The 144,179-nt window shown below is 35.5% G+C and overlaps 1 protein-coding gene across 1 annotated transcript; it reads left to right on the forward strand.

Annotated features, from left to right (window-relative positions):
- Nucleotides 1-18,041: 18,041 nt before the first annotated feature.
- Nucleotides 18,042-115,867, forward strand: LOC145255570 (uncharacterized). Its single transcript, XM_080114024.1, has 5 exons — nucleotides 18,042-18,094; nucleotides 92,946-93,093; nucleotides 95,714-95,771; nucleotides 113,098-113,276; nucleotides 113,489-115,867. The coding sequence occupies exons 1-5, from the start codon at nucleotides 18,042-18,044 to the stop codon at nucleotides 114,395-114,397; spliced, it is 1,347 nt and encodes a 448-aa protein (XP_079970150.1). The 3' UTR covers nucleotides 114,398-115,867.
- The last annotated feature ends 28,312 nt before the right edge of the window (nucleotides 115,868-144,179 follow it).

Below are 144,179 nucleotides of genomic sequence, written 5' to 3' on the forward strand. Positions count from 1 at the left end.
ATATATATACTTGCAGGCCGCCCGGCGCTGCCCGGTCAGCAATACGCTTAAATATGATATTTTAAATCCATGTAGATTTATTATTTTAAAAACCATTCTCTATCAATTCTTCGATTGAACCTAATATATAGTAGTAATATAAAAACTAAAAAAAATATATGACTTCGTTACCATCGGCTAGAAACCAAAATATACAACTCTCATTAATAGCCTCTGAACCACACACACAAACATATATTCACTTGTCATCCAATTTTTAAGAAGAAATCATTCGAACAGCGAAGACAAGATTCAAGCAGTCAATTGTGTGTGTATTTGCAGTCATCGACATACAGTCCTGTTTCGTTGTATCACAGCTCATAAGTGCCGCTAGACTAGCACCTCTCCCAAGCCGAGGATTGAACCTAGAACCCTTGCGTTGACAGTCAGCAGTTCTACCGATCGACCCACGGGAACGGCGCCCGTAAATTATCACGCCAAATGTCTATTTAAACAAACATCCGTCCACCACTTTTACAGTGCTCTAACCGCTTGTTTATAAACAAGCCATGAGCGTCGCATTTTTCAGCCAATTAAGTAGCGGGTTAGATTAATTACGACAGTGCTCTCTCCCCCCTCTCTCTCTCTCTCTCTCTCTCTCTCTATATATATATATATATATATATATATATATATATATATATATATATATTTATATATATATATATATGCGTATGTGTCTGTGTGTACATACGCTTAAATACATGGACGACAGATTTGGTCGGGTTGTAAATATCACTAAATCATATTTTACGTTTCGAAACTTGTAAAAACTATTTTAACAAACCTAAACTCAATATCGGATATATCGTGACATCTTTTTTGTTTTTCTATGCCGTCATCTTCTACTTTCCTTTTCGATCTGGCGGCTAACATAACTGTCTGGCAGCGCTGTCGCGTTTTGGCCGTATTTTATCTACTTGGAAAAGAGGCTGCCAGCTTGACTGTACTCTCGCCCGCGATGACACGACTATGCAAGACTTCTCCCAATTACCCTTCACCCAATCTCTCTATATATAAAACAGTAGATTATGCCTCTCTGCTGTCTGCCTGTGTAAAAATATTTAACGGATAAACTCTTAAACTGCTGGTGACATAACACTTAAATAAACATAAAACTGTAATCATACACCAAGGATGGTTAAATACAAGTAAAATCTTTGTTTGGATGGTTGAAGAACACGTATAAAAATATGTCGTGGGTTGAAATGCAAAATGTTCATTTCAACTTGCCGACATATTTATATTTCTTGTGCGCATGCGCAAATGTAAAGAGGTAACTTAATTAAATTTAATTTTTAGTCTTTCTTGGAAAAAATGACAAAAAAGCATGTAGCGTCCATGTAAAATGCTTATCTGAATCCGAATTATATATATATATATATATATATATATATATAAGATAAGTCACAGATTAGAGATGAAGTGAATTATCCTGTCAGATATTACATTATGGTAATACTTTCAGGATGATCCTAGCCAAAAAGGTAAAGCTCAATATTTAAAGAAATAGAGCAATATATAAGTTTAATGGTTAAATTTAAATTCTGTAAATCAAAATAGAAACACATATATTTAAGTTAAGGATTTATTGTTTAAAGCAAGGAATATATAGAGAAAAAATGTTTATTTCCTTAATCCATGGATTTTCCATAATGGCTCTTATCATCAGAGGAAATGAAATTCAATTAGCAAAATGTTCAGCTATGATTAAACAAATATTTTGCTTTGCAACACATATATTGGAAATGTTATTTGAATGGTGAATAAGAATCATAGTAAAAAGGATTTCATGCAACCTGGGCAGTCCATTATAAGAATGAGTTCAATATTTTCCGGGATATTACTGCCAGTTCGGAGGAATAGCGATTCAGGGGAAAAATATTGAACTCATTCTGATAATGGATTGCCCAGGTTGTATGAAATCCCTTTTTCTATGACTCTAATTCAATATTCAAATAACATTTTCAATATATATTTATGTATATTATGATTTACAGAATTTAACTTTAATCATTAAACTTATATATATATATATATATATATATATATATATATATATATATATATATCACATCAGGTAAACATATCTGTCATGCTAAACTTAGTCATAAGAAAGGATTTCAAGTGTTAAGGAAAAAAAGTCAAACGACACTTTTTTTCACGTTTTTTTCCTCCTTCGCGGTTCGGGTTCGAGTCTGCCTATCTATTACTACTTTTTTTTTTTTTGCTCAACACACACCTCCCAACACCCGGACAACACCGGGCACCCAGTCTAGTTAGTAATAAAACACCAATGATGGTTTTTAATCAGTAAAATCTTTGTTTGGATGTATGAATAACGCGTACAAAGCAGGTTGAAATGCAAACTGTTTAAAATATTGGACGGGTATACCAACTAATGTATATGGTATTTAAAGTTAGCATATGCTTTGTGGATAATATAAAGTGCGGCAGGCAAAAGTAAGCAGAGGTCAACTTAAGGTCAAATTAACCAAGATGTGCGAATATATTAAGTCGATTCATAAGTTTTGCTCGTTTAAAGAAGAGTCATTTTAAGCCATTGTGTATTTATTTAATGATTTTTGTTATTACTTAAATATATCACCATGATTGAGTGATAACTATTTTCATATTATCACAGCACCATTCATATTTCTATGCAATAGTCTGCTCTATGTTGACTCGAAAACAACTTTATTATTCAATAGAAATATAATTATCTTCCATCATGATAATGCTCATTTTCACACAACACTACTAACCGACGATCTACTAGAAAAATGTGGAACTCTTGCCTCATTATAAATATTCTGGCTTAGTTCCCTCGAATTCTCACTTATTTCGAGGATTACTAGCATTAGGTAAACATCACGTGATGTGATCAAACATGAGTTAAAAGCGTTCTGCGCATGCCCACATTCAATTAATTTCTTTCAAGTCGTTTAATATTAAATATTTCTTGCCAATATCTCTATAGCTATACCGATGGCTGATAGCAACCAAGTCGTTTTTTTAAATTTTTGAAATTAGTACTATATATTAGGTACAATATAATATTCAATAGACAATTGTCCTTGTAATGATAAATACAAAATATGCATGAATCAAATATATTTAAGCGTATTTTACTACCCGGCAATGCCCCCCCGCTAGTCTAAAATAAAACAGATAAAACATACAGTCACTGTCTTGAACGACGAATAAGAATCTTTATTTAAATTAATTCGATATTCTTTTTTTTTTCTAGGCATGTTAAATGTTTGACGGGTTGGACTGAATAATTATATAATGTAATTAACTAAGTATCTTACATTGAAATATAAGTTAACGAATGGTTTTGAAATGAATATTATAAAGTGTGGTAGCTAAAAGTTAGCAGAAATCAACCTAAGATTAAATAAACTAAGATGTGAGAATATAGTCTGTTCAAAAAAAGTTTCTGGTTTGTAAAACAGGTATTCTGAACAATTTACTTTATTTCATGCGTTTTATTGTTGCTTAAACATACACACCATGATTATTTTATAACATTTTTTCTGTCAGATTATTCGAGTGTCATTCACTGTTTTTTTTAAATATATATCCTATGTTGACCCGAAACTGACCGTCATTCGTAAACAGAAAGAGAGTCAACTTCCATCACACAACTACTACCGATCAAAGATTTCCTAGAATAATTTGGTTGGGGAATCGTGTCTCATTATGTGTATTCTACTTACGGATACTTTGAATTATCATTTGTTTCATGGAATAGAAAATCATTCTGATGACCGTAGTTTAATATTCCGTGGCTTTATTTTAACATCATGAGATCAGATTGAACATAATTAAATTCATATTTCACATGAAAACTTCAAGAATTTTTAAAGCGAGGCTCCATGTTCGTTGATAGATGGAATCAAGTTATAGAGGGCAAAGGTCGTTATTGTTATGAATAAAGTGTTTCTGAACACAGTTTCTCATTTTCATTTTCAAGAGAAATTGGAAACCGGCAATAACTTTTGCACTTACCTGACATCAGCATCTCAATATTAAATGCAATAAATCTAAATGCATAGATAATGACGATTTAAAATTTGCTTCAAAGCAAGTGGGGAAAAAAGAGAATAGACGTGAGTCTTATGCTTATTTACACCTGTTTCAAAGCAATGTTTATTTGAAGTTATCAAATTGATCTGAAGAATTATGAACGCTGACAATATTCAAGATATGGCAATTTACACCTGTTTCAAAGTAATGTTTATTTTGAGTGATTAAATTGATCTGAAGATTTATAAACTCCGGCTATATTCAAGATATGGTAATTTACACCTGTTTCAAAGTAATGTTTATTTTGAGTGATTAAATTGATCTGAAGATTTATAAACTCCGGCTATATTCAAGATATGGTAATTTACACCTGTTTCAAAGCAATGTTTATTTTAAGTGATCAAATTGATCTGAAGAATTATAAACGCTGACAATATTCAACATATGGCAATTTACACCTGTTTCAAAGTAATGTTTATTTTAAGTGATTAAATTGACCTGAAGATTTATAAACGCCGGCTATATTCAAGATATGGTAATTTACACCTGTTTCAAAGCAATGTTTATTTTAAGTGATTAAATTGATCTGAAGAATTATAAACGATGACTATATTCAAGATATGGTAATTTACACCTGTTTCAAAGTAATGTTTATTTTAAGTGATTAAATTGATCTGAAGAATTATAAACGATGACTATATTCAAGATATGGTAATTTACACCTGTTTTAAAGTAATGTATATTTTATATGATTAAATGTACCTGAAGATTTATAAACGCCGGCTATATTCAAGATATGGTAATTTACACCTGTTTCAAAGCAATGTGTATTTGAAGTGATCAAATTGATCTGAAGAATTATAAACGCTGACAATATTCAAGATATGGCAATTTACACCTGTTTCAAAGTAATGTTTATTTTGAGTGATTAAATTGAACTGAAGATTTATAAATTCCGGCTATATTCAAGATATGGTAATTTACACCTGTTTAAAAGCAATGTTTATTTTAAGTGATCAAATTGATCTGAAGAATTATGAACACTGACAATATTCAAGATATGGCAATTTACACCTGTTTCAAAGTAATGTTTATTTTGAGTGATTAAATTGATCTGAAGATTTATAAACTCCGGCTATATTCAAGATATGGTAATTTACACCTGTTTCAAAGCAATGTTTATTTTAAGTGATCAAATTGATCTGAAGAATTATAAACGCTGACAATATTCAACATATGGCAATTTACACCTGTTTCAAAGTAATGTTTATTTTAAGTGATTAAATTGACTTGAAGATTTATAAACGCCGGCTATATTCAAGATATGGTAATTTACACCTGTTTCAAAGCAATGTGTATTTGAAGTGATCAAATTGATCTGAAGAATTATAAACGCTGACAATATTCAAGATATGGTAATTTACACCTGTTTCAAAGTAATGTTTATTTTGAGTGATTAAATTGAACTGAAGATTTATAAACTCAGGCTATATTCAAGATATGGTAATTTACACCTGTTTCAAAGCAATGTTTATTTGAAGTTATCAAATTGATCTGAAGAATTATGAACGCTGACAATATTCAAGATATGGCAATTTACACCTGTTTCAAAGTAATGTTTTATTTGAGTGATTAAATTGATCTGAAGATTTATAAACTCCGGCTATATTCAAGATATGGTAATTTACACCTGTTTCAAAGTAATGTTTATTTTGAATGATTAAATTGATCTGAAGATTTATAAACTCCGGCTATATTCAAGATATGGTAATTTACACCTGTTTCAAAGCAATGTTTATTTTAAGTGATCAAATTGATCTGAAGAATTATAAACGCTGACAATATTCAACATATGGCAATTTACACCTGTTTCAAAGTAATGTTTATTTTAAGTGATTAAATTGACCTGAAGATTTATAAACGCCGGCTATATTCAAGATATGGTAATTTACACCTGTTTCAAAGCAATGTTTATTTTAAGTGATTAAATTGATCTGAAGAATTATAAACGATGACTATATTCAAGATATGGTAATTTACACCTGTTTCAAAGTAATGTTTATTTTAAGTGATTAAATTGATCTGAAGAATTATAAACGCTGACAATATTCAAGATATGGTAATTTACACCTGTTTCAAAGTAATGTTTATTTTGAGTGATTAAATTGATCTGAAGATTTATAAACGCCGGCTATATTCAAGATATGGTAATTTACACCTGTTTCAAAGCAATGTTTATTTTAAGTGATTAAATTGATCTGAAGAATTATAAACGATGACAATATTCAAGATATGGTAATTTACACCTGTTTTAAAGTAATGTATATTTTATATGATTAAATGTACCTGAAGATTTATAAACGCCGGCTATATTCAAGATATGGTAATTTACACCTGTTTCAAAGCAATGTGTATTTGAAGTGATCAAATTGATCTGAAGAATTATAAACGCTGACAATATTCAAGATATGGCAATTTACACCTGTTTCAAAGTAATGTTTATTTTGAGTGATTAAATTGAACTGAAGATTTATAAACTCCGGCTATATTCAAGATATGGTAATTTACACCTGTTTCAAAGCAATGTTTATTTTAAGTGATTAAACTGAGCTTGAGAATAATAAACGCTGATTGTATTCATAATATTCATTTCAGATCAGAAGTCTTGCATGAGTTAACTACGTCAATATGTAAAAATACATCAATAAAACACATTGTCCTTAGGAGAGTGTAATAACAAAACAGGCAGTTCGCGAGAGAACCATTTGAAAATATAAATAACGAATTTTGATGCTACCCAGTATGAATCGGTGTATAACCGTTTGCCTGCGTCTTCTAACGTCATGTGTTTACGTGTATATTTATGTGGGTTGTGCGCGTGTTTGTCTAGTGGTCTCTATTTTGTGATCGTTTCTAGTTATGCGCGTAATACATTTATGTTTGTGTTTCTATTTTCGTCTATCGTTTTCCTGTTTGTACTTGTTGATATGTTAACAGGTGCAGTTTAACAACGTGCATTTAAAATTTACTACAAATACGAACGGATAACAGTTCTATGGGGGTTTAACATTAGGCAAAATCAAGAAAACGTAACATCTCGGCGCCTATTGGAACCTGTCAACGAAGATCCAACGGTTATGGGAACCTCCAAACGAAAATATAACGGATATTGGAAGCTGTCAACGAAGATTCGACAAATATTGAAGCTGCAAACGTTGATTTCTCGTATAATGGGAGCTGCAAACGAAGATTCCTCGTATAATGGAAGCTGCAAACGAAGATTCCTCGTATATAGGAAGCTGAAAACGAAACGACGGAAATTGGAGCAAAAAACGAAAATTCCTCGGACATTGGAGACGGCAAAGTAAGAGTCGGTTGATATTGTCGCTGAAAACGAAAATTCCGCGGATATTGGCGGTTGCAAACGAAGATTCGACAGATATTCTAAGCGACAAACGAAGATTCAACGGATATTGGAAGCTGCAAACTAAAAATTGATGGATATTGGAAGTTGCAAACGAAGACATTACAGATATTAGAAGTTACAAAGAAAGATACGCTGGGTATTGAAAGCTGAAAACGAAAATATTATGTATATTGGCGGCTGCAAACGAAGATTTGACGGATATTAGAAGTTGCAAACGAAAATAAGACGGATATTGAAAGCTGCAAACGAATAATCCTCTGTATATTGCAGGCTTAAAACATAGATTTAACTGATATTTGAAGCTACAAACGAAGATTTAACAGATATTGGAAGCTTCAAACGATTATTTGACGAATATTGGAAGCTGCAAACGAAGATGCGACGAATATTAGAAGCTGCAAACGAAGTTATAAATAATATTGGAAGGTGCAAACAAAGATTTTTCTCAAAGAATTTACCAACAATCTTGGAGGTATTTTTAGCAACTTTTATACTCAGAATATTTGCCCCCCTGGAAAGTTGCACCGCTTGTCCCTTAGTTTTATAATTCATCGACATTGCTCTAATAGCTTCCTTTGAGTTCAAAGCCATTTTCGACCAGTCGCCAGTTCGCCTGTCTATCGACTCTCCCTCAAACTACTAACTGGCTACAATCTTCGTGCATCAAAAAACTGTTTCATTTGTAATGACGTCATCAATACATCAATAGCATCAAGATCATCACGTGATATTTTTCATTTGTTTCTCATTATTTTTGTTAGCAAAAATTTCGAACTTCCGTTTACATCAAGTTAACATTCCAAAGTTATTGTAAATAGATATTTTATTGTAAAATACCTATTAAAGATGGCCTTCCATTTAGTTTGCTAGAAAACTACTTACGCCTGCCAGTATCCTATACCTCTATAAGGCAACCCATTCGCCATGTATGGAGTACTGTTGTCACATCTGGGCTGGTGCATCTGCTTCTTGTCTCTCGCTCCTGGACAGGGTTCAAAAAAGAGTCGCCAACCTGATAGGTCCTGATAGGCTTCAACCTCTGTCCCATCGACGAGATGTTGCATCCCTCTGCCTGTTCTACAAATACTTTAATGGTGAATGCTCTGACGAACTGCAAACACTTGTACCTCCCCGACGTAACTACCCCCGACAAACCCGACAAGCTACTAAGTCTCATCCCTTTACAGTAGAGATCCCTAGGTGCAAGAAAGCCTTTTACTCCAATAGTTTCTTCCCCAGAACTGCGGCTCTTTGGAACTCCCTTCCGGGATTCTGCTTTCCCAACTGCAATGATATGCAGAAGTTCAAGTGTAATGTTAACAAACATCTTTCTACTCTTCTCCCTTCATAATGACCCCGCTAATTAATTCCCTAATAGTAGCCCCCTGCTTCAAAGTGGCACTGTGCCTTGTTTGGGGTGAAAATTGAATTAAAAAAAAAAAAGTTTATGAAACGCAATCATAATAATAATAATAGATTAGCACACATTTCGTCATTGTCCTGGAACCAACAATATAACAGGAAGTCAAGTCTGGTAAGGTTGGATAGAGAGAGGGCAAACAGCAACAATATTTGACACACAGGATGCACACACAACAGTGAGGTACAACACGAAGATAATTCTCTTCAGTCGTCTATCCATAAAATAACAATAATTGACTTTCTATGTGTTTGCCAGTGTTTTTCTATCTTGTTTTACAAACCGAACTTAAAAAAAAAAAAAAAAAAAAAAAAAAAAAAACAGAGGATAAAAATGATATCGATCAAAATGTTGGCCATTTATTTTCAGATATTTATTCGATCTTCCTGTATTAAGAAATTCTATTCGTTTGAATATTTTCTTCGTGGTCATTGATGTTATGTTCTACAAATAACAAAATTCTAATAAAGCCAGACGTTTTCATCTCTCAACACTTTCGTATTTTGTAGCTTTGTCTGGGCATTCTATTACAATTAATAGCCATTTTATATTTTCGCACCAGTTATTATCAATACCTCCATTGCTGATAATGACCGGTGGACTTGTATAATGTCTGAGTCACAGAAATTTGCCTCAGTACTTTTCATTCATTCCATTTCAATAATATTGTGACTGACTTGGAGTTTTAATTACTTAGAAGTAAATCAGCGTGGTTCAGCCCGAATTTTTGAACGACTTGAGTTGTTTGCATTGATTTCTCTTGAACTTATTTACATGAAAAAATTTGGGCAATGATTCAAAATCTGGCCTGGGGCTGCTTTGGCATATTCCGGCAGTTTAAAGTAAGTGACTAGAAAAGTTATCTGAAAATGCGGTTTGAAACATTTCTAGATGATAAATTAAAAACTCTGAAAGCAAAACTGTAGCAACAGAAAAAAAATGACTTTATCTAAGTTTGATTTTATTAAAGACATATTTAAAAAAAAGGTATCAGGTAAGTGATTTTTTAAAATTTGTTAAAGAATATATGGTGAACACTGACCGGTGATTTACTAATCACGTCGACTTTCCGATTAGTTTTGCAGCAACTTAGCTTAAACTACCGGAAGATGCCGACGGAATCTAATGTCAAGTTGTGGACCAGTAGTAAAAAATGTGTTATGGCACCGACTGGATTTGACCAGCAATAGGACCGACGGGATTTGATCTGCTAAGGGACAGGATGGATTTCACCAACTACGGGACCAACTGAATTTTGTTTTTTATGGGAGTGATTATATTTTACCTTCTATGATACCATCTGGATTTGACCTGCTGTAGGAGCGATTGGATCGAACCTGTTATGGGATCTATTGGATTTGACTGTTTATGAAACTCACTTGATTTGCAATGCTATGAGACCGACTTGATGTGAAATGCTATAGAACCTATAAGACCTTACCTGCTATAAGACTAAATGGATTAAACTAGTTATGGGAATAACTAGATTTGACCTGCTGTGAGATCGATTGAATTTGACCTGTTAAGGGATCGACTTGATTTGACCTGCTATGGAGCCTATTGAATTTGACCTCTTATGGGGCATACTGGATTTGACATTTTCTTAAACATATCTGTACATTAGTCGATAGCATATCACGTTTCAGATAACTAATTATTAATGAATTTTGCATATTGCTGTTTTTTTTTTCTCCTTCGTTGTAAGAAGTTGTGTCCGAAATGTTTTTCTCTTCAGGAGCGACAGATGCACATCCGCATATTTTGTTTTATTGTGAAAGCGTCAATACAATATTTTAGTTTCTTTTAATTAATCTTTACATAATATATATTATTTTTTACTTCACATATAAACACACAAACACAAACACACAAACATAAACACACAAACACACACGCAAACACACAAATACACTCAAACACACAAACATACAAATCTTTCCGTGAGTGGTGAAAGACTTGGAAACTATGCTCCGCCACTTTGACGCTTACCTTTCAAAGGTGCAATACCTTTTTAGTAAGAAGATCACGGTTTATCAAGGCTCAAAAGCCACTCAAGTATAATGACTAATGAGTGTCAAGTGGTCGTTGAGATAACACCGTGATGAAAGGTGACGGTGGTTTAATTATTTAAGAGGACGCCCTAATAAGAATTTATTAACATTAGATTTGAAAACGACCATTTTATAGTCAGCAGGGAAGCAGTCCTGCATCATTGTGTCCTAAATACGGGTAGTTCTAGGAGATAAACTTTGACAACGAAATCTAGTATTAAACGCAGATAAAGAGTAGGAAAACTGCGGATAAGCAGCGATATTAGCGCACGCTGACGGAGGTTAAACAAACTCTAGTGCAGATGGGATCAAGGGGTCAAACGAAATCAAACTGGTTGACTCGGCTTAAAACTGAGACAGCCTTGACAAGGAGTAGCGTTGAGTGCTTAATGTCGTGTCGGTGACGGAGGGATTTATATCCCTTCTCTACCCTTAAGTTTATCTCCTAGAACTACCCGTATTTAGGACACAATGACGTAGGACTGCTTCCCTGCTGATAGAAACGCACATAGTACATTTTTAGTCAATCACTTAAAAATCAGTTCGAGTTTAGAGTCGACGGTTCGAATCCGTGAAAACCAGTCGTCAGTTATTCTAACAGACTCTCGTGAAAGTGGCGAGAGGTAAGTGTATGGTAAATGAATCGATAGAGAAATTCCACCCTCCTTCTAAGAATAGTCAAAGAACAGGGACGCGACTTGTAATGTGCATCCAGGAGACAAGCGCCCGCGTGTTTATATGTTGTGTGGGTGCGTAAGAGAGACGGACGAAAAGGAAAGACTTACCTCGGGGCCGGCTCGGCGTCGCCGACCGAAAATAGAGAAAGAAAGATCAAGATGGCGGCCGCCGTCTTTTGTAAAGGATGATATCTCGCAAAGTCACATGAATTCTCGCAATATGCAAATTTAGCCGGCCTGCAACGGCCATAAAAGCGGGTGATTGAAAGACGTTGGTGAGAGCGATGATTGACTTGGTCAGGAATCGTGTTGCTGTTGCTTCTCGTGCCGTGTGGGTGTGAGCATATCTTACCGTTGTTGGGACCGTTCTGAGTAACCGTTCGCGTCCGTCTAGGTACCTTGCTAGTTGGATTCCGTACAGAACCGGTGTTTACTGGTTATTGAATTGCTTTACGTTGCTGCAACATTACACATCTACAGAGGGCGCAGTACTTTTAAAGGATTTTCCTTATACAACTACAGAGGGCGCAGTAATTTTAAAGGACTTTCCTTACACATTTTCTACACGACTTTCGACGGTGAAACGAATAAAGTTGCAATTGTCCAGAGAAATAAAACTTGCGTTGTTGGCATGAGCTTTTGTTCCAGGGAAGCCGAAAAGGTCAAGAAATGTGAAGAAGATATAAAAATGGTTGGTTCTGCTATTATTTTATAAACCTTACAGAATGGCTGACGTGTCGTATAATGAACATTAACTCAAAATAAGCAGATACCCCTGCCTTCCCCCACAACAGAGCAGTGGTGATATGAGCAATTATAGCTATGCTGATTTTTATATTCATTTTTCTAGATGAGAGTGGAATAACTGTTGTCTTCCTGTGCATGTATTCGAACTCTATTTTTATGCTACTAGCTGGAAATACGTCGTTGCCCGGGATTTAATTAGGATTAATGAATGTTCAACACTTTGGATACTTCTATTGAAATCACCTATATTTTAATTAAACCTTTTGATTGCCTGCTCTAGTCGGGGACCCATCAAACTGTAATGATAGAAATATTCACATGCCTCACCTCAGTGACTTAGTCCACAGTATATTGTAATCTACATTGCACTGTAGAGAACATGGGCTTTATTTTATAAAATTCCTTTTTATATAATCGCTTGAAGTTTTAAAAGTAAAAGTTAAATAGCATAATCTTACTGTTTTCTAAACCGAAACATTTATTTCGAACGCGTCACTGTCCTATTAAAATATCTAGTGTTAATTTTATATTTCGGGATTGTTTGCTTGTGCGGCGATAATCTTATCAAATGCAATATTGATGCATGGTTGTATAAAGGTGTAAACTTCCGTAAAATCGGACTGTTTCTTCTTCAATCAGATTTTAATTATAGCTTTTTTATACTTATCGGAGGCACTCTGATACCAAAACTATCTAAGAACACTGCTAAACATAAAAAGTAAATCTGTGTACAATTTCAAAAAGATCGGTCCAGTCATATCCGAGTCCATAAAGAATGAATTCAGGCACATAAACAAAATGCTTTTTATATGAAACTAAAATAAAATCTCCTCAGAACCAAGAACATGGAGAGCGTTAGCAAATGATTTAAAAATGATGACCCAAGGTATCCCGAACTTCGTCTTGCCATTGAAATCAAGCTATGTCGATTCAGAGAGATGTGATTGAGGGTCGTGCCAATTATCTTCACAATTACACCCGCACTCACCTTTGCAGGGTCTATCCATCGTCTCTAAAGACTGAACGGAGGTTAAGAATCGGAGTTGAATAATATTTGAGTCGAAACATATGGTTATCATGCTGACACAACTCGCTTATGTAACATTATCACGTGACATGGATTGTCTCAAGTCGAATCTACTTCTCCCTATGATCAGGATAGGTGATGTTGCGAACCTCCCAGCAGCGATCACTTAAATCAGCTTAAGTAAATACGGAAAATAAAATATATTGTTTGTGTCAGCTCTCGTGTATGACGTCACAAGCACATAAGATCCACTCTTACATCTTTACTATGATGTAAAAGAAACTTTTCGTGTGTGTCCGCGTGAGAGTTTGTTTCTTATGGACTCCTAAATGGCTGGGTCAGTTTTTAATTAAATTTCGTTCGAATGTGCCTGTCAGTGTTTTTAGGTAGTGTTTGTATCGGAATGTCTTCGATAAGTATCGATAATCGAAATAATCTGATGAAAGAAGGAACAGGCGATTTTGACCAAAGTTTCCGCCTTACACAGCCTAACATCACAAGTGTATTTGAAAAGTTGTATTGCTACACAAGCCGAAATGCGCGATATATTAAATCAACAGTAGGTTCTTTGATAGGACTGCGCCGTGTTCGAAATGCATGTTTCTGTTTAAAGCACAATTGGACCATGGTACTTGACATTTCATTTTAAACTTTAATGTATTACATTATATATAAGAATAATTTAATATAATCATCAGTAGATTCTCCACAGTGCAATGTAGACTACAATGTTTTTGTGAACTAAATTACTCCGAAGATACATGTCAAGCTTACTCCCGGTGCACCGGGATGCGTCCCTAACCAGAGCAGGCAATCAATTGATTTGATTTTAATATCAGCATTTTCCCCCGATTTCGATGATAATAAAAAAATTAGAGAATGAAATATTCGTTGATCATCATTCAACCCCGGGCAACATCGTGTCTCCCTGCTAGTCTTAGTATAAAACAAAATATTTTTTAAATGAAAATCACTCCGCACAAATCATGAAGTAACTTTTAATAAGATAAAGTAAATATTACTTCAAAGTCAAAAACCAATGAACACTATGTATCTGATGAATAGCTCCGGACCAAGCAAGCAGTAATTTTTACCCCTTTGTCGGACACATTTCTGATAGAATCTTAATGATACATTGGATTAAAAGAAAGATAATTTTAGGATCTGGAAAATAATCTGACTGACAAGAGGGAGAAAAGAACGGTCCATGGATTGATATTCAATTTTCTTAGTGAAAAGAGCGACAGACAATAACAAGTGAATTAATTTAAGCAAAGGCGAAAGTAAATCTTGAAAATGAACTTCTTTATTGTCTGCTCCGTGACCCGTTGTGCATCTAATGATGCCAGCAAGGTTTTCATTTACTTACACCTTTTTTACTGGTTTTTCTTTATAGTCTTCATACTGAAATAGAAAGACGAAAAAAGATAAACAACATCAAGATATCGATCTAAAGACCGCATCTCTAGTTATCACATATATCACGTTGTTCGTTTTTTTTTTTTTTCAGTATTCTTCCTCAAAGGTCATCGATGTCTTTTACAGAAGAAAAAAACGTGTCTAGCTAATATAGATAATAATTTTATTCAGCAACCGTCAGAGCACATTCCAATAAAATACTTGTAAAACAGTCACCACAGGGATGCAATATTGCGGCGATGGGACAGGGGTTAGAGTTTGGTTGATAATACGATGTCTATTAGATTGGAGATTCTTATGGGAGCCTGTCTAAAGTGGGATACTAGTGGCTAATGCAACAACCAAAACGTGGCACCAATATGGCCTAATGGTGTCTTTGTAGACATACAATTTACTGTCAGATGTAAGTAGTTTTCTAGCACAGCAGAGGCAGCTTACCTTCTTCGCAGCAGCCTTGACAATGTCTTCAATGCACGTTTGCTCATCGCCATCAGTGGTTAAGAAAGCTTCTATCTATAATAGTAGATATTGGTTGAAACTGATTTGCATACAAGATAAAACATTTGGAAAAATCTGCAACAAAGAGATGAAACTTAAGGCTATGAATGCATAAGTTCAGTCATCATAACAATGGAAATTGAAATCCCGTCTCATCCATTCAAGCAAAATAAAAAAAAAGCAATACTTTTGGAAGGCCCCTCCATCATCGCACATTGTACAATACGAAAGATAACTTGAGAAGCTGCGAGATCATCTCAGACTTTCAAGAAGGGAGAAGAAACCGTCTATTGATTGATATTTCATTTTGTTACTGGTTCCAGTAACAGGGATGAGCGAATAAATTTCGCCAGCGACGAAAGTAAATCGGGAAAATGACTTTCTTTATCGTGATAATGTTTTTCTTTTGATTGCTTGTGGATTATTGCAAAATTCTAAATCTGTGCTTTACCAGAAAATGTAATAATTGAGGTAGTAAGTAGACGTGTTTAAAATATTTAAGCCAACCTTTGTGTACCTTGGTGAACCATTTTTCCTCCATTGTCTTTCCACTAACCGCACTTCCTATACTTCTGTTCTGCTGATAATCTATTTCCTAATTTTGTTAGTATTTTTTTCTGTTTTCTCCTTTCTGAACGATTTTTGGGAAATGGAATGTCCATAGTATCACACGTATAAGTGTGAACCCACAAAATAAATTCTAAAATTAGATTAATTTGCATATATTGATGGCGCTCACTGCATTTATAACGAGTGTGTACTATTCGCTCGTGGAAAAAAATGCCATTTTGGCATGGATATATTATTCTTTTATAGATAGCTCTATATGGCGAACACTCTACTGGCCGTTAATTTCAAAGGGACACCGAAGAAACGATATAAAGAATGCTACATTGACCACCACAAGTGGTCTACTTTCGCTGCTGACCGTGGCACCTGGCAACGCAGTGTCCACCATGCTGTCACCTCCTTTGAGGTCTTCCGCACAGAGAATCTGCGGAAGAAACGCTGCAGGAGGAACATCTGGAAAGCCTCACTAAACCTACCTGCCGTGACTTTTGACTGTAGCTGGGGCGGCCAACCCTGCGTGTCCTGCATCGGGCTCATCAGCCACAAGTGTGCCTGCAGCTGACAAGGTTAGCCCCCTTCAAAGGATCTACGTTCGCGAAACAAAGCCAAGAAAAAAATATTCAGTTGCTAAATTTATTGTCTAAATATTTGAGGATGTGCCTTATATTCTCAAAAATAGTTTTGCATGTAGTATTCTGTGTCATTTAAAGTAATAAACTTGTCATAATTTTGCGATAGTCATACTAAGAAGATGAAACCACAGAGAATGGCGAAGACAGTTCTAACATTTGCTTTTTTTTAATCACGTTCATCTCTAACAAGGCATATCGTCACTTGGACGTAAGAGGCAACTATTTGGAACCATGTCTAGGAAGGATTAACAGGATGCACGTTTACGTTATATTTGAACTCCTGAAAATCAGTACAGTCAAGAAAGCAGATAGCAGGGAGGGAATTTCAAAGTCTAGCTGTTCGTGGAAAAAACAACGTTAAAGTAGAAAGCTTTCTGGCATTTACGGACATCAACAGTGAAGAGGTGTGATTTTGTTGCTAAACAGGTTTTTCTGGGATATATACGTCGAGAAGGAACAAGTACAACGAATTCATCAGAGAACATGCCCATTAATATAGTTGAAAAACAGGGATCACACATGGCGGCGATTGCAGGGACACTCGTTGAAGTTTAGGTGACAAGGTGGAACCTATTAGATTTAAGACTCCTTTTTGGACCCTATCCAAGAAGGAGAAAAAGTGGTAGATGCACCAGCCCTGATGGGCCAAGAATCCCCCATGCATAGCCGAGTGGTGGCTTTGAAGAGGTACAGAATACTCTCAGGTGTGAGTAGTCTTCTAGCATAATAGTGGGAACCCATCTCCTTTGCCTCCTTTGCAGCAGCCTTCGCAATATCTTCGGTGTATTTGTTTCACTTTATATTGCCCATGATAGGCTGAAGAGTCTTAAGGAAGAATTTTCAAGTAGGTGTTTTTTTTTCATGAATATCGGTTGGTGGACAGGGTCTTGTAATTGTTAAAGGAGCAGCTTAGTCTTACTAGCATTGAATGTTACCATCCATTTACAACCCGATTCTACTACGGTTTGGTGGTATTTTCTAACGATTCTTTCATTGTCTTAGATTTATATATATCCATCCTTCACTCGTGCATACTATAGAGTGCTGTATCATCAGCAAGTATACTCATCTGGGACAAAATATTATAATCAGGGAAGTTGTTGATTAATATCAGAAATCAACCCTTAAGCTACTCTTGCATTGACGTTATGCTGTTGAATGGACGTCCAGCAAAGACAACCTGGGTGGTACTATTTTTTAAGAAAGATCTAATTATATTTAATATACGTCCAGTGATACCGTAAAATTACATTTTCCTTGGCAACCCTTCGTTCCAAGTATTTTAAAGGCCTTGAATAACATTTTTGCTGCCAAAATATTTGTAAAGATGTTACATTCATGACAGTTTTCTTTACTTTGCTGTAATTACTACTTTAAAGAGTGTGTAGGGATATTCTGGGGTCTTCATTCGAGATGTCCCTGCTGCAGCGGAAGTTATTCCAGATAAATGAAGCTCTCGAGGGTCGAGTTTGGATATGAAGTTAGAATAACCTTAGATGGACATGTCGGCTAAGGAAGCCGGTGAGTTTATACCAGTCTTACACAAGAACAACGGGTAAGGTTAAGTCGCCCGTAATCGGATATCAACATCTGAAAGGTTGGAACGTAGTGCCCTGTTACAGGAGTATTTGTAGTGGGGGTCTTCCATAATTTTAAAAGCTATTGATCAAATCAAATAATGCAATCAGTTCTTTTTCGTTTTTATGGATGATCGACTCAGATGAATTATACTTATGCAACTACGCTGGCGACAATATTTTCAGAATATGGCAATGATTGTCCGTCACCAAAACACAAGAAACTTTTGATATTAATGGTTCACACCTTACCATAGTAAAAGAACGATAATGATTAAATGATTTAAATTGAAAAGACGACATGATTACATTTCCGTTTGATGAAAACCATTTTTCATTTTTTGTTGTAGACCATCTACTAGTTGGCCAGTTGTGTACAAATCCCAAGTGGTAAAGAATCCGTCTATCATGTCTGAAAATGACACAATGTTCAATGAACGAGATCTGAGATGCGCCGCTGTACAACTCATGCTCTATAGCGATTCAAGTTATGACAACAGGACCATTGCCAGCACCCTCAAAATGCAAATCTTGACGGTTCAATGCTTGATGGCACATCTCAATGAATTTTCCAGTCACGGTTGTAATCATTGGTATGGTTTCAAGTGAAGGCTACAGGATGCCACCTCACATTTTCGAAGTCGGCTTGAACATCAACACCAAATTGTACTAAGATGAATGGTGATCCCTTTGTGCAATCAGGTGGCCACTGGCAGACCCTGGCTGTAGCAGTAGGACTCCGCACCGGCCCACAAGTTCAAATAGATCGAGGCTTGGCTTCAAAAGGAGTGCTACGACTTTGTACCCTTCTCTGACAGGCTCCCCTCCTCTCCTTACCGGAACCCTGTGGACTACTTCGTTTGATCACCAAAGCCAGCGTGATCATCACCATTCGCTGCGTATTCCCCGTACTCCCGCCGGCGTTTGTGGAAAAGACGTGCACTCAGTTCTGAACCCGCATCTTGGCGTTGATTGAGGCTGAAGGCGACTACATTGGATAGATGTCAGATCTTCCAATGTATAAGGACCTGGCATCAATACATAATCAAGTTACGTGAATTGATTTTTTCAATGAAAGTTTTCTTTTTTTTTAAACTGTAGTGTTATTTTCTTTGGAGCGACAAACTTATGTGTGCAATATTTGTAGATGAATCTATACTGTTGCGAAAAATATATGAATTGAATGCAGATCCTATTATAATTATGGTATTAGTTAATATAACAAAAAGAGGTTTCTAGTAAAAGGGGATTGATGCCAGGTTCTTATACATTGGAAGAGCTATTCGAATTACAACGTAGTATTAAAGAAAGTATAAATTATAAAATAATAAATAATATAATAAAATAATAAAAATGAATAAACAAATAACATATAAAAAATATACAAATGAATAAAAAAAATGATGAAATATAAATAAAATAAAGACTAAAATGTAGTAATTAAAAAAATAAACAAATATAAAAAAAATACGAAAGATATTTATGATAAAGAATAATGGTTTTCCTTAATCCATGGATTTTCAATGAATGGCTCATCTCATCGTAGGAAATGTTATTAGCAAAATAGATGTAAGTAATTACAAATTTTGCTTATTAGTTCATAAGTTGACAATTACATTTGAAATTATAATGTAAAACGGATATTCTATAGTAGAATTAATGAGGATACAATAATAATTTTACATTTTAAAGCAATGAATGCTGGTACCAAAATATTTTAAAACATATTCCAGAATAGAAGATACATTCTTTGAAGATCCGAGCCATGCATATTTTTTTTTTACACAGTGATCACCACTTATCAAGGCCCGGAAGCCACTCAGGGATAAGGGTTATTGCAAGTACATTACGTTAGTGTGGAGATTTGATGAAGTGTTTAATTAAGGGGGCGGTTCATTAGGAATTTGTTAACGTTGGACTTGAAGACATCCAAGTTGTAGTCCGGTGGGAAGCAGGCAGACGGAACAGAGTTCCATAGGCGTGAAGTTCTAAGAAAGAAGCTTTGTTCATGGAATCCGCATTTTTATTTAGGCACAGAAATAGAGTGGGGGAAACTTTTCACAGTGGATTCAGCTAGACGGGTATTTTTCGTGAAAGATTGGCGAGGGTAATTCATTATTTTCAATGCAGTAGAATTTTTGAAAATCTTTTTAATAACTCCTTATTTGTGTAGTCAAAATATTGGAATTGATTAATTAAAAACAGTTTGATATACTGTTTGCTGAAAAGCTTTTTGGGGATATTTAATTTATGTTAAATGAATATATATTTGAAACGATTGGGTTAAGGATAAAAAATAAAATAAAAATTTTTGCATTCTTGTAAATTCTACATGATTTTACTTCAAATTACCATTTTTATTATTGCCCTATCTCGCATAATGAACTTTTTGTATCTGCTAGGGATTGTATTATAAATATTAATACAAATATTTAGTCGCATTTTTTGTTTGCAATTATATGGTATTATACAATCTGTAATATTATTGCATTTAGTATTTCGTTATAATGTAATAAGGATGGAATACTGTTGCCATATCTGGGCAGGAGCTGCTAAAAACAGCCTATCCTGCCTTGACAGAGTACAAAATAGACTTCGTGGCTTAGTGGGGGATGCCCTTTTCTCTACCCTGCAGCCTCTCTCCCACGGAGGAGACGTTGCGGGCCTATCCTTGTTTTATCGTTATTTCCATGGCGGGTGCTCGTCTGAACTCCAATCTCTGGTCCCCCCTCGACAATCTTTCACGAAAAACACCCGTCTAGCTGAATCCACTGTGAAAACTTTCCCCCACTCTATATCTGTGCCTAAATCAAAACATGAACCACCCCCTTAAGTAAACACTTCATCAAATCTCCACACTAACGTAATGTACTTGCAATAACCCTTATCCCTGAGTGGCTTCTGGGCCTTGATAAGTGGTGATCACTGTGTAAAAAAAAGGATATGCCATTGAAGATTAAATGAAGACGCAAGAATAGTTGTAAAATACGGAGAAATGAATACTGCTCTCTCTCTCCCTCCCTCCCTCCCTCTCTCTTTATATATATATATATATATATATATATATATATATATATATATATATATATATATATATATATATATATATTGCGATAGGGGTGTCATGTTAAAGTTTCGAACCACTGGTCGCATTTTTAATCTTAGAAGATTTAATGCCAGAACCAAGCTACATCATGTCTTGGCCAGGGAGTTACTGTATGCAGACGATGCTGATTTTTTGTCACACACTGAGACTGATATGCAGCATATAATGAACAGCTTTGCTGACTCCTGCACTGCCTTTGGTCTGAGGATTAGCCTCTCTAAAACAAAGGTGATGTTCACTCCTGCACCGGGCCAATCATACGTGGAACCAAATATCATGGTCTGTGGTGCTAGACTGGGTGTAGTTGATTCATTTGTGTACCTTGGTAGTTCTCTGTTGAGGGATGGCTGTCTTGACACTGAAATCCACAGGCGAATTCAGAAGGCATCTATTGCTTTTGGAAGGTTGGAAAAGAGAGTGTGGTCTGATCGTGGCATCACAGACTGGACTAAGATCTGCGTTTACAAGACTTGTGTGCTGACCACATTGTTGTACTCATCGGAGACCTGGACATTGCATCAAAGGCACATTAAGTGGCTTGAACGATTTCACCTAAAATGCTTGAGACGTATCTTAAACATCAAGTGGCAAGCACAAGTACCCGATACTGAAGTCCTCATGAGAGCATGTTGCTCTAGTGTTGAGAACTTTGTAATCAGATCTCACATACGTTGGGTGGGTCACTTGGTTCGAATGAAAGATTGTAGGCTGCCAAAACAAATTTTTTATGGGGAGTTGGAAAATGGCAAGCGCCCTCAACACAAGCCTAGGAAGAGGTTCAGGGACTTTACAAAGAATAATTTGAAAGTCTTACAAATTGACATCGACACATTGGAAGAACGTACTCTGCAAATGCCGAAGTGGAGAAAGCATGTACGTGAGAGTTGTGACGCTCTAGAGAAAAGAAAGCAGGCCCACAGTAATCTGAAGCGAAAGCTTCGCAAAGGTTTTATTGATGGTCTCAACCATGATACACAGAGCTGGAAGTGCGACACTTGTGAACGAGTGCTTTTGTCAAAAGCTGGCTACGTCAACCACCTTAAGTCGCACAAAACTCCTGTTCAGGTCAACTTTGCACCTATTAGTACAGACCAAATGATCTGTTTGACATGCAGTAAAGTTTGCAAGTCTACTGCTGGTCTGAGAAGACATGTGATTGTTCATAGGAATACCCTTCAACATCCAGAGGAAGTCAACTCGATGGAAATTGCTCAATTTGTGTGTCACATCTGCTTCAGGATGTGCAAATCTGCGGCAGGAGTGCAGAGTCATCTGAGATGGCATGGACGGCAAGATTGGAAGAACTCAGTGTGACGGCGATCATCAGGAAAGATGCAGCAATCATATATATATATATATATATATATATATATATATATATATATATATATACTTATACGACCTCCAATCTGTAGCGGAATTGGGACAAAAATGGATGGTCACATTCAATGCTGCCAAGACTAAACTTGTTTTCTTTTAATAACTACAAGAAACCTTCTCTACCACCAATAGCAACGACCAAAGACTCTTTATCTGACGTTACATCTTTTAAACTCATCAGCCTAACGTCCACAGGAAACATGAGTTGAAACAATTACATTGAGAGCATTGTTAGGACCGCTGCGAAGAAGGCAGGTTCTCTCTACCATGCTAGAAAGCTACTTACACCCGAAAGTATCCTATACCTTTATAACCCACCATTTTCCCATGTATGGACTATTGTTGTCATATTTGGGCTGGTACAACTGCTACTAGTCTCTTTCTCCTAGACAAGGTTCAAAAAAGAGTCGCCAAACTGATAGGTCCTGAACTGTCATCTAAGCTTCAACCTCTGTCCCATCGACGAAATGTTGCATCCCTCTACCTGTTCTACAAGTAATTTAACGGAGAATGGTCTGACGAACTGTAAGCACTTGTACCCCCTCGACATAAATACCCTCGACAAACCCGACAAGCAGCAAAATCCCACCCCTTCACGGTAGAGATCCCTAGGTTTAAGAGAACCTTCTACTCCAGTAGTTTCTACCCTCAGAACCGCTAGACTTTGGAATGCCCTTCCGGGTTCCTGCTTCCCCAACTGTACTGACATGCAGAAGTTCAAGTGTAACATGAACCCACATCTTGCCGCTCAACTCCCTACATAGTACCCCTGTTACTTATGTCTCTGATAGTAGCCCCCTACATAAAATTGGCAATGTGCCTTGTTTGGGGTGAAAATTGAATTAATATATATATATATATATATATATATATATATATATATATATATATATATATATATATATATAGGACGGCAGCCTTCCGATTCCAGATATCCGCCAACAAGAATTACTGACAGCAATACTGCCATCAAAACATCCAAATACAGATGGGCAGTACACGTAGCCAGATAACTTGACAACAGATGATCCATCAGGACAACGGAATGGACACCTCGTGAACATAAGAGGCCAAAGGGAATACCAAGAACGAGATGGAGGGAGGACGTGATACAACAGACGGCTCCCACATGTCAGTGGATAACTCGGGACAGAGAGTTGTTCCTAATTAAGTGATAAACACTTATTGATATATCTATATCTATATCTATCTATTTATCTCTCTCTCTCTCTCTCTCTCTCTCTCTCTCTCTCTCTATATATATATATATATATATATATATATATATATATATATATATATATATATATATATATAAGGGTTTATCTAAACAATACAAAACAATATAGCTAGAACATAGTTGATTAGTCCGGAATAAAAAAAAAATAAATAAAATAAAGAAATAAAGAAATTTAATTTAATAAATAAGTGAAATATATTAGTAAGTGAACATATGTAATTAGTGGCAACGTTAAATGATTATTCGATTCATTTATTTTTTTTTTTAATAGAGATACGAAAATAGGTAAATATAAAAATCTTTTTAAAAAAAAACCTTGGAAAGAAGAGATGTAGGAAAAATATTTTCTCATAATTTTCCTTAAAAGGGAAATGGATTCCATATTGTTCATTGTAAAAGTGTTTATTAAAACGTCTAATGATAGGCTGTTCTTGTGAAAATTTTCGAACGATATAGGGTTAGAATTTGTCTGAATGGTTTTGAAACAATTGTAACGAACGATGAAATACACTATCAATCCATTCTTTGATGCCTTGATTTTGTTAAAACAATATATATATATATATATATATATATATATATATATATATATATATATATATATATGAAGATAGATAGATAGAGCCCTTTAAAATTAGTTTAATTGGTTTTTCGCATTGCTGTGGTATACGAAGGCCCCCCCTAGGGTTTTTTCGTGTACTATTTTTAAAACACTATATAAGTTAAAAAGTCATATATATATATATATATATATATATGTATATATATATATATACACGTGTGTGTGTATGCGTGTTTATACGGTGTTTTTGTTTTACCAATTTATATTCATGCAGCATCTCCTCAATCGATCTTCTTTTGCTGTTCAAAACTATCGATAAATCGATTCATTCTGCTGGGGTTAGATGCACTCCATAAATGCAGACTCTTTAAATAAAAAAAAAACAATATAGAATTTAAAAAGTTGGTTCGTAGACACATTTCGGTTTGATCCAAAATAATCGTCTTTATTGATTACGCAATGCACCGTGATTCTTCTTGCACGCGAGAAAAAAAAGGCGGGTAAAGCCATGAAATATGGGTAACTAAAGTTCAGAATAAGAACTCGTAGCAATTGTGTTTTCTCGACATAAATACCCCTGGCTTACTCGACAAGCAGCTAAATCCCACCCCTCCATTCAAAAAGGTCGAGAGAAGTTTGAAAGGCTTCTACTCTAATACTTTATTCGAAGACTGCTAGATTTTGGAATTCCCTCCATGGATGGTCTTTTTATTTGACATGCAAAAATTTAAATGTAATGTGAACAAGACATCTCGCTGCTCAAATTCTTTCATGTTGTCTATATTAGACATGATTCGAAATAATTGTCAATTTCTTCTAAGTAGTAATATGCCTTAATTGTGATTTGGAAAGAGCATTAAAAAGGACATATCCTTAAGGAAATCCTGGCCAAATGGGCACTTAATCGTATTACTAATACATCTATTTTATCCGTGCACATGTCTACGTATCGTTTACGTGAAAACTAATGGTCGCTCGTGGACTGAACCAATCAAAGAGCTAGAATGACAAACGCGGAAACATACAGATAGGCGTATACTAGTGTCACAGCTGAAATATTCACCTTTTCTTCACTAAATGAAGCCGAAATACTCAATGGTTCTCGTTAGATTAGCAAAGCTACGTCACGTTGAGTAGGGTCAATACCAATTGGATGACTATTTATTTTAGAAAAAACGTCAACATTTTCCAGCAAGAACCGAAAAAAAAACCTTACGTTGTTATCTCTCCGACGGAAATACAAAAGAGGACCGCTGGAAACTTCACTTTTCGTCGCAAACCGATTGAACCCACCTAGCGTGAGTGCCTCTGCCTTTCGTATTCGCATAACTATCTATTACTCTTGCTCGTTTTCAATCAAGTTGATTCATCTACTCTTTAATCATTTTCGATGTCTTTTTGAGCACTTTCAGAAAAATTATTTTTTGTAGTGTTAATGTCTAATTTATATATGTTCAAAATCGAATTGTTGCTACTCGATTTCGTTGTACTGTGCGTCGTCACATTCGTCGGGCCATTATCGTATAGTATCTGAGCCTTGCTCATTTCTGACCTAATTTGACAAATTTCTCCTCTGTCTCACACTACACCAGAACATCATCTTTGAATCGATCCGTTTCATATACAACGAAGTCGTTTGAAATCGCACTTATTCACTTGTGCTAAAATCTTTACTAGAACATGTGTATTTTTAGAAATGGTGATGCAGATTTGGCAACTATCGGTTATCTTCAGTTCAGCTTAGTTTAGCAATATGTGTATTTTTAGAAACGGCGATGTTTTAGTTGAACACTCTGTGTCCTTTAATTGCAGGTTTGGCAACTATCGGTTATCTTGAGTTCAGCAATTCATCACGTGATTAAAGCAGGACGGGGTCACATGCCACAAAAGGCGATACAATCATTTTACATAAGGAAACATTTGATAAAACAACTAATAAATGCTAACGGGCCACTTCGTTTGTGCGATTTGCCTCCATTAGATTATTTTTGCTCAGGATATGTAAAGTCATATATCTAGGCTGACAAACCAGAGAAAATAGACCACCGGAAAAAAAAACATAAGGAACATTTAGCTAAATACAGCTTAATTTTAGGCGTGGACTTTGTGAAAATTGGACGCATACATTACGCCATATATGTGCAAGCCACGGAGGCAATATGACCGAAATCGTATTTAAATAATAAATGTCAAAATTATTATTTGCCATAAACCACATATTTGTATAATAAAAGATAAACTCTGTGTTGTACTGTTGGTCTTGCATAAGTTTTCTAAATGGAATATTAGACATTTTTGCAACATAATTAACCCATTTGGTTGTAAAACAAGTCAACTTTCCGATCGTCAACCGATCAAATCGGCCATTTATCAGATCGGTGCAAAAGTGTTTGTCGAATTAAAATTTCATTTTAAAAATGAATTTTTTTTAAAAATCTGGATTTGTATCACTATACACATTGATGGCAAAAATTAAAAAAATATATATATATATAAAATAAATGTTATCAAAAGACAAGATACGTTTCTTTTTTGCCCAACTGGATAATATTTAGTGTTTTTATTTAATGTAACATGTTTATTCAGCTCGAAAAACATACAGTGTTTACTGATGTATTGGAAAATTTAAAATAGCGCCGGAATCTTTGTTGAACACGGTAAGTCTGAAAAAAATGAGTTAAAATAAAAAATATACACCAAATACTGTTAGAAACCTGGTTTATATATGTTACCGTGAGATCGGCTGACATATATTCGTTGGGTTTTTATATATTTGTTTTTTTGATAACTTTTTCGAGTCTATGCATATAGTAATACAAACCAACAATCTGTATACATAACTAAATCGAACTTTTCTCTTTATAACTTGATTCTATCCATCAAGGAACGTGTAAATGCCTGACTTATAAATTCATGATGTTATTCTAATACAATCTAAATGGTTTTGCAATCATCAAAATAAGCGATAATCAGAGGGATCTAGATGAAGGGAATATGGAGGATGGGGCAAGGTTTTCCAAACAAATTCTTCTAGATCTTTGGTTAGAAGTGACGTGTGTTTACGAGCATTATAATGACCATAGAAGGTCGTTATTTGGTCAATATGTGTGAGCATATTACAAAAAAATGTGCTTTAATAATTTGAAATAAAAATTTATTAATTAATCATTAAAGAGTGAAATGTTATAAACACGGCAATAAAAATGAATGATAATAAAAGAGAGACTGAAAGAGCGAGAGAAAAAGAGAAAAATTGGGAGAAATAGAGAAAAGGAGGATGAAAAACCAACAGAAAAGAGTTGAAAAAGAGAGAGAAAGGAAGATGGGAGAAAGAAAAAGAGAAAGAAAGAGGAAAGAGAGAGAGCGAGAGCAAAATGGAAGGAGGAGTAAAAAATGATGCAGAGAAATTAAAGAGACAAGCATGTGACCCACCCGCTTTTATTTTCAGCCGTTTTCCTTGAGAAGGAAAAAAAAAAAAAAACAGAGACGCATCGACTTGATAATTGAAATAAAATTTAAACAAAATAATAAAGGGATAAATATTTTTTGCGAAGTGCTGTAGTTGTAGGAACGTTGTTCTTCGGTTTATGCGGAAATAAGTATGGCTGTATCGTATCAATCTATTCATACCTAAATACCAACATGCTTTTTTTTATTCGTATTATTTGAGTTAATCGGACTAATGCAGTTCTGAATTTTTTAGATGAGATATCTATTGTTTCTAATGTTTTGATTTGTGTAAGCCTTCTACAAAATACACCCAACCCAAGGGAGATAATAAACCCATTTTTCTTCTTAGAGTTGCCTCATTTACATTATTAGAAAAAAAAGCGATAGCACGCATAAGATGTCTATCCACGGTCTCGTAAAAATTATTTTCATTAATTATGACAATTAATAGAAAGATTCAGTAAAGAAATGAATCATAGGAAAGTTTTTAAAAAGTACCCTAGTGACCACTAAATTTTTTTTTTAATGTACGGACACACCTTCAAACCCAAGGTTCAATTCTTACAATATAGAGCTAACCCGTTCGTCCTTAGTTAAAAAAACAAAAAACGCATACGAGTTTCCACCCGTGTTCATGTTGTGCCACTAACACCCAAGATGAGAATAACTGTCCGAACAATCAAATCAATACAAATAATCGAACTAATGTTCTCATCTTCTCATCTTTTTTTTGCACACCGTTTCAATGGACATTGTTCAAATAATATCTAAGATAGGAACATTAGTGTGATTAATGCACATAATACAAACAATTATCCATCATCTCAAAAAGTCAGAATTAGTTTTATTTGCTTTTTTCTTTTTTTTTTTTTTTTTGCAAGATTTGCTCATAACTTTATTTTGTGTCCTTTATCTCCTTTTATTACCGGACATAAACTATTTGCTTTTCTCCTATTTATCTGTACCTTTTCTCTAATCTAAACACCAACAATGCCATCGAGTGATGCGTGTTAGTGCGGTGAACACTGGACTGTTTTAATAAAATAAATGATAGTTTTTGAATTGATACAAAATTGTTCTTTTCACAAGTGATACTAAATACTGGTCCCTTAATCTCTGCAAACAATTAAAGACATAAAAAGGGTTACATTCCGTTCGACATAGTTCTTGTGCCAATTACAAGAAATATTCTCAAGCATCGATTACCATAAACAAACCCACCTTACCTGAAAACTCATTATTCCAAATCTTTGGCTTAATATTTACAGGCAACATGAGTTGGAACAAATACATTGAAGACATTGCGTAGGTTGTTGCAGAGAATGTAGGCTCCCTCTATCGTGCTAGAAAATTAATCACACCTGTACGGTGTCTATATCTCTACAGGGCAAGAATTTTGAGAATATCGACAACATATATGATTTTCGATGTGCAGCTAGAAAATTATATACGCCTTTAACAAACATTTCGATCAGAATCCATTATTTAATCCACGGGTAAACACAGTTTCGTGACGTTAACACTGATCTGTAATAGTCCTAAGTAAATAGTTTTATTTCTGAGTGATTAGAGCTTCAACATGCAGAAGAGTGTGAGTTCCAACTGAATTTTACTAAATACTTTATACACTGCGCAACAGATCCTGCAGGGATTGAAAGTTAAATCCTCGGTATGGGTGGTATTGAAAATAAAGTTGCGAATTATTTATAGTGTCTTCCTGGTCATGACTGACGGGACAAGAGCATGCTATCCCTGTGGATTAAAGAATACATGCAGATTATAATTCTGTAGGTATTCCCGAGTTCAACAGACAGATTTCCGAATTCCAAAAGATACACCCGAAGAAGGTTGGAGATTACACCGGTTGAAATATTATTATAACACTCAAGATACGAACAGTAGTCCAACTAATATAGATATTGACCCCTATACATAGAAATATACACATATAATTTGCTTTATGTAAATAGAAAAATATATCTTCCTCTGAATGTTCAACATCTATCTATCTATTTATCTATCTATCTATCTATCATTCTATCTATCTATTTACACTGTTACCCTGAGGAATATCTGTCCCACAATTTCTGATTTATCTACAATACACAAATCAGATATGATTTAATACGAAACCAAAATATCGAAGACATAACCTCACTGAAAATAAGCATTAATTTTGCAGAAAATGAACTTTTGACACGAACGACGCCTCGATTTAAATCCAACATGGCCGCTGTTCAAATTTCGAACTGACATCGAAATGAATTAGTATCCTCTCGTGACTAACAATCATTGAAACTTATTAAGTTGTGCAACGGTAATTTAATATAAATCAACCGATTTTTCCTATACATATATTCAAACATACGTATATATCAGGATAAACACACATATAAACATAGATATGCGTGTACATATATATATATATATATATATATATATATATATATATATATATTACACAGTGATCACCACTTATCAAGGCCCGGAAGCCACTCAGGGATAAGGGTTATTGCAAGTACATTACGTTAGTGTGGAGATTTGATGAAATGTTTACTTAAGGGGGCGGTTCATCAGGAATTTGTTAACGTTGGACTTGAAGACATTCAAGTTGTAGTCCGGTGGGAAGCAGGCAGACGGAACAGAGTTCTACAGGCGTGCAGTTCTAAGAAAGAAGCTTTGTTCATGAAATCCGCGTTTTGATTTAGGTACAGATAAAGAGTGGGGGAAATTTTTCACAGTGGATTCAGCTAGACGGGTGTTTTTCGTGAAAGATTGGCGAAGGGGGACCAAAGATTGGAGTTCAGACGAGCACCTGTCCATGGAAATAACGATAAAACAAGGATAGGCTCGCAGCGTCTCTTATGTGGGAGAGAGGTTGCAGGGTAGAGAAAAGGGCATCCCCCACTAAACCACGAAGTCAAGGTAGGATAGGCTGTTTTTAGCAGCTCCTGCCCAGATATGGCAACAGTATTCCATCCTTGGACGTACTTGGCTTTTTTTGTTTAAAGCTGATTTGGTTAACCATGTATATTCAAACAATGCTGACACAAGGCCTACAATTTTATGGGGATGCGCTGTCACCCAGACTACTTATGTATTATTGTTATATCTGTAGATTCGTCTCCACGCGGGGTGACACGAGACTCAAAGGCGCATAATAAAGTTCTCCAGAAATACAACCAAATATTGGCAAGTTCCCCTGTCATGTCTTTGAACGATTATGCAAGAGTGCAGCTAGTGGGAAGTCATCTACATGCGCATGGACAGCTCACATCAACCTTAAGAGATGGCAAGCTCATGTGAAGAAGTGCCGATTATATATATATATATATATATATATATATATATATATATATATATATATATATATATATATATATTGGAAGCAAATCATTATTCAAGCACGTCTAATTGAACACGACAGAGTTCTTTTTTTCGGATTTTTCGGAATATGGAATATTTCTTCTCACACTTGAACAGGACGTTCGAACACTATCCCACCAAAAAGAAAAAAAAAACGATTGCAAGAGAAACAAAGAGAATATATACCTGCTCTGCAATAAAATTTTCATATATTATCATATCTCTCTCTCTTTCTCTCTCTCTCTCTCTCTCTCTCTCTCTATATATATATATATATATATATATATATATATATATATATATATGAATAAAAAAGAATGCGAAAAGTATAAAAGCTTATAACTTTTCTTTATTCGTTTTTAATTGGTGACGTGCAGGAATACAAAATAATAATATTATGAAAAAAAATTAAAAAACTTTTTTTATAAGTACATAATTTCGACCGATCCTTCAGTCTTCATCGGTGTAGTGAAAGCATGAGGATGCACTGGGAAAAGGGGAATGGAAAAGCTATATATATATATATAATCCACCTGTAAATAAATAACCCCTCTTCTCTTGAACGCTAACAATCTACTCCTTCCAACCTATCCGCCACTAAACTCCCACATTGCTCCGCATCTGTAGTTGAATCGCTAACTTCCAGCCCCTAATCCCTCACATGCAAACTGTTTTAATAACCATCACTAAACATCTATACATTTCTACCTCTAAGGCATGCATTACAGCTCATTCCTATCCAGTAAGGGACTTAACAGCCTATGCACACAAAGGCAGGTACTTAACAGCCAAAGTACCCAGAAACAAAGCGATATGCACTACACAACTGTTTCGAGTTTTGCAACGATTAATTACGTTATTGAAACGACACTCCTTGTTATGCAAAACGCCCCATGACTCTTACTAAAAAATACCTACAACTCCAACTCTATTCGCACCTACTGAAAACCTGCCCATATATATCTATTCACCTAATTACGCATGACTCAATACTTGCTGTCTTATCCATGCTATATTGCACTTACATCTTAACCCTCCTATCATCTAAAATAGCTCGGGCACAACTCGTAGCTCAATTCTTAATACCTACTCATACTGTAACACTATACTAGACCTAAGCTAACATTAATAAAATAAAAAAAAAGGGTACGACTAAAATCACATTATCTCCTCCCTAACAAGCCCTCTTACAAACATAGACGCTTACACTGCATGAACTTCACCCACCCCCTTTATCCATTAACAAGTAAATAGCATGTCCCTAAATCACTTTGAGGAGTGTAACTAATCAGTAGATATGATCCCCAACAAACTAACCCAGTAACACTAACAACGCGGGGTCGCAGAAATACCTGGATTAGAACCTAGGCGCGGAGAAAACCCTCTCAGGGCTGACGGACCCAGTAGGTCTTCCCAGATCATCCGTCTAGGAGAAGGAAAACTCTGAAACTAAACCAAAGGGGAGAGAGGCCTCTTCAGTCTTGGATGACAACCTTCCTAGAGCTGGTGACTCAAACAAATTCACCGGTTTGCAAACCTAAATTGCTTAAGGAGTAGATAGGCTCTGTCTATCGCCCGGCTTCCATACTCCTTCTTTGCCTATTAGTCAAGCGCAGAGACACTATCTCAGTGATTCGACAGAAACACCCAGCGGTAGATCTTGTTTCCTGGCTAGGGCAATGAACGCCGTTCTTCCCCATTCCCAACATGCCCCACCCCTAAAACTGAACATTTGGGAGTGCTTGAGTATAAGATATGCCTGAGCGGTTAGATTGGGTTGACCTTCTTCTAAAGGGTTGAGGGTACCGGATTGACAGTTCCTGGCTGCTGTTCCCGACTGGTAGTACAGGAGCCCTAACTCTTTGGTAGCGCTTAGAGCGGCTGCTCCATCAACAGTTGAATAATATCGGGTTGTTTGCAGTGCCATGACGCGCATGGAAAGGGACCCTGCACTCATCCCCGGTGGGCTTTCCTGAGGCCACAATCCTAATTGGAGAAAGGTCAGCTGATGGTCTACTTGTGATGCATGTCTGAAGCTCCGCATAACCTCTTGCTTAGCTCCCCCTTACCGAAACTCTTAAAAAAAATATGACGACAGTACAATCTAAAAATAAGCTTAAACCAGGATTAGGGACAAACAAATTCAACTTGCCTCCTCCCTTGAGGCTCTCATTCACAAATATCCGTGGGCTTAGAACTAACTTAGCTGATGTTGAAGCATTTCTCTTAACAAATACCCCGGATATCTTAGCACTAAGTGAGACTAACCTACACTCCTCCATTCCCTCTAACCACTTTAACATGCCTGGATATCTCCCACTCTGCCGTAAGGACTCTGACAGACATATGCACGGACTTGGAGTTTACATTCGTAATACCCTTCCCTTGACTAGAGAAACAAACCTAGAAAGAGATGATCAAGCCTTTATGTGCTTTAGACTAAACGTGCAACACAGTATTAGCTACTATTATTTTCTCTACCGCTCTCCCTCGACTCAGGACTGCTCCATAATAAACAAAGTATCTGACAGCATAGACACGGCACTGTCCCTCGACACTAGCGCACAAATACATGTGTTTGGTGACTTTAATGTCCACCACAAAAACTGGCTTGGATTCTCTACTCACACAGATGCAGCGGGCAGCACAACCCATAGCTTCGCTATATCTCACTCCCTATCACAAATTGTTACGTTTCCAACCCGTTTCCCTGACCAGGAAGAACAACACGCATCACTTCTAGATCTGTTTTTGACCACAGTTCCCGATGACTGCATAGCGAAGGCCCACAGCCCACTCGGGAACGCTGATCATGCAGTGATAATGGTTGAAATCGCCCTAAACTCTAGTCCCAAAACTGAAGAGCCAGTGCTCAAAACAACGAGATATTATAATAAGGCTGACTGGGAAGCCATCAGGGAACAAATTAGAGATGCTCCATGGAAAAATATTTTCTCTCTCCCTGCTGAACAGTGTGCAAACGAGACCACTGACTGGTTCAAAACTGCAATCGAAGCGCATGTTCCCATGCGGAAATTTTATAGTAAGCCCCACTCTCCCCAATGGTTTACGTCGACTTGTGCAACTGCCATTACTCAAAAGCAGCATGCATACCGTAGGTTTAACCGACACAAGTCCAGTTCAAACAGACTGAAGTATATAGAAGCTAGAAATAACGTTAAGAAAGAAATAGCGACAGCTAAGAGAGAATTTACGGAAACCACTAAAAAGCGCATCGAAGCACAAAAACTAGGAACTCGAGACTTCTGGAAAATCTACAACAGTGTAGTAAATAATGGGCAATCAACAATTCCCCCACTAACCAACAATCACAAGGTTGTCTCCTCAGCAACTGACAAGGCTAACATGCTTGCCAGTCGGTTTGCCTCAAACTCCACACTGGACCCTTCCAACCACCCCCTACCTGACTTTCCTATGCGGACAGACGCCACACTAGACGATCTGAAAACCACCCCTGCTCAGGTGCATGCTATCATAAAAAACCTTGACACCTCAAAAGCATGTGGACCCGATCTTATCCCAGCTGTGCTATTAAAAAAGTGCTCAGCCGAAGTAGCTCCAGTTCTCTCTAAACTCTACAACAAATGTCTTAATGAAGGTTGCTTTCCGGGCTGTTGGAAAACTGCTTCTGTTGTACCAGTATTCAAGAATTCTGGCGAAAGGACAGACCCATCAAATTATCGCCCCATTAGCCTCCTCCCACTTTTTGCCAAAATATTTGAGACCATAATTAACCATGCTCTAGTCCATCATCTTACAGATGCTAAACTACTGACTGACAAACAATATGGATTTAGACAAGCCCGTTCCACAGCAGACATCCTCACCGTGATCTCTGAACGTATATACCAATCACTGGACAAAGCGGGGGAAGGCAGAGCGGTAGCTCTAGATATATCTAAGGCTTTTGACAGGGTATGGCATGAGGGTCTCCTCAGGAAGATTAGATCTTACGGTATCACTGGTAGAATACTTAACATAATTAAATCCTTCTTAGATAAGAGAAAAATCCAGGTAGTCCTCGACGGTCGCACATCTAAACAATATGATATAAATGCGGGAGTGCCCCAGGGTTCTATCCTTGGACCTCTATTGTTCCTGATATTCATAAATGACCTCCCCGACAACATTGCCTCTGAGATGGGTATATATGCTGATGACACTACACTCTATGGCAGACACGACAGGAAGACGAATGAACACATTTCTAAAGAAATGGCAGAAACACTAGAGGAAGACCTCCAATCTGTAGTGGAATGGGGACAAAAGTGGCTGGTCGCGTTCAATGCTGCCAAGACTAAACTAGTTTCATTCAATAATTACAAGAAACCCTCTCTACCACCAATAGCAATGGCCAACGACTCTTTATCTGAGAGTCCATCTTTCAAACTCCTTGGCCTAACGTTCACAGGAAACATGAGTTGGAACAATTACATTGAAGGCATTGCCAGGGCCGCTGCAAGAAAGGTAGGCTCTCTCTACCGTGCTAGAAAACTACTAACACCCGAAAGTATCCTGTACCTCTATAAGGCCACCATTCGCCCATGTATGGAGTATTGCTGCCACATCTGGGCTGGTGCATCTGCTACTAGTCTCTCGCTCCTTGACAAGGTTCAAAAGAGAGTCGCAAATCTGATAGGCCCTGAACTGGCATCTAAGCTTCAGCCTCTGTCCCATCGACGAAATGTTGCATCCCTCTGCCTGTTCTACAAGTATTTTAGTGGTGAATGCTCTGATGAACTGCAATCACTTGTGCCCCCACGACGCGAGCACCCTCGACAAACCCGACAGGCTACTAGATCCCACCCCCACACTGTAGAGGTCCCTAGATGTAAAAGATCTTTTTACTCCAATAGTTTCTTCCCCAGAACCGCAAGACTCTGGAATTCCATTCCAGGTCCCTGCTTCCCCAACAGTACTGACGTGCAGAAGTTCAAGTGTAACGTGAACCGACACCTTGCTGCCCAAATCCCTACATAGTACCCCAGTAGTTGTTGCCCCTGATAGTAGCCCCCTACACCAAAGTGGCAATTTGCCTTGTTTGGGGTGAAAATGTAATAAAAAAAAAAATTAAAAAATATATATATATATATATATATATATATATACATACAATAAGAAGTATCCAAGAGTGATAACAGATTAATTCAACGAGCTTATTAAGAGTGTTCAATAAAAGAAGAGCAAGATATATTTTGATTATCTAAACAAATTTACATGGTCGTTACACTAGATATGCTAAAGTTTTATCCAAAGGTTCGAATGACACCAGAAGTTCTCTCCAGCCGACTCAATAAATCGTTGCATACCAAAGAAGAAACCAATCCTCAAAAAAATTTTTAGGACTGGTTTCTTCTGTAGAAAGCAACCATTTTTTTTATTCGCCCGAAGAGAACTTCTGGTGTTACTCGGCCCTTTTGAAAAACCTTTAACATGTCCACTTTAACGATCATGTTAATTTGTTTAGATTAACACACACACACACACACACACACACACACACACACACACACACACATATATATATATATATATATATATATATATATATATATATATATGATGAAAATAATGGAAATAGTATTCCGACAAAATAGAGAAAATACAAAAGGAACAAACCGTATTATGTGTTCACCAACGTTTCGTCTTTATTTCACCCAGAGGAAGTCTCGAAATAAAGACGAAACGTTGGTGAACACATAATACGGTTTGTTCCTTTTTTATTTTCTCTCTCTCTCTCTCTCTCTCTCTCTCTCTCTCTCTCTCTCTATATATATATATATATATATATATATATATATATATATATATATATATATATATATATATATATATGTATAGCGGCAAAAACCAAAAACAGACAGAAGGAATAACTTCATATTTTTTATTTTTTCGGATATTACAATTGTTTCGATATAAGTCAAACAATTTTAAATTTTATATCATTTAAAAATTGTACATCTCATCAGATATGATTGAAACCAAATAAAAAATTCGTACGTCTATTGTTGTTTTTTTGTTTTTTCCACTTTCTATATGTATGTTCGATTACCGAAATGTTAATCATGATGCTTAATATTGGAGTCAATTCACGGGACTTAAATTCTTATTGATTTAATTGATTTTAAATATATTTGACCTTTTTAATATATATATATATATATATATATATATATATATATATATATATATATATATATATATATAGCTTTAAGTAAAAGAGAAATGAGAAAGATCAATTCCACAAAAGGAGACTTATATGGATAATGCCAAGCTGAACAATAATTATTGGAGCTTATACAATAGGATATATATATATATATATATATATATATATATATATATATATATATATATATATATATATATGATAAAATCGAATAAAGAAACGTCTTAAATTTAGAAACAATAACGTCCGATTTAGTTTCATTATATCAGTTTCGTTGACGATCTTGTGTACGTGTTTGGTAAACAATTTTACATGATCGTTACGCTGGACATGCTAAAGTGTTGAATAACACCAAAACCTTTTTAGGACTGTTTTTTTTTTCTGTGGAAAGCAACCATTTATTAAGTAACCTGACGACGACGACTTCTGGTGTTATTCGACCCTTTGGATGAAACTTTAGCATGTCTAGTTTCGCGACTGTGTAAATTTGTTTAAATTAATAAAGACACAGACAGACAGACAGACAGACAGACACACACACACACACACACATATATATATACTTCTATATATATATATATATATATATATATATATATATATATATATATATATATATACTTCTGCATGCAAAATACGATCCCGCGTTTTGCTAATTCCTACCCTCTGATTAGAAGGGGTGTATTTCTTCGAAACTCCGCGGATTAAGGGCTATCCATTTATCTAGTGTTTCCTTTTCAGATTAAAATATGTTTTTAACTCATTTCAAAGTGTTTTTTAACATATTTTATTAACTGTTTGCTCATATATATATATATATATATATATATATATATATATATATATATATATATAAATCCATTTTTATAACATGAATAAGTTAGATAAATTAATTAAGAATAGGAAAGTAGATCTAATATTTGTAACATGTCGTCTTCTTCTTAAGATTACGGGGGTGGTGTTTAATCAACACTACTGGGGAGCCATGTCGATTTTGTTTTTAAATCCCCGAAACGGTGTTTCATGGTAAACAACTGATGATCCTTTAAATTAGATTAGTACTATAGTGAATTCGAGAGAGCAAGTTGATGCAGTGATAGCAGGTTATTAAATGATTTACTGACTAAATAGTTTTCTAACAAATGGTAAATTTTTTTGATATAGTTTTAAAGGTTAACAACTTCCAAGACCATATATATATATATATATATATATATATATATATATATATATATGTGTGTGTGTGTGTGTGTGTGTGTGTGTGTGTGTGTGTGTGTGTGTGTGTGTGTGTGTGCGTGTGTGTGTGTTTAAGTCACTGAAACAGCTACATGGTAAGCAGCTGATTATCCCCGCTTCCTATTTACAAAATTTTAGTTAAGGTTTTCTCTTTTCATCCTTATGTAGTTAAATTCTGTTTTAAAATTGAAGACTTTTGCAAAATCGGCTTATGCAAGTGCTGAGTCTATTTCTATTTAACAATTTTAGTTAAGGCCTTTTTTTTTTTCATCCTTATATAAATGAATTATATATTCTCTTTCGTCATCATAAACATTTTAGAAGTCGGATTATTTTTGCATTTTTTATTCACAGCTTCTTTAGACTATATATATATATATATATATATATATATATATATATATATATATATACATTCGATACACTCGAATAAAGAAACGTCTTATTTTAGAAACAATTACGTCCGATTTGGTTTCATTTGATCAGTTTCGTTGACGGTCTTATCAATGTATTTTGTGAATAAAATATCAGCATTAACTTGTCCTGTCATTGACAGAAGGGTGCAACTAGGTCCGCGTGTTGTTACCACAGATTTGTTGCCATGTTTGAATTACAAATGCAAGCGTTTTATAGTCACACGATGGAGCATCGTTACCATACGTTTCTTTGATTTTATCAAAAGTCTTCTGTGCTGCGTTTTAAATACTAAAACCGGATAACTCTTAACTGCTTCCGACGTATGTGACTCGTTCAGAATAAGTATTTGCATTTTCGTATGGAAATAATGAGTTTAGCATCTAATAAATAAAATTATTTCTGGATTTCAGGGATGAAGATTGATCATTCATGTTATTTGGCTTTTTCGGACTATTGTTCTCATCGTTAGTGTCACAACGTTTCATTCGATGCAACAATGCGGAAATTCTTATGACAAATTACTGTATTTTAGGTTGAGAAAAAAGTTTTTGCGGAAGGTTTAATTTTTTTTTAATTTCAAATGATGTATTTTCAAATAATCTTCGTTGTAATACCTTTACTTTATATATCATTTTAAAAAGAATTTTTCACTCTATCTAATCGTTTTAATTACCATCGTTTAAAAAGTTATTGTTTTTCAGAACAATGAATACAAAATAGATAAGAAGCAAATTCGCATAATTTTCCTTATTTCAATTCAAGCGAGGCAGAAAAGTTGCTGAATAAACTCGTGACGTCAACGATGCGTTTGGTCCCGGAACCACTACTGAATGCACAGCATAATGGTGGTTCAAGAAATTTTATGAAGTCTTAAAGATGATGAACGTAGTTGTCGGTAATTGGATGTTGGCAACGATTAATTAAGAGCCTTAGTTAAAACCACTCCACGCACAACTGTTTGAGAACTTGGTTCTGGATAAGATGTAACGTATACGAAAATTTCTAACCACTTAAAATAGATGGGAAAGACGAAGATGCTTGATGAATGAGTGCCTTACGAATTGAAAGAGAAACAAAGGAAACGTCGAAAGAAAGTGTAATCTTCCTTTCTTTTATAAAACAAGAACGACTCGTTTCTCGACCGGATTGTGACTTTTGATGAAAAAGAGGTAATTTGTGACAATCGGCGACGCTCACCTCAGTGTTAAGACGGTGATAAAGCTCCACAACCCTCCCCGAAGCCAGAATTGCGCCCCCAAAAGTTAAAAATTGCTGAAACTTTCTTATCAATCTGATATATATATATATATATATGTATGTATATATATATATATATATATATATATATATATATATATTGGTTGAAGTAAATACTGAAAACGTACGCATAAAATCATATTTTATTATATTAATTTATTTGATAAAATTAAGTATATATATATATATATATATACATATATATAATATTTAAACTTAACTTAATATATGCACACATATGTATATGCATATACTGTATTTAAAAAAAAACAAGACTTCAAAAAAAGAATTGATAGCAACCAAAAGTGTATTTCATTGTTAGTTACAATTGTTTCGAGACTAATTAGACAAATTCAAACATTATGGCGTTTGAAAATTTTCACATAAATAGCCTTTCTTCAGTCTTATTGAATAAAAAACACTTTAGCAATAGAACATTATGTAAAGACATTTCCTTTAAAGGAAATATATATATGCATATACATATACTATATTATATTTAAACTAAACTTTAGATAGTAATAAAGTAAAAATCATAAGTATAGATTAATTTATATTGGAATCTTTTTAAATGTTAATATTTAAATAAACAATTTAAATACAAATTGAATTAAAAAGCAAGTGATATATGATAAAAACAATAGAACTAGACAAATTTATTTTTATCAATACATTAAAAATATTGATATAATAAAATTGTATAAAGGAGAACAACGCATTTAAATTTGAAAATGAGTTATTGGCCTTTAACTGATCTTAAGCAATTACGATAAAAATATTAGAAAGGGAAATTTTATATTTAAGATAGGAAAAATTCATTAAAACAATTAAATGACAATAAAATAATCATAGTTTATGTGAATATAAATGTAACAACTATATTAATAAAATATAATTTAATATAGATATATAATTCAGATCAAATCAACGATTATTTATACTGGAAATAAAATACAATATATTTTGTATATAGTTTCGTATAAAAATTAAATAAATATATAGACATATGTTGTAGATATAAAAATTGGTGATATTTCTAAGTAAACTCTCTTTCGTTGTGTTGTTAGCTTTTTGTTGTCGATTTATATAAATATTTTTTCATTCTAGAATTTTATTTTTTCTATTTTCTATTGTTCATTTCCTTGACCGATATTTCTCTCATATATTTCTTGTAAAATTATGAATTTCAATAGACAATGGTGGAAGTTTCGCATTTCGCAGATGGAATTAATTTGCGTGTGTGCAATCCATCAAATACCTCTCTTCACAAGGCCACCTGCGAAATATCCAACAAAAAGCTACTATTTAGACTGAAAAACATTTGTTGAATTCTTTCAATATCTTTGGTTTCCTTGCGACAGTGTCTATATGTTAAAACATTTATAACGGTGCAATAAAAAGTAGACAGAGAGAGAGAGAGAGAGAGAGAGAGAGAGAGAGAGAGAGAGAGCAATACGTTCAAAATGTTAGAACGAGAGAGGGTTAGTTGAAAGGGAAGGAACAGATAAACGGGGAGTGCAAAGACAAGATAGACAAAAAAAGGAAATGCAATGAAGGGGGACATTAGAGAAAATGACATTTGTTACTGTTGCTATCCACCACTTATCAACGCCTAAAAGCCATTCGAGGATTAGATTAAACTATCAGGTGGACGGTTACATAGCATAACATCGCGATGATGGTAGAAATTAGCAAGACTTTGGTTATCTAAGATGATCATTCAACACGAATTCATTTATATCAGACATGAAAACGCCCATGTTGTAGTCAACATGAAAGCAGTCCAGTGAGACAGTTCTAAGAAAGAAACTTGGCACCTGAAGAAAGGGAGACAAGTGGCAATAGTCGTAATTGAACGAATTTTGTTACACGTAAACGTTGTCAAACGTTTCTGTATTTTATCTATCCTTACGAGAAACGCCCGGTAGTCCTGCTAGTTTTATAGAGAATTCGTTGAGTTACATCGAGCTGCCAGATAAACATAGCTGACCGGCCACTAAGTTCTTGAATTCATAATCAGACCGAATTAAAACCAAGAATCGTATCAGATTTAATACTTCTGTCAGTTCAGCGGTATGAAAGCATTCACGCTCCCCTGGCGTACCTCTCCCTCTTCCAGAAAAATGGCGGATTCATAAAAGCGCAGCCATATTGATTTTTACCTTTCCCTCCTATTGGTCTTCTTCTTCTTGTTTTTGGTTGTCGTTGTTGTTGTTGTCGTTGTTGTTGATGATGTTGTTGTTGTTGTTGTTGTTGTTGTTGTTCAAGTGCGTTTGTTAGTTGCTCCATTTTGTTTGTCCGTTTCGCCGATCGCTTTTAGTAAACACAGCGAAATGGGAAAGCGAACAATGCAACACTTTTCAAGATTTCAAAACGAAAGCCAGGATTTCTTTCAATTCGGACTTTTCTATGGTCGTTATTATCGGTTTCTGTCTGTCTATCGATCTCGGTTCGTTTATTTATTGATCGATCCTTCGAGGTATTCCTCCTGTGTTTACTCCATATATATATATATATATATATATATATATATATATATATATATATATATATATGTGTGTGTGTGTGTGTGTGTGTGTGTTTCATTCGCGGACAGACTGTTCTTATAGTTCGTCAGTGTGGGGTATCTTTTACCACTACGCCACATGGAAGGCACTCCTGTATAATATCTACATATACATTGATATAAAAATTGACTTCCACTTTACAGTGCTAAAATTTATTTTACAAACAGCTTTGTTATATATATATATATATATATATATATATATATATATATATATATATATATATATATATATAGACTACGTGTCCAAAAAGACACTGAAGAGTTTTGAACTTAAATAGATTCTTTATATTTGATGACATCTTTCTGTAATTTCAACACAATCTAAGACATTGGGAAATTTAAAAGCACATGAAAAATTCAAACAATCTTTATTTATAAAAAAACATAATATATTTTAGATATTACCCATTTTCAGCTTCGCACATTTGTGCTTTTTCTAAAATATTATTCATGACAGATTGTAGGATCTTTGGATTGCGAGTAAGCTCCCTTATTCGTGCGTGAAGTTTTTTTTTTTTCAATTCTTGAAGTGTTTGGAGTTTGTTAATATAGACCCTTATTTTATCGCTATCTCCTACATGAAAATGCCGTCGATAAGCTCTTTCAGTCAAAACAATTGACCCCTGATTTTGGCAAAACAAATTCACAACTTGCATACGTTATTCAATACTATACTTATGCATAATTAATGTCTGAAATATTATCTGTAAAATATCTTAAATAGAGAAAAAATAATGATTAATGATAAAATGACAAAGATTTTTAACCCTTCAGTGACTTTGTGAACCCACTGTATATATATATATATATATATATATATATATATATATATATATATATATATATATATATATATATATTCAGAGAGAGAGAGAGAGAGAGAGAGAGAGAGGTCTTTTTGGCCTGATATTGACTCCTGTTTTCTGCAACAGACCACTACGGGTGTTGCAATGTTTCATTTCTCTGACGTCAGATGGTATTGATGTTTAATTTAACGTCGGACATTCTATTCACTTCTCGTAATTTCTCTTGAGCTAGAACCACACCGAAGCTTTCTCACAGAAAAAAAGCAAACATAACAAGAAGAAAAGAAAAGCTGTTATGCTGATCCAAGGATCCAAAGTGCGGCAGCAGCTGGAATTTTGAGTCGCAAGTCACAAGTAGTGGATAAATAGCGAAAAATAGACTTAGGCGTTGAGTAAGAAACTGTAAGGAGAAAAGTATCACCCAAAAGAAAACAATACTACAGATTTATTTTAAAACTTTCATCGAAAAATGCAATTCACGTAACTTGATTATATAGTAGAGCTGAAATCTATTCAATGTAGCCGCCTTCAGCCTCAATCACCGCCTCAATACGGGTCCGGAACTAGGAGCATTCTCTTCCATAAATGCCGGCGGGAGCTCGACAAATACTCTGCAGATGACGGCGATCAGGTTGATTTTGGTGTTGTGGGAGGTCATGTCGGTGATGTTCTCGACGTATGACTAAACGAAGTAGTCCAACGGCATCGTGTCGGGAATAGAGGGGGACAATAAGAGAAGGGTACAAAGTCGTTGCACTCTTTCTGAAATAAAGCCTGGGTCACTTTAGACTTGTGGGCCGGCGCAAATTCCTGCTGTCACATCTAGGATCTGCAGCGGCCACCTGATTGTACCAGGTAATCATCGCACTCTTCAGCACATATGGGTACACTTTGATGTTTACTTTTAAGGTGATTTCAAAGATGTGAGGAGTATGATGTGGCCCTCACTTGAAACCTCACCAAAGAAAGTAACCGTGGCTGGAAACTTTGTTTTCATCACCCTTGGCACGTCCCTGCTATTCGTCGCAATCTATTATGAGGGTGTTGGCAATAGCCACGTTGACATAATTTTTTATCGAAAGAAATCATGAGAAACACAGTGCCGCATCGGCCATCTCGCTCGTTTTACATTGTGTTACTTTCATACATGATATTAGGCTCCTATCACTCTTGAGATTTGTACACAACTGACCAACAAGTAGATGGTCTGCAACATAAAAAAGAAAAAAAAAACGATTTTCATCTTCTATATATATAAAAGCCAAACGTCTGTGTGTATGTATGTATGTTTGTTTGTAACGCTAAAACTTTTGAAAGACGGAACCAAACTTGACAAATTTGGCATCATATCGAAGCCCCATCACCCGGATGACAAATATCGAAATTTCACGTCAAACGGACCACTAGAAGTTGGTCAACTGATCAGTTATCTTCGAGGGGGGCCCTAAAAAAAACCTGTCATTATCTATATATATATAAAAGACAAATGTTTGTTTGTAACGCTAAAACTTGAGATGAAAGATTCCTCTCCCCTAAGAATAAAACATATGTTCAATATCTGCTTTAGTTTTTTCATTGTTTATACGGTCCCGAGCAACGCCGGGTAGCCCTGCTACTTAAATATAAATGGAATTATGTAGTCTTTTTTTAGGGTGACAATTTTATCGTATCCTACTGTGTATGGGTAAAATGGGATTGTTTCGCTAAATCAGCAATGGCAAAATGAAAGAAATGCCACATCGTATCCAAAATGAAATGTGCGATGCCGCAGAGGATTATTACTATAATATTGTCAGAGCTTGAACGAAATGTGAGAACGTAGAGAGGAGACGATCAAATTACAATGTGGGTCAGTCAGTCAGTGTACGACATCCTGCAAAGCCTAACAAACTTTACATCCGGGGTAAGAGAGAACATCCTAATTGTATTAAGTAATTTTGCAACACATCTTAAGTGGTTGCCCATAGGTTTTGACTGATGATAAATATATTTTGCAACGCAAATAGCCAAAGAGTGCTTGAAAGTATTAAAAGCAAGAAAATATATCGAACTATTCATTGCTTTTAACTTTAGTCTTTGCCATTCTCTTGTATTATGACTGTCGTTATCAGTGATTTGAATTCGATTTGCTCTTTGGTTATGTTTTTTGCGAGTTCGTTAGTCCGAGATTGTTCAATAGTTTCCAGACTTTTTCATAAGGGTACTTTTATCGATAATACACACATGAAACTCGAGTCCCCTTCGAAGTAATCTCCCCCGGTTGCAATGCACTTGTACTGTTTCAACAACTTCTCGAGGGCCCAATAGAAGTCCTCTTGTGTGAGCGTGTTATCGATCCTCGTTAGAGTCTTTTTCATTTCCTCAATTGTCTCATAACGAAAGCCTCTAAGGTTTTCATTGAGCTTAGGCAATAACCAACAGTCACAGAGATCAAGGTCTGATCTCTAGTGAAGGTTAGGAACTGTACTTAATGCTCATCTTGGTCAAATTGTATGTGACAAGGATGGAGTTGTGGACTGTTGCATTGTCCTGGTGAAAATGCCACTGACCCGATTTGAAGAGTGTTGACCTCCTTCGACAGAATCTCTTCTTGATCCCCCCTTAATATATCACCATAGCATTCCTTGTTGAATGCCTGTTCAATGGGAACCTTGTACATGGAGATCATGCACGTCAAAAACAGAATAACCATACGGGTTGGTTTGCTCTGTCTGACCTTCTTTTGTCTGAGAGAGCTAACATGCTTCCACTTGGTCATTAGGTCATAGCAGTGTATTCAACTTTTATCGCAGGTCACCAGATCACCAAGAAGTGTAGGATCTAAATTGATCAGCTCGCCATGTTGTTATGACAACGTATTTTTTTTCTGATCTTCGCTGACCACCCTTGATCTTCACGCACATCTTCCGCATCTTCAGTTTCTGCGATTAATTGTATACAGTTTCCACACTGACATCAAACTGTGCACTTATTGTTTGCATAGTCAGGACTGTCCTTATCCATGAAATTCGTTATTTGGCCAATCAACTCTGGTGTTCTGAATTCCTTATTTCTGCCACACCTCTCATCGTCCCTCACAGACTCTTGCTTTCCTTGAATCTCTTATACCATTCAAAAACTAATGCTCGATCAATACAAGATGGTCCAAAGCTATCTGAAGCATCCCATACGTTTCTGTGGTCTTTTGGTCTAGTTTTAAACAGAATTTTATTGCATATCGTTCTTCTAAAGTATCCTTACGTCTAGATTGCATTTTTATAATTTATCATACATTTACATACGTGCGTCCGTGCTATGATGCATCAGTGGCAGGATATGTGTGCGTAAATATGCGAATCGCTTATGACTCTTGTATGCATACATACATTCTGGGCACGTATATGTGTTATTTGCACTTACAATTCACCAATGCGTTAAGATATGGAGGAAGAGTCGATTTATATATTCATAATATTCCACGCACACAAATGTCTTTAACCCCGCCGCTACGACAGTCATCGTTACTTTGAAATAAACATTTCGCTTGCCTGTATCTCTATTTTAAAAATAATCTTCTGTTCCACATTTTCTCGGAAACTACGGTACCGAACCGGCTGAAATTTTTGTATGCATATTTGTTATGATAAGGTCCAGCGAACTAAGTAATATGGTATCCGTTCAATGCATAGTTAGGGATTAATCGAAATTAATAGCGATTAGCAAGCAAAATACCAAATTTATTCTAGATGTTTAGGTTGGTTGGTTGTATTTGTTTTACAGGTTATTTAATGCCGAATCCAGAGATTTTGAAGAACAATATCTTTAATAGAATATATTTGTTGTTTTCAAGTCGGTTTCTATTTAACCCATAGTTGGGACCCTAACAGGTACTACAACTCCGGGTCAGTTGGACCTGGGAGCAATGCCAATTAAGGAGTTGCTTCACACTCCCAAAAGCCCGAAAGCTGGGACCTCACCATCGGATATAGTTTAATGTCATAACGAGAACCGTAGAGGTTTAGCAAGAAGCACTCATTCTAAAATCAACGGGCTATAACTTTCGTCTGTTTTTGAAATCTGTTGCCGATATTTTTATTGAAAATCCAGATTAATAGAGAATCAAAGCTAGTTTTTAAAAAACACCAGTAAAAATCTTTAAATAATCATTCGAGAAAATGTTTCGTTGTTTTCCAATTACTGTAAATATTCTTTCCCCAAGTGACTCGAGGAACTATCATATATTCGTACGTTAAAAATAAACACAACATTTCACAAAAAGACTGGAACTAATGTCATAAGTGTAATCTGTACAAAATTATAAAACATCATAACCCAATAATTTCATTGTCGTGTTTAAAAGACGGATATATATATATATATATATATATATATATATATATATATATATATATTTAGAATATATATATATATATATATATATATTTAGAATATATATATATATATATATTTAGAATATATATATATATATATATATATATATATATATATATAGGGAGAGAGAGAGAGAGAGAGAGAGAGAGAGATGATATATATACATGTTTCGGTTACCGAATTGTATCAACGACTTAAGACTTTAACAGAAGTGGTTACTATGATTGGAAAAACGATATTGAAATAAGAAAGAAGAAGAAGAAGAAGAAGAAGAAGAAGAAGAAGAAGAAGAAGAAGAAGAAAGGATGGATTTCAATTCTGATTTTACAACATTTAAGTTTTAAGATTTAATAATTAAATAAACATTAAAATGGGTGAGGTTGGGTTAAGAAAACTTCAACCAGGCACGGATCAGAGTATAGGAGGAGGGGAGAGAGAACATGAGGGAGAGAGAGAAAGAGGAAGAGGATGGAATAGATGAAAGAAGAGAAGCGTGTAAAATACGTAAGACTTTCGAGGCGGGGATAGGGGGAGGAAAAAGGGAGATAAGGACTGAATGCTAAAAGGGAAGTACAAGCAGTGAAGGAGGTGGCGATCACTAACGATCTACCGGGCTTTCGCGGTATCATATGGAGTTTGACACGTAAGAGATTTTTCGCAGTAACTAAATCTGACAGAGTTGCTGGATCGTTGGTACAATTCGGTAACCGAAACACGTGTAACTAATCAGCAATAGTATTGAACACTTTCTTCATGTTTTTAATAATTACCATTATATATATATATATATATGTATATATATATATATATATGTGTGTGTGTGTGTATATATATATATATATGTGTGTGTGTGTGTATATATATATATGGGCTTTTTGTGTATTCATATTCTTATTAAAAACACTTTTTTCTATTCATTTAAAAAGAAAAAAAAAACTTTGTTATATATGGGTCGTGGAATTGCATTCATCTGCAAAAGATCAATCTAATTTCCATAATCTTTTAAACATTCATTTTAATTACTTCCCTATAAGTTTTTTTCGGTTTTCCTATGGGATATCATCTTTAGTTAACTATTACGTGTTATTATATTCATGCAGATATTCTACATGATTTATACTTGCGTAATATTTGCCTATAAAGGTTAAACAGAAACCTCTTTATGCATATATTTATGTATGCACATATATATGTGTTTAAAAATTTTGCCTACCAAACTCCTCAGTCAGTTTTTGGTTCACAGACATGAAATAATATGTAGGGTATTCAAACCATGCAAAACTTAATATATGTGTTTCAGTTAGTGAAAATCGGTGCAAAAAGGGAAAATAAAAAAATGAAATTTGCCAGTTGAAGGTCGAAAAACGGCATTATGAATATGCATGCGTAACGTAATAGCTATGGGTCCATGTTTTAATTTTTAGCTTTGCAGCAAGCAGGTCTTTATATCTCAAGGATAAACGTCAAAGGAAAAAGTTAATCGTTAGCTAAATATTTTGGTTTCGATTCTCGGTGGAGGGACACAGGTCATTTTTTTTTTAGACTTTTTAAATCATTACTGTGTATTAGGTCCAATATAATATAAAAAAAATGAAATCTGCATTAATCAAAATACTACATTCAAGCGTAATTACGACCAGTCAATGAACTCATTTAATGTTTTTATGAGCCCTTGCTCAATGGCTTACTTAGAAGTGGGGGTTACATAAATATTCTTTTTTTTTTTTTTTTTCAATTTTCACCCCAAACAAGGCACAGTGCTACTTTGAAGCAGGGTGCTACTATTAGGGACTTAATTAGCGGGGTCATTATGAAGGGAGAAGAGTAGAAAGATGTTTGTTAACATTACACTTGAACTTCTGCATATCATTGCATTTGGGAAAGCAGAATCCCGGAAGGGAGTTCCAAAGACCCGCAGTTCTGGGGAAGAAACTATTGGAGTAAAAGGCTTTCTTGCACCTAGGGATCTCTACTGTAAAGGGATGAGACTTAGTAGCTTGTCGGGTTTGTCGGGGGTAGTTACGTCGGGGAGGTACAAGTGTTTGCAGTTCGTCAGAGCATTCACCATTAAAGTATTTGTAGAACAGGCAGAGGGATGCAACATCTCGTCGATGGGACAGAGGTTGAAGCCTAGATGACAGTTCAGGACCTATCAGGTTGGCGACTCTCTTTTGAACCCTGTCCAGGAGCGAGAGACAAGCAGCAGATGCACCAGCCCAGATGTGACAACAGTACTCCATACATGGGCGAATAGTTGCCTTATAAATAAATAAATAAATAAATATATATATATATATATATATATATATATATATATAAATATTCGAGACCAGTCGCATTGTCTTCGCCAGAAGTAATTCATATTTCTATCAGATTGGATATATTTGAATTTTGTAGAAACTTCAGCCGCCATAGTTCAGTATCTGTTTCGTAGCGCAAACAAATAGTGTCAAAAAGTGTAAATATCAACTGAATTAAAGGAATAAATTGTAAGATGGTCAAAATCATGAAATTTGGAATATAGGCGTTTGTCAATCATGTATATGCTCTGTAATTATGCTTCTTAAATGAGGATTGATATATGTATAAAGGAAATATAAGTGAATAAAATATTTCCATTAATATATATATATATATATATATATATATATATATATATATATATATATATATATATATATATATATATATAGTCATCCACATACAGTACTGTTTCGCTGTTTCACAGCTCATCAGTGTGTGTATCTAGTCACGAATAGGCTCCTATATGGTTGACTATTATAGAAAACTGATACATATAATGATAGAAGATGTATCGAGACACAGGAATGCGTATGATTGATCTGGCATAATGATGATTCATTAAAATTGTTGGGTCTGCGTACGCGCCTGGTCCACAAAGTAAGGAAATAAAAATTTTATAAATTAAAAAAAATACGTTTATAAGTGTTTTTGATATAGATGTACATAATAATACTTTGATAAGTATGCTTTAACTTAAATAGGGATGGTATAATAAAATTGTGGGGTCTGCGTTCGCGCCTGGCCTCCATAGAATGGAAATAGGCACAAACTTTAATAAAGACTTTTCATATCTATCTGCGTAAGTATACTTTGATAATTATGTTTCAGTTTGAAGAAATATGGTATAATAAAATTATGGGGTGTTCGTTCGCACCTGACCTCCATAGAATGGAAATATATCACAAAGTTTAACAAGGTTTTTGAATATACATCAACAGAATATTGTGATAAGTGTTTCAGTGTGAACAGGTATGGCATAATAAATTATGGGGTTTATCTATTTTAGTTTTACTTTCATCATATTTTGCTTTGGTTTTGATACCCCCAAATTCGATGCTATCTCTTTACAACACTTCCTTTTCATAACCTATCATACTTTCATAAATCGGAGTCCAATTTCTGTAGGCTGTTTTTGAACCCAGTCAACGACGGATACTTTTTCTAGTATATATATATATATATATATATATATATATATATATATATATATATATGTGTGTGTGTGTGTGTGTGTGTGTGTGTGTGTGTGTTATCTTTTGACTCTTGGTTGTGTGAATTACCACTCCGCAAGCGACATTTTACAAACTTGTAACGCTATACATTACCATTTTGCGTTTACGAATTGATTTCCTGTCTGCCTTAGGACATAGGATTTTCTTATAATGAAGAAGATGACATTTGAATGCACTGCGATATTAAAAAAGGGAGATAACTCAGAGATTGTGAAAAGAACTTCGCCAAACAGAATTTTAGTGGACAATATATCAAGAGCTATCGATTCTGATTGATTCGTGAGGTGAGAGGGCGACAGAAAAGATACTTTGAAATGCGATTAAAGGCTCATAATCAGATTCGTTAAAACATCACACATTTTGGTTTCACAGACGAAGAATCAAAGATAAAAGTCGATAAATGCATTGTGTGGAAAATGTGATATCGGTAAGCAACTTTAGCGACATCATTTTCTTCGTGCTCACAAAGGCGCTTCACTGCGTCAAACGTGTTATGACGACCATGACCATGGCGTTATGCATCGGCTGAGCCAGATATAACTGAATTGAATATTTAATGCTCAGGCAGAAATTAAATGACATATGTATAACCTTATTATATGCAAAATCGCGACGGAGATAGTGTAAGTTAGGAAAAACGTTATCGTTTTCTCATCAGACCAGTGATAAAATTGGCTTGAATTTTTATTGTCTGCATATAAACTCATGCATTATAAATCAATTTGGTATTCGGGAACAATTAAAAAAAGAAACTTTTTCCTCGCCAATCATATACAACCCCAATGATACACGCTCGACTAAAACCGCATTTGGTGCTATCAGATCAGGCTGTCTAAAGATACCGGTTCTCTCATTTGAATTCTTCGGACTACTTTTATCATCTTTAGTGATATTTTAAAAACGTTTCCACCCATGCTTTCCACCTGACTACAACTTGGATGTCTTCAAGTCCAACGTTAACAAATTCCTAATGAACCACCCTCTTAAGTAAACACTCCATTTAATCTCAACACTAACGTACTGTACTTGCAATAACCCTTATCCCTGAGTGGCTTCCGGGCCTTGATAAGTGGTGACCACCGTGTAAAAAAAAATGTAGCCTCCGACTTTCTTTATTTCTTTATTTTGTCGATCTTTCTGTCGAACTTCGGGATCTTTAAGAGAATTTCAAACGGAACCCTTTATTTAATCAACGGGAGTAGCATGTTCTTGTTTCGTCAGCCATGCCTGGGTAAAAGTCTTAATTAATTCACAATTCTTGAGTGTCGCTGAATATTGAACCATCAAACTCCAAAGGATTTAACTTATAACAGAATTTAGTTAGTACTTTATCCAATACAGCACAGTATCTTTGCTTTTTTTAAAGAAGAAGGTCGGGAATTAGATCGGCCGAGCCGTGGTGAAAATATCTTTTAAGATGAGGACCGCAGAAGAGAAGTTACACGAATAGTCATTTCTCATTTGAAAACTTCATGAATATAACATTTTCTTGTTCAGTATTCATTGCCAAGGTGTATTATATACTCCCTGAGAAGTTTCAGTGATTCAGTTATTTACGACACCAACCGACAACCTAGGTGTCCTTAGCTCAAATTCAATTCGTTCAACAAAAATCATTCTTAATTTAAATGTCAACAACCTTTACGCGGGCACTCGCGTAAGTACCTGAGATTTTCTAGCAATAATTCTCACTAGGAAATAGAATCGGTGTAACCAATGCCAATAATAGAACTTTCAGATTCAGATTCAGATTCAGATTCAGATTCAGATTCAGATGATGATGATGATGATGATGATGATGAAAAGTCCATTTCCGGCCTTTTTTATGATAAAATAAAAAAAATGATGTATATCATTCGTCGACAAATACGCAGATGACACAAGGTTTTATGGAAACACTTTAAAGACCTACAACGATAAATATCTTCCTGTATCTCTCCCCAAACGTTGAGCATGTTGTGCAAAAGGTTAAAAAGTAGTTAATTTTAACGCATCCAAAACTAAGCTATCTTTTCATCATAAACGCTCTGATCCACACTTGGCGCAAGTTGATATGACTGGCTCTTGTCTTAAAGAGGTTCCGTGTTTTGACAAACTTGTGGGTTTGACCTGTATTCCTGATCTGAAATGGAAGACTTATATCACACTTTTTTTCCAAGTTCGCTGAAAAAATGGTTGCGTGTATTACTGCTCCAGAAATTATGTCTCTTCCGATACACTCCTCTACCTGTATAAGAGTCAGATACGTCCTAAACGGAGTATTCTTGACAATCTGGGCGGGAGTTGTTCAGAGCCACTTATCATGACAAATTTCGAAACCGGCTTCGAAACCTAGTACGTGATACCCTTTTTTATTCCTTGCATCCTCTGTTCCACAAAATGGACGTTGCGAACCTGTCACTACTTTATCATCATTCATGGCAAGTGCTCGTCTGAGCTTCAATCTATGATCTACCCATGCCGAACTTCATTAATAATGATGGGGATGAGTCTCCCTACGGCTTCGGCAGATTTGAGACTGGGTAGAGTGCTTATCAAGGATTCGTTAGGGTGCAGGGTCGGGAACTGGCCCAGTAGCTGTCAGACTGAGGTACACCACCTGGGTATTACTCAGGAGGTCCACCCTCCCAGGCCTTGCCACTTGGTTTTAGGGTGAGGTAAGTTAATTGCTTGTCATCTGAGGCGCCCCGACCAGGGAATGCCGACGGTGATATTCGGGCAAGTTTTGTAATTGCAAGAGTGCTTCTCCTTTAGAGGGAGCTTGTTTAGATCCCCACTTTCCGACCTTGTGTCACATATTGCTGGGATGGGCAGTAATTAAATATCTACCCTTGCCAAACTTTCGCAGAAGCAGTTATCTATCTACAATGGGCATCAACAGTTTACTCCATTGTCTATCTGTGCCTTAATCTAAAAGTAAATTCCATGAAAAAGGTTTTTTCTTAGAACTACTTTCTGTGAAACTCGTTTCCTATGGTCTACTTTCCAGCTGATTACAAGATGGTCGCGTTCAAGAACAATGTAAACAAGTTCTTGTTAAGCCTCCCCATAAATAAACCAACTTCTACCCCATTATCACTACTAATATTGAGTAGCCTTTGAGCCTTGATAATGGTGAATCCTATATAAAACGAACATGTTTTTAATAAAAGAAAATAAATTATAATTGTTTTGATTTAAATTTGTATAACCCAGTGCCTGGCAGCAATTTAGCTTCGTATATTCCTGTAGAACTATAAAAATGCATACTATTTTGAAAGATGGCCTGATCTATTCAAGAAAATGTTTGTTTTATATATTTAATTATTATCTCTTTATATATTTTATTAAATTATATTTCATATTTCATGATATTGAGATACACAACAAAACTTCCTTTGTATATCTTCTGCCATTTGCTTTCCCCGCCATATTTTATACTGCCACTTATAGCAACAATACTCTCTATGTAAGTAATATTTATACGCGCTTGAAATTGCAGAGTCACTGAAAATTATCGTCTCCGTAAATATGTTATTTTTGTGCGTTTGTGTAGGGGCTAAATAATGATCCTACATTGGCCGTCTGCAATGACAATATAACGCTTTCATTTTCCCGTTGGTTGAAAGCCGGTAGCCATTTTTTCCTCGACTTTTTCAGCCACAACCTGCAATTTTTAGTTCGAGTGATTTTGCTGTTTAGGCCAACCCTGTTATTTTACACAATTACTGATGGACATGTTTTGTGACATTGTTATGTCATCTCTTGTTTCCTTGTTAGCGGGGGAGTACGAGTGAGATAACATTCAAAATGCAGAATCGGCAAGTCGCGTACAAATCTATCGAATTCACGTACATCTATATTATATTTCTTTTAGTCTGTCTGCCTGTTTGTCCGGGGTTTTTTTTTCGGAAAATACTGGTCTGATCTGAAAATTCGTATGGATCTTTTTTATGAGGAGGTGCAGTGAACTAAGTAAAATGTTATCCATTAGATCAATGGTTCTCAACCCTTTTTTAAAACTTTTTTTATAACTTTCTTTTCTTTTTAATGTATTTTGGTGAACCCTTATAGCTTATTTTATTTTTCAGTAATGTAAAGAAAACCAAAGAACATATATCAACAGTTTATCTTGAAGGAAGACTGAACAGATATTAACGTTACATGTACCATAGGGGTCCACATGGACCCCGGTTGAGAGCCATTGCATTAGATTTACAGTTAGAGATTAATAAGGATTTATAGCGAGTAATTATCACAGAACCTCATTTGCTTTAGAAGTTTTGTTACATGAAAGGGTTGTCCCCTTTTATGTAAGCAAGAAGACAAACTAGATAAGTAAAAATGATATTAGGAAAAGGCTAGAATCGAACCCTTTAGGCAAGTGGATAATTGAAATCCTAGGAATTTTAATTCTTTTAGAAATAGCTAAATATTATTTATGTCGAAAAAAAAGCGATTGTCCATTCTTTTAGAATAACTGAATATTAAATATGTCAGTTAAAAGAATAGACAGTGCGAGTTAAAAATATTGTTTAAAAATAATTTAGATATTAAACAATTAGAATTGAGAATTCTTTGTTTGCCAAAAGTGTCTTTGGACAGACATATGTAATCCACGTGAAAGAGTCACGTTGGGAACCACACTTCTGACGTCATAAACAAAAGAGATTTCTCAATATAGGAATCGAGGGTTCGAAGTTAGGCAGTTAGAGGAAATCAGAGCGATTAGAATCAGATAATCGGAGAAGATCACACACGGTGATAGAGTTAGTTGGAGAGTGGGAGAAGAGTAGACCATGTAGTCGAAAAGGCTTGAGTTACTGACATCACCAATCGCGGTTGAAGAATGAAGAATTCATCTATATTTTGTAACTGTGTTGTCTTCGTGTCGTCTTTACAACCGAAAAGGTAAATGTGTTTTGTATATTCATCTATAAACGAACTCTTGTATAACACCCTTACAAGTAATATGCCTCCTTACTCCACAGTAATGAACCCCCCTCTATATGTGTCAAGTACTGTTACATCATATTTCCCAGTCCGTGTTTAATATGAAGTCCCCATCCCATTCTGTTATGTCTCCCTCATTATCCGTTATACATGTCCCGTAAATCTCCGATATGAACCCGTCATCTATTTCAACATGAGTCCCCTGCTACACAAGTTTTCTTGGAAACTAGTTGGTCGATTTGGTTAAAATTTTGAATGGCCGTTTGTAAGGATGAGATGTGTTGAACTAGTTTATTGTATCCGTTCGAAGCACAGTTTGGGATTAATAGGGATTCATGGAGATTGATAGGGATTAGTATTCAATGCAAAAATGAGCGCAAATTTAAGCATATTCACCCATAAATTTGGCGAAAAGCAGTCATTCTAAGTCAACGGGTTATAATTTTTAGCAGGTAAAAACTAATTGTTACATACTTGTGAAAAGTAGATGGCAATATTTACCATAAAATGCCCCCTTTTGAAATTGTGAATTAAATTCAGTCTTCTTTTAAGCAATCCAATCATAGTTGATACAAATAAGGTTCAGCATTTATCCCAATTTTACAGACATGTTTTGTTGTTATTAAGGGATATATAGAGACACTTTGCTGTCCGTCCCGCCAGTAAGGAATGCAATCCGAAATGGGATTCGCACTTGCCGGAACGTATACTCTGGTCCGCCCTCGCCAATCTTTCACGAAAAACACCCGTCTAGCTGAATCCACTGTGAAAAATTTTCCCCACTCTATATCTGTGCCTAAACCAAAGCGCGGATTCCATGAACAAAGCTTCTTTCTTAGAACTGCACGCCTGTAGAACTCTGTTCCGTCTGCCTGCTTCCCTCCGGACTACAACTTGGATGTCTTCAAGTCCAATGTAAACAAATTCCTAATGAACCGCCTCCTTAATTAAACACTTCATCAAATCTCCACACTAACGTAATGTACTTGCAATAACCCTTATCCCTGAGTGGCTTCCGGGCCTTTATAAGTGGTGATCACTGTATAAAAAAAAAATAAAACTCGAGATTTTATCAGTGAATTTGCCTGTCAAAACAATCGCAAAGTACACGTAGTAGCCAAGGAGTCATAATAGTAAGAGTTCGGTATCGTATCGGGTAAGTGGTACACGTTGCAGAAAAAAAAACAGCATCGCTCTATTCTGTAATACATTTTATACATGGAAAATCTACTTCCTGTTTCCGGGAATTTACAATAGAAATAATACAGTATCATATCTGGTATGTGGTACATAGAAAATAAAGTGTTCAATAGCCTAGATAGAGCAAATGTGTTTAAATATATCATTATTCAGGAGAAAGATGCCCTTTGTTATTTGTATTGATATTATGTCGTATGCAAGACAAACTACAGTGTACAGCGAGTAAAAATAAGACAAAAACAATATCTCATATTCTAAGCAGTAAGAGTTACCCAATCAAAAGTGTTTAATATCTTGGATGGAACAGGTAGGCATAATTACGGGAGTATTGGGGGAAAAACTATTTCGCTGTATTTTGTTGTACTAACGGGTGAAACGATAAAATTGTCGCCATAAAAAAAGACAACATATTCCATTTCCGTTTTTTTTTTTACATGGGGTCACCAATTATCAAGGACCGAAGGCCACTCAGGGATAAGGGTCATTGCGTATGCAGTAATCAATGAGATAGTATTGTAGTAATCATTAGTATTGGGAGTTTTGATAGAGTGTTTTACTTAAGGGGGCGGTTTGTCAGGAGTTTGTTTATGTTGGACTTGAAGACGTCCAAGTTGTAGTCAGGTGGGAAACAGGCAAGCGGCAGAGAGTTCCACTGGCGTGCAGTTCTAAGAAAGAAGCTTTGCTCATGGAATCTACGTTTGGATTTAGGCACAGATAGAGAGTGGGGGAAATTATTGACAGTAGTTTCAGCCAGAAGGGTGTTTTTCGTGAAAGATTGGCGAGGGGGGGACGAGGGATTGGAACCCAGACAAGCACCTGCCATGGAAATAACGATAAAACAAAGACAGGCTCGATAAAATAAAGAGGCGATTTACATGGTTTCATAATGGACAATAATCAAGAATAAAAATGGACAAAAAGGAAAAGTATAAAAAGATAAAGAATAAGAGGTAAAGACAATGTGTAGTACTTTGACTGAGGGAAAAGTATAAAAAGATAAAGAATAAGTTGTAAAGACAATGTTTAGTACTTTGACTGAGGGAAAAGTATAAAAAGATAAAGAATAAGTTGTAAAGACAATGTTTAGTACTTTGACTGAGGGAAAAGTATAAAAAGATAAAGAATAAGTTGTAAAGACAATGTTTAGTACTTTGACTGAGGGAAAAGTATAAAAAGATAAAGAATAAGTTGTAAAGACAATGTTTAGTACTTTGACTGAGGGAAAAGTATAAAAAGATAAAGAATAAGTTGTAAAGACAATGTTTAGTACTTTGACTGAAGGAAAAGTATAAAAAAGATAAAGAATAAGTTGTAAAGACAATGTTTAGTACTTTGACTGAAGGAAAAGTATAAAAAAGATAAAGAATAAGTTGTAAAGACAATGTTTAGTACTTTGACTGAGGGAAAAGTATAAAAAAGATAAAGAATAAGTTGTAAAGACAATGTTTAGTACTTTGACTGAGGGAAAAGTATAAAAAGATAAAGAATAAGTTGTAAAGACAATGTTTAGTACTTTGACTGAGGGAAAAGTATAAAAAAGATAAAGAATAAGTTGTAAAGACAATGTTTACTGCTTTGACTGAGTCAATCAGTTGTAGCTTGTTTTAAGGTAAAACCATGTGCATATCTTGCATGTATGTAACACGAGCTTAGATTATTAACAATTGAAAACAAACAATTGTTGCCCTTCGTTAAAGTCTTAAAAACACGAAACGCCATAAACAGTTTTCGAAATTAAGATTAAATAGGGTTAAATCTGAAACCACAGGCACCCCTTCTTGATAACTTGAGATAATTGACGTTTCGATAAGCAGGTAGATCAATGAATTTAGTATATGGATTCCAAGAACGTGTAAAGGAGCATGTCTACAATTGGAAAGACGTAAGTGCGTCTTAACAGGATTGAACGAAATCTGCATTTTAATCGGTAAATTTTCGTTTAATTATAATAAGCTCTATACTTACTTCTGCCAATTCCATTCAACATCATGGGACTTTTCAAATGTTGTTTGGACCGTACAAGTCTATTACAATCGGAAGAGATTATTTTGAAGGGGACTGGAGTGTCATGTGTATACTATTGCTGTAGACCCATGCTAGGGGTCACAAATGAAAGAAACCACAAGTAGTGTAAAGTGTATAAAATATAATATGTATTTATCATAAAGAATACAGGAGCCACTAAAGTGGTATGAGAGAAACGTGTTCGTAGCATGCGGTTAAAAATGGTAAGAATGTCTCCATTTAGTCTCTGAAACCAGTGGTATTCATAGGACTGGTTGATTCCACTTAGTTCTCAAAATAGGGGTGATTTGTCCCCCCGCAATAACTATCAATAAAAGTGCCCATACGAAAAGATGCGGAAATTATGGAAGACACATCATAAGACATGTGTAGCGTCGTTCAACTTATTAGTTTTTTAATGTACTCGGGATCTCATGCCATAGCCAAAGGCAACAATGGACAGGCAGTCGACGTAAGTGTAGCAGAAGACACAATAAAATAATAATTTAATTAAAACTGAATTTAAACAGCATTTAATAAGGAAATATTGATTTTTTAGACACAAAACGCAAAGAATAAATTAAACTATTTTTCTCTTTTATTTCTGCTCGCTTTATCATTATCACTTCCGTTTTTTAGCTCAATAATTAATAATTCCTCAGCATTGTCGTTAATTTCCGGTCATTTTCGTTTTTCCTCGGTAATTTTTTTTCTCATAGTCTTTAAATATGAAATTGGTTGATATTGATTTATATCCGGGCGGTTGTTCCAAATTATCCAAGGCTTCGAAGCATCCGTTGCCATTACGGCAAGTAAAAGGTGGAACGATAACATTGTCGCCCTTAAAAAGAAGACATGATTCCATTTCCGCTGGATAAAAACCGGTTTTCTTCTTTTGTTGCAAACCATCTACTAGGTAGCCAGTTGTGTACAAATCCCAAGGGTGATATCATGGCTGAAAGTTACACGATGTTCAACAAGCTTGATCGTTGTAGACGTTATGCTATCCACCGATCCAACTTATGACAAGAGGCAATTGCCAGCACCCTCAAAATGCAAATCCGGGCGGTTCCACGCTTGAGGGCACAGGGCAACGGAATTTCTAGCCATGGTTATGATCTTTGGTATAGTTACATCATGCCAACTCACATCTTCGAAGTCGAAATAAAAGTCAACACTAAAGTGTATCTGGATGCGCTGAAGAGTGTAGTGATCCACAATTGGGTGTGGGAGCAGGACTCAGTGTCGCTCAACAAGTCCAAAGAGACCTAGGATTGGCTTCAGTAGGCGTGCTACGACTTTGTACTCTTCTCTCACTGCCTCTCTCCCCCTCCGACCTGAACCCACTGGACTACTTCGTTTGATCATACGATGAAAACATAACCAACATGATCTCCGGCAACATCAAAGCCAACCTAATCGCCGCCAGGTAACAGTGTTTTTTACAAGTGCGACTGATTTATCGTTCAATCCTGCAACTATAGACTGATATTGATTGATATCCAAGCAGTTGTCCCCAAATATCCAAGGCTTCGAAGCATCGCTTGCCATTACAACACGTAACTGTGAACTGATATATGCTCAGCTGAGCAGATTTTCTAATAATTTCACTAATTATTTTCCTGATTTTTTTATATGAGAATTGGTAGTTTATATTATTTGGATTATTTGGACTACTATTCTCTTGAGCATTATCACACAGCATTTCGGCCGATGTAATCTCCGACCTTCTTCAGGTGTATTTTCTCGAATTCATGAATGACTGACGCAACAAAACTTCTATTTAAAGCGATACTTTGCGGATGGGTTTGAAAGTTCATTTTTCACTATAGATGACAGTATGTTTACAATTGCGAAATGTTAAGAGTTCTGGCTGGTCATGTTTAGCCCGGTGGATTAAATAAACGCTTCTGTTCGACATCTCATAAGATACTCATGTTCGACAGAAAATGTTCGAGTTATGCAAGGTCAGATGCTACATCGGCTGGAAAGTTTAGTAAAATAGCACACAAGATGTAAACAGTAGTCTGAATTATCCAAATAACATATGTTCTCATTTTCGCTGTAAATATACTTAAGGAACCATGGCGCAACGGATAAAGTACTAAGTTATCTATTGTTAAATGATACTCTTCTGAAGGTTAAAGGTTTAATATTTTGTGCGGGTGATACTAAGAATACAATTGCAAATTATTTAAAACTTCTTACAGATCATGACTGATGCTTCCCACATTGATAAAATAAAGGGTGTCCAAATTCCTTGCAGATTCTTTAGTTTGAAAGAAAGATTCCCGAGTTTGATCAGATACACCTGAGAATAGTTAGAAGTTACATCGGCCGAAACGCAGCCTTTTCTCTAAAACATGTCTTGGTTCCGCCAGTCATGACCGGGTAACGGTCTTAAGTAATTCACTGTCGTTATTTGAGCGTCGCCTTCATTGCGGATGTGACATTAAACATACAGAAGTGTAACTTGCAACTGACATTACCAAATACTTTATCCATTACGCCACGAGACTGCAGAAAATTATAGTGTAACCCCGGAGAGAATGAAATGGAATGAGAACCTGCTATCAAAAATGTGGATGAAATTAATGGTCCCGTTCAAAATTCTGTGCAGGTTCTCGAATTGCACAGACAGATGCTATAGTTGGACAAAATACACTTGGAGAAAGTCGGAGGTTACATCGGCCGAAATGTTGTGAAGATACGCCTCCTCTGTAAAAAAAAATATTACAAAAAATGAATATAGAAATGAATAAACGCCCCCCCCCCACAAAAAATATATACATATATAACGCTTTTACTTTCTTTCACAAACGATTAACAGACGGAGCCGTACAAAGCAGCAGTAAGTTTGAAATATCGATAGTTTATATTAAGTCACATTTTTTGGGTTTCAGATATAAATATATTTATTATATTATAATTTATATGTAATTTATATGTAATTATTCACGAATGCCAATAATCAAAGAGGATTTAGAATTGTTAATTCCATTCCAGCCATATTATAAATGGATTAAAATGTGGACTTAATTGGCGTCAAATTCCCGCAAACCTTGAGATTCCAATTTCCACCGTAGTAAATCACCAAAAATGTTTTTACTAGCAGGAATATCACCGCTCGTCAGATCTGAAAGGCCACTCGAGAATAAAGTTTACTGGGTATCAGGTCGCCGATGAGACAACACAGTGATAATCGGTAATGGTGCTTAATGGTAGTGTTTAATTATTTAAGAAGCAATCTCAATAAGAACTTATTTACATTAGACTTCAAAACGACCATGTTATAGTCAACTGGAAAGCAATCTCACAGTTTTGTGTTTCACAGACGGACAGTTCTATGAAAGAAGCACATAGACTTTTCGTTTAGTTTTAGGAAAGGATAAAGAATCGGGGCAATTGTTAAGAGACGAGTACCTGATGCGAATATTCTACAAGCAGCTCAATTGGGCACCTGCCATGAAAATAACGTCTCATCTGTGAGAAAGAGAAAAAAAGGAAGGAGAAAAATGTTTCGCCAATTAGATTTCGACGTTTAACTGTGCATTGAACAGATACCATAATACTTAGCTCATCGGACTTTATAATAACAAAGGTTCGTACTCAAGTTTAGACAAATCGATCAACTACAAGGTGGAACAATGAAAGTGTTGCACTACTACTGCTTTATTTTAAAACTTTTACTGAAAAAAATCAATTCGAGTATCTTGATTATGTATTAGAGCTGACATATATTCAATTTAGACGCCTTCAGCCTAAGTAACGGCCTAGATACGGGTCCGGAACTAGGAGCATGTCTTTTTCACAAACACCGGAGGGAGCTCGGCGGATGGCGGCGATCAAGTTGTCTTTGGTGTTGTTGGAGGTCATGTTGGTGATGTTCTTGAGGGATAACCAAACGAAGTAATCCAGCTAGTTCAGGTCGGGGCAGAACAGGATTCAGTTAGATAAAAGTACAAACTCGTAACACTCCTTCTGAAGCCAAGCTTGGGTTTCTTCACCCAAAGTCTGCCAGCGGCAACCTGATTATTTCATCACACCCTGCAGCATACCCAGGTATACTTTGGTGTATACTTTCAAACCAACTTCGAAGATGTGAGGTGGCATGATGTGCCCCTCACTTGAAACCACACCAACGGCTATAACCGTGACCGAGAACTTTGTTTTCATCACTCTGTGCACCAGCCTGTTATACCTTGCACTTAAATGATGCACTTTGAGGTGCTGGCAATGGTCCTGTCATCATAACTGGGATCGGTAGAAGTATGAGTTGTATAATATTATCGTTCCACCATATAGTTTCTGATAAAAAGTTAAACTTAAATACTAAACCTTCTTATTCTCCATATTTGGCAATAACTACTAATCTCTATTAATCCATAACTGTGCATTGAACGGATATCATAATCATCTATCATAACAAAAGTCCGTACAAAATTGTAACTAGATCAGTCCAGTAGTTTATGACAAAAAGTTGAATATTATTCGCTACTGATCCCTATTTATCCCTATAAACCTCTTACTTGGCATGGAATGGGTGCTATATTATTTAGTTTGCTGCAACTTACAACAGCCGTGCATATAAAAATATCATCCAGATTATGCTAGTACTTTTTGAGAATATGTAGAACAGACATACATACAAATTAAGAGAAATATAAATATATATAATATGTTTTACAAATATTTTAATGAAATATGCTCTGATGAACTCGTTGCCGTTTCCCCCCTTCGACATACATATCACTGACAAACCTGTTTAGCAACAAAATCTTACCCCTTCACTGTTGAGGTCCCTAAATGCTCAAAAGCTTTCTACTTTAATAGTTTCTTTTCTCGAACAGTTAGATTTTAAAATTCCCTTCCTGCTACCTGCTTCCCTGGCTGTACTGATATGCAGAAGTTTAAATGTAACGTAAACTTGCCCATACATGGTCCCAATTAGTAGCCCCTTACATCCAAATGGTGATATGCCTTGTTAGGGGCGAAAACGAATAAAACATATTAAAATGAATTGTTCCTAAATCGAATTTTGTAAACAAAAATAGCACAGTTTTAATAAATACATTTGATACTACCAGATCAGGTTGTCTGAAGATATCGGCTTCCTGACTTAAAATGAGTCAAACGTAGTGTTATTTATTTTGCCTTTACTTTGCCTTTCCTTTGCTTTTCCTTTGCAAAACTCAACCATGTTCTTCAAAGTCAAAAATAAAAAAACATAGCTTCCCTTTGCATAATAACGATACCAAACATCATGAAATAAATATTAAAAGATATATAGAACTTGAAGCATAAAAACTATCCCCACCCCCCCCAAAAAAAGAATTGATATGCCGGAAAACAAAACAGCCACACCAAACACTATTGAGTGAATATATAATGGGCAGGAGCTGCTAGAAAGGGCTTATCTTGCCTTGATAGACTCCGTACCCTAGTAAGGGGTCCCCTTTTCTCCTCGCTGCAACCTCTTTCGCACAGAAGAGATGTTGCGTGTCTGTCTCTGCTTTATCGTTATTTTCATGGCAAATGCTAACCTGCGCTCTAGTCTATGGCCCCCCCAGCCAAACTTTCACGAATAACACTCGTCTAGCTGAAAACACTATCAATAATTTCCTCCACACTTTTCCGTGCCTAAACCTAAACATAGATTTCATGAACAAAGTTTCTTTCTTAGAACTGCACGCCGGTGGAACTGTCTTCCGTTTTCCCTGTTTTCCAGCTGAATAAAATGTGGTTGTCTTCAAGTCCAACGCAAAAAAGTTCTTGATGAGCTTTTTCACTTAAGTTATCAAATTTACCGAATTTCCATTACTAACGACTACTATATTGTCCAATTAACTACTGTACACTATTTAATCCTTGTCTTCGAGTGGCCTCTTGGCCTTGATAAATGGTAATGCCTATGTTAAAAAAAACTAATAATAAAGAAATAACTTGAAGGATAATGTTTTAAAAATTAATGGATTGGGCATTACAATAAACGTGTCGATATGCCATAAAACAAAACAGTCTACTACCACGACTTCTTCTTTACAGTGTAATCACGATTCATCGCCATGTCGACGCATATGTATAGATAATTTTGTTTGTCAATAGCAATCACATCAGACCACCTGCTCGTAATGATTCTATCTGTGTATCTATACAAATCTTACACTATCTTAGCCTTTTTGTTTTTCCAGTGGTTTCACAGGTTCAGCGCGGTATTACTTCATGTCTACGTTGGAAACGCCAATAAAGGTGTGAGTTCTTCATCACAAAACATCGTGTGGTTCTATGAACCCAGGTGCTCGCGATAGTTTACCGTTTATCTACACAAAGATTAAACGTTACAGTGTCAACTTTTCGGATGGATTCGTATTCTAGAGTTCATTTTTAACTAAATATGCACACCAAAATGGCATTAGTAAAGGTCACATGAGGCGTTTAATAAGTAGAGCCCTTGACCACCTAGCCGTCTGATCTGGTTGAAATTTTACATGTGCAATGAGTTATATCTCTCTGGGTTATGTGGGGAATTACAACCCTGAACTAACTGTGGTTTCAGATTTAACACTGAGCTGAGTAAATTTTCAAATTGAATTCGTATTCCACAGTTAATTCTTGACAAACCACAAAAGAATTGACAGAAGTAAGTATAGAGCTTATTATAATTAAACGAAAATTTACCGATTTAAATGAGATTTCGTTCAATCCTGTTAAGACGCACTTGCGTCTTTCCAATTGTAGGCATGTTCCTTTACGCGTTCCTGGAGTCCATATACTAAATTAATCGATCTACCTGCTTCTCGAAACGTCAGTTATCTCTTACGTCTTAAACACTTTCTACACTTGGGTCTATTTTTATCTCAACAAATCTACTATTAGGCCATGTAGATAGTACTGTTTGCATATTTGAGTTCGTTAATCTCTATCCTGTTTAAGGGTTTTGTAACGAAATTGAACAATAACATTAGAGAAATTAATTACGCGATGAAACAAAGAAAGGGTTCCCTTAATCTTTGACTGACTATGGATACCCACGAAGGGTGGCCCGCGCGTGTTTTATTTTATGGCAGGATTCGCACAATCTCCAACCACACCTCTCCTGAGTCGACATTGCTAAATAAGTAAGTGAAGTGTCTGTACTAGGCTCAACGTTGCTTAACTCCGGTGATCTGACGAGAATCGGTGTATCAACGCGATTATGCCGTACATGAAACGAATAAAAAAGTGACTTACACAAACAGGGTCGCCCCTCTCTTTTCTGTCGGGTGACAGAATAAGGGACGGAAAGAAAAAATATTCGTTTGTAATAGGCTCGGTAATATACATAATGCATTGATTTGAATAAGAAGACAGAAACTGTTATGTAAAGGACGAGTTGGAAGCACGACAGCAGTTTTTTTTTCTTCGACTGCTGAGAAAGAGAGAATGAACGCTGGAAATTGTAGTTGAATTTAGTCGGGAGAAAACAGGAGTTCGAACGAATATTTTTCTTCATTTAATTTCCTTTTATTCATTCAGGTTCTTGATAAGGTGTAGTGACGTATCTAAATCTAACAACTCGCCTAAATACCACATTTGCGTGATGAGTGTGAATCAAAGATGGGAGGATCTTTTATTTTATAAAAAAATTAAATGAGCAACATGAATGTTGTAATTATGTAGGTCGACCGTAGTTGAGGGCGAGTCGAAGTACCATTTACATCAGTTACTTCATTGAAATCTAAGGGAAGATGCTTTACAGACGACCCAGGCCTTGTACTGTTGAATGTTTAGGAGGACGCACCAGGTAGAATTTTCGAGTCTGGTATTAATCGACCAAGTATCGAAACCCTATCTACTTGCCAAATCAACCGCATAGGCATACTACGTACATGCAACAAACACAAATCGCGTATTAAATAAACATGTTAGTATTGCGTGAATAGTAGATGTACGAGGTGAAACGAAAAAATTGTCGCACTAGGAAAGACATGATTCCATTTCCCTTTGATGAGGATCGGTTTTATTTTGTTTGTTGCAAACGATCTACTAGTTGGCAAGTTGTGTACACATCCCAAGAGCAGGGGGGGGGGGGCTTTCTATCATGTCTTAAAGTGGCACAATGTTCAACAAGCGGGATCAGAAATGCATCGCTGAACAACTCACGCTCTCTACCAATCCAAGTTACGATAACAGGACCATTGCCAGCACCCTCAAAATGCAAATCTGGACGATTTAACGCTTGAGGACTGAACTCAACGCATCGGAGGACCCACGATTATAGTCTTTGCTGTAGTTTCAAGTGAGAGAAACAACATGCCTCCTCACATCTTCGAAGTCGGCTGTACCTGGATGTAGGGATTCGCTGGTGCAATCAGGTGGTTGTAAGCAGACCCTGTGTAGTAGAAGGACTCTGCACTGGCTACTACGTCCAAAGAGATCCAGGCTTGGCTTCAGAATGAGTGCTATGTATTTGTACCCTTATCTCATTAGCCCCCACCCCTCCTTCACCGGCCTGAACTTGCTGGACTACTTCGTTTGATCATACATAGAGAATATCACTAATATGACGTCCCACAACATCAGAACCAGCTTCACCGAGCATTCGCCGAGCTCCCGCCAGCGCTTCTCGAAAAATCATGTTCCCAGTTCCTGACCCGTATCGAAGCGCTGATTAAGGCTGAAGGCGGCTACATTGTATAGATACTACTACATAATCAAATTATTTACATTGATGTTTTCAATACTATTTTAAAAATTAAGTAGTGTTGTTTTTTAAGGCGACAATTTTATCGTTATGCACTGTACGTAATGGTAAAAAGTTTCATATTTAACGTGTGTATGTTACGTTTCTTATGTATTGTTTGGATACTTCGGGCTATTCTTCTCATCTTAAGCATTAATTTCACAACCTTTCGGTCGATTTAATCGCCGACGTTTTTCAACTAAAATTTGTCAGATTCAGGAATCTTTCTCTCAGACTCGAAAATCTTTCTTGCAGACCCGTTGCGTAGTAGATAAAGTACTTGGGAATATTCAGCTTGGAGTTTTATTCTTCATGAGGTTGAAATTAACACTAATTACTTAGGATTTACACATAGTCATGGCTGAGGAAATCAGAGCATGCTAACTCCGTAGATTAAATAAAATATTTCGTTCGAAATTTTATGCAGATTCCCGATCTACAGAAAGATTCCCGAGTTCTACAGAAAAATTTCTGAGTTCGACAGAAAGATTTTCAAATTCGCAAAAAAAAAAAAAAAGATGAAAACGGTCGGAAGTTACGTCGTTCTAAACATTGTGAAAATAAAATTCAAGATCAGAGCAATAATCCGAATAATACAAATAATACATGTTTATATTAATTTAGTCATTAGAAATTATGCATTAAGAAACATTTTTTTCTGTGACTAAGTTTGTGGAACAAAAATAATTGTGTCTTTTCGTTTCAAATTTCAGCTTACTAATAAGATAAAACAATGATGCCCCCCTTTACCATGCTAGACAAACGAAGGGGAATTAGCGCCCCAAAACTTATTTTAGAAAGATGAAATGTTCTTCTGTTTTCAACACGACAGAAATACGAATTTGAGTTTGGTTAACTGCATATACAACCTCTCATTATGGCAGGACTTTGGCTACGAACAGCTGATTCCATAGTATGCAGTGGTATCGTCTAGGCTAATGAAACACTCAACAGATGCATTAAAACGTCATGTCAAAAGATTGGAGAAGTTTGCATGGAATTGCATATTGCTGAAATCTGATGTCACTAATGAGGCGAGATCCGTTGGATCACCCATTGAGCTTGGGTTGGATTGCTTGAATCAAAAGGAAAATTGAGTTTGCAAAGCCAGTGAAATTAAAATAAAGTAAAGGCAAAATCTAAAAAAATAGTTTTTTTTTCTCTCGGCTCATCTGTTCTCTCCTTCTTTTTCTCTCCCTGTGTAGTATGCTTTTGTATTGATCGAGAAACTGACACAATGTTGCGTCGACATCTTCCTGCTATTTACAGAAAGGAACCGGAAAAGTGGTTGGGAAAAGCGGCCGCAGAAAACTGCTAGACTAGAAATTTAAAATGCCGCAAACAAAACATTATAAGTAATAATATAGTGCTTACAGTAGTAGTCATATGAAAGAAATATGTTTTGTATTTGTTTTTGTTTTTTTGTTTATTTTTTTACAAGAGAAAGTGTCTTAAACATTTTTGCAATATTTTTATCAAAATAATAATTCGATTTTTGGAGACGAAAAGATGTTCACAATTATGAACGAAAATGAAGTTTTTTTTTATAAGAAATACGATGGCACTTTTTCGAAATATTGTCAAGCAAATATTTTATAGAAAACCAAATCGATATATTTTAATATCTTTAAATAAATATTTAAAGATATTAAGCAACTTTCGGCACGAACGAACCCTTTTAAAGCGATTTATTTTTATTTATCATTTTTTGTCTAAGATGTAAAAAGCTGAATCCACTGTGAAAAATTTCCCCCACTCTTTATCTGTGCCTAAATCAAAACGTGGATTCCATGAACAAAGCTTCTTTTTTAGAACTGCACACCTGTGGAACTCTGTTCCGTCTGCCTGCTTCCCACCTGACTACAACTTGGATGTCTTCAAGTCCAACGTTAACAAATTCCTAATGAACCGCCCCCTTAAGTAAACACTCCATCAAATCTCCACACTAACGTACTGTACTTGCAATAACCCTTATCCCTAAGTGGCTTCCGGGCCTTGATAAGTGGTGAGCACCGTGTAAAAAAAATCTCTTTGTGGAATTCCATCAGGATGTAAACTAGAAAACTTTAAAGCACGCGGTTTACGTAACAATGTAATAAGAATTAGGGTGACACGTTTTGAAATATCATTAAGTGAATGTTTATTTCTTTTGGAGAAAACGTATTCGTTTCTTTAAATAGATATTAATCTTTATTTATATTCATGCAGATAAATACGTTTAAAGATAATAATATTTATTTATATTCCTTTAAATAGATATCTGAAGCTATTTATCAATCGATGTTTTTATTTTAATTTAAAGTACAAAAGGATATTTTTAATGGGTTAGATTCGAAAAACATTTTTTTTATTCAAGAAAAGTATGAGAAAAGCAGTTTTAGGTTTAGGATTAGGGTTAGGATTACGGTTAGGATTAGGGTTAGGATTACGGTTAGGAATGATGTTCATATTATACATTTTATATTTGTATATTTTGTATGCTTCTAGGCAAATTTGTCAGGAATAGAAAGACTTTAAAAGTTTTAACATTTTTTTAAATTACATTTTCACTCTAAACAAGGCACATTGCCACTTTGGTGTAGGGGGATACTATCAGGGGCAACAACTACTGGGGTACTATGTAGGGATTTGGGCAGCAAGATGTTGGTTCACGTTGCACTTGAACTTCTGCACGTCAGTACAGTTGGGGAAGCAGGGACCTGGAATGGAATTCTAAAGTCTAGCAGTTCTGGGGAAAAACTACTAGAGTAGAAAGATCTTTTACATCTAGGGATCTCTACAGTGTAGGGATGGGATTTTGCAGCCACTCGGGTCTGTCGAGGGTGTTCACGTCGTGGGGGCATAAGTGCTTGCAGTTCGTCAGATATCATGTTTCTGGCGTTATATCTTCTCTCCAAACAGAATTTTCTTCTCTGTGAGACTTAATAATTCCACACAGCCTGCTGCAGTTCATCTTCGTTTTTAAAACAACTTTTTCTTCTTGTTGCAATGCATAATGTTAGTGAAGCTTTTCGTCGGCTGACAGCTCATTACTAGCGCTATGACAACAGCATATTTTTTCCATTGTTTTGACTCTCGAGTGTGTATGTTGATATCTTATACGCTGCTATATAGAGTGATGTGGTTCTCGGTTGATTAACTGTGTCTAACTGTGTCGGATATACACTCGAGAGTCAAAACAATTAAAAGAATATGCTGTTGCCATTGGCCTACTTAGTACTAATTGATTAATCGCGTCGGTTTCTGTCGATGACTTATTTTTAAAAACCGGAAGATACGTGATCTCAAGTTCTTTTTTTTTTTTTTAGCCACGAATTAAATGCCAGTATTATGCAAAATATTTGGACATACAGCATATTTCAGCGTATAATTTGACGTCATATAAGACGGGGTACAAAATTGGAGCAAATTTTCATAAATTTATAATATATCGGTTGTATATGCTGAAATCTATGGTATAGTCTGCCTGATTAACATATGTAGAAAAAATTAGGTCCCATTAATTCATCGTTGCTATAAAAAGATATGCCCAATTAATCTTATTCTTGATTTCAGTCAAAATCATGTCCAAAGTTATAACTACTAAGATACCTTTTTGTATGTTTCAGTCAAATCGATGTTTCAATTTATCCGTTTTTAGGCTTTCACTATTTTGTCCGTTTTTCTCTTCCTTTCTTCTTTTTCTTTAGTGTTCATTTCGTTTCACATGTTATTTCGTTTTCCCTGTTCATTCAAAGAACAGCCAGCATTCCGTTTCAGCTTTTGAACACACCCAAGAATGCGTGTTGCTTTTTGGTCAACCACTCCCATGAAAAATTCATTTTGTATAAATTTTTATTGAGTTCATTAAGTTCCTTTGTTGATTCATTCATAGATTTAAACTAATAAGTTCGACACATTGCAACCATTTAACAAAAAAATATTGAAACAATATTCTTCATGTATATATATATATATATATATATATATATATATATATACACACACACACAGACACACACACACATATGTATATATATAACTACTTTATTTACTCACATACAATTATTATACGAAACTATATATTTATGCGTAAACTTTAAGTATTTACTTCAAAAGTGCTCAATACGTAGGTAGAGCTAGTTAGTAATTTATAAAATATATATGGTGATTAAGCTATACTGAATATTCGCCGTTTCATCCACTCTAGGGCTCCTCAGGCTTATGCGCATAAGCCTGAGGAATCCTAGAGTGGATGAAACGCCGAATATTCAGTGTAGCTTAATCGCCATATATATTTTATAAATTACTATATATATATATATATATATATATATATATATATATATATATATATAAATATATCTATATATCTATATATCTATATATCTATCTATCTATATATATATATAACTATTCAGGCAGTGAATTAGTATTAAAGCAGGTTTGATTAAATACAATAATATATGTATGCTTGAGCCAATTATGTATTCTTGTATTTACGACGTGCCTCCAATAAGTTTCCACACGTTTTTCGTAAGGACACTTTTATTGGTAGCACACATATGAAACTCTAATTGTTTTCGAAGTAATCTCCTCCGGCTTCAATGCACTTGTTGTACCGTTCCAACAACTACTGAAGACCTATGGAAGTACTTTTGTGCGAGTGTGCCAATGACCCTCGTCACAGCCTCTTCCATCTCCCCAATTGTTTTATAATAACCTCTAAAGTTTTCCTTGAGCTGAGGAAATAACCTAAAGTCACTGGAAGCAAGGTCTAAACTATAGCGAGGGTGAGGAACTGTCTTCCTGCCCATCTTGTTCAAATATTATGTGACAAGGATGGTGTTGCGTACTGGTGCATAGTCCTATTGGAAATATCATTGACCTGATTTGAAAAGTGCTGGCCTCTTCCACCGGAACCGCTTTTTGGACGATCTTAAAACTTCAACATTGTATCTCTTGTCGAGTGACAAGTGAGAACCCAGTGCATATAGATTATGCCCGTGCTGACAAAAAATGAATCATCATAAGTTTCTGGGTGAATTTGGTCTGGCTGGCCTTTTTTATTTTGGGAGAGCTAGCATGCTTTCACTAGGAAATTCGTCTCATGGTTTCTGGGTCATAGCTGTTGATCTAACTTTTATCGCAGTTCACCAGAGCATCAAAAACTGCGGAATCTAAATCGATCAGCTAGACCATCTCTATATTGTTTTGACTACGTCTTTCTTTCTGATCTTCTCTGAGCACCCTTGAGACAAACTTCGCGCAAATCTTCCGCATTTTCAGTGTTTCGCGAAAAATTGTGTTACAGTTCCCACACGGACATCAAACTGTGCACTTATTGTCACCATAGACACACAACGGTCCTTATCCATGAAATTCTTTATTTGGCCAATCAACTCTAGTGTTCTGACTTCATTACTACTCTCACACCTTTCATCATCCCTCACAGACTTCCTGCCTTGCTTGAACTTTTTATGCCGCGCAAAAACTGATGCTCAATTCATGCAAGATGGTCCAAAAGCAGTCCGAAGTATTCCATATGTGTCTGTGGTATTTTCCAAGTTTAAAATAGAATAGAATTATTTTGCATATCGTTCTTCTAAATTGTCCTCAGGTCCAGATTGCATGACCAAGCCTTTCTCTCTCTTCTGATCCTGAGAACGTGGTGAAATTAGGGAAGAGTTTGTTGGTTAATTTTAGTGCATCTAAAACCAAGCTTCTCTTCTTTCATGATAATTGCTCTGACACCCATCACGTCTCAATTGAAATGAATGGTTCTCGTCTTGGGAAACTCCATGTCTTGATAAGCTTCCAGGACCGACCTTAACTCTTGGTCTGAAATGATACACATACATCAAATCGCGGGGAAAATTGTTGGATCACTCTACCGCTCTAGTAGGTATCTCACGGCTGATAAATCTGGATAGGATCGCCCGGCACGCCCTATCCAGCCTTGATAGAGTTCAAAACCGCCTTCGAAACCTAGTAGGTGATGCCCTTTTCTCTTCCTTGCAACCTCTTTCCCACGGAAGAAATGCTGCGACTCTCTCTGCTCTATCGTTATTTTCATGACAAGTGTTCGACTGAAATTCAATCTATGGCCCCCCCTTGCTAAACTTTCACAAAAGCACTCGACCATATATACAACTACTATATACGATTCCTACCACTTTCTATATGTGTGTTAATCTAAATGCTGATTCCACGATCAAAGTATATTTAGTATATTTCCAGAACTACCCGCCTGTGACACACTGTTCCGCTGCCATGCTTCCCGATTGAATACAATATGGTAGACTTGAAGTTAAATGTAAAAACGTTCTTGTTGAAATGCCCCCATAAATAATAAAAGTCTATCTAATTCATATCATTAACGATTTCTACACTATCACTTTACAATTATTAACCTTTATCCTCGAGTGGCCTTCGGACCTTGATAAATGGTGACTTCCAAGTAAAAAAAAATCAGCCGACAACTTCATATTGAAAAAACAGTTGTTTGAATAAAACTCACTGAACAGACTAATCGTCAAACATTTCTTTCTTTCATTTCATTTTTAATTCATATATATATTTATATATATATATATATATATATATATGCATATATATATATATATACACACACACACATATATATATATATATATAAGATTTAAAATAGGATTTTAAAAAATCTGACGATATGATAAATACAGAGGTGAACAGACATAAAAGCTCGACGACGTTTCGTCCGATTAGTGTTGGCTTTTCAAAAGTAAAATGTAAAATGCTGTATATAAACGGCCAAATAGCTGAAACAATAATGTAACTTAACAGAAAGATACGGTAATAAAAAATAAAACGCATATTTGCTCTACAACAGTATTGAGCACTTTCTTCGGTATTTATTAATTACCATTTCCACTATATATATATATATATATATATATATATATATACATACATACATATATATATATATATATATATATATATATATATATATATATATATATATATATATAAAACCCAACATCTCTGTATGTGTCTGTGTGTACACGAATAGGCTCCTATATGGTTTACTATTATGCTAAACAGACAACATAAAATGATAAAGTGGGGCACATGGGGGGAAAGCCAACTTATAAGAGGCGTGCCGTATGCTGGTTCACAGCGTTTCACGTAGAGCTACCAAATTTGGCAGGATAACATTCCATAGAAGAGAAGTTTTGACGGGTCAAACTGCTCACTCTCACCAAGAGCTGCACAATCACACCTTTAGATAATCGCTCGGGTCCAGAACTGGGAGCATATTGCAGGATAACCCAGCATTGGGTTGGGGTCCCAGCAGTGTCAACTGGGAACCCTTGCACGATCACACTTTTGATGTAGAGCGATCGACCTTTCCAGGATACCCTGTTTGGGAAGGGTGGATATACGGATTACATCGCTCAGTCTAACCAATAGAGGTGAGACCCAATGGGGGGGCACTTATAATAGGGAAACCTAATTAGTTTTTTGCCAATAAAGATTCCTACTATTCCCGTACATGTTCGTTTGAGCAATTGCATCCCAACCCCATTAATATGATCCGAGGAATGGCGGGTCTGTCTGTGTGTGTGTTTCTGTTTGTCTGTACATATGAATGATTTAATAAAGTTCAATATGTTTGTGTCTGTCTGCATGTACAACTTTAAAACGAAAGAGGGTAGAAGATACAGTGCTTATGCGCAAATTGAACCACGCTACATTTAAATAGTATTTTAAAGTTTAATTAAAGTTTTACGATGTCTTTTTTCTTATTAAATTGTTAGGTAAAAGTACAGAATAGTTACAAAACACCCTCTCTCCTCATGTTAAGAATAGCTTTCTAAATCATAACGTTATTATTTTAGCATGAGTCAATAAGTGAATAAGTACCGAACATACGAATAATAGGTAGAAAACAAGTACCGTTTAAAAGAATTTAAAAGTCGTTTATATTGTTATATAAATCAGAGTCTATTTTTGGACGACTCTTTTTGATTGAACCCTGTCAACGACACGTACTTTTGCTAGTATATATATATATGCATGTGAATAATATCAGTAATCTTTTTATCTATTTATGACCAAGTTTATCGATTGGAATTGTCTATGTAATCTGTCTTTTTTATTGTAAAATAGAGGATCACTTTGATATTTCTCTCTGTAATGCCTCTTCGACGAATCTCCTTGCTCATCGCAATTCCATCTTGTTTCCCACCGAAATTCTCTTTCGATCACTTCATTAAGTTTCATTCTATCCCCAAAACCATTCGTGTGCGCATGGCATTATTTCCGACTGCTCTTTGCTGCTGCGGAACTATCCATCCTTCATTCTTTTTTATCTGTTTCATTAATCTATATCTTCCGCCCTACCCTTTTCACGTTTTCATTCTTTGAGGGAACTTCCACGTGAGCAACATTCACCCAGTAATCGATATCTGATCGATTCACTCAAACGACGTCTACAATGAGATCTGTAAGAATTTATGTATTTATTTGCTTGCAAGGAGACCCAACGCAGCCCCGGGATTGAATGAGTATCAACGACTGTTTCAAGCTCCCATAGTGTTATTGTCATCGAAATCGGTAAAATCGACCACTTTTCAATCAAATCGATTTATTATCTGCTGTTGTTGAGGACCCCTCAGCTAGAGCAGGTAATACATCAATATTACAGCAAGAGGAAGCCTGACTTGGCTCTGCGCAATAACTTAGTCAACAATGTATTGTAGCCTACATTGCACGATACTGAACATACTGCTGATTTTATAAAAATATTTTTTATATATAATGGCTTGAATTTAAGTTTAAAATGCAAAGTCAAATATCTTGTTCCAATTATTCTTTAAACAGAAACAGTCATTTCGAACATACCTCTGTCATTTCCAAAAAAAATCTCTTGATTTTATATGCTTGACCTTTCGGCTTGTGTGCTAATAGAACTTCTCGGATGCACTTGTGATGTTAGGTGTGTAATATGTTAACTTTGGTCAATATCCCCCGTTCTTTCATTCGTCGAATTATTTCGATTATTCGTTATCGATACTTATCGAATATATTTCGATACTAAACCAATCTAAGAACACTACTAAGCAAATGACGTACCATCACGTGATATTTCATAAAATACGGCCCAACCGTTTCGTTGTCCCTACAGAGTTTCGAATCTCTCTCAAGTGGTTGGAAATCGTCGTATACGTTACGTCTAATTCAGAAGAAATTCCTGAACAGTTGTACGTGGATTGGCTTCGTCTAAGGCTTTTGATTGATCGTTATCAACATCCCATGGCCGACCACTTCTATCACAATCTTCAAGACCTCCGCTGCTGCCACAAATTTTTTTAAACCATCAGAGTGCTGCGCGTTCAGTAGTGGCTCCTGGGCCAAACACTTCGTTGATATCGCGAGGTTTGTCAGCAGCTTTTCGGCATAACTTGAATCAAAGTAATAATATTCTATAAATTTGCTTTTTTTTTCTATTCTATTTTATTTATTTATTTTTTTAAGAATTTTTTACTTTTCGCATATTTTTAGTTTTTTTTATTTAAATCATTTTCATCTCATTACGATTATCATCGTAAACTTTTCTTTTTATTATTGCTATTTCTACACGAGTAATCAGTATAATTATTATTAAAACTATCATTTCCCCGTTACTTTCTATTGTTCTTTATTTTTATCACAGTAATAATTAATAATTTGATCTAAGCATGGAGGTTTTATTAATTAAGTACATTTTGAGGATTTCATTATTATTATTATTATTATTATTATTATTATTATTATTATTGTACAACTCTTAATGTTTCGCATAGAAATAAGTGAATGAATCTTAGGAGTAGAGGGGGTGGAGGCAGGAGACGAGACAATGGTAGAGGACTAGAAAAAAGGTTTTAAAATCACCACAAATAAAATCATTTATGGTCTTTCCTTTTTTTTTTACAAAAGAATTACCACTTATAAAGGCCCAGAAGCCACTCTAGGATAAGGTTTAATGAGTTTACAGCAGTCAAATGGGCAATATCATAGTAATCGTAAGAAATTTTATTATTTAAAGGGAACGTCTCATCAAGAACTTGTTTACATTGGACTTGGAGACAGTCATATTGTAGTCAGCTGGAAAGCAAGCAAACGGAAAAGAGTTCCGCAGGCCTAAGAAATGAAACTTTGTTCATGGAATCTACATTTAGGATTAGGCACAGATAAATAGTATGGGGGAATTAGTGATAGTGGTTTCAGCTGGACGAGTGTTTTTTGTGAAAATTTAGAAAGGTGGGGCCATAGATTAGAGCTCAGACGAGCACTTCCTCACAAAATAATAGGAAAAATGATCGACTAGTTGAATTATTGTGAATAGTAGGAGAGGATCAAAAATATGCACGGATTCAAAATGTCTGATGCAGAAAATGCAATTCTGTCCCTTTTGTCAGAAACATTAGTTATGGAATGCGAAAGAATAAAAATCAGATTTCGTCCCCTTTTTTTCCTTTTCTTTCTCTTTCTTTTCCTTTTCATATATATCTTCTACATGTAAGGATAACATTGTGGCAGCAGCGATATGCAAGAAGGCAACGAATATTGTACGTTTTCTAAGCACGACAATTCAAGTTAATTCAAAAGCATTTTTACAACGAAATAACTTTGAATTAACTTTATACCCTTTTTCACATGGATATTTCAAAAAGTTGTCTACTAGACATACCTCTGCTAATTGACCCAATACGCAGTAGAATGTCTAACGTTTTAAAGTGTTTACAATATTGACAGCTATCGCACACACATACACACACACACACACACATAGCTTTATTATTAGTCTTTTATAATTTTTATTAGTTTTATCTCTAGTTTCTTCTCCATCTTTTCCTCTTTATGTGTACATTGAAACACAGACCATAAGCACAACACTTATTCTGTCTTCTCTACATACAACTAAATTCATTCCTTATTCCTATTTTAACAACTTGTGACAGAACCTCTTGATATGAAATCCGTATGACACTGAAGACATTATATTTTCATCGCAAACTTTGTTTTTGTATAAGCTGTATTGCCTGGATAGTTTTTTTTTTACATGGGGTCACCACTTATCAAGGCCTGAGGGCCACTCAGGGATAAGGGTTATTGCGTGTGCAGTAATCAATGAGATAGTATTGTAGTAATCATTAGTATTGGGTGGTTAGATAGAGTGTCTTACTTAAGGGGGCGGTTTGTCAGGAGTTTGTTAATGTTGGACTTGAAGACGTCCAAGTTGTAGTCAGGTGGGAAACAGGCAAGCGGCAGAGAGTTCCACTGGCGTGCAGGTCTAAGAAAGAAGCTTTACTCATGGAATCTACGTTTGGATTTAAGCACAAATAAAGAGTGGAGAAAATTATTGACAGTAGTTTCAGCCAGACGGGTGTTTCTCGTGAAAGATTGGCGAGGGGGGACGAGGGATTGGAGCTCAGACGAGCACCTGCCATGGAAATAACGATAAAACTAAGATAGGCTCGCAACGTCTCTTCTGTGGGCGAGAGATTGCAGGGAAGAGAAAAGGGCATCCCCCACTAAACCACGAAGTCTATGTTAGCAGCTCCTGCCCAGATGTGGCAGCAGTACTCCATCCTTGGAGATACTTGGCTTTTATACAGATAGAGAATTGCATCAGTAGTGGGATATCTTCTGGAGCGGTGGAAGGATCCCACCATTTTCCCAGCGTCCCTGTCAACAGATTTGATGTACGTGTTCCATTTCAGATCAGGAGTAAAGGTCAAACCCAGAAGCTTGTCAAAAGATGGAGCCTCCCCAAGACGAGAGCCGTCCATTTCAATTGATGGCAGATGGGGATAAGAGCGTTGATGATGTAAAGATAGAAGCTTGGTTTTGGATGAATTAAAAGTAACCAGCCACCTCTTCCCCCATTGTACCACATGCTCAAGATCAGAGGAGAGAGAATTAGAGAGAACTTTGTCATTTACGGCCTTTGATGTGTTGCCGTAGATGGTCGTGTCATCAGCATAGATGTCAACGAATGATTTAAGTATGTGCTTTGAGAGATCAGTGATGCTGATCAGGAAGAGAGTTGGGCCCAGAATAGACCCCTGGGGGACTCCAGCATTAATACTGTGGCACTCTGATTTCTGTCCATCAACCACTACTCTTATGAGCCTATCAGAGAGAAATGATTTAATGATTGAGAAAACATTTCCAGTAATACCGTAGCTGGAAATCTTGTGAAGTAGGCCCTTATGCTATACCTTATCGAAGGCCTTCGATATGTCAAGAACAATTGCCCTGGAAAAGAAACCTTTTTCAAGAGATTCACTAATCCTATGTGATATAACCGTTAGCACATCTGCTGTAGATCTTGCAGAGCGGAAACCATATTGTGTGTCACCAAGAAGGTTGTTTCTGTTGAGGTGGTTGACTACTTCTTTATTTAATATGGATTCCAACAACTTACTCCTAACACACAGGAGACTTATTGGTCTGTACTGAGAGGAAGATGACTTATCACCTGAAACATAATATACATATGCCACAATCTTTTGCGTTTCATTCTTGTATATACGAAATATGCATGAAAAATAAGGAAATCTATTCGGTTTTTGTTATCGGTTGTTGAATACTCATTACAGGAATTTTTTTACTATTAAACTTCAGAGTGGAAAGATAAAATTTCTGCCCTAGAAAAAAACAGGATTTCATTTCCGAATTTTTTTATTGCAGACTATCTACAAATCTCAAGAGCGATAGAAGCTACTATCTTGTTTGAAAGTGACACAACGTTAAATGAACAAGATCGGAGATGCGCCGCTGTACAACACATACTCTTTAATGATCCACCTTATCGCAAAAGGAACTTAGCCAGCACCATCAAAAGGCAAATCCAGACGGTGCAACGCTTGAGGGCACAACTCAACGAAGTTTCCGACCACGGTTATTGTATTTGGTATGGTTTCTCGTGAGACCCACATTATGCTATCTAACAAGTTGGCTTGAAAATCAGCACCTGTAACGTGACCGTGTGAGGGAGTCATGTTGCTCCCCATGTGGGAGATTGAGATCCTCCTACACTTTGAGGGAGGCCGGTAAATATGTTGAAATTGTCTGTTGGACGTTAATTGAATCCCGGACAGCGGCAGGTGACCTATCAAAAGGGATGAGTATTGTACTTGAAGAAAAACAGACATAAATTTTATTGTTTAAAAAAAAACCAATGACAGGAAACGCCAAAATAACGTAGAAACGAGATTTGTACTTGTTGGCCTGAGAACCCAGCTCAGATGTTCTGGGTTTCTGAGTAGAGAAAACTGACAGGATTGGACCCATTTGGGGTCGTGTGAACACACAGTTTAGACCTGGTCCCAGATTTTCGAAACTGCGAGCGCTTTGTGAAAGTGCACACACGCAAAATGGCTGGGGATTCCCCTCTTGACGTGTTGAATTTTGGTTGGTTCAGCAGATCGCCAGACCCCAACCCGTGACCTTAGTATAAGAACACATACTCGGGTCGAAACAGACAGATTGAAGCCAATTCTCAAGAAAGACACCCGCTCCCAGAACGCCCGAGACCTCCCCCCCCCCTCCTTCCATTTATCCTGACCGCCATGCAGTGGACGAAAAATAAGATTTTGTGAGACTTAAAATGACGATGTTCATATGTAAAAACCTGTAACTTTTGCGAAATTAACTTTTCGTAGTTGGAAATCTGACCCTGGCTTTCTTTTCCGGTGCGCATTTAAAACTTTATTTTTACTTTTCAGCAGAAATCAACACAGAGCTGAGACGCTAAGGATTTTTTGTGAAGATCTCCCGAAGAAGACGATCAGGAGTCACAGTTTCCGATGAGGTTAGAGGTCAGTTACTGACCTGAGCACGGGAGGCCTGTCACACACCAAAGTGTACCTGGATGTGATGAAGAGTGTGGTAATCTTCCGGTGCAATCAGGTAGCCACTGGCAGACTCTGGGTGTGGCAGTAAGACTCGGTGCCTACAAGTCCAAAGAGATCGTCGGGATAGCTTCAGAAGAAGTGCTACGAATTTGTACCCTTCTCTCACTGCCCCCTCTCCTTCCCCGACCTGAACCTGCTGGACTACTTTTTTTAGTCATACGCCGACAACATCACTAACATAACCATCCTACAATACCAAAGCCATCCTGATCGCCGCTATCTGCCGAGTATTCGCCGAGCCCCCGCCGGGGCTTGTACAAAAGGCATGCTCCCAGTTCCGGACTAGTATAAAGGCGGTGATTGAGGCTGAAGGCGGTTACATTTAATATTTGTCAGCTCATATTTTTCGTTTTATTCTTGTATATCGATGTAGGTAAACAAATTAAGAAACGTATTCTGTTTTTTTTAAGGATTGTTGGTTGGTTGGTTGGTTGTTTTTGTTTTACGGCATATCAACCCTTTTCGGGTTATTTAATGCCGAATCCAAAGATTTTGAAGAAAATTTTTTTTTTTAATATAGATTATTAAATTAGAATATATTTGTTTTCACGTCGGTTTCTATTTAACCCATAGTTGGGACCCTAACAGGTACTACCACTCCGGGTCAGAGTGGACCTGGGAGCAATGGTAATTAAAGGGTGGCTCCACACTCCCCAAAGCCCACAAGCTGGGGCCCTCACCACTGGATATAGTTTAAGGTCATATCCAGGACCCCCATTGAGGGACTTTTACCCTCTGCAGGGGGGGGGGCAGTCGGCGTATTCTAATGCCCCACCGACAGGGCCTAAGGATTGTTGGATATTCTTAACATTAAGCAATTTAACATTAAACAATTTAATATTAAACTAATGTCGGACATTTTAACAGCTTTGTTGTCTTTCGTAACCAGTTGTTATATTCGGTCAGTAATTTGCTATGGAGAAAGGAAATCCCTGTCGAGAATTTAATGTCAACAAAATATTCTATATCTTTTGTCGTCAAGATAAAGATAGATATCTCTATGGAAAAATGTATAGATTTGCAGAAATGACGCTGCACCATCTCGGGTGATAATGTCATTTTATCAGATATTGCGAGCTTCTAATATATTTTTATCTGAAAGAGTCATCGAAGGATAATTAGCTTCCTTGTAACTGTTCATGCCAGAGGAAACGTTGAACTCGGAAAATTACAGCATTATTAGTGTCAGACGGTCTCTACCAATTTGAGGTTTGTTTTAACTTGATTTGTTTTAAATATTTTGAGGTTTTTTACCCCATATTTACAGCAGACAATCAACGATTACATTCGCAGATTCTGAATAAGTTGGTTGGTTGTTTTTTTTACGGCATATCAACTCTTTTCAGGTTATTTGATGCCGAATCCAGTGATTTTTAAGAACATTGTTTTAATAGGATATATATATTTTTTCAAGTCGGGTTCTATTTAACCCATAATCGGGACCCTAACAGGTACTACCACTCCGGGTCAGAATGAACCTTGGAGCAATGGGAATTTAAAGGGTGGCTCCACACTCCCCAAAACTCACAAGCTGGGGCCTCACCATAGGATATATTTTAAGGTCATATCCAGGACCAAAATTCTGATTAAGTTGATTTAAGTTACGGGTAATACTCTGAAAATACAACCCATGGAATCGTAACTGAATAATCAGTTGACACATCGGTTCTTGTTAGATCATCGGATCTAAGCATTGTTGAGACCACTCAGCACTAGATGGGTGTCCATGTGAGAATAACACGATCTGTACGTAAGAAGACTTAGAAATATCGCTGAGAGAACTGATAAAACCTGACGTTGTCATCAACTGTGACAAGGATATACATGCGACCAGGGACTGCTTGTTAATTAAATTTTATCTTTACACTTTCTCCTTGCAACGAAGCCAGTTTACTCCGTCAATATCGTACACAAAACAAAAAAATGGAACCGTTAAATATAATCACACATTTTTTACTAATCCAAACATGTTTGATGTAAATAAATGCCAATCAAGTGCTGAAGCTCGACTGAACGCATAGAATAAATAACTACAGCACAAAAGCAAAGTAGAGCAGATATATTGCAAGCAAGAAAGTATATACAATTTTTACATAGAGTTCATTGGTATAGTCATAGGAAGTCCGTTCCTGGAGAAGGTGTCGGCTGGGTGATCTTCGACTAGATCTCGTTGTCTCTCTGAGTCTCTCTTTGGGTCTCTTATTGGGTCTCTTTCGTCTTTACGGTACCAACCATGTTTATATAGTTGACACTCCACATATGCTAATTAGGTAGATCCTACCAAAACACCAAGTATAATGAATGTTCAACAAACTTTTTTATAACTGTTCAATTATAGAACAAGCAAAGCTAGTGATTTTCCCATTAGCAGATGTGGTGATGAACTGGCTTTACGCTCACCGGATCTTAACCCCAAACTCCAAAGGACTCAGCATCAGCTACTATTCCTGAAGACTATGACTAATAAAGTTCTGACAGTGCTAAGAGAGTAATTTTTTGACATATTTCCTGAAATTAAGTAAGCTACCACTAACAAAGTTTTGACAGCGCTAAGAGAGTAGTTTTTCATATTTTTTGACAATTTTGACAAACTTCCCGAAATGAAGTAGGCTACCACTAATAAAGTTTTGACAGCGCTTAGAATGTAGCGTTTCATATTTTTGGACAATTTTGCACATCATGTTTTATTCCAGGTAGCATATTAATTTTCACGTGAGCACATTTTTAAACAACAATAGAATTTCCCTCTGTTGTTCCTGGCTTTTATTTTATACATGATTTATATCATGTATTTGGATGTAAGTAGTTGAGTGCAGTCATCATCATCATCATCATCATCATCATCATCATCATCATCATCATCATCATCATCTCGCATGAATCCAAAGTCTTTATTTTTGGCATTAGTTTCTTCGATATTCTTTATAGTAAGAATTATTTCTAGAAAGACATCGGGCGTTACAGGATGAACCAACTGAAGGTTTCCAACATCCAAACAGAAAGCAATTTTTTTGTGACACTAACTAGACTAGAACATGGGACACGCATGTTGGTGTGATTAAACCACTTGACCACCGCCACATCCCATTGGATGTACTGATCCTTTTTTTTTCAATTTTGTCAGAGGAAATATGAAAAAAAAATTATTCTTTATTCTTTTACGGGATTGCTCGCTAGGAAAAATGTCAGGGGGATCGACATTTATAGTGACTTTTTCCATCGACCTTTGATGTGAAGTGATACTTTTTGTTCTGCCATTTGAAAATGGAATATATTTTTGATGTATGTGAATGTTATAATTATTTACACTAAAGGTCATTACTTATCAAGGCCCAGGGGCTACTCAAGAATAAGGGTTAGAGATTGTCGGGTATGGGTACCTACTATAAGAGGACAAAAAATAATAAGATAGATAAGCAGAACAGAACTTGAGCGGAATTAATTGTGCATGAGGACGGTTAAGTAAGTATTTGTTTACATTAGACTTGAAGACGACCATTCTGAAGTTGGTGTGGAAGCAGGCTCGTGATACATTCTTCCAGATGCAGTATTCTTATGAAAGAATCTTTATTCATTAAATTTTCGTTTGATTTTTGTAAGGAGAGAGGGAAAAAGGAAATGTTCTTTCTATAGCTGTAGTTGTGAATGTTTTATAAGGTGTTCAAACTACCTTAGATATATACCACAGACATAACGATAGAAAAAAGCGAGGCTTGAAATATCTCTTCTTTTGCGGAAGAGCATACGAGAAGACAGTATTCCCCCCCCAATGAAAATTTGTTATTGTCAAGACAGGAAAAAGTGCTCTGTGACGCACCTCTCAAGAAATGAGAGCACTAGCTTATCTTAGGACGTATCTGTCTAGACTTTATGCTATCATCGACTTGTATTAAGTAAAGTCAACACTTTTTCGTGTGTATGCGGGTAAAATTCAGAAACGTCACAAGTCCGAGCTCCAATCTCTGGTCCCCCCTCGGCAATCGTTCACGAAAAACACCCGTCTAGCTGAAACCACTCTTTATCTGTGCCTAAATCAAAAGATAGATTCCATGAATAAACCTTCTTTCTTACAAGTGCACGTCTGTGGAATTCTCTTTCGTTTGCCTGTGTCTTACCTGACTACAACTTGGATGTCTTCAAGTCCAACATAAACAAATTCCTGATGAATCACCCCCTTAAGTAAGACACTTTATCAAATCTCCAATACTAACTATTACTACAATACTATCCCATTGATTACTGTACACGCAATAACCCTTATCCCTGAGTGGCTTCCGGGCCTTGACAGGTGGTGACCTCCATGTAAAAAAAAAGAATTCCTCGGACAAAATATGAAGATATTTCCATTCAAATGTACATTTAGAAGATATATCATTAGAAACAATGTTTATTAAAAGTGTGACATTTAGAGCTATTTTTCAATCGGCCTTTTATGTGAAATGTTATTTTTTCTTCTGACATTTGAAAATGCCATTTTTTTAAAATATTAATATAGCCTTTTCTGTCATCGCCTTGTATAAAGCAAAAACACAATTCATGCTTGCGATGGCGGTGAAAAGTAAGAAACCACAAAACACGCTAATCTGACATCATCTGATTCAGTGTAACCTCAGCCAAGTTATGATTAAAGAAAATCTTGCAATGTTCATTAACTTAAAGTTACTCGACGTTATAAACCCTTCACTGGCGTTCAAGACGTGCATCAAGTCCATTGTTACATTTGCTTTACAAATAATTATTTTATCACTCCAGAAAGAAGATTTGTTAGTTTTTTTGTTTTACGGCATATCAACCCTTTCCGGGTTATTTAATGCCGAATCCGGTTATTTTGAAGAAAATGTTTTAATAGAATATATTTGTTTTTTGCAAGTCGGTTTCTATTTAACCCATAGTTGGGACCCTAACAGATACTACAGAGTAGACCTGGGAGCAATGGCAATTAAAGGGTGGCTCCACACTCCCCAAAGCCCGCAAGCTGGGACCTCACCATTGGATATAGTTTAAGATCATATCCAAGACCCCAGAAAGTAGAGGCCTGCTAACGAAATCCTAAGAGACGTTGCGAGCCTGTATATTCTTTTTTATTATTTTCATGATAAGTGCTCGTCTGAGCTTCAATTCATGGTTTTCCGTATCAACCATTACCAATATTTTTCCTCGCTGTCTATATGCGCCTTAGTCTAAAAACCAATCCATGAACAAAACTAGTTTCCTAGAACGTTGAGCAAGTTTAACTCTGTTCCCTCGGCTTACTTCCCAGCTGACTACAACATGGTCGCCCTCAAGACTCATGTAAGCAGGCTTTTATTAACCCGACCTCTTAAATAATCATATTCTACCAAATACCCACCACTAATCATCAGTAAGCTTTACACTCATTAACTCTTATCCTTGAGTGGCTCCTGGGCCTTGAATAGTGGTGCCCCCTTTAAAAAAAGGGGGGAAATGCGAAAGATGTAGTGCTACACCTACATCTTGGAAACTCTTATTCAAAATATTGACAGAGTAAAATATTTACTTCGAAACCTAATAGATCTGGATCTCATCTATTCCAAGAATATTGTTCTAATAGAAGAGACGTTACTAGTTTCGCTTTACAAGTGCTGTTGACCAAGTATTTTACGAGGTGACTTAAATAAGTGTCCAGACTTTTTACGTATGAACACTTTTATTGATAGTACACATATGAACCTTTAGTCCCTAGTAATCTCTTCTGGCTGTAATGCACTGTAAACTCGATTCATACAAGATGGTCCAAAACAGTCTGAAGCATTCCATATGTTTTTGTGGCATTTTTTTTTTCAAGTTAAAAACAGAAGTTCTTTAAAGTGTCCTCACGATCAGATTACATTTTTGAAATTCACCAGTTGTAACAATCAGGCTTTAGTAGAGTGTATTCCAATTCTTGCTGTAGCTGTTCGTTTGAACTTGAAGCTATAAAAATGGGCCAGTTTTAAATGCTTGTGCAAAATGTCTGGAAACTTATTGAAGACACCTCGCATATATATATATATATATATATAAAAGTGAAAGTGTCTGTCTGTCTGTGTAAATTCCCCTACGCAATAACTTCCTTCAACTTTCTCTTATCCCACCCAAAAACTGATGCCCAATTCATGCAAGATGGTCCAAAAGCAGTCTGAAGCATTCCATACGTTTCTGTGGCATTTTTTCCAAGTTTAAAACAGAATTTTATCGCATATTGTTTTTCTAAAGTGTCCTCAAGTCCAGATTGCATTTTTGAAATTCACCAACCATGACAATCAGGCTTTGGTAGGGTGTATTCCAACTGTTGCTGTAGCTGTTTATTTTAACCTGAAACCATAAAAACTTGCTCAGTCATCTCATAAGATGTATAGCAATAACATACTGAATTTTCAAGAGGCTACGTCAATTTTTATGCGTGTACAAAAAGTCTAGAAACTTATTGAAGACACATCCTATCTTTAAATTTGTACTTCTTTCATCGTGTCATTCTTATCTGGGTTTATACTTTTATATCATTAATTGAACAAAAAATAAAGACTAACTGATTTTCCGGGCTCACAATTTTTCGCTTTTAATATGTTTAAAAACACAACAAAAAAAATTGAAAGATCCACCTGCAATTTTTAAAATGTTTGTCATTCATTAAATAACCTTAAAATTCTCTATATATGCAATTCTCTACCTATATAAAAGCCAATTACGTCCAAGGATGGAATACTGCTGCCATATCTGGGCAGGAGCTGCTAAAAACAGCCTATCCTGCCTTGACAGAGTACAAAATAGACTTCGTGGCTTAATGGGGGATGCCCTTTTCTCTTCCCTGCAACCTCTCTCCCACAGAAGAGACGTTGCGAGCCTATCTTAGTTTTATCGTTATTTCCATGGCAGGTGCTCGTCTGAGCTCCAATCTCTGGCTCCCCCTCGCCAATCTTTTACGAAAAACACCCGTCTAGCTGAAACCACTGTCAAAAACTTTCCCCACTCTTTATCTGTGCCTAAATCAAAAGGTAGATTCCATGAACAAAGCTTCTTTCTTAGAACTGCACGCCTGTGGAACTCGGTTCCGTCTGCCTGTTTCCCACCTGGCTACAACCTGGATGTCTTCAAGTCTAACGTAAACAAATTCCTGATGAACCGCTCCCTTAAGTAGAGACTTTATTAAATCTCAACACTAACGTTCTGTACACGCAATAACTCTTATCCTTGAGTGGCTTCCGGGACTTGATATGTGATGACCACCTTGTAAAAAAAAAATTGGAATGTAAAAAGGTCGACGAAAAACTTATTTCAAACTAAAGCTGGAGGACTGGCAAATGTTGCCGCAAAGAAAAAAAAGTACACAAAACCTCAATTCACTGCAGCAGCGTCGTCCGTCAATACTTTCCGTAGACTCGTTTTCACGTCTGTCTCATCTGCTCCAGTGGCCTGTTTTTATAAAATGCAGAGTCCTCCAAATTTGCATATGTGCGCGAGAGCACACGAGATTCTGCGAGACTGCATTGTTATATAAGGCCGCAGGCGCCATATTGGACCATTTTCAGCATCATGACGCCGCGTCGGCAAAGCGCACACCGAGGCCGTTTAAGAGGTAAGCCTGCATTCTCACAATTTTCGCCACAGCATAAATACTATTTCCAACATAAGAATGACAGACTGAAGTTTATTTTTAATTTTTTATATTACGGAGTAAGGCGAATGCTATTTTAAGCTAATCCGTCAGAATCTCTCTCTTTATATATATAAAGTACTAGCCTTCGTGTATGTGTGTGTATGTGTGTGTGTTTGTGTGTTTGTGTGTATGTGCATGCATGTGTGTGTATGTATGTGTGTATGTGTGTGTATGTGTGTGCGCGTACAGTTCTCTTACAGCCTACATCAGGGGACCGATAATGATCAAACATGGCAAGATGATGGTCCCCACTTAGGGATGGTGAACATAATTTTTCAAGGGTAGATCTAAGTCCTAACCTATGTATATTTACTCTCCTACAGCTCAACACTATTGGATTGATCATGACCAAACGTGACATGATGATGGTCCCCTACCAAGAGATGATGCACACCATTTTTCAAGGTAAAGATCAAAAGTCAATGTCATAACCTATGTATATATACTCTCCTACAGCTTACACTACTGGAACGATCTTGAACCAACCTCAGATGATGATGGTCTCTTACCTAGGGATAGTGCACACTATTTTTCAAGGTCAAGCTCAAACGTTAAGGTCGGGGCTGTTCTGTAAGGTCCTGAGTGTTCCGTACGCTAATAGATGTGCTGTTTGTAGTTTTTAAATAACATGTTTATCGTCCTGTTGGAAATATTTTTGGCTGTCCGTTACACGTACGTTTTAATAATATACTTATTGGTTTGTTATATTTGGGGGGGGGTTCTCAGCTACCCGTTTCGCGGGTACCCGAGCATACCATTTTTTTGCGCAAATTTAATCAAAGGAAAATATCACAGAAATGCATTCATTGAAATAAAGCGACGAATGCAATTAGTAAAACCACACACAAAAAAAAAAATAATAAAAACATAGAATTATAAAGCAAATGCAAAATGGCTCCGAAATTAAGCGCAACGAAACTATTTTAGGAGCCATTGAAAATCGTCGGCCGATCTACTCAAAACAAATGCAAATCAAACGAAACAACAAAAAACTGTCCACCATTGCTAGAACATATGCACAAGTTGTTATTTTTTATCACATTCCATCAAAATACACGAATTAAATGAAGAACGCAGAAGCGAATAAAGACGCATATAAAAGGATTTTAATTAATTTTTCGAGAATATTTAAAGTTCATTATTTAAAGGAGAAAAATTAAACAATGACATTTGACATTGGGTTATTTTGTTGCTATAAACTTAGTTGTGCTAAAACGTTTTTCTTAAAGCGGAACACAAAGCTGTAGTGGAATCACGTGCATAATAAAATCGATCAGCAAAATTCGATATTTATTAAAATCGACAGCATTTAAATCCAAATTTATACAAAGTGAATAAAAGCGAATATTTTATTTGTTTTTACATTTTTTTTTTAATTTTAACTTTTTTTGTCTTTTGTATTATTTATTTAATTAGTGTTATTTTATTAGTGTTATTTTATTAGTGTTATTTTATTAGTGTTATTTTATTAGAGTTTTATTATTAGTGTTAATCTTTACTTAATGTTGCAACCCTTTTCGGCAATTTTAATTACAAAAGAGAATTGTTCAAAGCGGAACGATAAAGTTGTCGGCCTAAAGAAAACACCACTACAGCTTTATCTTAAAACTTATTGAAACAAAATCAATTCAGATAACCTTATTATGTAGACGAGCTGATATCTATTAAACGTAGCCGCCTTTAGCCTCAATCATCGCCTTAATACTGGTCCGGAACTGGAAGCATGCTTTTTCAACAAGAGCAGGAGATACCTCGGCGATTACTCGGCGGATGGCGGTGATTAGGCTGGCTTTGATGTTGTGGGAGGTCGTTAGGTATGTTTTCGACGTATGACCAAACGAAGTAGTCCAGCGGGTTAAGATCAAAGAAAGAGGGGCCAGTGAGAGAAGGGTACAAATCGTAGCACGCCTTCGCAAGTCAAGCATGAGTCTTTTTAAAGTTTTGGGTCCTGCTGCCACATCCAGAGTCTGCCAACGAACACCTGATTGCACCGGGGATCACCACACTCTTCACCACATTCAGCTACTTTGGTGCTGACTTTAAAGCCGAGTTTGAAGATGTGGGGTGACAGAATGTGACCCTCATATAAAACAACACCAATCACCATAACGATTGCCGAAACTTCGTTGATCTGTGCCCTCAAGCGTTGAACCGTCCGATTTGCTTTTTGAGAGTGCTGCCAATAGTCCCGTTGTCATAACTTGAATCGGTAGAGAACATGAGTTTAACAGCGGCGCATCTCCGATCTCGCTCGTTGAACATTATGTCACTTTCAAACATGATAGAAGTCTCCTATCGCTCTTTGGATTTGTACACAACTGTTCAACTAGTCGATGCTCTGCAACTAAAAACATGTTTTTTGTATCAAACGCAAATGGAATAATATTGTCTTTTTGTAGCGGAATTCGCAATAACCGAAATGGGGGGAAATAAAGAGCTTACCTCGGATACGTCTGTTGTTGTGTTACGGGCCGATGGGAAGAGAGTGAAAGAGAGTTCCAAGATGGCATCGATGAGTTTTTATTGGCGTTGACCCCATGCAATTCTCGAAGAATCGCGTGTGCTCTCGCGCGATTATGCAAATATATCATTTCCGGCCGCTATAAAGGCAAGACGTTGGGAAGCAGTCAGGCAGTGCCCTGCAGATTGTGTGCAGGTGGTTCTGGCGGTTGGACTGTTCTTTGTGACGAACCACGAATATGCGTGAAGCGAGATTTTTTTGGCTTTTTTCTGTCTCCTTCTTCTTCTTCTTTCTCTACGGTCATTACAGCCAAAAAATCCCTCTCTTCTAGAGATGGGCAGTGCAATGCGAAACTGATTGTTTCCTATATTTGTTCCTGATATTTGCCTAATACATTTTACTACACTTGATTTTATATTAACTTATGTTTATCGTCCAGATGTCTTCGTTATATGTTCGAGAACAAAATTCCGCCAGGAGCAGCATGTCAGTCTCAACATGTTTACTCGTCGATCAATCTATTGAGGGATCGTCTTCTTGATCTTTATTCCAATGAAGTTTTATATAATAACTCCCGGGTAACGCCGGTAAGAAGATTATGTTTATAATAAGGTCGAATAATGATAAGGTTGCTGAATCCTTGAATATATTTCACTAATCTCAGAGATAATATCGTCAGAAATTATACTTTATTGACTCTGGTATTGCAGTCAAGAATAAATTAAGAAGCGCGGCTTGTTGCTCCTAATGATCTGGAACGAGGGTCGGGAAAATGACAGTCTGTGTAAACGATTGAGATATAGAAAAATTATACGCACGGTTGCCAGCTGTGTCTGTGTAGCTCGCGAAACCTGGCTAATTATTATTGTGGACATTAAAGTCACCAAATACACATATTTGGTGGCGAGTACCTGAAGAAAGCACAATAACTGTACTGACACTCGTTCGAGTTGAGTGCATTCTTGGGTCGAAAGCGAACTGAAAACGAAATATAAGTAACTGAGTGGAAGGTTAGTCTAAATATATGAAAATCTGGTCGTCTGATTCTAACTTTTCTTGTATACTCAGGTGTTTTTAAGAATATACACTCTGCATGTGTTTATATGTCTTTACGTTAAAGTGGAAGGAATCCAGTCATATCCAAGCAAATTCGAGGAACTGCTGTATGTAGGTTAGTCTCAATTTAAGCTACGATATCCAAGGAGTTGATTAGGAGAAATATACAAAAAAAAAAGAAAGATTAAAAATGTAAATTTAGTAAGCCAATTCAGTGCAGATTTAAAAAAAAAATGAACAAACATTTATTTGTTTATAAATTCGACGTAATAGACATTTTCTTTTTTTTATCTTTTAATTCTTCGTGGCATTATGCCAATTAGAAAAGGAAAACCAGGTCGTAAACGAGTAAACTTGTTAAGACTGACATGCTACTCCTGGCGGAATTTTGTTCTCGAGGATGTAACGAAGATATCTGGATGATAAACATAAGTGAATACAAAATAAAGTTATGTGTAAATTTTATACCAAATCGAACAAATAAATAATCAGTCGTGATTTTTAAATCTCCAGGTTGATAGAATCCACGTGGTCGCGCGTGAAAAGTTATATGCAGATAAGTTTTTCCGTGATAAAAGCGTTGTTTATGTGAATTCGTCTATTCTGATGAAGACGGGATTACGTCGAAAAGTTTGATTTATAAACTAATAAATGCTTATTTTGTAAAAAAATATTCGTAGAATTTTCTTATTAAACTTACATTTTGTGATTTGCACTTAAACAACGGTTTTACCACAGAGAACAAAAAATTTCGTAAAATTTTTCATGCGAGACTACGCGGATCTCACAACTTGGATATTTAAAAATCACCGTCGATAACACCAAAATGGCCTTGATTTTCTAAGTGGCATCATGCCACGAGGGATAAAAAACGATTTTTTAAAATCTGCGTTGAATTAGTTTACTGTCATGAGAGGACAGTGTTTCTTTTTAAAATATGAAGAATTTTCTATTTCCTACATAAATAACTATATCAAATAAATGTAAAATTAAATATATAAAATTATAAATAATAATAGAAATTATTATTATAAAACATCATAATATAAAATATAATATATAAATTAAATACATATCATATATGATATCAAAAGTTTAGTATTTAAATCCACTGCATTTATATACAGGAATTTCAGCTTATCAGGGCCCAGAGGCCATTCGAGGATAAGGGTTAATGGGTGTACAGTAGTCAATGGTATAATGTCGTAGTAATCATTAGTAGTGCAAATTTGTTAAGTCGAAAAAATAAAAGGAAACGACTCATCTAGACCTTGTTTACGATGGACTTTAAGCCGACCAAATTGTAGTCAGCTGGAAAGCAGTCAAATGAAAGAGAGTTCCACAGATGTGCAGTTCTTTAGGGTTAAAAAAATTTTAAAAAAAGATTATTTTTAAGTTTCTCTGGAGAAATTTAAAGATAGAACAGAAATATGTTTTTTTTTTCGAGTTTCTAGAAGATTCCAAAGTAGAGGTCTTTCATCTTTGGAAATTTTAGAAGGTTCCATTCCACATGCTTATAAATAGACGCTAATAGCGTCATAACTTCAGGTATTAATCAGTTCTGAGAAGGAACGTTAAGTTGGGGCGACCTTTCAACTATTTTTCCTGTGATGAAATCCGGTCGTAAGGTCTTTCTTAAAACAAACCTATTGCAAAATCCCTCACTAAATAAATGGACACTTGGTAAATATTGACTTCTGATCTTATATTCTGACTAAAGTAAAAATATATCATATTTTCTCAAACCTTATTATTATTTCGCGACAAAATCTAATAACCAAAAACTTAGGTTACCTCTCTTATACATTTTTCTACATAATTGTTTTCCGTTTGTATATCTGTTTAATAAATTATCTTAAACTCATTCTTTTAGTTTTTCAATGTGTGTTGTGTGTTTGCCTGTTGATATTTAAGTTTGAGAAAGTTTGAATGCAAGATACTATCATCGAGCATCTAAGGTCTCTCGTACAAAGGTTTGTCAGGACAACTTTGCATGAAGATAATTCACTCGAAAAGTAACTCATGATCGAATATTCAAAACAACGTTGGATTTAAAGCCCAAATAAGATTCTCTTGACACGGCTATACATTGGGTCATACGAGGAATCGCTTTTTTCTAAATTCTATTTTTGCATTTTTTTTCTCTTAAAGAAAGTTGAATGGATTTTGGAGAAACAATTTCTAGATGGATTTGTTTTAATGGCATCCCGTACAGAGAGTCCTTATTTACTTTCCTCCCCACGATGTCTACCTTAGACACAAGGTCTGTTTTTAATGCGAAGAAAAATCTAGCACCCCCAAAAAGGAATTTTCTGGATTGGGAGTAGAATAACAATTACCTTGAATTACAATGAAGGAGAGATCCTTCAGACGGTGGACTACTTTGATCCCAATAAGAAGGCAGAGAAGTAGAGAGTCGTTTAAGTTTAGCGTGTTAAAAGTTTGCATTAGGTATATATTTTATTACTAGCAGGGCCCTACCCCGGCGTTACTTAGGAGAAATATAAAATAATAATCCCAAACATTTCTGAAACGCCATACTGTCATAAAGTAACACACAGATTACGTACTAGACACCGTCTTCAAGTGTCTTTGATCTCTTTGTACAAGGGTTTGTCAGAACAACGTGACACGAGGATATTTTTCCTACAAGTAAATCCTGACTAAATATTAAAAATAAGATACGTAACACTTATTAAATTTATATTTTGAATTTTTACTGAAACAACGCTTTTATCACGGAGAAAACATATTTTCATCGAAAAAATACTTAAAATAAACTATTTAATGTAGTTATTTTTTATAAGATTACTCCGGGGTAACACAATATAGAAAAAGCTTGTTTGTAATAATTTCGAATACATGATTATGTTGTTGAATCATTAAACATGGTTTCCTAATCTCAGAGATAATATTGTCAGAAAGTATGTTTTATTGCTTAATAATAATTATCTTGTTTTTAAATAAAATGCTTTTTCCACAATTTGCAATTTATAACGCTTGTGTTTGTTTAATAGCGATACACTGAATATTTAAGATAATGAAAAGTTTCGCAAAAAAAAAAAACGGACAGACACTATGTCTCTGTTATGATGGAACAAGTAATGTGTGTCAGTAAGCAATTGAACATGATACTCAAAATGTCTTGCTTTAACGAAGTCTTATCTTTTTTGTTTTTAATCATTATTAATAATGAAGAAAAACAAGTAATACATTTCAGGCATAATCAAATATATTAAATATGGCCGATATAAAAAAGGGTAAATGTTGCATTTTAATAAATGATTCCATTAAACGAAGATCAAAATCAGGCTTAAATTTATTTTATCGAGTAGTTACGTCTGCCATGCAATCATCCATTACAAATATGGCGTCTTTTCTAGTCCTTCTGTTTCTGCTCCTTTATTGTGTTTACCTCTACCTACTACTGTGTGCTTCCTTACTTTCTTATTCTTTATTTTATCTTACTATTCATTTACCCCCACCACCACCACTCCCGTATTATCTTATTCTCTCTTTCTTTTCTTAATATTACCCCCTCTTCTTTTCCCACCCCACCGCCCCCTCTACCCTACTATTTCACCATCTCTTGCCCTTTACCTTTTCCCTTATTATTTTTGCCAATCATCTTCACATTGTATACGGCATAATCACGTTGACACGCCGGTCCCCGTCAGATCACCAAAGTTAAGCAACGTTGAGCCTGGTCATTACTAAAATAGGTGACCAATTTGGAAAGTCCAGGTGTTGTATGTAGGAGGACGTCGACACCTTCCTGCAAAAAGTTGCAAAAACCTAATGTCGTCATCTCACCTAACGGGGATATACATGCGACTGGGGACCGCTTGTGAATTTCATAGTCCCCTAAAACTTCATCCTTTGGAGGAAGCCGGTTAAACCGTGAATAGGCTTGGTGCTGACTGCACAATCATCTTCACATACTTTTTTAAAGATATATTTTTTAACTTATTCTTGTTATTATTCTATTTTTATCTCCCCCTCTTTTCCTTCCTTTGCTCTCTCTATCTTTTGTCATTTCTTCCTCCTTCTTTCTCTTTCTCTCTGCCTTTTTTTTTACCTTATTTCCTCTTCGTCCATCTGCTTTTTTGTCTTCATCACTTTTTTCTGTTTTTGTGTTTATATCGCTTCACCCCATTTTATTTTTATTTTTTCCTCTTATTCACCCTAAACAAAAAATATTGTCACAAAGAAATTGAATTAGAGTCCATATTCTAAGAGGGAGTTGGGCAGCAAACTTCTTTTACACATTACATATCGATTTCTACAGCCGGAGAAAAGGGAAGCAGTTCGCGGAAAGAATCTATTATAGTAGAAAGTTTCCTGCATGTAAGAGCAGTGAAGCGATAGAGTTTTGCTGTTTGTAAAATAATTCGGGGTATTAACGTTACGGGTCAATCTACCCCAGCTCATTTCATTAAAGTACTAAACAAATTACAGAGATATTATAACATTGCAGCGATGGGACAGGGTTAGACCTCTGTAGACAGTGCTGGACATATTAAGTTTCAGACACTTTTTTTTTGAACTGTCTAAAAGAGATATACTAGCGATGTGTGATCCAGCCCAGATGTGAAAACAATACAACAAACATGGGCGAATGATGGTTTTGTAAAAACATAGAATAGTGACAGGTACGAATAATTTTCTAGCACGGTAGATAGAGCCCACTTTCCTTGCAGTAGTTGTGAAGTATAATTTATATATTTATTCCAATGCATGTCGTCAGTGTATGTTAGAATGAGGAGTTTGACTGTTGGATTTATTTAATAGTTGTATTTTCTTTCTTTCCTTCTCTGTGTTTTCTCTTTCCCTTATGGTTGTTGTTCTTCTTCCTTTCTTTCTCTTTCTTTTCTTTTTCCCTCTTTAAAGCCCACATATTTTTATGTTTTCCTTTTTCATTTTCTTCTTTCTGTACTCCCTTTCCTTCTTTTTTCCTTCTGCCTTTTTACTTCCTTCTTTCTTTCTCTAGTTCTTCTATTTTTCTATGTCTAATGGAACTCGCTATGGACAAGGTATACATTGTATTCGCCGTTGTCGTCGTCGTCGTCATCATCATCAGCAGCAGTAGCAGCAGCAGCAGCAGCAACGGTTTAACATTTGTTTCAAATGTTTGCCCATGTTGTATAGCTTCTTCCTTTACTTCCGGTTCTCCTTCATTTTCTCTCTTCTATGCGCACATCTTTTTCTTTTTTTCTTCTTCTTTCTCTACTCTTTTTCCTTCCCCCCCCTCTTCACTGTCTACTTCCCTCTTTCTTTCTCTTATTTTCTGCGTTATTTTCTTTCTCTTCGTTTCACTAATCTTTTTTTGATTTCTATTTTCTTTAATACAAGGTAAAGCGATAAAAGTGTCGGCCTAAAGCTTTATTTTAAAACTTTTACTGTAAAATTCAATACAGGTGTAGTGGCGCTGACATCTATTCAGTATAGCCGCCTTTAGCCTCAATAACCGCCTTAGTACGGATCTGGAACTGAGAGCATGCCTTTCACACACGCGCCGGCAAGGAGCTTGGCGAATACTCGGCTGATTACCGTGATCAGGCTTGTTTTGGTGTTGTAGGAGGCCAAGTTGGTAACGATCTAGACGTATGATCAAACGAAGGAGTCCAGCAGGTTCAAGTCGAGGGAGGAGGGGGGCCAGTGAGAGAAGAGTTCAACATCGTAGCAGTCTTTCTGTAGCCAAGTCTGAGTCTCTTTGGATGTGGACCGGCTCCGAGTCCTGCTGCCACAATAAGGGTCTGCCAGCAGCCACATGATTGCACTAGGAGTCACTACACTCTTCATCATATCCTGGTATACTTTGGTGTTGGGTTTTAACCGACTATGAAGATGTTAGGTTGTATGATGTAGCCCTCACTTGAAGCTACACCTAAGGCCATAACCTACCCGGTAATTTCGTTGAACTCCAAGCGTTGAACAGGTCAGATTTGCATTTTGAGGTCGATGGCAATGGTCCTGTTGTCATAACTTGGATCAGTAGAGAGCGTGAGTTGTACAGCGATGCACTTACGATGTCGTTCGTTGAAGTTTGTGTCATTTTAAGACATGATAGAAAGCTCTTATTTCTCTTGGGATTTATACACAACTAGTAGATGTCATCAACAAACAGAAAATCGGGTTTTTTCAAACCGAAATGGAACCATGTCATCTTTTATAGGGCGACAATTTTATCGTTCCACGTTATAATTCTACTTAAATTGCTCCTTTGAATATATAATTGTTTGCTTTTTTTTCTTTTTCTTCTTCTAATGGCAGTAGCTCTAGAAAAGGTATATATATCGTCGTCGTCGTCGTCGTAGTCATCATCGTCATCATCACTAACAGCATCGGTTTAACGTCTGTTTTACACGCGTTAGACATTTTTAACAAATTGACACCCAAAGGCACTCATATCAGACCACATCTTTATTTATTCCCTTTTCACTCAGATTCAACCTTAACATGTTTTTCTGCGCTTTTCCGTGTTTTACTTTTCTGTACACATCTCTCTATACTATCTAAGTGAAATCTTTTGCTGAGCTTATCAGACTTGCCCATACTTCAGGCTCTTATAACATATTTATTGTGTCATTTTCATATTATTACTTTCCATGATACGCATGTCCGAAAACCTCACTGGCCATATTCAACTTCAATGCATCCCATTGCGTACACATGCGTGATAGACACTTCTCTTGGTCGAAAAAGATAACGCTCTTTTAATTAGTAACAGCAGAATTAATCCGTCTATTTCGTATATTTTTGTTATTAGAATAGCACCTGCTCTATATTGGGTTTAAATCGTAACTAAGGTAATAAAACTTCTCGACAACCGCAATAGTTTCGCGATGCAGGAAGAAATACGTCTTAAAAAAATAATATGTTTATAGGTGCGAGGACGACAGTTTAAAGAGAAGAGAAATAACTATAATTATTACAGAAAGGGGAAGGTGCAGTTACAAATGACAGATTGTTCTAGAGGGGACAATCAGCTGTCTGGGCTTGCGAGGATGACGGCAATAGTCTGGATCAAGGAGGGTCGGTCAGAGCAGCGACACTGGGTCGAGGTGCGCCGGCAATGGCGTCAAAGAAGTTCAAAATGGGTGACGTAGAATTCCCAGGGATTTCGATCAGCAGGACTGACCGACATTTTAGACAATAAATATAAATAAGACGTGGAGTATTGTTCTGATGTCATCCGTCCTAATAAAAAGAGAGAACGCAGACAACAGTTGAGAAGAAGCGAGAGGAAAGCGGACACATTATATCACTGCTATTTTGCACTATTTCAATTATTTATATAATTGAGAGACAAACAAAGTGAACAACTCTACCGGTTGTACTGCAGAATGAAATAGATATATTGAATAGATTGACACTACTGCTACTTCGTGTCAATAATGCGCTTTACCTTTTAATTTTGATCATTCTTTTCTATCTCTTTCTCTTCTTCTGATTTTTGTATCACTTTTTATTTTATATTCTTTTTTATATGTTTCTTTTTACATACATTAACGCAGAAAAATGCACTGTCAGAATTTATTTTAGACTATTTCTTTCTTCCTCTTTCTTTCCTTCTTCTTCTTCTTCCCTGCCCCTTTCTTCTATGATGGTAGAAGAGCTGCTGCTGCTGCTGCTGCTGCTGCTGACACGTGACTGTTTTTCTGTGCGTCCATTGGACGAGGGATTTTTCCGCCAAAAAACCTTGCAAATCAAACCTAATTAAGTCAGTTGCAGCTGAGATTTCGAGGAGTCTAGACTGATGCTGTTGAGCTGAACTCGGACAAATAAGTCCTAGAAATCAAGTGAAGAACAAGAAAAGAAGACCGTGTGAGTCCTTAAAGGATAAAGGTGCGCAGAGACAGATAAGTCCTAGAAATCAAGAGAGTGTTGAGAGAATCTTCTAACGTTCGGAGGGAAAAGCTGGAGTCAACGAACTCTAACGGAACATTTTCTACTAGCTTAGAGTTCTAAAAAAAAAAAGAGTACTATCACCGTTCTATGTGAGAAGTACGGCTGGGAGTCTGGAAGCAACCCAAGTCCCTGTTTGCAACAACAGGAACTAAACCCCTAACGAGGAGCCGATAAAAAAGTATATGCGTGGTGTGTAAAGAAAATAAATACAGTCCAAGGGAGATAATTCAGCAGTAAACAAAAGGGGAGCATTTTATATAATTTCTCTCTATTCTGTAAACTGTCAAAATATTTTTCTCAAGTTCTTAATTCTCTTTTTTTATTCGTACTTATACTCTTCCAACAAAGTTAACCTGCCTTTAGGACTGTATTTTGCGGCAATTGTATGTGGGGTTAAGCTCACATGAACAGTCTGTTACCAAGCGAACTTGAATTTAAATCCCGATCTTTTCACTTTTATTTATTTTTTTTCTCTTCTTCAATAAAATTGTAATTACTTTTTTTTTTTTAAATTGCATTGTTTTCATTTCTTATCCCTCGTTAGCCGAGTCAAGGCAAAAATGTTTTATGTACGTCGATATTGACTGTTACAAAGTTAATTTGCGACAGCACATGACTAATGGAATATAAGGAACTACTATCCATTAGAACCCGAAGTAAACGAGTAACAGTCAGCAGGAAGGGAATTCCGAAACAAGTTTCATATAACGAGGATGGGCCACTTTCGTTCGAACAAGTTAAATGTAAGTTTTGTTGCTTTGTATCTTTTTCTATCTTTTTTCCAACTTCATCTTTTTGCACACGTGTATTTCCGTATATAAACAAAGCAACTGCATTTAATAATTTGTATACAATGCTTATTTATAGTTCGTATTGTCTCTATATTCGAGTATCCTCTTTATTTCATATATATTTTAACCTCTCTTTTTCCTTTTGCTTCTCGGGCTTTTTGTTGTATTAAGCAGACCATCACTTACTCTAATCCTAAGTCCAATTAGTTTTTCAAAGGCAAAATAGTGGGTGGGTACAAGCAGCTGACAGCGGGCACAGGGAGGTATACATTATACCCAAGAGAAGCGCCATAAAGCGGAAAACTGATCCGGTCTAAATAAAATAAACTAGAAAAAATAATAGGGGCAGGGTTTGACCTTTTCTCAGTCCGGCGAGGCGTCGAAAATCTATGAATTGTCTTAAGGAGAAAAAGGATAGGTCCATAATAGTAAATGTATAGCTTGCGTGTTGGTTACCTCATTTGAAGAGAGATGTTTTATATACGTAGGTTTTAGAAATGAGATTCAGAGTTTGGAAGAGAAAGTTGTGAAGTGACGGGCTTGCGACCGATTGACAATGGCTCAGAACACGTGAGAAAGCGGGTTAATGTTGATAAAATGTAGATTTTAATACAGCGTGCAACTTTGCAATGGTGAAACAAACAGGTGGAATAAAGTTGCTGAAAATACAACCAAAACTTCTCGTTTCTTTGGAATGAGTTTACTTGCATCTTTTCCAAGACTGTCAAAACAAGACCAAGATGGACCAAGTATGTTTTTTTATTGGTCGATATAAAAACCCTGGATAACTGTGTTCCGTCCTTTGTAATGTTGGTGTGTCATATGTCCTGTCATAAATGTTATATACATATAACAATGATCTACATCAATGATCTCCCAAAAAACATACTTAAATCATTCGTTGACATCTATGCTGATGACACGACCATCTATGGCAACATATCAAAGGCCGTAAATCTCTCTGATTCTCTCTCCTCTGATCTTGAGTGCGTGATAAAATGGAGTAAGAGGTGGCTGGTTACCTTTAATGCATCTAAAACCTAGCTCCTATCTTTACATCATAAACGATCTGATCCCTATCTGGCATCAATTGAAATAGATGACTCTCGTCTAGGGGAGGCCCCACGTTTTGATAAGCTTCTGGAGTTGATCCTTACTCCTGATCGTAAATGGAACACATACATCAAGTCTGTGGCCAAGGTCGCTGGTAAAATAGTGGGATCCTTCTACCGTTCCAGAAGATATCTCACTAATGATGCAATTCTCTATCTATATAAAAGCCAAGTACGTCCAAGGATGGAGTACTGTTGCCACATTTGGGCAGGAGCTGCTAAAAACAGCCTATCCTGCCTTGACAGAGTACAAAATAGACTTCGTGGCTTAGTGGGGGATGCCCTTTTCTCTTCCCTGAAACCTCTCTCCCACAGAAGAGACGTTGCGATCCTATCTTTGTTTTATCATTATTTCCATGGCAAGTGCTCGTCTGAGCTTCAATCTCTGGTCCCTCCCTCGCCATTCTTTCTCGAAAAACACCCGTCTAGTTGAACCCACTGTCACATTTTTTTACCACTCTTTATCTGTGCCAAAATCAAAACGTAGATTCCATGAACAAAGCTTCTTTCTTAGAACTGCACGTCTGTGGAACTCTCTGCCGCTTGCCTGTTTCCCTCCTGACTTCAACTTGGATGTCTTCAAGTCCAACATAAACAAATTTCTGATTAGCCCCCCCCTTAAGTAATGACACTTTATCAAATCTCCGATACTAAGTATTGCTACGATACTATCCCATTGATTACTGTACACACAATAACCCTTATCCCCGAGTGACTTCTGGGCCTTGATAAGTGGTGACCCCATGTAAAAACAAGAAAAAAGGCGATAGTAGCACATCACAAACAACAAACTACATTACATGTACACACGTTGAATGAGTATTAGAGACACGTCACACATCATTAAGGAACGCTAACTGTATGCACACCCGTTGTCTTTTTTTTTGTTGTTTTTTATACTCAGCCTCCCCTAACAAAGCACATCGCTACTTGAAAGAAGGAGCTACTATTTGGGACCATGCCTAGGATTATGTTGGTTTACATTACATTAAAACTTCTTTTTTTATTACATTTTCACCCCAAACAAGGTACATTGTCACTTTGGTGTAGGGGGCTACCATCAGGGGCAACAGCTACTGAGGTACTATGTAGGAAGTTGGGCAGCAAGATGTCGGTTCACGTTACACATGAACTTCTGCATGTCAGTACAGTTGGGAAAGCAGGGACCTGGAATGGTATTCAAAAGTCTAATGTTCTGGGGAAGAAACTACTAAGGGAGAAGGCTCTCTTACATCTAGAGATCTCTACTACTGCGTGGGGGTGGGATTTAGCTGCTTGTCGGGTTTGTCGGTGGTACTTACGTTGAGAGGGTACAAGTGCCTGCAGTTCGTCGGAGCATTCACCGTTAAAGTATTTGTAGAACAAGCAGAGGGATGCAACATTTCGTCGATGAGACAGAAGCTGAAGCTTACATGACAGTTCAGGGCCTATCAGATTGGCGACTCTTTTTGGAACCTTTTCTAGGAGCGAGATACTAGCAGCAGATGCACCAGCCCAAATATGACAACAATACTCCATGCATGGGCGAATGGTCGCCTTATAAAGGTACAGGATACTTTCGGGTGTTGGTAGTTTTCTAGCACGGTAGAGAGAGTCTATCTTCTTCGTAGCGGTCCTGGCAATGCATTCAATGTAATTGTTCCAACTCATGTTTCCGGTGAACGTTAATCCAAGGTGTTTAAAAGATGTACTTTAAGATAAAGAGTCTTTGGCCGTGCCATTGCTATTGGTGGCAGAGAAAGTTCCTTGTAGTGATTGAAGGAAACAAGTTTAGTCTTAGCAGCATTGAATGTGACCATTTATTTTTGTCCACATTCCGCTACAGATTGGAGGTCAAACTCTAGTGTTTCTGCCATTTCTTTTAATATGTATTCATTTGTTTTCCTGTCGTGCCTGCTATAGAGTGCGCTGTCATCAGCATGATTAACTTCGATGATCTGACGAGACCCGGTGTGTAAACGCGATTATCCCGTATATAAAATGAGTTAAGCAACGTTGAGCCTGCTTAGTACCAGATGGGTGACCACTTGGAAATTCTGGGCGATGTATGTGCTCTCTGCTTATTTCTCTGCTTATTTCGGCATTCGTTTCCAGTTGTACTTAACAACTTCACTTGCCATTTGTATTTAACAATGCCGACGCAGGAGAGTGTGGTTGGAGATTGTGCACCTCCCGCCACAAAAATTTCACGTGCAGGAACTCCTACAGTGGATATCCATAGTCCGTCAAAGACTGAAGAGACTTCCTTATACTTCTGCATATCAGTACAGTTTGGGGAAGAAATTAGCAAGAAAGGAAAGTTTAGCTGATCAAGGGATGAAAATCATAGAGTAGAAAGCTTTCTGGCATTTAGAGACCTCAACAGTGAAGGGGTGAGATTTTGTGCTAAGCGGGTTTGCTATATGTATATTCTCTTCTTATCATTATTTCTTCTCCTTCTTCTTCTTCTTCTTCTTCTTCTTCTTCTTCTTCTTCTTCTTCTCCCCCTCTCTCTTTTTTTGTATGTCTCTTTCTTTATTTCCATTGTTTTCGGAGAACCGTTTCCGTATTTCTCACGCTGTCCGCCTTTCCATTTAACACTCTTCCATACTTTTACTGTCTTTACTCCTTTTTCAAAATTTTTTTTCTCTTTTTCTATGTATTCCTGTTATGTCCGTACTTTAAATAAGAATACAGCAAGAAACACGCGGTTATGGGTGAAAAGGCAAGGGTTAGGGTTATTTACAACGGAATACATATGACATAAGGGTTACTCGACATTTCTATTCCTGTCTTTTTTCCTTCTGCCTCAGTCACGTGAGAGGGTCAATATATCCATAGTTCATTTCATCTATGAAGGGATGTTAGGTTATTCCATTACATCAATTCCCTTTTTCGCTCTGCTTTAATCTTTCTCTCTTTCTCTTTCCCCCCTTTCTCTCTTTCTATAATTCTATTTATTTCTTCTCTTTCTCTCGTTCCACAGTTTTGTCTTTGATCTATGTTCTCTTCTCACCTCCCTTGTCTCAATATTCGTTTCTAAACTCTTCTCCGTTAGTTCTGCTAATAATTAATTGTAAGCCGTTGTTAATCTCGGTAATGCTTTCTCAATGAAAACCTGATTCGTTCTGTCCTTTCTTTTTTTGCTTTCCGCCATCAGCTTCTGTCCTCCCACGACGAACATAAATGTTCAACTCAACGGCCATTACAGCCTTTCCTTCGAGACAACAGCGGATCGATCAGATGCCACTTCCGATTCGATCGATGTCTGCATTCGAACCAATCATAAAAAAAAGAACCTTAACCTCACCTCACTCCCCTGTTTGTCTTATTTTCTATTAGTTGGCCACCCGGCGTTGCCCTTTCGTACAAGACTCTTAAACATGATTAACCTATTTTATGCATGCATGCATTATTATAGAATCAATCTTCTATTGATTAATATATATTACGAGGAATAATTTGACTGTTGGACTAATTCGAAGAAATAAATAAATAATAAATAAATAAATAATATAAATAAATAACATAAATAAATAAATAATGACTTGACAGAGTACAAAATAGATTCGTGGCCTGGTGGGGGATGCCCTTTTCTTTTCCCTGCGACCTCTCTCCCACAGAGGGACGTTGCGATGCTGTCTTTGTTTTATCGTTATTTCCATGACAGGTGCTCGTGTGGCTCCGGTCTCTGGTCTCTCCTCGCCAATGTTCGTCCAACATAAACAAGTTCCTGATAAAGAAAGATACTTTATCAGATCTCCATTACTAACGGTTACTGCGATGTTGTCCCATTGATTACTGTACACGCAATAACCCTTATCCCCGAGCAGCCTCCAGGCCTTGATAAGTGGTGACTGGCATGTAAAAAAATAAAAAAATAAATAATAATGATAATGCTCATCAAATGTCGTATGTGTTTGTATACAATATCAGGTCAGCTGACATTTGGGCTTGAGAATTTAAAAAATAGTTTTTCACTCTTATAAATAAATAAAAAAAATTATAAATAAATAAAAAAAATTATAAATAAATAAAAAAATTATAAATAAATAAAAAAAATTATAAATAAATAAAAAAATTATAAATAAATAAAAAAAATTACAGGGTAATATTTTGCACTACACCGGCTAATAGAAATAATAAAATGATTTTCTTTGGCCTGTGTAGTGTAAAATATTCCCACTGTAAAAATTCATTTTTATCTATAAGAGAAGAAAGACTATTCTTAATATCGGATTTTTTCAATACTTATCGGATTAATTTCTGTACAAAACATATCGAAGAACACTGCCAGACATATAAATTAACTTTGAGTGAGATTTGAAAAAGATAGACTGAGTTGTTTCGGAATCTATGAGGAAGGAACTCACACACGCACACACACACACACACACGCACACACACACGAAGTGACTTTTTATATAATAGTAGTTTTCTCATTCCAAGTATGCCCTCTTTGTGCTTTCACTGTTATTTTATCCCCATGTCCTTCAAACTTCCGTCTATTTCCCTCCATTTTAGCAACGTCCATATTGAAAGACAAAAAAGTAATATTTATTCTCAAAGACGTGAGTTCCATGTAGAAACTTTGATTTAATTTGATTAAAATAAAATATGCATCAAGTGCGCTTGAAAGCCAAATCACAACATAATATTAGGAAAATAAACAAAAATTTTACTTGTTTGAAATTTACAACCTACTGATGATGGAGTTTAGCTCCGAAATATATTCATGTTATACATTTCAAACAAGTAAAATATATTTGATGCCTAATTTAATATTTATTCTATTTTAAACAAGACAAACGAATTTATCTCGGTGTCGATCTTTCTCTTTTTTTTTTACAAGGTAGTCACCACTTATCAAGGCCCGGAAGCCACTCGGGGATAAGGGGTATGATCCTCTCTTTCTCCCTTATGATTTTCTTTCTTTTCTTCTTTTTTCTTCTTCTGTTGTTGTTATTATTTCTAATATTCTTTCTAATTCTGGATTCCCTTTCCATTCTACTTTCTCTTCTTTTCTTTCTTTTTTTTTCATGTTCAACATTCTCCTACTTATTTCTTTTTCTTTGTTGTCATCGACTTTGTATTATGCCAAGGCAAAACTAGTTTCCGTTAATAATTACACGAAACTTTACCAACCATCAATAGCTATGGCTAGAGATATTTTACCTGAGAGCACTTCGTTCAAGCTCCTTGGCTTAAAGTTCACAGAAAACGTTGGAATAGATACATCGGGATCATTGCTAAGGCTGCTGCAAAGAAGGTGGGCTCTCTCTCTATCGTACTAGGAAGTTACTTACGCCTGAAAGTATCATGTACCTCTACAAAGCCACCATTCGCTCATATATGGAGTACTGCTGTCACATTTCGGCTGGTGCATCTACTACTAGTCTTTCACTCCTGGACAGGGTCCGAAAGAGAGTCGTAAACCTAATTGTCATCAAAACTTCAGCCCCTGTCCCACCGACGAAATGTTGCATCCCTCTGCCTGTTTTACAAGTATTTTAATGGTTGATGCTCTGACGAACTACAAACACTTGTACCCCCTCGACGAAAATACCCCCGACAAACCCGACAAGCAGCCAAGTCCCATCCCTACACAGTTGAGATCCCTAGATGTAAGAAAGCCTTTTATTCTAATAGCTTCTTCCCCAGAACGGTAGGACGTAGGAATTCTCTTCCGGTTTCCTGCTTCCCCAACTGTACTGACATGTAGAAGTTCAAGTGTAATGTGAACAGACATCTTGCTGCTCAACTCCCTACATAGTATTGCTGGGGACTTAGGTCCCTGATAGTAGCCCCTACATCAAAGTGGCAACGCTTCCCACCTGACTACAACTAGGATGTCTTCAAGTCCAACGTTAACAAATTCCTAATGAACCGCCCCCTTAAGTAAACACTTCATCAAATCTCCACACTAACGTACTGTACTTGCAATAACCCTTATCCCTGAGTGGCTTCCGGGTCTTGATAAGTGGTGACCACCGTGTGAAAAAAATGCCTTGTTTGGGGTGAAAATGTAATTAAAAAATATATATATAATTTTCTCTCCGGATTTTTCCTGATTTTTTTTTTCAGTTTTCATATTCTTTTCATTATTTGTGTTTTTCTTATCCTCTTTTTTATTATTATTTGTTCGCCTTTTTCTCTGCCATTTTTACCTATTATTCGTGTGTCTGCTTTTCTCCTTGTTTTTTTAAATCTTTTTCCTTGTTAAATTTTCATTACCCCCTTTCTTTTTCCATCTTCTATGCCTATTCCTTCCGTTATCCCCTTTACTTTCTTCCACTCCTATTCAACGTCTCTTCCTTTCTTCTCTTTTTCTTGCTTCATCTTTTTTACATTCTATGTGAGACTAACCGTAGCCCTCGGCGCAAGAGGGTCCGTGTGTGCCTGGCGTGCGGGGTGGTGGCTGATCCTGTGGTCGGGGCAGCGGAAGAAAGAGTTCCAAGATGGCGCTTGCCTGCTTTTATTAGAGACGGAATCTCGCAGGATCGCGCGAGATCTCGCGGGGATGCAAATTAGCTAGGCCATCTTGAGGAATAAAAATCGGTCCATTGGAGGTGCGAGGCAGTCGGGTTCTGACGTTCGTGGCGATCAGTACAGTGACCGTTGGGTTCCGTTTCTATTCGTGCAGTCAGCTGAGCTTTGTTAATTACCTTCGCGCCGTGGCTGTCATTGTTTGTTGGTTCGCTGAGTGTTGCCGTGGTTCTTCAGTGGAAACGCTTCGTCGCCCACGACGAGACTCCCCGTCTACTACACGTCGGAAACTACACAAAATACTCTTACATTCTAGTTCTACGATTTTACATATGTTGTCTTTCGTATTATTGATCCCTCAACAAATAAACGATTGAACTTAGTAATTAACTTCCGTTCGTCCGGCTGTCTGTTTGTTTGTTGGTACTTTTCTCAATAACTACGTTTTAATTTTTTTTAAATTGCACAAACATAATTTTTTGTCAGAACAGATTTTCCGGAATAACTCTGGTTGCTCTCCTAAGGATAATTATATGGATCATTATATGGGTAAAATTACCTCGAAATCGTTCATCCTTTCATTTGTTCGCACGTTTCTCAATAACCAGGCTTTGTATTTTTTTTTAATTTTGCATAAACATTAGTCATGGTGAAAGTAATTTTTTCGCTCATGGAGTGGTACCTTGCATGCTCGTCTTGTTCTGTATTTTTTCCCCTTCTCTTCTTCGTTTCTTTCTTTATCCTTTCCTCTTCTTGCTCTCTCTCGTTTAATTATTCATTCCATCTTTTTTCTCACTTCCAGACAATGTCCCTCTCCATATTTATTTTATTTTTTTTATTTTTCTTCATTTATTTAGCTGAATAATATACTAAAAAGTAAAGTTCAATAAGTATAAATTGAAAAAAAAAAGCAATAAAGAATGATAGAAGGTTCTTATCGCTCTTGGGATTTGTACACAACTACCCAACTAGTAGAGGGTCTGCAACAACAAAAAAAAGAAAGCATAATCAAACGGAAATGGAATCATGTCGTCTTTTTAGAGGCACAATTTTATCGTTCTACCATGTATATATTGAAATATTTATTTTTAGTGTTGGCCTTAGTTATTGTGTTAGAAAATAATTGTTGTGTTTGTTTTTTGCAGAAGATGATAGAGTTTTGAACTGGAAAATAAAATAAAACCAATATCGTAAATGTTTGGCGCATTTTAGTTCAGGAAACCAGTATATTCAAGAACCTGATCTGGTAGCGCCAGATGAAAAATGATAAAAACAACGAAACGTACATACAGGGATTGAGAAAGAAAGAAATAATATCAGAGCAAAAGAAAGAATAAGAAAAAAGAAAAGAAAAAGTGAAAAGGAAGGGAAATAAATGCATCTAGATAGAAATAGAGATTCGAATAAATAAATAAATAAATAAATAAAAACATCGGGGACAAAAAGAAAAATAACGAATGATAAACAGAAGAGATTAGTTCTAAAAGGCGGGAGGTTAAAGAGAAAGATAGATGAAGCAGACGCTCAAAAATGTCAGAAAATATATTTAAAAATAAGAGAATTGAAAGGTTCGTGGTGTAGATAAAGGTCATCGGAGAGATTTGCAACGAAAATGACATCCAATTTCTCGTGTAAATCCGTCGTCTTACCACATTTTTGGTGCACATGAATTTACTTTATTCATTTTAGCATTTTCTCGTCTGTCTTTGCAGTAAACCACAGATAATAATCACAAAATGGCCGCTAGTATTACATGGCGATCGACGAAGACGATGGCGACGGCACAACTGTCATTTTTTTTCTTCTTCTTCTTCTTCTTCTTCTTCTTTTTCTTCTTCTTTTCCTTTATCATCATTATTTCCAGTTCCGAGAGTTTCCTGGCATTTTTCCAAGATTCTTTGGTGTTGTTCTTCTAACTTGTTCGAGTTATCAAGACGAAGATATACTGTCAGTTTCTGGCAAGAATAGCAATTGGCACGGTACACATTTAGACACATGATTACGAAGAAAGAAAACTGGTCAATTGTGAAGCAAACATGTGACATTTAATGGATAAAATCTCTAATTTTTAATGAGCTAGGCCTTTCATATATATATATATATATATATATATATATATATATATATATATATATATATATATATATATATATACTAATATGCATATATATATATGCATTAGGGTAGGTCGATTTTGGAACTTTAAAAAGGTCAATAGATGGAAAGTTGTGAAATAACACCCTAAATCACGTGACAAAATATTTTTTTCCAAAATTTTGTATTTTTTTGCGAAATTGAATTTAAAGACATCAATATTTGCAATCTTAGTCGTAATTTCGGTGACACCGAAAATATGTATCCACAAAATTAAATCCGCGGTTAAACTAGAGTAAAATAATAAAATCTATTAAAGAGTTTATTTTTTAAAGTTTATTATCTATTTTCATATTAATTTAAATAAAATGACCAAAAATAAAAATAGAATATATTAAAATATATAGTTTCAAATACAAATGACGACTTAGTAAAAGAAGTTTTATTTATTGGATATTATTTCGACTTTCACCGGTAGTATTTATCTGCCCCTTGTTTACATTTTTTAACCTTCGAATTCACACGGATTAATTTAAGAAATTAAACATACTATTAAAATAGTTAATTTAACAAATTAAACATACTATTAAAATATTTAATTTAACAAATTAAACACAACTATTAAAATATTTAAACTTTTTATAATTATTGTCATTTATTTATATTTCAAAATTCAGTGTTTTTTAAAGGCTGGTTTTGGTTTACGAATTAGTTTTTGAACTAAACTGTATTGATTGGTAAGTAAAACATTTTTTTAAAATAAATTTTTAAATTTATTTCCAATTTAAAAAAATATTTTCGTGTGTTATCTGATAATATTATATATGTGTCTGTGTTTCTTTTTACAGACATTTTAATTTTTAAAATGGCTGGAAAAAAACACTGGAGTTTCCACTCGAAGTAAAGGAGCAATTAAATTTTCAGGTTTACCATCACCTTTGGATAAAACATAGCCACTAACCTTTAGACAAATAATTCAATATAGCTATTTTTTAATGAACACTTATTCCCATCTTTCTTGTTATGATATTTCAAAATTAATGGCAAATGACGTGATAAATATTTGGAAGGCTGTCAACCCTCGTTTGCCTTTGTTAAATGAAAATAGTGTTGTCGTCAAGGTGAATATGCTATGCTTTCAGAAGGCAAAGCAAATAAATAGGAAACATCTACCTGCTGCCCAAACAAAATTCTGGAAGGAAAAAAATAGATACATTATTTGATATTTCATCATGTTCGTGCAAGCTTCCCATTTTAAGTTGTGACAATATTAATGTCAAATGCGACAAAGAAAATTGCCAGACCAAGCACATCATCTGCACTTGCCCTCTGAAGCGAAAAGTAAGTTATTTTCTATTTTTATTTTTGAATTTATTATGAAAGGGATAACTTAATGTCTAAATTATGTAAATTTTGAGAAAAAACATTTCCACAGTTGAAATAAATATTTAAATCAATGTTTTCATTTTATTTTACATGTAAAATATTTTTAATTTAATATGTTAAACTGTATTTTTAATCTTAGTAAATTTCATTTTAATCTGATATTCCAGGTTCCTACGGAAGACCGAGAATATTTAAAAGACCAAAGGAGTAAAATAGGGCCCAAGGGCACATTCCAACTTGGTCCAATAGATAAAACCGCAATAAAAAAAAGTAAAAGAAAAGGAGAAAGAGAAATCCAACAAAAAACATCTCCCATAGCATCAACATCATCTATTCAAGATCATGTTTCTCCAAGTACATCTCTAAGTCGCTCATCTTCTCCAAGTGATGAAGCAGATTACATACAGCCAGATAGTCCTCTCAAAGTGCCCTATAACCTTACAAAAATTCCAAGGTTTGCTCTTGAATTAGTCAGGGGAGATATATCCTCTAATCTTGGAGCCAGTCTTGGCAATGCCCTGCTCTTGGATTTGAGGGCTATGGGCCTTCTTATCCCTAATATAGATATAAAGAATATCTATATGGATAAATGTAAAATTGATAGGGCAAAAGCTAAAGTAAACGCAGATGCCTATCAAAACCACAGCAAAAATATGGAAAATCTTCTTTGTATAGGTGTTGATGGGCGGACAGACAAACATACACTGCTCTACAAAGAATCAGTGGATGTAAATGGATTTCAAATTGTGAAAAAAAAAAAAAACAAAGCATCTGAACGTCACCTCACAATAACAAAAGAAACAGCAAATGAGAGTCTATATTTGACTCACCGAATTCTTCCGGATACTGGAGCAACTGGTCATGTTCTTGCAGAGCAAGTGGCTGATGTTTTAGAGGAATTCAAAAGTTTAAGCACCATTAAGGCTGTCCTTGTTGACAACACAAATGCGAACACAGGCTGTGAAGTTGACCTGGTTACACTTTTAGAAAAAAAAAAATCAAAAAAAATCTTCATACTATTGGTTGCTCCTTACACCAGAATGAACTTCCATTTAGGGCATGGTTCAAACATTTAGATGGCACCACAAAAAGCCCCACAACATTCAGTGGTCCATTGGGTAAATTATGTGCAAATGATTGCCATAATTTACCACAAATAGCATTTTCCGCTGTTGGGAATCCCTTGAAGCGTGAATTTGAAGACAAGGATAGCCTAAGTAGTGACCAAAGACTGCTCTACGAGTATACAGTTGGGATTTCTAGAGGTAAGGTAGACCCTAGATTTGTATCCTGGAAAATTGGACCATTGAACCAGGCTAGATGGTTAACGTTGGCTATCAGGCTTATGTGCCTATGGACTTGTGGGACATATCCGCATAATCTTTCAACCAAATTGCATAGTTTGATCAATTTTATTGTAAATGTATATGCGATTTGTTGGTTTGACATTAAAAATAACAAATTCCACCACCAACAAATGTACATTTATAATATGATTCAGAGAATACAGAAGCACCCAACTGAAATTAAAAAAATTACACTTAAAAACATTCAGTTTAATGCTTTTGCATTGCTGCCAGAAAATATTTTATTTTATATGGTAAAATCAGATGAACTTTAAGTAAGAGAAGAGGGAATAAAAAGAATTTTGACCATTAGGTTAGTTAATATTTCTTCATATAAAACTTGCATCAATTTATTGTGACATTTTAAAGATTACATTTAATTTCACCAAATCTTATTAAAGCAGTATAAATTGCATTTAAAGATTAAACTCAAATTATTTTTTATACTGTTTCAGAAGAGGGGAACCACCCAAGAAAAGACTTAAAAAGATCCCGATGATCAACTTTAAGGCTCTACACTGGACAAATTTAATAGATTTGTCAGTAAATGGAGTTTGTGAGCCACCACTTACACAAGACTTTTCTGACAGTGAATTAGAGAGTTCATTGTTAACAGGCGAAAAGCTTGACTTGCCAGATTTCCCTTTACATTCCCAAGGTGTTGAACGAGCAGTTAAGTTGGTGACAGAGACTTCTCAATGTGTATTCGGCTTTGAAGCAAGGCACCGGCACATACTTGGGAAAGTTTTGTGCCAACAATTAAGACCCGCTTTTTCATCGAAGGGCTCTTATTTAGAACACTCTGATTCTTTATATTAAAAATAAATAATTATTTGTTTTTCCATAATTGCTTGTTGTATTTTCATATCAGGAAAAAATTTTTCTCAATACATTCAACAATTTCTGTTTAAATAATAGCATTTTAAACTCGGCACATTTAAGTGGGGGGGGGGCTTAAATTTCAATTTGAAATTTTTTTATAATTTTGTTTCAAATTATATTCCCATCAAATAAAATAAGATTTCTTGGCTTAAATGCTGAAATTATTTAGTTTGGAGATCAATATTTAGGCTAAATCCACCAAAATCGAGGGGTTTTTCCGCCCATGTTTATATAAAATCTTTTATGTCAAATTCGCAAAAAACCGTTGAAGACTCAGATCTAATTTTTGGTATGAGTATTCAATAGGTATAGACACAACTTTCGGTCCATTAACCTTTTTGATTTTTAGAAAAAAGTTAAAAATCGACCTACCCTAATATGCATATTAGTATATTAATATATATATATGTGTGTGTGTGTGCGCGCGCGTGTGTATCGCTAGATTCGGCCATTATAATTAGTCGTTGACAACTAAACACGTGTCAGTGGCTAATTATATTTTAAAAACAATACACACACACATATATACACACACACACACACACACACACACACACACATATATATATATATATATATATATATATAACTCTTTAGACTGTTCCATCGTTCTTGCTTGCTTGATTTAATCTTGTACATATTAGTGGCCTGGAAAGGCCACAAGGGAGATAACTGAAGCAGCAAACTGAATCTGGGCTGCATACCACTGTATATATAAATGTAGGCAAATTTGGGCATATTTTGTTGGTTTAAAAATATAGGCACTTTCTTACCAACTATCATAAAATTTTAACCATAGAACAGTATTATAATCTTCAAAAGGCCTGCAAATTTTCATGTAATTTCGTCTCAATCATAATACAATTCTATGCTTAAAATTTAAGACAATTCGTAAAATAAAATTATATTTTCAAACCAATAAAGATGCCCAAATACGGAACCAACACGTTGACACACCGGTTCTTGCAACATCACCGGAACCAAGCAACGTTGAAACTTGCCAATACCAGATGGATGGCTTATTTGGGAAGGCTAGACGCTTTATGTACCGCGCCGAGTCGTATAAATTTCCAGGTTGGTATCTGGGGCACAATTATTCACTGTGAGAGATGAATCCCGTCTTCGTTAAGACATGTACTTAGGAAAAGAAAACATTGATGTAAAATCCTGCGGTCTATTGTATACTCTGTCTTGTGGCAGTTACCTGCACCGACAAAGGTTAGCAGTAATACCAAAAATGTGGTTTGTTCTACACAAAATATTCACCACTATAAACAAATCATATGTGGATTTCCAAGCAACTTCGTTGTTGTGGCGGAAACTCATACGCCGACACACACACACACACACACACACACACACACATATATATATATATATATATATATATATATATATATATATATATATATATATATATATATATATATATATAGTAAAATAAAAAATACAAGCGATGGTTGCCGTTATGTTATTTGAGAAGGAAAACCGAGAATTAATAAAATAGTAATCAACGTTTCGTCCCTATTTCAGGGGACATCATCAGGATTTCGTAGGAAAAAATAAGAAGAAAAACGATTACAGACCGCATGCGAGTGGAAAAAGAAAACAAAATTCTAAAGTCTTTCCATTTCTGGCACGCACATTAATAGTTTTGGTCCAGAATGGGAAGGACTTTAGGGTGTTTTTCCTTTTTCAGTCACATGTGGTCTGTAATCGTTTTTCTTCTACATTTTTCCTACGATATCCTGATGAAGTCCCCTGAAATAGGGACAAAACGTTGATTATTATTTTATTAAATCTCGGTTTTCCTTATTAAATAACACACATGCACACATACATGCATACACACACACATATATATAATAAGCTGTGTGTGTGTGTGTGTGTGTGTGTGTGTGTGTGTGTGTGTGTGTGTGTGTCCGGTCACGAATAGGCTCCTATATGGTTGACTATTGAAAAAAAACTGATTACATATAATGATAGATGTATCGAGAGACAGGAATGGGTATGTTTGATCTGGCAGAACGGTGGTTCATTAAAATTTTGGGGTCTGCGTTCGCGCCTGGTCCACAAAGTATGGAAATAAAAATTTTAAACTTTAAAAAATACGTTTACAAGTGTTTTTGATATAGATGTACATAAGAATACTTTGATAAGTATGTTTCAACTTAAATAGGGATGGTATAATAAAATTGTGGGGTCTGCGTTCGCGCCTGGCCTCCATAGAATGGAAATAAGCACACACTTTAATAAAGACTTTTCGTATCTATCTGCGTAAGTATACTTTGATAATTATGTTTCAGTTTGAAGAAATATGGTATAATAAAATTATGGGATGTTCGTTCGTACCTGACCTCCATAGAATGGAAATATGTCACAAAGTTTAACAAGGTTTTTTAATATAGATCCACAGAACATTGTGATAAGTTTTTCAGTGTGAACAGGTATGGCATAATAAATTATGGGGTTTATCTATTTTATTTTTACTTTCATCATATTTTGCTTTGGTTTTGATACCCCCAAATTCGAAGTTATCTCTTTACAACCCTTCCTTTTCATAATCTATCATACTTTCATAAATCAGAGTCCATTTTCTGTAGGCTGTTTTTGAACCCAGTCAACAACGGGTACTTTTGCTAGTATATATATATATATATATATATATATATATATATATATATATATATATATATATATATATATATATATATATATATATATATCCAGAGCCTAGTTTTGGCACTTTTTTACAGCCATAAAATGTTCCAATCAATTTTTTTCCTAGTTTTGCATGTGACTTACGAAATATCTGATATCCCCCCAAGCTCTCGTCTTGATGTAGGGGAGACGAAAACCTGCTGCTATGGTTTCAAATGATCTCAAATAATAGCAATGTAACAGATGAAAATGATGGCAAAACAAGCAAATAAAAAATAATGCAAAAATTGAACGAAAAAAAAAAGAATGAAAATATATTAACGAGATAATGAAGGAAAATTAATGAGCATAATAAAGAATTTGATTGAACAGAAATGAATGAAAAATGGATAAAAATTTCGGTTAAAAACTGAATAAATAAATTTAATGCGTGTGTCTTATGTAGTTTCTGAGATTCTCTTGTTTCGTTTCTTATCCCAACACATGCATCTCCATACACACTTATGTACACGTCCAATCTATAATAATGGCAATGGACTGGTAGAGATACAAGATACTCTCAGGAGTAAGTAGCCTTTTTTTTGCACGGTAGATAGAGCCCATCTTCCTCGCAACAGCCTTGGCAATTGCATCAATAAGTCTCCCAAATTTTCCAGCATTATCCACCTCTTGATATAATTTGCAAATGAATTTGCATTATCGCAACAGCGGCTTTCCATTGATTTCTCGCTAGCAGCGGATATTGGTAGCCACTGGAATTTGAGTGGCAATAAGCCTCCCCAAGGTCCCAGTTCTCTTCATACTTGTTCAGCGGAGGTCTGCTCTGTGGTCTCTCCTTGGTCTTTCCATCCTCCTTGACTCTGTTCCGCTATTTGGCATCATTACTTTTTTCGGGAGGGGGTGGTGATTGGGTAATGGGAGGGGATGGGGGACCGAATAGAGAACTTATGGATATGCATCTTCTATATTCTTGGTTCCATGTAAGGCTTCGTCATGTTTTGTCTCTGCAGTAGGTTGTGTCATCATGCATATAGCTTATGTGTATTAGTTTCCGCATTCAAGGATTTTCCTTAATATTTCAGCTATTTTCCTTATTGTTATTCGTTGTATCTTTGCAGTCATTCCTCTGATTCCAATTTCTCCCATTCTTTTTTTCAAATTTTTTCGGAATTGTTCCTAGTGCTGCTACTATTATTGGTACTATCTTGATTTTTTTTTTGCCATCCGTATCCCTTTCAGCTCACTGGCCAGCTCGGTATATTTGCTCAGTTTCTCCTTTTCTTTGATATTTATCCTGTGGTCAGCTGATATTATTATTATTATTATTATTATTATTATTATTAAATATATTATTCGTTATTGATTTTTTTTTTTTTTTACACAGTGATCACCACTTATCAAGGCCCAGAAGCCACTCAGGGATAAGGGTTATTGCAAGTACATTACGTTAGTGTGGAGATTTGATGGAGTGTTTACTTAAGGGGGCGGTTCATTAGAAATTTGTTAACATTAGACTTGAAGACATCCAAGTTGTAGTCCGGAGGGAAGCAGGCAGACGGAACAGAGTTCCACAGGCGTGCAGTTCTAAGAAAGAAGCTTTGTTCATGGAATCTGTGTTTTGATTTAGGCACATATACAGAGTGGGGGAAATTTTTCGCAGTGGATTCAGCTAGACGGGTGTTTTTCATGAAAGATTGGCGAGGGGAGACCAGGGATTGGAGTTCAGACGAGCACCTGCCATGAAAATAACGATAAAACAAGGATAGGCTCGCAACGTCTCTTCTGTGAGAGAGGGGTTGCAGGGTAGAGAAAAGGGCATCCCCCACTAAGCCACGAAGTCTATTTTGTACTCTGTCAAGGCATGATAGTCTGTTTTTGGCAGCTCCTGCCCAGATATGGCAACAGTATTCCATCCTTGGACGTACTTGGCTTTGACAATAAAACAAAGTATTATGGCGTACATTTTCTATTCTATACTATAAAGAGAATAGGGGAAATACGGAAAGTAGATTTAAAGAAGGACACGGAAGTGTCGATAATATTCAATATTTTGATATAAATATTGTTACACTTCTTTAAGTATATGAAACATCCCCAAGAACAAAGGATGAGTTCAAATATGAAAAACTTTTCTTATTCATTTGTAATAAAGCGTTTGATGCAAAAACTTTATAATGGCATACAGTTCTGCATAATATCAATGTATAGATGCGATACCCCCTTAGCAGTATTATCTTAATAAAAAAAAAAGTCATCCTTATTGATGATGATGGCAGTTTGTCAAAAATAAAAAAAAGAGTGTTGTGGTGAAATGGCATTATTGCTGACGACAAAGTTTACTTAATGTTAATATCAAGAGATTTACTTGAAAAGCCTCTCTGTGTGTCAACACTTAAATCGTCGAATGAAAGGAAATAATCATAAGCGTCATAGAATTGTAGAATGAAATCTCATTTCATTGATGAAAGAAAAATGGCGACCAAGTTAACAATGGCCACAGAAATCGATTAACCTCCAAAAGAGTATATCATCTATTTTGATTTGAATGCCATCTCATAATTTTTTGGTTGACTAAACCTTCGACTTTGTTCACGAGTATCTTGCCGAATTCGGGGATTTTTCTGTTGAACTCTGGAATCTTTACAGAATTCTGAACAGAACTGTGCATTTAATTAACAGGGGTAATTTTCTGTTTTTTCTTTACCGGCGGCCATGACCGAGTAGAAGTCGTAAGTATTACTTAATTGTCTTCAAGTATCGTTATCGCTAAACAAAGAACTTCCGACTGTCACTTAAAACTGATTATTATTTAGTATCACAGCATTCTGCGAGCAATTTTTATTTTAATTATATATATATATATATATATATATATATATATATATATATATATATATATATATATATATATATACTAGCAAAAGTACCTGTCGTTGACTGGGTTCAAAAACAGCCTACAGGAAATGGACTCTGATTTATGAAGTATGATAGGTTATGAAAAGGAAGGGTTGTAAAGAGATAGCTTCGAATTTGAAGGTATCAATCCAAAGCAAAATATGATGAAAGTAAAAATAAAATAGATAAACCCCATAATTTATTATGCCATACCTGTTCACACTGAAACACTTATCACAATATTCTGTGGATCTATATTAAAAAACCTTGTTAAATTTTGTGACATATTTCCATTCTATGGAGGTCAGGTGCGAACGAACACCCAATAATTTTATTATACCATATTTCTTCAAACTGAAACATAATTATCAAAGTATACTTACGCAGATATATATGAAAAGTCTTTATTAAAGTTTGTGCTTATTTCCATTCTATGGAGGTCAGGCGCGAACGCAGACCCCACAATTTTATTATACCATCCCTATTTAAGTTGAAACATACTTATCAAAGTATTCTTATGTACATCTATATCAAAAACACTTGTAAACGTTTTTTTTTTAATTTTTAAATTTATTTCCATACTTTGTGGACCAGGCGCGAACGCAAACCCCACAATTTTAATGAACCACCGTTCTGCCAGATAAAACATACCCATTCCTGTGTCTCGATATATCTTCTATCATTATATGTAATCAGTTTTTTTAAAAATAGTCAACCATATTCGTGACCACACACACACACACACACACACACACACACACACACACACACACACACACACAGAGGCATTCAGCTTTATATTATAGATATATGTAATATGGTCCAGGATATTACTTGTGCGAAAAGGGAAAATAAAAGTGGAAAACTAAAACAAATATTTTTAAATGTGATGAACGAAATCACAATAACAACTCGCAAGTACGCGATGAAATTCCTCTCGGCACACATAACGCCCCGAGAAACTTGAAAATATAACAAATATAAAGAAACCCAAATCTGCAAATCGACATTGTCAACAGATCTATAATATCTGCAGGGTGATTGCAATCCACGTTCGTTCCTACTTATCTCAGCCTAAAAGAAAGCCTCGCGGTGAAACTTCCGTAAACTTGCGAACACAAACCACATTGGAAAATCATGCGTTATTTTTTTTTTTTGGGGGGGGGTTAGAGAATGAGGGGGGTTCTATTAATAATTCGCGGATTTCGTTTACTAGCAGAGCTCATTTAATTTTACTACTTTATAATGTTTATTAATACTAGATGTAAACGCACGCACACACAAGCATACATACACACACATATATGTATAGAAAATGTACTTAATTCGCACTCATAATCTAGATATTAATAAGTTCACGTGTGTGTTATTTTGTGTGTCCGATTACGACTTTTTTCTTCCGTCGTTGAAGTGTTATGACTAGGGCTATGACAACAGCATATTCTTTTCCTTGTTTTGATTCTATTGATAACCTATCTTTTTTATGTAGAGTGATGTGGTTTTCAGTTAAATTATTATGTCTAACTGTGTCCGATATATACTCAAGGGTCAAGACACTGAAAAAATATTCTCTTGCCCTAGCTGTAGATATGACCTTCCATTTCTTGTAATAAATATTTTTTACCAAGAAGTCTTCATGAGTTATGGTTTGGTTTCGATTATAGTTGAAGGAATTCAAGTTTAATACACATACAAATACACACAAATACACACACACGCACACACACATGCACACACACACATATATATCTATCTATTTATCTATCTATCTATGTATCTATGTATCTATGTATCTATATATATATATATATATATATATAAATTGTGACAATCGCTTCATTGCAGATTAGTAAAATATCAATATTTCACTAAATGTACATCACAAAAAAAAAATGAAAATTGTATAATAAAATGACCGTTTCAAGCTTAGTTATTTCTCAAAATTTTATTCAAATCCATGCGATATTTACGAAGTTATGACATTTTATTTATTATCAAGTACTTTATATTGTCCATCGCTTTATTGCAGGTCTTTTAAAATGCAAAAAAGGGGGGGGCGATTAACGGTTATGGAAAAGAAAATGATTGTTACTGGACTCGCGGAAGCATTGTTCATCAAAGATTTCATTATTATTATTATTATTATTATTATTATTATTATTATTATTATTATTATTATCATCATCATCATCATCATCATCATTATCATTATTATTATTCTCAATATTACATACTTTTATTAGATATTAAAAAAGATCATGTTGTCTCTTCTAAACAGCTCACACTGAGATGTAAGCGGGTATTGTAATGAAAGGCTTAAGGATATAGTGGCATCCATTAGTGGGAAGGTATAATAAAATTATTGTTTGGATTAAACTTAAATTCTTGCATGTTTATTCTAATTCGAAAATTAATAACTTTAGTTATCGTTCTTTCTTAGCTAGCCTCTTGACTTATTTTATAAAGATAGTGACATTTTTCGGGTAGAATTAAAATTTCTGTATTTTAGGTATCCTCCTATCTTAGTAATCTATAATAATCACAATTTATCAACAAGACAAATGACGAAAAACATTTTCCTACAAACGATAATCTTGCTCGGTTGTGTTAGATAGCAGGGTATCAAATTATCGATGAACCAGATTTTGTTTGAGCTGGACTTCAAAAGATGACACCACACAAATTCATATTTCATATTACATTAATTGACGCACCGTGTCTACATTTTGGAGGTTAGAACGTTTTGACTTTTTTTATTATTGTTTTTTGAATTCATTTTTTACACCAAACAAGGCACAGTGCCACTTTGAAGTAGGGGTTACTATCGGAGATATAAGTTGCAGGGATATTATGAAGGGAGATGAGTAGCAAGATGTCTGTTCACATTGCACTTGAACTTCTGCACGTCAGTACAGTTGGGAAAGCAGAATCCCGGAAGGGAGTTCTAAAGTCTAGCAGTTCTGGGGAAGAAACTATTGGAGTAGAAGGCTTTCTCACACCTAGGGATCTCTGCTGTGAATGGGTGGGATTTAGCTGCTTGTCGGGTTTGTCGGGGGTATTTATGTCGAGGGGGCACAAGGGCTTGTAGTTCGTCAGAGCATTAACCATTAAAGTACTTGTAGAATAGACAGGGTGATGCAACATTTTGTCGATGAGACAGAGGCTGAAGCTTAGATGACAGTTCAGGACCTATCAGATTGGCGACTCTCTTTTGAAACCCATCCGGGAGTGAGAGACAAGTAGCAGATGCACCAGCCCAAATGTGACAACAGTGCTCCATACATAGGCGAATGGTGGCCTTATAGAGATACGAGATACTTTCAGGCGTAAGTAGTTTTCTAACACGGTAGAGCGAGCCCACCTTCTTCATAGCAGCCTTGGCAATGCTCTCAATATATCTATTCCAGTTCATGTTCCCTGTAAACGTTAGGCCGAAGAGTTTAAAGGAAGTACTTTCGAGTAATGTGTTCTTGGTCATTGCTTTTGATGGTAGTGAAGGTTTCTTGTAGTTATTGAAGGAAACAAGTTTAGTCTTGGCAGCATTGAATGTGACCATCCATTTTTGTCCCCATTCCACTACAGATTGGGGGTCATTGTCTAGTGTTTCTGCGTTCATTTGTTTTCCCCTCGTGCCTGTTATAGAGAGTGGTGTCATCAGCAAATATACCCATCTCAGAAAGAATTTTACCAGGGGGAACCATTTATGAATATCAAGAATAATAAAGGTCTGAGGATAGACGCTTGAGGTACTCCCGCATTTATATCATATTGTTCGGGGGATTATTTTGATCGTTACTTTACCATATTGTTTTTTTGTTTTGTCTTTTGTTTTTTTTTTAAATAATTGTGATTCTAAATTAGAATCTGTAAGTTTACCCTTTCGAACTCGAGGTTCTTGCATTCCTTGACATATTGTATCAACCCCTTCCCTAAGGGTGCGTGTTCGCCGCTTTTGAACTGCTGGTCTTAATTATATTACTTCAATAGAACATTTTACTTATTCAATGCTTTCCAATGTTAAGTAATTGACAATGATTGAGAGCAACTTCATCGATTGCTTCAATTACTACATGAACACTCCCACCCTCTCTTTCGCTTAATCTCTCTATGCTACTACTCCCCCCTCTCTCTCTATCTGTTTCAATTTCATTTTCTCTCACTCTGTTTCCCTATACTTGCCTGTTCCTCTCTCTCTCTTTTAATCTCTTTCTCTTTATCTTTCTCTACGTTTTCGTATTCTCTATGCCCTTTCTGTCCTAGTGTTTCCCGATTTCTAAGTCTTTTCTTTACGTTGTCCCCCTTCTTCCCTCGTAACTCATCGGTACGCGTTCCATTATTACATACTCGATTAATTCAATTAAACTACACAATCAAATCTCATCAATGATCTTAATGAAACAGTCCATAAGTTTGAAAACGGGGTTCGTCAATCTAATTTGACAAAGAAAAAGCCAATATATATATATATATATATATATATATATATATATATATATATATATATATATATATATATATATATAGGGTGTCCACAAAGTCTGGCTATATATATTCAAACTTTAGAACGGTCTTCGTTGACCACATAAAAATTATACAACATGAGAAAAATATTAAAAAATTAAAAATTCTTGAAGCGTCATATATAGCCTTCAACCGACTATAAATGATATCGCATTCGAGAAAAGCAGTACCGTTCTAAAATGTCTTGCGTAGTTCGTATTGGACGGATATGTTAACGGCGTCCACGAACTTGCTATTTTTAATACTCGAATTTTTAATCGACCTTTATTTTTAATCGACTTTTCATCGACTCAATATATTTTAACTTATCGCCGTTTACTGTATATTTTAGTTTTTACTTCTAATTCTCATTTTCCCTCTTTCGCACTTTTACTTCAAGATCTGATGATGACTCGTGGATGAATCGAAAGCGCTCGCGACAGCAACAATTATGGAACTATTACCAATAGTTTTGATTTTTATACAAAAAAGATTATACAGAAAATCGAAAAATTAAATAAGAGTCATGAAGCAAAGTTTCTCCGTTGCATTTAATCATATTTGCTTGTTTATATATATACATGTGTGTGTATATATATATATATATATATATATATATATATATATATATATACATATACACATATATATACATATATATATATACATACATATGCATATATATATATACAAATACATATATATATATATATATATATATATATATATATATATATATATATATATATATATATATATATATAGTCTGTCCCCACAACACCTGCTCACCACTATCCAACTTGTGGAAGAGCCTCCCATGTCCAGATCGGCCTTACAAATAATCTCCGGAAGCACAAAAGCAATACTTCTACTCACTGATTTCATGGTCAAATTCGATTTCGAAGGACGAACACGTATATATATATATATATATATATATATATATATATATATATATATATATATATACTGTGTATGCAAAATCAAGAATTCGAGACAAGGTGTTGATGGCAACAAAAAGTGTATTTCGTTTTACGTTACAATTGTTTCAATGTCCAGTTCGACAATTTCAAGCATTACATCGTTTGAAAATTTTCCAAAAACAGCATTTCTTCAGACTTTATGAATAATCACACTTTTGGCAATGTAGCATTTTTTGAATAGAAAGAAAAAAGAGGGGATGTCCTTAACGGGAAAAGCATGCGAAAAACATTTACTTTGGTTGTGGTTACGGAAAAGCCCATTTAAATATTAATGTATCGCCTAATTTTCGTATCCTTATTTAAGAACAGAGTTATGTGAATTTTCTACTGGGAGCCCTAAGCCATTTAAAAAAAAAGGAAATATTTTTTTTAAATATATCCCATTTGTTGGGTTCCTTAATTCCGTTATTTCCCAATGATTAATTTTTTGTAACCACAACCAAGGTAAATGTTTCTCGAATGCTTTTCCCGTTAGGGACTCCCCATCCCTTTTTTTTGTTCTTTCTATTAAAAAAAATGCTACATTGCCAAAAGTGTGTTTATTCATAGTCTGAAGAAATGCTGTTTTCTGAAAATTTTCAAACGACCTCCCTATAACCACTATATATATATATATATATATATATATATATATATATATATATATATATATATATATATAGTAATGTATAAAAAGTTAATACGGAAAGTATAAAAGTTTATAACTTTCTGTATAATTTTTCTATTGGCGACGTGCAGTAATACAAAGTATTATAGCGAAAAAAAATTTAAAAATTTTACAAAAACTATTTCGGCCGATCCTTCGGTCTTTCTCACTGTAGAGAAAAAGATGCGCATGCCCGGGGGAAGTGGAGGAAGGAAGATGAAGAGGAAGTACGTATAGCCAATGAGAATGCGCCATGTCAGTCTTAAATAAATATATGTACGCAAAAACACGCATGCACACAATACATATATTAATACAGGGTGTTCAAAAACCCACTGAAAGATTTAAAAGCTTTGCCATTTTTCCATTAATGATTATTTTTTTTTCTATTTCAGGTATTTTACAGATAATATTTTTGAAATAAATTAGTGATACATATAGCATTGAACAATCTATGTAAGTTGTGAAACTGTTTTACCAAAATTAGGGGTCAATTGTTTTGACTCAAAGATCTTATCAACAGCATTTTACTGTAAGAGATAGCTGACCTCGAAACGTCATCACAATTGAAAATAGGGAAAGAGTGTAAGAGAGCGTGTTGCAGCATCCTGAAACATTGATTCGACGACATTCCGCATAACATGGCATATGTCAAAGGTCACTACACAATATTCTGCACGGTTTATAACCCTTTCCTTATAGAGTGCAGCTAGCTCAACACTTGAAGCCTGAAGATTTTCAAACACGGGTTCAATACGCAGTTCAAATGCAAATCCGAAATTACCCCAATTTTCTGCAAAAGTTGATGATGTCAGATGAAGCCCATTTTCATTTAAATGAATTCATTAACAAACAAAATTACAGATTTTAGGCCTCTGATAATCCAAGGGTAATCCATCAAAAGCAGTTTCATCCCACAAAGTGCAATGCATGGTGTGCAGTAATGAAGGAGCAGATTATTATTTTTTCGAAGATCAAGACGAAAATGCTGTTACTGTTACTGGAGAGAGATACCAGACTATGATTACAAATTTCGTGCGCCCACAAATTCAAAATAAGCCCGGATTATGTTTCCAATAAGATGGGGCAACAGCACATAAGACGAGAGACACCATCCAGCTTCTTAGGCAATGCTTTGGCGACAACATTTTCTTTCGTTATTGCAATGTCAAATGGCCATCACGTTCCTCACACTTGACTAGCCTCGAATTTTCCTTGTGATCACAATTTAACAAATGAAGAAATTAGAAAGTGGGGGAGTAATTTTCTATATTTATTTAACGTAAAATGAACATTCACTTTATAGCCAAGGTGGTTATAGAGGAAAAGAAAAGGTTTACCTCATCCCAATGTGGATATCCATCCGAAGTAAAATGTTTATGATTAATCTGTGTTCTTATAGATTTTGTTAAGGCCTGAGGTGTACGTGTTTAGTTTTAGAATTAGTTGGTTTTGTTTTCAAGTTTTTTTTATTTCTGATGTTGTATATAAAAATTCATGCTATACGGATGTATCTAATGTTGTCTATTTTGTGGTTTGCTAGATTGTATTGTATACCTACTGGATGCGTTGTGGATATTTTTTCTAATTGTGTGTTTGTGGTTGTTAAGGCGTAGGCTAAACTCCAGGTCTGTTTCCCCCACGTAATTGCCATTTGTGCATTCTGTGCAGTATAATAAATATAATGCATTTGAGCTATTGTAGTTGAACGGGATGGAGTTATAGAAACGTATTAAAAATAAACATTTGATATGTTTTTCTAAATTGCTTAAATGAAAAATATATTAATTGAATAATCGTAGAATGGACTCATTTTTAATCGAGAAATATCCCGATAAACAGTATCTGTGCGTTCGTTTCTTAAAAAGTTTTGTTATAAAATACCACTCTCGGAAAAACGCCCCCCCCCACATAAAAAATATATTCCCACAATTTTTTTAGAATCTTTCTTTAATAGTTAAAGTCAATGAATAAACAAACTACCCAAGTTGCGTATGTTTGTTTATTAATAACACATGTATTGGCAGTCAACATTTTGAATTCAAATATGCCCCGATTGAGTTTCTCGATTTCCGTGGTCGTTATTCAATACTTTATCCAAAATAATTATTCATATTTATAATTATAAGCTCCTTTCAGATTATTAAAGTAGAGCACTGTATGAGAGATTAACTAAATGTGATCAACTTCCGATATGCAACATTCCTACTCCCGGCCATTAGAATACTCTCTGACTACTTTGCTATGTTATGCCTGAATTTAGCATTTATGAGTGTTTAATTTCCTCGAAGTTACCTACTGATTGTTCAGAGTTAATGCCATAGAAAACTGGTTTCAAGTTTCCTGTCTAGCAGTAATTATTTCCTATAAAACTGATGATTCCGAAAGCATAGAACACTAGCGTCTGTAGGTGTAAAAATAATTATATATATATATATATATATATATATATATATATATATATATATATATATATATATATATATATCAAGTAATCTGGAAGAGGGGAAAAGATAGTGAAGAGTATGATAGTTTATTATTTATTTATTGTTGTATTCATGTACTAACATTGCTTTTTTAATTGTATTTTTTATTTATTTATTATTGTTCTTAAATGTTAAATACATTTACTATACTAGTATCTGTATTAAATACTATTTTTTATAGTGGGTTGTTTCCATTCATTTTTTTTTAATTTAAAGAAGTACATTTTTTCTTTTATATAACTTTTGTTTATTTCATCTGGGATCTCTCCATTACGCCGTTTCGTTAATGGGATGAAAATTCTATGATTTTATGTTTTCATAGAAATTTTCTTTCTCATCAACTTGTCAGATGTGATTTCGATCCGATATTACTCACAACCATTTTGTACGTACTTCTGTATATATATATATATATATATATATATATATATATATATATATATATATATATGTATGTGTGTGTGTGTGTGTGTGTCTCCAGTCTGTAGTGTGATATAGACCTAAATAGATATAAACATTCAATGCTGCCAAGACTAAACTTCTTTCTTCTAATAATTACAAGAAACATTTCCAATCAATGATAGCCATGACGAATTATACACTACATAGAAGCCCTTCGAGGACATTGCTGCGAAGAAGGTGGGCTCTCTTTATCGTGGTAGGAAGTTACTTTTGCCTGAGAATATCCTGTACAATTACAAAGCTACCTTTCGCCAGTGCATGGAGTATTGTTGGCACATTAAATTTTGTGTACCTGCTACTAATCTTAGGGTTAAACAAAGAGCCGTTAGCGTCATATGTCTTGCGCTATCAGCAAAACTTTATCCTTTTTCCTATTGACGAAATGTGGCATCCCTATGCCTATTTCATAAGTATTTTAACAGAAGGTGCGCCGAACAATTCCAAACCCATGTACCCCTTCGACGTAAGTACCCCCGTCTAACCCATCAGGCACAACCCCCACCCTACACTGCATAGATCTCTACATGCCGGACAGCTTCTCCTTAAAGTTTCTAGCATCTAACCGTTAGACTCTGGAATTCCATCCCGAATTTCTGCTTCTTTCCCTGTACTTATATGTAGAAGTTTAGGTCTACTATATTATGCCTCAGGATCAACATATCGATCCATTTGAATGAGAGGCAAATAGATAACTGTACTCACAAACATAAATTAATCAAATGAATCTATATTTTATTACGTTTTGTTTTTATGATGTTTTGTTATTTCTAGTTTTGATACGTTCGTCCTGAGGAGTTACAGGTTTTTCAGTTAACGAAGAATATTATTTTAATATGTGTGTAACTAAATGGAAAAATAAGGTTGGAACAACTTATAGTTGTTAGAAAACACACACACACACACACGCACGCACACACACATACACACACACACACATATATATATATGTATATATATATGTATATATATATTGCTTTTAAAATATAATTATCCACTGACACATGTTTCGTCGTCTAGGACTCATCAGAGTGGCTTAATCTGAAACACGTGTCAGTATATAATTATAGTTTAAAAACAATGTATATGCCGCTTCCCATTAGGGAGTACGGAATTAGTAAAAGGGAAAAGTATTCCCAACTCGCATTTAGGTAAAAATGCACTTTCGTATGAATAATTGAATTCCAAAGCATAGTTATTGATACAAAGACGACCAGACAAGGGTGAAGTTGCAGGTCCACCCTCCTTTTGTCGGGGGACCAATAAATAACACACACACACACACACACACACACACACACATATATATATATATATAGTTGAAATGCAAGCAGTGTTTCTCTTTAACTACTTTTTTTATTTTTCCAATTTACGTATTAATTTTTTTGTAGTATTTTCGAATGTTTGTACATAAGATGCATACGTTACATGTTGCATTTTTTCGTTAAAACTTTCTACTCAAACTCAGTCGTCTTCAAGTGGTTGTTTGTATGTTTGGTTTGAAACGTGTGGCTATTTTTTTTTATTTTTATTTTTTTTTTTTACATTTTCACCCCAAACAAGACACGTTGCCACTTTGATGTAGGGGGCTACTAGCAGGAACCTAAGTTGCCGGGGTACTATGTAGGGAGTTGAGTAGCAAGATGTCTGTTTATATTACACTTGAAGTTCTGCATGTCAGTACAATTGGGGAAGCAGGAAACCGGAAGAGAATATCCAAAGTCATGCAGTTCTGGAGAAGAAGTTATTAGAGTAAAAGGCTTTCTTACATCTAGGGATCTCGATTGTGTAGGGGTGCGACTTCGCTGCTTGTCGGGTTTGTCGGGGGTGTTTTCGTCGAGGGGGTACAAGGGCTTGTAGTTCGTCAGACCATCCATCATTAAAATACTTGTAAAACAGGCAGAGGGATGCAACATTACGTCGGTGTGACAGGGGCTGAAGTTTACATGGCAGTTCGGGACCTATTTGGTTGGCTACTCTCTTTATAGAAAAATACGTTTAGGGGAGACGTGGTCACGTGTTTAAGGCGTATCGAATTGAACGCATGTATATTTAAACAGGTTTAATAAAATTGCAATATAATAAAATGTACAATTTAAAGTTTACATTTTGTTTTTTTGCGGACTTGCATCCTCATCTTCTTGTTTTTGTTTTACAACGTTCCGCCATGCTATCCATCTGGCCATCGTCAGGTGGTACACCGCGACGGGATAGGAATGCTGTGTCTCTGAACTGTTTTCTCAGTACTTACTGAGGATACAGTTTAAAGACTCGGCATTCCTATTTCGCCAGAGAGAGAGAGAGAGAGAGAGAGAGAAAGAAAGAGAAAGAGAGAGAGAGAGAGGGGGGAGAGAGAAAAGAATCCTGTCTGAAAGTTCATATGTCTCTGATTTTTGTGAAATTTTAAAAATAGCTATTATACATCAATTAATAAATCTATATATATATATATATAAAAATGAGAATGTTTGTGAGAACAATTCTCAACCTATATACTCACTGAATCGATGATCTACAGACTTGGAAATTTGTATATAGCGTCTTCAGACATGTGGAAAACATTTTAATCAGCTTTTATCCGAAAAAAAAGGACTGCTAAGGGGTAAAAATTAAAAAAATTAGTACTTGGGCATCGGATTTTTTTTTCTGCTTGCTAACTGTTTTACGAATGCGCATGCGCGAATCATCCGCATTACAGATTCCTTGTGTTAAGAATAGGTAGGTTTGAAAACATTTTTTAAAGATCGCGTCCAGCTGGTCCAATGGTTATTGTACTTAACTCACTGTCTTTAGGTTTTGCTTTTGATCTCAATTAGACTATTTATTGTACTTACAAGAAGTGAACTGTTTAGAAAAAATATAATACACGCATGCGCATGTCTCAGTTTCTATATTAATTAAAATATATTCATTCGTATTTAACGACCGCACAACGCTGGGCGCCCTGCTAGTATTTCAAAAATGTCACTTTTGAGTATTTTAACGGATTTCAACAGCCATAGTATAGATACGACATTCCAGTTGCAAATTCGAATATTTCATATGCGCATAAAATTCGATCTATCGTCATCAATTAACCAAAATTACGTAGATTATGATCTCTTCTAAAAACCCATTACATCTGAGATTTAATTTTTAAACAATTCTAGAATCTAAATATGTTGTGGACTTGGATATAAAATGGAATAAGTATACTATTTTACAAAATTTTTTGGTATGATGATATCTTAATTTTAATTTGTGTTCCGACGTTTAAGTTATGCAAAGCTGTTGTGTTTCAGGAATTAATTTTACCTGTCCTAGGACTGGTATTCATCTATCCAACATGTAACAATATATACATTTGCAATTATTCATTTTTTCACATGTATCTGTCCATTATGAATCTATCATGGAACGGGTATTCCACCCGGACTCACTTATTAAAAAAATTCCGTGTGAATTGATACCCACTCCATAACGCCTCGGGACGAAAATATCGACCCAGTGCAATGAAAGGAAAAATAACAGCAATAAAAGCGATAGATAATATTACAAGAAGTGATTCATTGGGCTTGAAATTTCGGTAAAACAATATTTTATGGAATATTAGTTGGTGTTCTTCGGTGCAAATTTATGTCAATCATTTCCTGTTTTATTTTTATAAAAGCTTTTTGCGTTTATTATTTCGTGATTGTCCGGCTCTGTGGAGGGGAACGTCAGAATAAAAGTTGTTTATGATGTAGTAGTGGCGACTTGGTGATGAATCGATTTGGATCGTTGGTTTTTATTGCTATAAACACAAAGATATGATCTGGCGTTGTAAAATACGCAGCGGATTATTTAAGATTGAATCAAGCACTCAGTAAACTAGAGCTGGACACATTAGGTGATTATCATTCGTGAAAAGAAACTCACAAACAGTTATAGCTTGAGGTACTTGTTAGTCTAGCTGCATGGAAGAACTGTGATACAGCGAGAGAGTCTGTCGTTGGATGACTATGAATGCTTCCAATCTTTGGTTAAACATATTGGGAAGAGATAAACAAACTCATAATAGCGTATTAAGTAATGCTCTTTATGTAAACAGATAGAGCTAAGGAGTTTGGACAATGTTTGAACATTGTAAATGTATATACCAATTTTAGCAGCAGTCGAAGAGAGTAACGGTTAAGAACTCCGACTGTCGCCTGGGCGGTCGAATTCAAACCTCGTTTGACGTAGTTGCTAGTTTAGCCGAAACGATGAGCTGTGATACAGCAAAACAGTACTGTATGTGGCTGACTAAAAATGCTCCCTATATTTAGCACAAAGAAAATGCTCTTCGTATAAACAAACCGGGCTATATATATATATATATATATATATATATATATATATATATATATATATATGAATGGAAATGTATAAAAAAGAATACGAAAAGTATAAAAGCTTATAACTTTTCTTTATTCGTTTTCAATTGGTGACGTTCAGGAATACAAAATAATATTATGAAAAAAATAATTTTTTTTTACAGGTACATATTTTCGAACGATCCTTCAGTCTTCATGGGGGAATGGAAAAGGAAGTAAGGAGGAGGAGGAGGAGGAGGAGGTGAAGGAGGTATAGCCAATGAGAAGGTGCCACGTCAGTTTTAAATATATACACATATAAGTACGCACATACACACATGCACACAGTATATATACACATATCTATTGGATATATATATATATATATATATATATATATATATATATATATATATAGTAATTTATAAAATATATATGGCAACTACGCTACACTGAATATTCTGCGTTTCATCCACTGTCGGATTTGTCAGGCTTATGCGTGAATTTTGTGGTTGCTTCTTGTTTTTATATATGTTGAGGATTTCTAGTTAGCCAATCAGCTTTCTAGTATCCACCGCGCCACCTTCTATCAGCCAATGGGCATGCATTTTATCGAACAAAGGATCTGTTTTAGAACTAGGTTAGTGGTTTAAGGTAGATCTTTTCCCTTTTTTTTATATATACATGAATATACCTATGTGTACACACACACATGCACACACATATATACATATATATATACATATGTGTGTGATCGTTTATGTATATTTATGTTTATTTGATTTATTTGTTTGTTTTCTATTGTTATTGTTAGTTTTAAAGCTATTTTGTATCTCTATATATATATTCCATATGGAAAATAATGAGACAAGCTACCACGTGCAGACACTTAAACGACCCATGTAAATTATGCCTCCATGAAAAATTTGCTATCCTGTACTGTAAAGAACCTCAAAATCTATTAAACTGTAGACGAGAAATAGCAAACAACTGTGTTCACAAAATAAAACGAACTCTAGGATAGAGATACAAAATAGCTTTAAAACTAACAATAACAATAGAAAACAAACAAATAAATAAATTAAATAAACATGAATATACATAAACGATTCAAAATAATATGTTGAGAAGAAAAAAAGATACTTTATATATGTTTAAAATATGAGTTTACCAGAATAGAAAAACATCAAATTTTCGTTAATATTTTTTAATTTCTTGTAAAACAAAAGGGGGGGGGGTTCATTAGTTGGGACATAGAAGTCTGACTTGAGTAATTAAGAGCCGCGCGTAAAATGGATCGAAAAATCGTTATCGAAATTTCTTTACTCAATTAAATAAATCATACTTCACTGAAAATTTTTGATAAGAGTCAATGTTCTTCACTTATCATATTAGAAAAAAATTTAACAATAAACGTGGGGAATATTTCAATTTATCAGTTGTTTTAAATAAGCACACTGCATTAAGGGGTTTAAGCAGCCATTGTGTGTGTGTGTGTGTGTGTGTGTGTGTGTGTGTGTGTGTGTGTGTGTGTGTGTGTGTGTCGCGCTTTGTAAGTGTGACCATGCGAGAGGTAGTGTATGATCACGTGAGTTAAGGATTGTGGCGATTAAAAGAAACGTAACACTCTCTGATTTTTTTTGGTTTCGACTATTTATTGAAAGAAAATTGAATTTTTTAAAGGATTTAGGTGGCTCCCAGAAAGACCATTTCAAAGAAATTCAGAAAGATCTCCGATTGTTCCAAAATATAATTATTTGCTTTTATTAATTCAGGCCTGCGCGAATTCGGTGCGCAGAAACGAGTTTACGCGCTTTGATCTTGGACACTGAAGAATAAGCCTCGGTGCATTATTTTGCCCGATATCTAAGCTGGCAAAAATAATTGATGAAAAGAAGAGACAGCCAGTGAGGAAAAGGAGAGGAAAATAAAATTAAATGAATAGAGCGATATTTAAATTTTGAGAATGTACATATTTGCCAGTAAAAAGGGGGAGAAAAAAGGGGGAGAAAAAAGGACGAGGTTTTTACGCAAGCTGTTGACACATCTTTCTCATATCCATACCACGGACAACGCCGAGTGCCACTGCTAGTTTCATTGAATTATGATTTTGTTTCACTTAGCCTCCAGGTCTGTATGCATTTGTCGAGTTCTTGCAGGTTAAGAAATCACACTCAGACATCGTCTAGTTCGCTTTGTGCTTATCATGAGTTATTCGTCGAAATTGCTATCAGTAATAGAAACACGGCTCCAAAATTCACCGTATTAGGCGCAGCTAATCTTGTTTGGCCATATATCTCAGTGAAATTGCTTAAAATTTCTGGTTACAGCTTCACCATTTGTATAACGGATGTGTCCGCTTCGTTCCGCGGCATTATGTGTCGGGTTCGCACATATTTAAATATAAGATCCGTAAATAAAATTTCAGACACGCGTTTATCTGTGTGGCTTTCACATAATACACGGTATGAAGCCTTGCATAATGGGTCAGCGCATTAAACACTGTTTTGTGGCAAATATATAACTAGATCAGACACAGCTGCATATAAAAATAATGCAGATTATACGCGAGGATAGATTATGGGAAGTTAACAGACTACAACTATAATTATAGGAGTATAACGTGATGGAAGGAAATATCCAGCAGCGATATCAATTCTACTTTCGTTTTGGAAGCATGCTATCAAAGTGATATTGTTTTTTTATGAGCGTCAGTCAGAAAATGACAGCTCATCTGAATTTGCATTGCTGTAAACTGCTGGAATAAAAAAAAGTATCACGATGTAATGAATCCGAGTTTCTCTATACTAGAATATGATTGGTTGGTGTACGCAATAAATGCGGACGGGTTATGGCAATCTGGTAGAGACATTGCAAGATACCCCCAACCAAAAATGTAAGCAATTACAAGCCACGACTACGAACACCAGTTCATTAAAATAGCTTCCCCGATTTTTATTAATCGATTATTGTAGTCAAGATCACTTAGCTTATTCAAGCAAATATATTCGTTTCCGAGATATACTACTACAGAATCTATAAAGTATATTTTATTTCGTTTTGCCATTTTGCTGTAGTTTTTTTTTAATTACTCTATAATTACAGCTCCCCGAACAAAAACAGAAACTAGGAGACGAAATATCCACAGAGCAATCCTGAATTTTTTTGATGAGATGTGAATGTTTGTATTATTTTGATTACTCGGACAATTGTTCTCATTTTGGGTGTTATTGGTATAATGTTTCGGTTGCTGCACCACACGACCTTCTTCGGGTGTTGGATACATGTTTCATTGTGTTTTTGTTTGTTAAAAACACAATGAAATATGTATCCAACATGTATTCAACACCGTTGTGCTGATAACACCGAAGATGAGAATAATTGTTCGTTAATCCAAGTAAAACAAATATCAACAGAGCAATTTTTGACACGACGGCAGAATAACTAAGTATCATTATATTAATTCGGAAGCATAAAAAACAAACCGATAGATTGTAACGAAAATGTTATCTGTCGTTCTAGAAACAATAAAACAATAAACAATACAGAAAAATCAAATTTGTTTAATAAATACTGCTTTTTTATGAACTATTTACATCCATCAATATGTGATTTTTAACACGCAATCATAAATTTATTATAATTTAGACTTAAACAAGTTATAACGACATAATTATGAAGAATATCGCCAGTAAAAAAATTCAATATCACTCACAATATTTTGTGGAGATATAATCAATAGATGAAGGGGAGTTATACAATAGCCTTTAAATTTTCTGATCGAACAACCAAAAGAATTCTACACTGATCTGAATCGTCATCTGTAAACTGAACAAAAACAACAGGGAAAACTGAGGAATATTTGAACATGTATTTTTTGTGTATTTTTATTTATTTTTTTTTTTTTTGGAATACGTTGGGATGAAGCTTCATAATATGTATTCATTTTTTGTTGTTGTTTTTGTAAGCTGTTCTGATCATCTTTATTGCTGTTTCACAACGTTTCGGTTAACCCATTATCTGGCCTTCTTCAGGTGGGTAACAGTGACGGGATAGCGGTCTCAGTATTACCAGAAGCAGGCCAGATGATTAGTCTGCCAAAACCTGCTGGCGCAATAACAATTATTGAAGACAGTAATTACTGGGGATAGTTTCAAGACTCAGCATACCTCTCCCAGCGCGGTTTACCATCTGAAGAAGGCCCGCGGTGGAGTTGGCAGAAACGTGGTGCAACAGCAACATCTATGAAGATGGGGATAACAGTCCGCAAAAAATGAATATATGAATGTATTTTTGAAATTAATATATAGTTACCAAAATAAAGTTCTCGAAAAACATGAGAATAATTGTCCGATTAATCCTACTCCTCGCCAAATTTTCACGGAAAAACACCCGTTTAGCTGAAACCACAGTCAGTAAATTTCCCCACTCTTTATCTGTGCCTAAATCAAAACTTAGATTCCGTGAACAAAGCTTCTTTCTTAGAGGTGCACGCCTGTGGAACTCTCTTCCGTTTGCCTATTTCCCACCTGATTACAACTTGAATGTCTTATATTAAGGTTGGTTTGATTGTTTTCATTTACGGCATATCAACTCTTTTTCTGTTATTTAATGCTAAATCCACTGATTTTGAAAATGTGTATATGATTAAAAGTATTTATATCTTCAAATATTTATACACGATGTTGGATTTGGTTCTTTTGTAGACGAGAATTATTTTTTCTTTTTGACGTTGCAGAACATGATTGAGTTGTGCAAAGGAAAAAATGACACCAATGATTGATGCATTTTAGATCAGCAAGAAATTATATTAAAGCCGATGTATTAAGCGAACCTCAAGTCGTTAATCTACTTCAATGGAATGATTAAATGTTATTCTAATAAAGAGCTTAACATTTCTTGGAAAATTATGATTTTCCGCTTTGTATCTCATGAGTTCCTCGATATGTAAATGACGCTCAAAAGTCGAAGGACTACAACCGTTTAATATAATTCACGCTTTGTTATGGGCGGTTCTGTTATTCATCTGAATGACAACACAGCGATTCCTTTCTATAGTTGGAAGGAAGAAATGGACTCTTCGAATTGAAGAGCACGAGCAGTTGCGAGGTTACAGCTAAGAAGAAATTACGCTGCATTCAGCAGGAAGTGAAATATATCTAGACTGGCGACAGAAAATGTTCGATACCATTGACCCGTGTAATTCGTGGTGCAAGCTTAAGTACACCCTCTCAAATATATATATATATATATATATATATATATATGTGTATATATATAATAGCAGGGACACTCGACGTTGCCCGGGAATGTATTGTTGATCAACGAATATTTCACACTACTATATTTTTATTGCAATCGAAATCTGTGAAATCGCCCGGCAGGGAGCTTAACGTGCTTCCATGCAGTAACTTAGTCCAACATATATGTTATCCTACTGCTTTCATCTATAAAATTATTTTATATAAACCTCTTTCTATTAAGGAAAAAAGATTTAAGAAAGTTATGTGCAGGGTTTGAACCTAAAGACAACGTCATGTAAAAATGTACAAAAAATACGTGAAATTTCAAATTTTATAAAATTCTTTGCAGTTAATGAAAACAGTTAAGAAATTTACGTGTGGTATTTGTTACAGACCACTTTATCCAAAAAAAAAAAACAAAAAAAAACACGCTATCAACTTACCCACAGAAGAACTTCCACGACCCGTTGTTCTATGATTGTTGCTAAGCGACGACATGATAAATTAAAATAACGGTTTCGATTATCGATTATCGGCAATTATCGGGGTTATTCTGAGATAAAACTTACCTAAAATTATTACAATTTTAAAGAAAATTTGTTCAACCCTTTTTTGGAATCTATAAGGAACGAACTCACACCCAAAGAGACAAAAGTTAGATTATATATATATATATATATATATATATATATATATATATATATAGGTATTTAATTATTATAGTAAAAAAATAATTATGACGGCCCCTTTAAGAGATTCGTTTCTTATCGTTGAGCACTTTCAGTTGAATTAAGAGTCGGTCAATTTAGCTCTTATGCGTAGATCATCGTATAACGATTTGATCACTGTCTGTCTGACGTAATGAACATTTAAATTTAAAATGTTTAAAATTCAACGCTATTTCACACGGTTAATGGTAGCCGAATGGATACGGCCTCCGCTAATCGAGCCAGAGATGTCTCGTGTCGCGGGGTTCGAATCGTTTGACTGGTAGTAATCGTGACACCCTGCACTGAAGAATCCCGAAAGGATGAAACACTAGTGTCTGTAGGTATTTAATTATTATAGTAAAAAATAATATATATATATATATATATATATATATATATATATATATATATATATATATATATATATAAGTTTAGGTTTATTGTTAGCATGAACGAAAATCTATGTATCTTCTGACGTTCTCAATACGTGTGTAGAGATTTTATATAAATGAAAATCTATGTATCTTCTGACGTTCTCAATACGTGTGTAGAGATTTTATATAAATGAAATTATAGAAACATTGTAAGTAGTCTACGCGGATCGATAAAAATTTCAACATTTTCGGGTTCTGTTAGGATCTTAAGTTAAACTCACTCAGATTTTTTTTTGACTTCGAGTTTCGCTTGGAAGCATGATAAAACATGAAAATATTCGTTGATTGATTCGCGTAGATATTTACAATGTTTATATGATATATATATATATATATATATATATATATATATATACAATAAATAATAACGAATAGATCTATTGGTTCTTTTTTATTTTTATTAGCGATTCTTTTATATTTAATTGTAACACTCACCTGAATGTTGAGGGAGTTACCTGAACTTTGTTTTTTTATGCTATTCCTTTTTTGAGGGACACATTTTTTATTATTATTATAAATTTTATTTAATAAATATGTGAATATGTTTTTTATTAAAATATTTCATCAAATATTTTTTTCGTGCATAAAAAGTTATCATCGGACACGTGTTTCTGGGTATCACCCGTCGTCGGCATGGCTGAACGTTAACTTTCTTCCTTGTTAACACTTTAGCCAAAAGCGACGAAGAACGTATCATGATCAAACAGACCGCAGGTAGTTTAGTTATGAATAACATTAAAACAATAAGTAAACTTCAGAGTTTACTGCATATTAACAATAAAAGATATAGAAACTATCGTTAATTACCTTAACATATGAGAAAACATGTAAATAATACATAATAAATTAATGTTTGGTACTATTTTGTTCTTTATAATGATTAATAGTAGGAGAAGGGCTAATGAGAAAGAGATGGAGGAATAGCCTCTTAGATGTTTTCACACATGTCCTTATCAGCGATAATTAGGGCTAGGACAACAGCATATTCTTTCCATTATTTTGACTCATATGTGTGTATCTATTGATATCTCTATATGTTTTTTTTATAAAGTGATGTGGTTCTCGGTTGATTTACTGTGCCTAACTGTGTCGGATATATACTCGAGTCAAAACAATGAAAAGAATATGTTACGTTGTCGTATCATAAAATAAGCGTTTGTTGTATTGTCTATTTATAAAGGACCGAGTGTTTGATTATCTTATCAGAGTTAATATCGTTGTGTGTGTGATCGTCTAGTGGTCTTTCTATTACATATGTTCATATGCTGTTAAGTGTGAATATGTGTGTGACATGCATTTTCACATACCTCTGCTTCTTGGTCCGTCTGGAACATCTCGTCTGGGAGGGAGACTTGATACCTGTTTTTTGGGGACGAAGATTTATTTCACTCCAAGACAAGAAATTGGTTCTATATTTTTTTATTCACCTTCCAGTTTGAACGCAGAAGATTGGAAAGTGAATTTGGCCTGTGTTGTTTCTTCTCCTAGGTCTTATTTCTACCACGTCAGTGTCCCCCCCTTCAGCGAAAGGGGCGAGACAACGGCGAAGCCGTCTGCTCTCTTCCAAGTCCCAGCTAAATCTCCTCGATTCAGCTAACCTGATCACATGACTCACACGCAATCAAATCAGCTGATCTTGACTTCCGGTCAACGTGTCTACACTATAACTCACACAGCTCCCTCCCTATCTCTCTCTCTCTCTTTCTATCCATTCTCTAACAAATATGCTGTTCTTATAGCCCTAGTGATAACTCATTAATAGTAATCAGTAGAGTTTATTGGACCTGAGTGACAATAAGTATCCTTAGTTTGACATTATGTTCCTGAATTTCTTAGATGAAAATTGCTTATTCGTATTGGTTAGATTCTACTTACTAGTATTTTCATTTTTCAAGTTTCGGCCGATGTAACCTCCGATATCTTTCGGGTGTATCTTTTGGAATCTGGGAATATGTACGGAATTTCGAATGGAACCCATAGTTGACGGAATGAGATAATGCTATCGTCGTGGATTAAATAAACGGTTCTTGTCAATATTTCGTATAGACTCCTGAATTCCAAAGAAAGATTCCCGAGTCCGACAAGAAATATTTAAAAAGGTTACATAGATCGAAACGTCGTGAAAATAACACTAAAAAATGACAACAGTAATTCGAATAATATAAAATTCCCCAGATTCCCATACTCTTCAACTTTGTTTAATTACCATTACAGATGAATTTATATTATCCCAACAGCTTTTACCATTTTTTTCTCGCAAGGCCCATCGGTTTTGTTGTGATTTTGGTGGCAATAAACCTTTCTTGAATTCCACATTCTGCCAATGAAGATCTGAATATTGCTCTACCTCCACAGTCTTTCCATTCTCTTTGATCCTTCATAATTAGCTTGTGTCGCATCAGCTTAAACTGGTGTCAATACTTATTATTATTTAGTCACTAGGAGTATTCACACAAGCCATCGTCAAAGATTGTTTTTTGAGAACAACTAGTGGTGATCCCTGGAGTCTGAGTGACAACAAGTCTTCCCAGATTTCTAGTACACTCCAACTATTTCGATAACCTTTGCAAATGTATTTGCGTTATCGTAACAGCCGCTTACCATTGATTTCTCGTTGGCGACGACCAATTGTCTTCACTGGAATTTGGGTGGCAATAAGCCTCCTCAAGGTCACAGTCTTCTTTGCACATCTCCAGTGGAGGTCTGGCTAGTGCTTTCTCTCCTCAGTTTTTTCCTCCTTCTCAACCCTCATTATTTGGTGTGGTGCCTGTTTATGGTGATACTCACAGGAAAAAGGGTGGGCGCAGTTTCTTCATTTGTACAGTTTCAGTTTTCATAAGATGTTACTTTCTGCTTTGCATCTGTAGCCGTTTCTGTGTCCAGTTTGTGTGTAGTTTATGTGTGGTGTTGGTCTCCACATTAAAGGGATTTCCTTAATATTTCTGCAGTTTTCATTATTGAAATTCGTTGTATTCTCTAGGTCATCCCTCTGATTCCTAACTCCCATACTTTTTCAAAGTTCTTTGGTATCGTTCCTAGCGTTCTACTATTAGTGGTGTTATTTTTACTTTCTTTATTCTCCAGATCCCTTTGAACTCTCTGTCCAGTTCCGCGTATTTGCTCCGCTTCTCATTCTCCTTGATTTTTACTTTTTGGTAGTGAAAATGGTTCACTTTAAAATTCCTGCGTCGTGTCATGTAAGATAATTGTGTTTACAGAATCATCATTAGAGTCTGAGGTTTGGGAATTTTTACATACATAGGAAAGTTCTTTAAATATTTGAACAGATAGGGAAATCTC

The sequence above is a fragment of the Euprymna scolopes genome, chromosome 31 (assembly GCF_053919585.1).
Source record: "Euprymna scolopes isolate OS-2025 chromosome 31, ASM5391958v1, whole genome shotgun sequence".
Lineage (NCBI taxonomy): Eukaryota > Metazoa > Mollusca > Cephalopoda > Sepiida > Sepiolidae > Euprymna > Euprymna scolopes.

Bases quoted from the DNA above. Each gene is read 5' to 3' on its own strand.
- LOC145255570 (XM_080114024.1), top strand. From the start codon at position 18,042: ATGTCGGCTAAGGAAGCCGGTGAGTTTATACCAGTCTTACACAAGAAC. The intron at 93,094-95,713 runs GTAAGAAGATTA...TTTCTCTTAAAG, and splicing joins ATAACTCCCGGGTAACGCCG to AAAGTTGAATGGATTTTGGA. The intron at 95,772-113,097 runs GTACAGAGAGTC...GCAAATAAATAG, and splicing joins ATTTGTTTTAATGGCATCCC to GAAACATCTACCTGCTGCCC.